Source organism: Neocloeon triangulifer, unplaced genomic scaffold, assembly GCF_031216515.1.
Source record: "Neocloeon triangulifer isolate White Clay Creek 2 clone unplaced genomic scaffold, ASM3121651v1 ptg000002l, whole genome shotgun sequence".
Lineage (NCBI taxonomy): Eukaryota > Metazoa > Arthropoda > Insecta > Ephemeroptera > Baetidae > Neocloeon > Neocloeon triangulifer.
Genome location: NW_026775545.1, coordinates 9,437,784 through 9,541,463, shown reverse-complemented (window position 1 = coordinate 9,541,463; position 103,680 = coordinate 9,437,784). Strand labels below are relative to the sequence as shown.

General features: G+C 35.6%; 14 protein-coding genes across 22 annotated transcripts; 8 read left to right on the top strand and 6 right to left on the bottom strand.

Annotated features, from left to right (window-relative positions):
- Nucleotides 1–919: 919 nt before the first annotated feature.
- On the top strand, nucleotides 920–3,534 carry LOC132205140 (uncharacterized). Its single transcript, XM_059634026.1, has 9 exons — nucleotides 920–1,109; nucleotides 1,246–1,334; nucleotides 1,425–1,542; nucleotides 1,622–1,758; nucleotides 1,813–1,945; nucleotides 1,995–2,237; nucleotides 2,306–2,481; nucleotides 2,538–2,712; nucleotides 2,764–3,534. Exons 1-9 carry the CDS (start codon nucleotides 960–962, stop codon nucleotides 3,241–3,243), a joined length of 1,701 nt encoding a protein of 566 aa, XP_059490009.1. The 5' UTR covers nucleotides 920–959; the 3' UTR covers nucleotides 3,244–3,534.
- Nucleotides 3,388–45,041, bottom strand: LOC132205138 (proton channel OtopLc-like). The gene is made up of 12 exons (XM_059634023.1): nucleotides 44,407–45,041; nucleotides 26,091–26,157; nucleotides 8,248–8,385; nucleotides 6,882–7,086; nucleotides 6,709–6,817; nucleotides 6,471–6,591; nucleotides 6,309–6,410; nucleotides 6,012–6,187; nucleotides 5,724–5,946; nucleotides 5,341–5,484; nucleotides 4,634–5,121; nucleotides 3,388–4,248 (listed from the first exon to the last, which is right to left on the bottom strand). Exons 3-12 carry the CDS (start codon nucleotides 8,318–8,320, stop codon nucleotides 3,925–3,927), a joined length of 1,965 nt encoding a protein of 654 aa, XP_059490006.1. The 5' UTR covers nucleotides 8,321–8,385; nucleotides 26,091–26,157; nucleotides 44,407–45,041; the 3' UTR covers nucleotides 3,388–3,924.
- Nucleotides 11,907–16,814, bottom strand: LOC132205264 (uncharacterized). Its single transcript, XM_059634215.1, has 27 exons — nucleotides 16,682–16,814; nucleotides 16,568–16,628; nucleotides 16,379–16,500; nucleotides 15,992–16,324; nucleotides 15,892–15,942; nucleotides 15,623–15,647; nucleotides 15,412–15,567; nucleotides 15,072–15,356; nucleotides 14,983–15,019; nucleotides 14,849–14,916; nucleotides 14,663–14,777; nucleotides 14,356–14,606; nucleotides 14,196–14,273; nucleotides 14,099–14,132; nucleotides 13,979–14,043; nucleotides 13,818–13,920; nucleotides 13,443–13,760; nucleotides 13,323–13,384; nucleotides 13,226–13,264; nucleotides 13,069–13,171; nucleotides 12,862–12,977; nucleotides 12,736–12,810; nucleotides 12,627–12,663; nucleotides 12,473–12,564; nucleotides 12,307–12,415; nucleotides 11,978–12,256; nucleotides 11,907–11,914 (listed from the first exon to the last, which is right to left on the bottom strand). Exons 9-27 carry the CDS (start codon nucleotides 15,011–15,013, stop codon nucleotides 11,907–11,909), a joined length of 1,983 nt encoding a protein of 660 aa, XP_059490198.1. The 5' UTR covers nucleotides 15,014–15,019; nucleotides 15,072–15,356; nucleotides 15,412–15,567; nucleotides 15,623–15,647; nucleotides 15,892–15,942; nucleotides 15,992–16,324; nucleotides 16,379–16,500; nucleotides 16,568–16,628; nucleotides 16,682–16,814.
- LOC132204852 (telomere zinc finger-associated protein-like) lies at nucleotides 17,756–19,978 on the top strand. Its single transcript, XM_059633689.1, has 5 exons — nucleotides 17,756–17,943; nucleotides 18,044–18,344; nucleotides 18,430–18,642; nucleotides 18,959–19,304; nucleotides 19,369–19,978. Exons 2-5 carry the CDS (start codon nucleotides 18,053–18,055, stop codon nucleotides 19,907–19,909), a joined length of 1,392 nt encoding a protein of 463 aa, XP_059489672.1. The 5' UTR covers nucleotides 17,756–17,943; nucleotides 18,044–18,052; the 3' UTR covers nucleotides 19,910–19,978.
- Nucleotides 20,511–24,789, top strand: LOC132205134 (uncharacterized). Of its 2 annotated transcripts, none has more exons than XM_059634016.1 (2): nucleotides 20,511–20,672; nucleotides 21,132–24,789. In XM_059634016.1, exon 2 carries the CDS (start codon nucleotides 21,146–21,148, stop codon nucleotides 23,744–23,746), a length of 2,601 nt encoding a protein of 866 aa, XP_059489999.1. In that variant the 5' UTR covers nucleotides 20,511–20,672; nucleotides 21,132–21,145; the 3' UTR covers nucleotides 23,747–24,789. The 2 variants fall into 2 exon arrangements, with proteins under 2 accessions (XP_059489999.1, XP_059490001.1); XM_059634018.1 differs by having other exon boundaries at nucleotides 20,551–20,676.
- LOC132205136 (uncharacterized) lies at nucleotides 24,935–31,084 on the top strand. The gene is made up of 9 exons (XM_059634020.1): nucleotides 24,935–26,723; nucleotides 27,788–27,940; nucleotides 28,722–29,308; nucleotides 29,480–29,593; nucleotides 29,644–29,774; nucleotides 29,831–30,032; nucleotides 30,087–30,466; nucleotides 30,526–30,673; nucleotides 30,728–31,084. Exons 2-9 carry the CDS (start codon nucleotides 27,796–27,798, stop codon nucleotides 31,082–31,084), a joined length of 2,064 nt encoding a protein of 687 aa, XP_059490003.1. The 5' UTR covers nucleotides 24,935–26,723; nucleotides 27,788–27,795.
- Nucleotides 31,012–37,928, top strand: LOC132205137 (uncharacterized). 2 transcript variants are annotated; one of them, XM_059634022.1, is made up of 11 exons: nucleotides 31,012–31,150; nucleotides 32,636–32,679; nucleotides 33,147–33,296; nucleotides 35,312–35,645; nucleotides 35,708–35,840; nucleotides 35,933–36,055; nucleotides 36,115–36,254; nucleotides 36,316–36,517; nucleotides 36,573–36,952; nucleotides 37,010–37,163; nucleotides 37,240–37,928. In XM_059634022.1, exons 2-11 carry the CDS (start codon nucleotides 32,640–32,642, stop codon nucleotides 37,594–37,596), a joined length of 2,013 nt encoding a protein of 670 aa, XP_059490005.1. In that variant the 5' UTR covers nucleotides 31,012–31,150; nucleotides 32,636–32,639; the 3' UTR covers nucleotides 37,597–37,928. The 2 variants fall into 2 exon arrangements, with proteins under 2 accessions (XP_059490005.1, XP_059490004.1); XM_059634021.1 differs by lacking the exon at nucleotides 31,012–31,150 and having other exon boundaries at nucleotides 32,503–32,679.
- On the top strand, nucleotides 42,167–43,791 carry LOC132205282 (uncharacterized). The gene is made up of 3 exons (XM_059634240.1): nucleotides 42,167–42,406; nucleotides 42,979–43,231; nucleotides 43,462–43,791. The coding sequence occupies exons 1-3, from the start codon at nucleotides 42,315–42,317 to the stop codon at nucleotides 43,591–43,593; spliced, it is 477 nt and encodes a 158-aa protein (XP_059490223.1). The 5' UTR covers nucleotides 42,167–42,314; the 3' UTR covers nucleotides 43,594–43,791.
- Nucleotides 45,042–45,044: 3 nt separating the features above from the next.
- Nucleotides 45,045–55,849, top strand: LOC132205133 (uncharacterized). 2 transcript variants are annotated; one of them, XM_059634014.1, is made up of 13 exons: nucleotides 45,045–45,343; nucleotides 51,466–51,633; nucleotides 51,778–51,894; nucleotides 51,946–52,064; nucleotides 52,122–52,326; nucleotides 52,378–52,734; nucleotides 52,792–52,905; nucleotides 53,150–53,386; nucleotides 53,447–53,557; nucleotides 53,615–53,781; nucleotides 53,838–54,045; nucleotides 54,103–54,527; nucleotides 54,594–55,849. In XM_059634014.1, exons 2-13 carry the CDS (start codon nucleotides 51,487–51,489, stop codon nucleotides 55,111–55,113), a joined length of 2,727 nt encoding a protein of 908 aa, XP_059489997.1. In that variant the 5' UTR covers nucleotides 45,045–45,343; nucleotides 51,466–51,486; the 3' UTR covers nucleotides 55,114–55,849. The 2 variants fall into 2 exon arrangements, with proteins under 2 accessions (XP_059489997.1, XP_059489998.1); XM_059634015.1 differs by lacking the exon at nucleotides 45,045–45,343 and adding an exon at nucleotides 50,982–51,004.
- Nucleotides 55,850–55,857: 8 nt separating this feature from the next.
- Nucleotides 55,858–60,446, bottom strand: LOC132205135 (uncharacterized). The gene is made up of 8 exons (XM_059634019.1): nucleotides 60,311–60,446; nucleotides 59,620–60,168; nucleotides 59,436–59,553; nucleotides 59,285–59,380; nucleotides 59,110–59,224; nucleotides 58,185–58,784; nucleotides 57,701–58,109; nucleotides 55,858–57,585 (listed from the first exon to the last, which is right to left on the bottom strand). Exons 2-8 carry the CDS (start codon nucleotides 60,163–60,165, stop codon nucleotides 56,992–56,994), a joined length of 2,478 nt encoding a protein of 825 aa, XP_059490002.1. The 5' UTR covers nucleotides 60,166–60,168; nucleotides 60,311–60,446; the 3' UTR covers nucleotides 55,858–56,991.
- Nucleotides 60,447–60,914: 468 nt separating this feature from the next.
- On the bottom strand, nucleotides 60,915–63,365 carry LOC132205242 (ras-related protein Rab-11A-like). Of its 2 annotated transcripts, XM_059634192.1 has the most exons (6): nucleotides 63,228–63,365; nucleotides 63,012–63,058; nucleotides 62,824–62,945; nucleotides 62,303–62,651; nucleotides 62,006–62,158; nucleotides 61,568–61,707 (listed from the first exon to the last, which is right to left on the bottom strand). In XM_059634192.1, exons 2-5 carry the CDS (start codon nucleotides 63,049–63,051, stop codon nucleotides 62,019–62,021), a joined length of 651 nt encoding a protein of 216 aa, XP_059490175.1. In that variant the 5' UTR covers nucleotides 63,052–63,058; nucleotides 63,228–63,365; the 3' UTR covers nucleotides 61,568–61,707; nucleotides 62,006–62,018. The 2 variants fall into 2 exon arrangements, with proteins under 2 accessions (XP_059490174.1, XP_059490175.1); XM_059634191.1 differs by lacking the exon at nucleotides 62,006–62,158 and having other exon boundaries at nucleotides 60,915–61,707; nucleotides 63,228–63,364.
- On the top strand, nucleotides 63,338–64,736 carry LOC132205241 (translation initiation factor eIF-2B subunit beta). The gene is made up of 3 exons (XM_059634190.1): nucleotides 63,338–63,489; nucleotides 63,563–64,149; nucleotides 64,204–64,736. Exons 2-3 carry the CDS (start codon nucleotides 63,583–63,585, stop codon nucleotides 64,687–64,689), a joined length of 1,053 nt encoding a protein of 350 aa, XP_059490173.1. The 5' UTR covers nucleotides 63,338–63,489; nucleotides 63,563–63,582; the 3' UTR covers nucleotides 64,690–64,736.
- A 79-nt stretch (nucleotides 64,737–64,815) lies between these two features.
- LOC132205067 (serine/threonine-protein kinase ATR) lies at nucleotides 64,816–75,411 on the bottom strand. Of its 2 annotated transcripts, XM_059633920.1 has the most exons (30): nucleotides 75,290–75,411; nucleotides 74,529–74,761; nucleotides 74,250–74,420; nucleotides 74,028–74,188; nucleotides 73,809–73,973; nucleotides 73,551–73,758; nucleotides 73,323–73,438; nucleotides 73,147–73,265; nucleotides 72,531–73,087; nucleotides 72,103–72,441; nucleotides 70,469–72,045; nucleotides 69,368–70,418; nucleotides 69,163–69,308; nucleotides 68,991–69,107; nucleotides 68,787–68,935; nucleotides 68,453–68,725; nucleotides 68,095–68,388; nucleotides 67,817–68,039; nucleotides 67,570–67,757; nucleotides 66,973–67,169; nucleotides 66,741–66,913; nucleotides 66,538–66,678; nucleotides 66,311–66,471; nucleotides 66,135–66,258; nucleotides 65,974–66,081; nucleotides 65,782–65,908; nucleotides 65,614–65,728; nucleotides 65,399–65,552; nucleotides 65,112–65,348; nucleotides 64,816–65,060 (listed from the first exon to the last, which is right to left on the bottom strand). In XM_059633920.1, the coding sequence occupies exons 2-30, from the start codon at nucleotides 74,758–74,760 to the stop codon at nucleotides 64,881–64,883; spliced, it is 7,803 nt and encodes a 2,600-aa protein (XP_059489903.1). In that variant the 5' UTR covers nucleotide 74,761; nucleotides 75,290–75,411; the 3' UTR covers nucleotides 64,816–64,880. The 2 variants fall into 2 exon arrangements, with proteins under 2 accessions (XP_059489903.1, XP_059489902.1); XM_059633919.1 differs by having other exon boundaries at nucleotides 70,469–72,441.
- A 6,264-nt stretch (nucleotides 75,412–81,675) lies between these two features.
- On the bottom strand, nucleotides 81,676–103,421 carry LOC132204807 (homeotic protein Sex combs reduced-like). Of its 4 annotated transcripts, none has more exons than XM_059633595.1 (3): nucleotides 102,695–103,421; nucleotides 83,986–84,198; nucleotides 81,676–82,382 (listed from the first exon to the last, which is right to left on the bottom strand). In XM_059633595.1, the coding sequence occupies exons 1-3, from the start codon at nucleotides 103,350–103,352 to the stop codon at nucleotides 82,285–82,287; spliced, it is 969 nt and encodes a 322-aa protein (XP_059489578.1). In that variant the 5' UTR covers nucleotides 103,353–103,421; the 3' UTR covers nucleotides 81,676–82,284. The 4 variants fall into 4 exon arrangements, with proteins under 4 accessions (XP_059489578.1, XP_059489596.1, XP_059489569.1 ...); XM_059633613.1 differs by having other exon boundaries at nucleotides 102,704–103,421; XM_059633586.1 differs by having other exon boundaries at nucleotides 81,676–84,198.
- Between the last annotated feature and the right edge of the window lie 259 nt (nucleotides 103,422–103,680).

The following is a 103,680-nucleotide window of genomic DNA, read 5'->3' as shown; positions in this document are numbered from 1 at the left end:
AATATATATAAAATAATAACGTGTCCTTAAAGATCAAGTCCTAGAACACTTAAGGAATTTTATTTTTATTTTTTCAGTTTAAGTGTCGTATGATTAAAAAACATGATATTTTACTGCAAAGTTGAAATAAGCTGATGTGATAAGTGTGGCATAAATTTTTTTTAATTATTCATTAAATTCATCCAATATTTAAGTAATCTTGTTGCACAAATAAAAAGGACAACTGACCCCAAAAAGCGGTATATTGGCGCTTTAAAACCCTGGTGACTTGGTAAAAAAAAAAAATTAAAAGCACATAATTATTTTCTCTAAAACCTCTCTCCCTTAAAGTACATGACACAGACACAAATTAAATACCAGGTTTTTCACACAGCAGGTCGCCTTTTGAGGTCGGTTGTTCTTTAAAATTTTTTCAGTCATTTTAAGCCCTTGCTTTCAATTTATTTTCTTGTATAATTTAAATTTAATTAATTTATTGGGAATTTTTTTTACCAATCTAAGAGTAGTTGCGCGCGTGCCTTTTTTAATATTAATAAACAATGTTTTTTCCAAAGACCTACTCTTTTACAAGCAGTCTAGAATGATTAAACCTAATTTCATAATGAATGCCATTGTTTGACCCAAATTGTAATATTGTGTTACCAGTAAAGTTCAAAGCAAAGTCATAAAAGATAAACGCTAATTAGCAGAGCAAACTATACATTTTTAGCAACAAGAACGTAATTGCTTAGGACAACAATGCGGCCGCATTTTACTCCTCCGATGTAATAATACGAAATTGCAGAAGTATAGTAGCGTTAGCATGAGACTCACAAGCGATGCCGTATTATTTAATGATTGCGAGGCACACACCTTATCTTATCTAGCACACCTTTTACTCTGTTTGCCTCCAGCCGAGAGTGATAGTTTGTCTCGCTCGTTTTCCTTCCTCGTTTGGCAGTCGGTGTTACGACAGTGAAATGGCATCTGCGGCACCGTTCGTTGCTCTTGTGACGGCCGTTGCGATCATTGCAAATGTCTCGGGTCATCCGCAGGTTAGCTCGTGGGATACGATTTTGGCGAGTCGGATTGTTTTCGCCGTCGACACCTCCACGTCAATGATGATGGATGTGAGTTTTTAACCATTTTTATTATAAATTCCATATACAAGAATGAGAATCAGACCAGTATATTTTTTATATTAGTCACTTTGTACACAATGAGTCACGCAGCACAAAAGTGAAATTTTTTTTTTAACGTATATAGGATCTCCATATAAAAATGAGACAAGCAATCGAGATTTGGACTAAATACCTCTCGCCGATTAACACTTCTATAAGCATTTCGCAACTTAAGTAAGCATTATTAATTTAAAAAAAAAAAATGATATGCATGATTTTATTAAAATTAAATTTCACCCCCAATGAAATTAATTTTGAAACTAGACATAAAGATGGTCTGCTGATGAAAAACGTCGCCGGGGCGAATCTCAAGTCGATCTTGCCTGAAGAGGACTTTTTTGGCAACGCCTGTCTCTTTTGCGGGCTCAAGGAGGCAGCAAAAGTAAGCAGAGTGCTTGAAATGGCTAATTGCTGTGATAAGTATATTAGCCATTGAGATAATACGGTTTGTGTGGCTCCAGGTGCTGGAGGACTCGAGTGCTCAGGATTTGGTGGTACTTTTGATGGAGGAACGTGCAGACGACACTCCACAAGACACGCCACAATTCGCTCTTCAAAGCGTGCAGCCGCGATTCAGAATCTTTTCCGTGGCTCTCACGTACTGTGAATTCAATGAAAATTAATTTTTTCTAAAAATTAAATAATTATCCAGGGAAAAGGCCGATCCTGATTTGGAGGAATTGTCAAATGCCACGCACGGAGCGAGTGATTACATAAAAATTCCTACTTTCGCTAGGCTTTTGATGACATTTGCATCTCTACCGGTGGCAAAAGGCTACTCTATTGTAAAAAATTAATTCATTTTCGTGCATAATTAATTAATTATTTATTTAGATCACCACTAAAGAGTGCAGCGGTGACTATGTTAACTGCCCCATTGAGTTTGAGCTCAATGATAATGCAGTTTCTCACAAAAGCGTGCTGGACGTATTCATTTGCCCAACGGGAAATGCATCATTCTCGCTAGATTACGATTTGATGAACGCAGATCTAGACGATGGTGACAGTGTGCAGTCTTTCAATCCTGAATTGGCCTCGGAAACTGGTTGTTGGGTCTACCAACATGACACCCCTCACGTAATGATAAAATTTATTTGTACGACATATTGAATAAATTTTTAAAAAATGTGCTAAAATTTTTACAGAGCGGAATTTATCAGTTAAAATTGAAATCTGAAAATGCATCACTCTCAGTCATTGTCGTTCTTCAAAATGAGCATTACCACAAATTGGAATGCTATACCTATAACGCCAGTGGAGAAATACACGTGAAAGCAAAAGTAGACCCTCCAATTGAAGACGTGGAGCGGTTTGATGTCTCGTAATTATAAGAGTCAAGTAATTTAAGACAAAAACCATTCATATTCAACCGTTTAGGTACGTTATTGAAGCTGGCGATCAAATCTTTGAGCCCATTTCCATGGAGGCTGAAGGGTTAGGAATGTACTCGGCATGCTTGAAGCCCACTGGCGAAATTGGACGACATGCTGTGTCTTGCAGGGCGTCCAAATCTGGACTAACTTTGCTCACATCTCAAGGACACTCATTCAAAGTATATTTTAAAGATTTAAAAATGAATTTTAATTAAAAAATAAAATTTCAGATTCAAAGTTGGGATGAAAACAGGGACTATTGTAAAAAGTCAACGCCACCTCCAACTACCGAGGCCTTCACTTCCAGTGCGGCGCCGCCAGTGATGGTCGTCAAGGATGAAAATTTGTGGTTACCGGAAGAACCGACCTCGACTGTTGAGGCTGCTACAGAAAAGAGCCAGGAAGAGTCGGAAGTGGATGTTTTAGAGGAAAAGGGAAATATTTCCAGAGTCATTTTGGATTCACCTGCAAACGCTACTGATGTGGAACAAGCAGGACCAAAAATCAGTGGAGACAGCATTCAATTGATTCTCTTTATTGTTGGAGGAATTATTCTGGCCGAGGTTGTTTTTGTTCTTGTTCGTTGCCGCAGAAAAGCAAATAGGAACGAGAGGGAAAGAACTCAAGTTGCATACCCGGTTGATCCGAAGAGTAATCCTGATCGTATGTACCATCGCGTCGGAAGTGTTGAAGCAGAGGAAACCGTGTGAGAGATAAATAATGTTTTCAAGCAAAACTCACTCTGCCAACAAATGCCATTTTATCGCTGCTAGTCTGTTACTTCTATAGTTTATAAAGCTCAACTGTGTTAAGTTAATTTAATTTAATAAAGCCAAACAAAGTGTGTCAATTTCTCTATTATTATTTATTGGTCCAACAAACGCAGATTCATTTTTTTAATATTCAGTCTGAGATCTGCTGCTAGTTAAATATTGAATGATTTTAAATGTTTCTCCTAAATTGATATTTAATTCATAAATAAAATTTTCTTTTCATTTTTATGGAATAATTTCATTTTTTAATTAAGATTTTCTAACTGTAATCGTAGGAAAATCTATCTACCAAATCACCTAGCTCTTAATTTTTTTAAAATTAATTTCTGTACATATTAAAATCAACAATCAGCTACTGTGAAACTGTGGAGCATTAACATTTTTTTCAACAAGACAAAGACTTGGACAATTCTTCTACTTTAGCTAAATAGCTGAAAAAAAAATATATAGCCTTCTAATTTAAGACACTGCAGCTGTTAAATATAGTGAGACCATTTTTCACAAAAAAAAAAAAAACATAAGCCTATGTAAATTACTGAATTAATTAGGATCTAATCTCCTAATAATAATAGCCTAACTAGAAAATAAATAAAGATCACCTTAAATTATTCCATCATTTTATCTGTGGATTTCTGCCGGCTCGTATGCTGATTTCCAGATGTCGACCAAACAGACAGAGGAGTGAAATCTGTAAAACATTGTTAGCGGCAACGTCATGTGGCTCAACATCGTCCACAGAATACTGCCGTAAAATTGGAAGCGGTCGTCGCGGACGTCCTGAGACTTGATCTCGAACGTCTCAATGATCCACATGGCCACGTTGCACACTATGAGAAAGGTGACCAACTCGCGGCCGGGCTTTTTGTATCGAAGAGCGCGTGAGTTGCTGCAGCGGCGCAGCCCGTCAATGATGAAGGGCGTTTGCAACAAAACCTGAACAACCTGAAAATATAATAGAATATCAATTCATGAATGAAATTCAATTTCGCTCAACTTGATTGGAAATTTCAAAGCCTTGAATATTTCTTACTAAAAATGAAAAAAAAAATTATGACAGGGAAAATGTATAATATGATATCATGCCATGTATGCAACTTGTAATGCTTACATGTGGTGCCGGCTGCATACTATTTATAATTAATAAAAGCTTGCTTGAGCTACATATTTATTTTTATTTTTAAATTGGAAATCTTAAATGTGTTCTGTGTCACATTTATTAATTTTAAATCCACTAAACATAAATTTTCCTCCAAAATAATGGGCATAAATTTTACTTTAAGCATGCATATTTTTTTTTAATTTAGAGATTTAATTTAATTTTGCTTACCTGGAGGACGATTGTTGCAATAGAGAGGTAACTTTTGCTTTGGACAGCGGGCATAATGCTGAAGATGGCGTAGAGGAAAAATGCAGGAATGCAGATGAAAAGCAGGAGATCATCGAGTAGAGAGACGGCATTTCGGTTCACATCCAGACGTGTCATTTGACGGTATGCGATGGCCACGGCCACAGTCATCATCACCAATAAGCTAAGCTCGGTGATGGCGTTGACCAAGAGGCCTGTGGACACAAAGGCGCGGTCGGCCATGGCCACGAAGAAGAGGATGATGGAGACGGCCGAGCCGACAAGGACGATCAGTCCGGCAAAGAGGCCTTTGTTGGCAGAGTGACAGTCTGCGTGGAGAACCACGTTGCTTGTGTAGTCAGCGTCGTAGCTTGAAGGAAGTTGACGACAGGCTGGCCAGCAAGGGCCACCGATCATTCCGTGGCCACGACACCGGCCAATGTTTTGCCACATTATGAAAAGCACGCCAACTAAAATAGTTAATAATAGAGAGGTTAAAAACAACCTAATAATTTATAATTAAGATATTCAAAGATATTTGAAATAAAAAATTTAAACAATGAGAAAAAAAATTCAACAAGTTACTAATTTTTTTGTCAAGTTAAAAAATGTTTTTTTTTTAAGATAAAGTTAATAAAATTTAAAATAAAATTGCAAAATCCTACTCCTTGTTTTGAATTTTTACTTACCAACTAAAATTGAGTATTCAATGGTGAACGGGTAGAGATAGGGAGAGAAGTTCTCAAAGTTGTCAGACAATTTTCTAGCACCTCTGCAGTGGTCATGAAGAAAAGAGGTGTCGTTCAAGAACTTGACGAGATCTTGCGCACCTTCTGTAACAGCAGGCAATAGTCACAAAGGTGCCAGTTGATTAGCTGAGCGTGTCTCACACTCTCTTTGTTGCTGCAACTAATTAGGCGCTGCAAGGAAAGCGAGACAAAATGCAGCGCTTTGAAAGGCAGAAAAAATATATAGACGTGGTTTAAAGCTAGTCGTTAGATAGATGAGAGCAAAAAAAAATTGAACTGATTGTGAGAGATTGACAGGAGGTAGAGAAAAGGAGAAGCCTCACTGGTGGTGATTGGAAGAGGCGTGATGGGGTAGTGAAGCGCCTCCGATCTCTCCTCGTGCAAAATTGGCGTGTGGTTGTATAGCAGAGAGACGCGGTGGTGATGCAGGTGGCTAAGGGAGTCCACAGTCTCCCTCAAAATTGTCCAGACCCAAAAGCAAAGACTGGAGGCAATGCAGTGCATCAGGGCAAATCTGGCCATTTCTGTGCAGTGATTTATGATGACCTGCATTTTTAATAAAATTATTTAAAAAAAAAATTAATTTTAAGCTATTTTTTTTATATACTCACGTTTGAGTACTTGAAGATGAAAAAGAGTTGTACAAATGAATATGTGGGATACAAAATATCCAGAATGAGTGTCGGGATGCTGGCGCAATTATTTACATGCGGCTCAGTGGAGGTGAGGAAAGACACCTGGTAGCCAAGCAACAGGCCACTGTGGATCAAATGGCCAAAACAAAATCCTGGAAAGAAAGGAAATATCAGATGAACATCATGTAAATATAAATTTTTAAATAAATTTATTTTTCAGAATGTTTTGAGAAATTTTTTAAAACGAAAATCTAGAACTCATTTTCAACTTACCTGCGGCGCCGATCTTCAGATAGAAACTTCCTGAGTGGCGGCCTTGGTTGAAGCAGTAGTGTGGAACTGAGGCGCCTTTTCTGCTCCAATGCACCCCTCTTTCTATTCAATTGGCGGTTGAAATGAGATGCATATTTTTTCCGGTAAACTTTTCAATCTCACCACTCCACCGTTGCTGCTGCGACTCGACAACCTTTCGCGAGCTCTTTAAGTGGCGCCGAATGTCATTATACAGGAAGATGAACCACGCCAGACCAAGCACAACCAGGTAAATCCCAAAGGTCTGATTAAATAATTTGTATTAAATCAAGCATCACAAAAAATAAAATTGAATGAAACAAGATTTTCAAAACTTTGAAAAGCTAGAATAGTTAAAATATTTTTTAAATAATCTCATTACCTCTGCCATGGACGTGTTTACCAACACAACATCACTAATGTAAATAACAACTCCCAAAGTAACAATAAATACTGCATAAACACAGCTCAAGATCACAGAAAGGTAGCCTCTGAAATGATATAGGAAATTAAAAATTATCATAAAATTATGATAAATTAATTATATATGCTCGCCTAAATATCCGGCCTTTTTCCTCATTGCTTGTCGGCGCCGGCTCGTCTCGGCTGCTGCAACTGCTGCAGCTTCCGCAGCTCAAATTGGAGGCCGAGGTGTGCAAGTGACCAGCGGTGATACTGGGTATGTATTGCCGTCCGAAAAGGTGTTCTCTGCTCCCGTAGCCACCGGTGGCATGCACGTGCACCAGCACTCCAGTCGCGCCTGAAGAACCACAAAAATCATTCATTTTTGTCCAATGTAATTTTAAAATGTTACCAGACAGTGTTTAATTATGGAAACGGAAGCAACAATTTTCAAGATAAATTTAGTTTATGACGCAAATAAAGTTTTTTTCTTGGAAAAGCAGCCACCGTGATGTGCAAATTGCACATTTCCAACTTAAGGGCAGTTGTTTAGCAACTCGTTATCTCCGCTTCGAGTGTTCGGAAAATATGCAGCAGACGTGAATGCCATAATAATTCATCTACACATCGTACTTTACGCATCTCGACTTGCATATCCGTCAGAGGCAGCTGCGTTAATTAAATATTTATGCTGCAACATTGTATAGAAAAAAGATGGGATCGTTTTCAGCCAGGCGTGTCGTAAATAAAAAAAATTATCTCAGCGCGAGAATTATCGCTCAATCCATAATGCATCTGGAGCCGAGGTTAATTTATAGGGAATTTTAATTATCAGAATGAGTGCCGTGATTTTCGCACCAAGACGCGCATCTTTGCGTTTTTCCTCTGCAACAATGCAGCATTATCGAGCGATCGCAACAACAATGCGAAGGTCAATGCCGCTCGCTGCATCTCTGCGCCGGTGCTTTCACTTCGCGTGCGTGTCTCGTGTGAGGCGCATTCACCCAAAACCTTTTTTGCACTCTTTGGTATTTCGTTATTTTTGCGAAAGCATCTCGGAACCTTGGTCATTTACGCGGTCCACTCGATTTAGATGTCAGACTTGCAAAACGCTGATTAGAAAAGGCTAAAAAAGCGAGCGATTAAACGCACTGTTGATTTAATGGGACGTTGAACCGTACAATTGACTTTATTTGGTTACCAAAGAAATCGCGAGTCAAAAACAATGGCATTTTAAACAATTATTTGTGTCAACATCCTCACCTTAGGGAACTTAAAAAAAAATTAATATATATATTGAGCAATGTGTCGATATAATTATGTTATATGATTTTTCTCAATGTAAAAATATTTGTATTTCTAAGCGAAAGACTAGCAAAAATAATTTAACTCTGAAACTTTGCACAAATGAATTAATTTTAGTTAATTTAAATTTGAAAATGTGAAGAAAAAAAAACAAATTTTTACTTCCATGATTATCTCCATGACAAAAAAAAATATTTCTTTAATAACTTCTTACTAAAATGGGGTCTGCCAGGAGGGACGTCATCTTGGAATTTTTCCACTTGCAATTTGGGATGAGAACCTCGCATATTATGGCGATCCGAGGCCTGTCGGATTTCAGAGACAAGCTTTTCGGCAATCCATAGAACCTCTTCTGCAACACAAAACAAAATAATTTAGATTATATACAGGAAATAACATTATTTTCTAAGTAATTTAGTACTTTGTAGCAATTTACAATTAAACATCAGCGGATTTCACTATCCTCTTCAATTAATAGTGCAATAGTTATTGAGCGTTCTCAGGTTGCAATTTTTCGCTCGCTTAGGTGCCGCCTTTGAAAGTTAGCGATGTGCGAAAAGTTTCCCAACCTAATTATCCGGTGCCGTGCTTGATCAGCCGGTCAACAAAGTAATTATGCAAGCATCTCTTTATTTATTGAGACTGGCATAATCGGTTTCTCGTGATTTATCAAGGCTGTCGTTTGCAATTGTTGTCACTCATTTTCTCAACCACGCTTGGCTCCTTAAATTTTGCAAACGTTCAAAATCTCCATTAAATATACCTCGGTGAAACCAGATTTTCTTAAATCTCCTTTTTCAATAAATAATTTTTCAGTATCAAAATGTACCAAAAAAATAACGATGAAAATCGCAAATTAAAAGTAATTGGGGACGTCAACACTCGAGTTTTAAATTGTTCCAAAGACCTTCCACGTCAAAAACTGTTGTTTCCTGAGGAGAAAATGTTTCTTTATTTGACTCGCATGACCACAAACTATTTAAATATATGTGAGTAAAAGTGCATTGCTGACTAAGTGAGTGAGTTTCTATACAGTCGGTCCTTGGTAAAAACGGCACGCGAAAATGATGCACGCAATTCAAACGCCAGCACGAGAAACAATAGCAATGTACAGTACAAAGCCAAAGCCTCTCCTCCTGACTGAGAACTATTCTGAATAAACACCTTTCTTTCAAGGCACTTTTTCTTTATTGAGGAAGCAATAAAAGCGTTTTGAAACTTAATGAGAATAATGTGAAATTTCAAATAAAAATGCGTGTCCTGCCAATTTTGATTATTTTTTTTTTTTTTATCTTTATTTTTGCAAAAAGGTTCTATATCAAATTTTCCTTCTTTAATAATAAAAGCCAAAAATAACACACCTTTTGCAATGGCAATAAAAATATTCCAAAAGAAGCTAATTAATTAGAAAATTCCATCAACCTGACTCCAAGAGCGAAGAAGTTGATTTAAAAATTTCCAGCTATTTACTCATGTAATTGGCCCTACAATTAGAAAGAAATTAAATTTTGCAATTAAGATTGTACAAGCAGAGCGTCTTTATTTTCTACGGGACGTGCAATGTGCAATCCGCAAAAGCAACAAAAAGATTATTTCACGAAAGTTAAAAATGCGCGTGGCAGCGTGAAAGTGCATACAATATTATGTGATGCCACCCGTTTATTGCAAATTACCAAAGTACTTAATAAAACCGAGAAGTGCAACCGGGAATTGTTCGAGTTTGTTTTGGAATAGGCGTTGTGACGTTTTTGCAAAACTTTGTGAGGCTGCAGATAAAGAGATAAGGAAAAATGCTTACATGCGTTTTATTGCCCAATCAAGCGTCTCTAGCTTTTGAGCAACTCCCGCAAATTGCTGGCGATCATTGCCAAAATATGCCTCTTAAGAGAATTTAGCAAATTTTGATGGAAATAGACTATGCAATAAAACGATGCGCCGCCAATGAGGCGTGCCTTTCCAATCATCAATCCAAGTGGGTTAGCATCTAACCCAATTTCAGACGCGAAAGAGGAAAGTTCAGTCTGGTACTGTGCAAAAAGAGCCGCAAACACGATTTACATTGTGATAGTGGTTGCGACAAACATAAGTAATTTTCTCTGCCATTTCAAAGCCTCCGCACGTTATTGTTATTCACCCAATTTTTTTGCGCGAGGAAAAAATCAATAGGAAATGATGTTTTTTTTTTAAAGTCGCTGACTATTTGGATGGCCTGCAATTTGTATTGTTTTCATAAATTTGAATCTTAACAATTATATTTATTAAAGATCTTATTGTAAAATTACCAAGATTAGCTTCATTGTTGAATTTTTACCTGAAATTTATTAGTGCGGATATTGGTGTTTATTTCAACTTTTATAACACTGCATCATTATTAAATAATTATAATTGTCCATTCAATTTCATATTGAAAGACGCGGAAATTAACGCCAATTAAATTGAACGGAGCGCTTTGTTAGGGGAATAAAGCTTTCACATCACGACGCCCCTTTTGTTGCAGTTTCTGAACTGCAAACAATGTGATAATTGTGTTCCAAGATGAGATCACTCTGTGCAGATTATACAACTTGAGAAAGATAGGTTGCGTGAGTACTGTGCATTATATTTTGGAAGATACCGACACAACTAGAACTCTCGGGAGTAACCACACCGTGTCCCGTAATAATTTAATTACACGCACGCTATATTTTAGATGAAATTGTACTAAAATAGTTTTGCTCCATTTAGATTTTCCACCTGAAGTCAATTGAATGGATCCGGCCATTGTTTATTAATTAAAACTTAAGTATACAAATGAAAAGTGCCACTGGAATGGGAGCGTTATTAATAGAAAGAAAAAAATTAAATTCGCCAATAGATCATGCGGCTTTAATCTTGTTTTTAGAAATGTTAAATTTAGCGTTTCAACCTTCAACTTCAAACTACAAAAAATGTAGTCTCATAAATTCTCAGTTTTGCTTACATTTAAAAAATAAAAATGTCTTGAATAAAAGTAATTAAAATCTAAAATTTCAATAAGAGGAAGCAACGTAAAATATACTTAAATGCAATTTATCAAATAAATCAAATATTGATTAAGTTGAAAAAATAAATCATTTAAAATTGAATACCAGACACCAACAACTATTAATATGAAATAAATTTTTACCTTAATCCATTTGAGCAATATGTGTATCTATCTATTTTTGCACCAGAGATTGCAAGGTGCAATTTTGCGGTTTCAGCAGAGTGGAAACGCTGCCGACACTGTGTCTTGAGGCGCACTGATCGCACCAACAAAGCTGCGAGCTCTTTGCAAAAATGCACGTCCCCACTCTCTCCTCTATGGCCTATGCTCGCTTACACGCCTAATGCCACATTAATTTGTAATCCAACATTTTTTTTAATTCACAAGCATAATATATTTGCTGTTAAATTTAGCATGCACTGTTGTTCATCCATTCGGCGCAAAAAAATAAAATGTCAAATTATTTTCTTTGATTCCTCAAAGAACAAATATCAAAAATTTTAGATTAGAGCATTAAACTAAAATATGATTTTGTCACTTTTTAAAAAAAATTAAAAGGTCATAATTTGATAAAGACATTGATAAAAAACATTTTTGCTCTTCTAAATCTACTGTAACCTTACTGACCACTTCCACGCTTGATGTTCCAGTGATTTTGTTTTTATACATAAAATCGATTTTTAAAAATTGTTCTAATATTATGAATAATGCATTATCATTATGATAGATACCTGAGATACCTCACTTTGTCACCTCTTTTAGTACAAGCTAGCAATTAAAAAAATAGATAAGTATTTTAGTGTAGTAATTATAAAAATATTATGACAACTCTAACAAAAAAATTCTATTTATTCTTGTTTTTTTATTAATCAGATAACTTAAAGACAGTAAAAAATTTAAATCATTTCATTTCAATACTCACACACAAAATTTATTGTACGATAAGGATTATTTAGATTATTTATTGGCGTCAATGGACTGGCTAATAGCGCTGGATCCAAGTATGATGTGTTGCGATTGAACGTCGTCTGATAAATAGATGAGGGATACGACAAAAAATTTCCTGCCGTTGTGTTGAAGGCAAAGGCATCCATAAACGGTTCGCAATTCAATGTAGGCGCAAAGCGCACTCCTTCAAATGTGACCGGTTTACCACTGGCGCACCACGCTCCGTGTGTGCTGTTGACGTTGTAGCTTTCCCCAACAAGCAATATAGTATCTTAATTTAAAAATTCCATTAATTAATAGATTTTTTTCTCAAATCCATACTTTCAATATTCAAAGCCTCCATTGCTACCGCGTTGAACTCTTCAATCGACTGTGGCTCAAACATTCGCATGCCCAGGGAGCAGCAGTACTGATAAATGTCAACTTCGTTCTAAAACAATTTCATCAATTTGATGTTCCAAAAATAATTATTTAAAGAAATTTCCACTGTTAAAGTGTTAAAATAGGAGTAGGAGATAAAGTAATCCTTTTTAACTGAGCCTTTTCCAATCAATAAAGTAATCATCCGTCCTTTTTCAGCTGCAGCAATAACATTTATAAAAAATAGTCAAAATATCATTTCTAAACTTAAATCTACTCACTAGTTTGAGTTGCATTTAGTTGCTGTTTCAGAGCCACCTGTTGATAAATACATGGGAAAGGTGCAAGTTTTATAATTTCTCAAAATAAATAAGGAAGATTATAAATTACGTTGACTGTGCACGGAAACATCTTAGTCAAGTGGCACTGTTTTATGTATGGCGCACAAGGTATAGGCGGCGTGTACTGGCAAATAAATGTTCAAATTTCAGAATTATTATATGTTTAAAAACGAACTATGGTTGAATTTCCCCAGCTAGCTTGTAGCATTTTAATCGTCAATTCAGGTTGCTTCAATTGACAGCACTTAAAAAATTCATACGCCAATGTGCAGCCATCGGCAAAAACGTCCGCTGAAATTATATAGGTCGCAAAATAAAATTCACACGCAAAAAGCAAAGTCCAATTTTCCTAATTTTCACAAAAGTACCATGCAACACTTACCTAAAGATGAGTAACACTCGTCAACTGTTTGCAAAGCAGCAAGTAGATTTGTGGTTGCTGTCATAAATACTTGCTGGATTTTGGCCGTTAAAGCAGACAAAGACTAAATTTAAAACAAAAGTTATTTATTTTAGAGGTTCAATACATGATTTCTTACCATGAGTCTATAATTTTCAGCCAAGCAATACATATAACACTAAAATATAAATATATTTTCACGGTTAAAAAAATTTGAACAAAATTAAAAATTTTACTTTTAAATTGTTGGAAACGTAATTACTGTTAGCACTTAAATTTTGCAGATACAGCAGCTCCTCTATTTCATTGAAAATTATTTTTTATTTTTTTATATTTCTTCCTAACTTCATTCATACCAATTTTTACTTCATTAATTTCCATGCATTCAGCCTTGGCTACCTCTAACTGGGTTCCAATTCTTGCAGTTTCGCATACGAAAAATCTTTCTGTGCTGCAATTTCCAGTGGCCAACACAGTTTCGTTTCCTGCGGTTTTCAAAAACACACAATCGCCGTCAGCGCTCACCGGAGTCCCAGTGGCCCAAGTAAATTTGCTTGGGTCCATAGTTTTATCAAAGCCACACCATGCGTATTTTCCTTTGCAATTGAAATCAGTGGCGGATGTCCAAAACTCTAGACGCGCAATTTCTTCAAAAAATGGAAACTTTATGTGGGCTAAAATATTTAAGGCACTTCAATAATATTTCAAACAACTCATTTTTATGTTCTAACCAGTAACGGATTTTGAAAGGCATTTTTGTTTTTCTTTTGTGAAAAACCCAACCAAATTCATGCCCAATCTGCAACAAGTGTCTCGAGACATTGTCCAATTCAGCTAAGTGAGCAGCAAAAAATTATCAAATGTGCCGTGTTAAAAATTATCTAAAATGTGCCTTATATCGCGAGAACATTAGAATTTTGCCACAAGATGACGTAAATCTTCCATAACTATCAAACCCTGAAAAATTAATTATGTAAACAATATTACAAAAATTTGTATGTTCCTAGTATACCTCTGGAAGTGGGATTTAATATTCCCAAATCAATCTAAAATGAAAATTTATCATGGAAAAGTGCATCTTAATGATTTTAAAATCTCTGGCTCATTACCGTTTTGTTACAAACAGAAGTGGGACAAGTCCCTCTGGTGCACTTTATCGCAGAGCTATTATATAACGCTAGAGGACCCTACATAAATTTGATTTTAAATTGTAATAAATCAATAATTAACTGATTATTGAATTGAATTCTAAAAATAATTCCATATCACCTGACAGGCAAAATTGCGGCGATTCTCACAAACATTCTCTTCATATGTCCATGAAAAAGAAACATTTCCGCTCATATTATTGTACATAATGGAGCAATCGTAATTCCAAAGAGAAGTTCTGTTTAAAAAGATGGCAGGTAATCCCTCGGCAGCGACTTGAGCACCAGAAGAAGTGCACCAGTTCCATTGGCCCGGCGAGCCTTGCTGAGAACCCGCCGTCCAGTATTTGAAGTTGTAGGTTATATGTAAAACTAGGGCATAATGTTTATACCTCGGCCACTACGTACAAATATGCAACATTAATTACTATAATAGGAAGCACGGTTTATTGCTTCAAAGTAAACCCTGGTGCCCATGTTGGAGAATGAAATAGGCTCCATTCCTAAATTGCAACACAACTGCCAATTTTTCAGCCACGTCACCTGCACAAAAAAGATTTTTGCAAAAATTCTCTTGTGAACTTTTTTTTAAATTTCATTATTATTCATAATACAGGTCTATTTCCAAGTAAATAAGTGAAGTTGCCAGCAGTAAACCACGTGCTTTGTCCGAACGGATCAGCTTTAATTTTCAAGAAAAAAATTTATTAATTTATTTTCTCTGATTTTTGTGACGCTTCTTCAATACCGTTTAAAAGTTTGTCCATGTTTGCGATCATTTTCGGCTGCACGGAAAGGCTATGTAATGAAATATTACATATCAAGGGTAACTTAAACTTGCGTCTGGGTTGCAATTGGTTGGACATGATGGTTGCGCCTTGCATGCGTATGCCAGTGCCATGTCGCAGCTCGCGTGAATTAAACCAGGGATTTCAGACGAAGTCAAGTTTCTCTTGAATGCAATGCACCTCTCCACTGTGCTGTTCAAAGCATTTCGCACTGACCAGAATTTGTCCTCGACCAGAGAAAATGGTTTTTCTGCAGAGCACCAAGCGTATTTCTGGTGAACGTCGCAATTATCACCCTCATTGCTTCCGCTTGTCCAGAACGTTTGTAAATTTGCTAAATTAGGAATATTTTTAATTATTTAGTTCTTCCCATTTCTTTTTTTTAATACATAATTGGAGTGCGTTTAGGGCTTTGAATTTTGATTCATCGTCAATTTCCAAAAGTGAGAGATTTTGAGCCTTGCAAGATTTCACTGCCTCTGATAAGTTTGCTATTCGTCCGATGAAAAGCTTGTACCCATTAGACATGACATTGTAGCCCTGGGCTTTAATTATATCTCAATAAAAATTATTGAATTTTGGCTTAATTTATTTTGAAACCTGCATATGATGCTGTATTGGACCCCTAGAGATATTAAAATATTTTGTTATTATTGCCGTTAATTGTAAAAATATTTAATATAATTAAAAAAAGCCACACTAGTCAAAATAATGTATATATATTTATAAACCATGTTAATAACTTTGTCTTCAATAACTTACACAAGGCATTAAAAAAATAGAGAAAAATCTTTTTTTGCCGTCTTTTTAACCATTTTTGATCGATATATATAAATATATGATATTAATTGTATTTCCTTCATTCTTACGGCTTGTGCAGCTAAGTAGGTTGAGCAGGTTGAGTTTAAACATGGCTTGGTCTAAAAAAAGTAAAAGATTTTGAGAATAAAATTAAATATGATCAATTACAGTGGTTGTTGTGGTGGTGGTAGAAGTAGTAGTAGTTGTGGTGACTGTAGTGGTTGATGTAGTGCTTGTACTTGTGGTGCTAGTTGGAGTTGTAGATGTTGTTCTTGTTGTGCTACTAGTTGAAGAAATAGTAGTTATTCCTTCTGTGGTTGTCAAAGGTGAAGTTATGGGTTTTGTTGGTCCCAGTGTTATGATTATCTCCAAGAACCGTTCCGTTCGTTTTGCTGCAGTTGTTGTTTTTGACGTAAATTTTTTTGTGGCCCTAGAGGTAGTTTGGACAGCCACATTTTTTATGCTGGTTTTCTTAACAATGGAAGCTGCTATAGTGTGCGTCTTCAAAATTCGTTTGTAAAATCAGCACATATGCGGTTGAAGATAAAATCTTACTTTTTTTGTGGTCTTTGAATTTTTATTCCTTGCAATTTTAGCTTTATTGTTTTCTCTCTGCGTTCTTTTTTTACATGCAGCGTTTTTGCACTTTTGTCTGGAGACTTTTCCCTTTCTAGGATCTTCATAAGCAAATTTAAAAATCAATATTTATTGTATTTCAATGCAGTATAACGGAGTTAATTATACCAATAGCCAGCTTGAGGTTATTTTCCGTTGCATCCTCCTCTGATTCACCTTCAAATGCCAACTTTTTCAAAACAATAAAATCAAGAGCACACTCAAATTATTTTTTAGCCTTACAATAAATATACAAAGAAAAATCAAAGAAAACACCAACACGCAGTGGAATGAATATTTCATGATAAAATATTCTGCTCTGAAACTTTTACCAGTTGCCGAGTTTTGCTCTTTCCATCAATCAAAATAATTATGAAGCATCAAATATTTCAAAAAGAGGAAACATCAGCGGTCACTTCCTAGCGTGGACGCTCACTATTCGCTTAATATGCTCTTCCCAATAAATAATTAGCCAACAATTCGAGGAAACGCACTCATGTCTCATGTCACTGTTTCTGAAAAACTCCTATTTGATTGGAATTTCAATTATTGAGTACAGTGCTGGTTTCAAAACTATAATTGAGAGAAAGCAGAGAAAGAATCAATTTTCTAAATAATAGTCCCCTATAAAATGAGCTCTGTAATTTTCAGTGCAGACAAGCAAGAATAATTAGTTTTACTATAAATTAAATCTCAGCTAAAAAAATTGACTTAAAATGTAATTTATAAAAAATTATAATAATGAATTTTTGAATCTAAATTATTTATTCCAATTAATTTTTCTGACTAGTTAAGACATTTTCATGATTAACTTCTCGTGACTTGCCGCTGCATCAAAAGTGTACAAATACTTTTATGAATACAATACTGAAAGCTATCTAATTTTCTGGCAATAATTAAATATTATGAACTGAGGTTTTGCAGAAAAAGGTTGGTTAAAATTTTAAATCAAGGCATTTTTGTCAATCTCCAAAATATATTAAATCAATGGCATGCGCAAAAATCAAATATAATTATATTATTTATCCCAAATTTAATCTTGTTTTATTTTATAGGCTATTGATGGCGGACACAACAAGCTTATGCAAAAAAAAATAGTCAGTGTCTTTCATTTTTTTTTTTTTTTTTTTTTTTTTTTTTTTTTTTTTTTAATTTAACGTAATAAATCAAATAAGATCCCGAATGATCCTCGATAAAACTTTGCGTGCCTTTGCAGTTGCCCGCGCTCTACCATAGTCCACGCGTTGTTCACAACCCTGACGTTAGATAGCAGCACATGTATGAACTGGAGTTGGAGTTGAATAAAAAATAAAATAATATAACCAGCCGGTCTCTTGTGGTTATAAAGTTAATTTTATTTTGTTTGACGATGACAGACTTTCCTTGTATTTACTGCGGTTGTCCTATCGCACCACGTAATTAATGTGATATTTCCCAAGAAAGTAGACATGTTTTACATCAGCCGAATAACTCTGTTATTCATGAATTGACACAAAGAAAAGAAGGTTTGATAAAAAAATTTATACATACATATATAGTCAACAAACAAAACATAATTATCCAATATTATTTGATATTATAATGAAACTTTGTAATTTATTCAAGGCGGAAACCATGGCTGTTCGGATAGGCGCGGAGGGAAATCCAATTCCTCCTAAAACCGAGTATGAAGAGCCTGAATTGGACGAGCAGCAAATGAGGCTCCTAAATGGCAATCTTTGGTGCTCTGAAGGAACCTACAGCACTCGAGATTTAAGTCAGCAAGAAATCAACCCGAGCTTTTATCTACAAATGGTTCCAGAATCTAAATTCCTGCCCGATAACAAGTCAGCCATAGTCCGACAAAAAACTATTTGGCTCCCTTTGCAGCCAGAAAATGGATCGTCTCCTTTGAAATGTGATAAAGGTGTGTTATAAAGAAAGATATTTTATATATTAATGAGCGCTATTAAATTACCATAATATGTTATACTAAAACTGTAAAATTTTAGTGCCTAAAAAATATCAAAAGTTAAAGCCGTCAAGCTATGAACAAAGAGGAGCCCCTTCGAATCATCACAAGGATGTAATTATCTGGTGCGATCAAGAAAATTGCTTTAAGTTCTTCCAATCTGAAGATGATAGGAATTTGCATAAAAAAGAAGTTCACAAAGGAGGCGATAAAGAAACTGACGTTTATGAGCAGTCGACTCAAGAGGATATAGGTAATTTTAAAATATTATTCTTCTGTATGTACAATGTATAACCACAAATTGAAACAGCAGAACCTGAAATGTTTTCTGAAAGAAGGATAAATTTTGCAAGGATTTCTTTTTTAAACCTCCTTTCCTTAGCAAAATAAGATATTTGTAACTCTGTATAAATTCTCGGATCTGTTTCAGAAGAATTTAAAATTAAATTTATTTATTAATAGAAAAAAATTATTTAGGGATGAATTTTTTTCTAATGTGTTTTTTTTTCAAAATATTAAATATATGCAACAATATTATGTTAAGCCTTACTCAGAAATAATTTTTTCAGGTCATACCAAAGCGCCTACTATTCTTCCATGCCAAACCCTACCGTTGTCCAAACCAAAGGGAATGGCAACTTGCAACTTCTGCAACTCCGTCTTTGCTTCTACCAACCTCATGAACCACATCTTGCGGCAACACAAGGGCGTCGCTTTCAAATGCAACAAATGCACTTTGTTCTTCAAAGCCAAGAAAGACTGTGATCTCCACAAAAAGTTGAAGCACGGGCAACCAAGATGTTTCCGAATCCAGGTGTGCATTTACTGCAAGAGAAGGTACTCCGACAAGAAATGCCTGTCCCACCATGTGATAAGGAAGCACAACAAGGAGGTCATCAAATGCGTCTTCTCAGGGTAAAAAATTTAATTTTAAAAATCCACAATAATTTTTTTACCTGAATCATCTTCATTATTTTAGCTGTGGCGAGATGTTCCTAACGCCAACAGAAAGGGACTCGCATTTTGAGGATGATCACGCTAATGAAGCCCGAAAGAAAAATTTGGCATGTGACACTTGCCCATACAAAACCCACACCAAGAAACTTCTCAAGATTCACTTCATAAGAAGACATTTTCCTCGAATTTTCAAGTGCAAATTTTGCACAAGACGATTTCCTTCACAAAAGCTTGTTCAGTTTCACAAGAGGCAAACACATTCATCTAGTCATCAAAGATATTGCCCACATTGCCAAAAATCTATGTCTGTCACCTACATCAACACCCATGCTGCTGAAGTTAACTGTGGTGTATGCAGCAATACTTTTGGATGCCTTCGTCTGCTGAAAAATCACGAGTCTGAGTGCCGGAAATTGAAAAGCATGGGCTGCCTTAAATGCAAAATCTCATTTGAGAACCGTTTTGAGCTTCGAAAGCACTGGTTTGAGTGTGATTTTAAAATTGAAAAACTTTCAACCAAAATTCATGTTAAACCACTCAATTCTCTAATATGTAAACCTTGAACAAATCTATGTATCATAAAATTTAATGCAATAATTGTTAATAAATCATTGATTTTATTTATCTTGAAATTTTGAGAATTTCATTATTTAATACATTTAATTTAATTCACTCTTGTCAACTATATTGATTTGATTAATGCTCAATATATAATTCATTGGTTAAAAATAATTTTATATATTAAGCAGTGTAAATTAAATTTTATCAATGGACCTTTAAAAAATTATTAATTTAATGATTGAGCATAACAATATTAATTCATTATGATGAGGAAAATTTGAATTTATTTCACTTTTTCCTTGTTTCTACGTCACGACTAACAAAGTAAGGGGTAATGACTGGCACGAATGGAACTTACCACAATAATGTGTATGTGCATGTATTTATTATATGGCATTGAAGAAGGATGGGGAAGAGCGTGAATTGACACACTTTACAACATTCATGCAGCCTCAATTTGGTACTTCCCGCACCACAAATGTATCCTCACATAATACAAGAAACAAAAGATTTATTAAGAAAGAAATACCACTCCCGCTCCCTGCTTTAACATTATATTACGTAGTTGTGTGACTGATAGTCTCGACTTCTAACCCGGTCTGACATTGGCGGGGGCAAGTTCATATAAAACGGACGCTAAAATACATGAACCATCAGTGTCGTCGAGATAAATGTTTTCTTCACAGGAGTAAACCATTCATCATACACGTGTGTTATAATTGATAGCTGCTTTTTTCAACGTAGGCCAATTTATCAGATTAACAAGTAGGTAATTTTATTATATCTTGAACCATCACAATTTAAATATAATTAAACTTGAAATTAAATAAATAGGTTTGAATAAAAATTTGCTCAGATAAAGTTTGAAGTTATTTTTCCATGTAAATTTTCAAATTTTATTTTATGAAATGTTTAATGAAATTTATCCATAAAAAATAAGTAGAATATATATATTTTATTATAAAATAATTTAATAGTTTCAATACAAGAAATTACCCTACAAAAAGGTACAAATTATATAGATTGCAAAATTTAATTTTTTTTCCAATACAAATTTGCAAATTATATTTGACGGTATTTAAAAAAATTAAAAATTTCAAGCAAATGGATATCTAACATAAGTAATACTTATTATTTTAGGTTTAATTTCATTTTATAATTTTATACTATTATAATTTTTTTATTATTAAACTTCTGTACTAATTTATTCCATTGAATTTACAGATAATCTGCAGCTCATGATGCGTAAAGTGGTGCTCATTGGACTTATCTGCGTTCTTGCAGTCGCATGTTGTGAGAAAACAAAAACCGAAGAGGTGGAGGAACTTTTAAACGCAGGGGACCAACTTGACTTGGGAACTTCAAAAGACCTAATTTTGCTCATCGGATCTACCGGAGTGGGCAAAAGTACACTATCCAAATTTTTGACGCACAACCCTAGCCTGCAGTCAACTAAAGTTGGCAGCAGCTATGTTTTTATAGACAACGGCACCATCAGCACAATTACCAGTAAATCTATGACCCTGTTGCCTAACGTCTATCAAGATAAGGACACAGGTCTCATCATCGTTGACTGCCCCGGTTTCAGTGACACCCGCGAGCCAAAATTCGAGATCGCCGCCTCCTATTTTGTAAAACAAGTTCTTGAGTACGCGAAAAAATTAAAAATCATATTAGCGGAGAATCACTTTAGCTTGACGGAAGGCGCTGATCGGTTTGGATTGAAGCGCCTTTTGAAACATGTCTCCGAATTGATTCCCAATATTGAGCGCTTCAGGGGCTCTCTCGCGTTGATCGCCACCAAAGTAATCAACCAAGGCATCCCTGACGAAGAGGAAAAGGCCGACATAATGACTTTCATGAATAATTTTGCGACCGATTTGCGAAACGACCTGGCCAATCAGAAGCAAAATGCCACCTTGTATAAAACTAACGAAGGAATTTTAAGGGCGCTCGAGGTGATTTACGGCGACGGGTCGGGCAGCAATTTAGCCCTTTTTCGAAAACCAAACAAAGCAGGCAGTCCGTGGGAGTCGTCCCTCCTGCAAAAGTGTTACGCTGACATCAGATCTTTGATCTTTGAAACGACGCCCTGGATTGACAACACAAATCAAGTTTATCATTATACGCTGACCACGGACAGCATCGTTTTCATTAAAGATCACCTCGTCCCAAATAACAACAGAAATGTCATGGCAGAAGTTAATAAAATTTTGTCTCTTTTCTTGGCCGGAATAGAGGCAAAAATCAGTTCCTCTGCTATTAGTGTGGATCAAAAAATTCAAACGGTAAACAGTTTAAAATCACAATATTCAAATGTACTCGGCCAACTTGTCACTGTTAAAGACCTGGTGGCGCTCAGTGAAAATCTGTCAAAAGTTTCTTCCATTCAAGGCACGGACCCAAAGGTTTTGGAGCGCCTAGTGTTCAAGGCGCAGTTTTTTAATGACGTTGGCGGAGTCGATATTCGCCAATTTGTGAGTGAAGTAAGAAAAGAGGCGACCAAAACCGATAAGAGGCTCGGCGATATATCTCAATTTTACCAGTTTTTGCAAACGCTGAAATTAAAACTAGAGGAATATTCACCGCAATTCGTCCGCCAGTCTTCATTCCGACACATCACAAAAGCAGATTTTAAAGATTTCATTTTCGACGCCTCCAAATTCAACATTGAGTTCGGAAATAAAAACCAAATTTTATCTATTCCACTGACAGACTACATGATCGCCGATTTAAATCAAGTTCTCTCAACCAGTCTAAACTACATAGTGAATTACGTGCATGACCCGCAATCAAAGCACCTGTTGATCGAGGCGAGAAATTTGCTCACCAGCGAAATCAATAACAAAATCGGCGCTTATCAAGGCGTGGAAACAGTCACAATTATCGCCGCCAAAAAGATATTCGTGGACCAAAATTTAGCCCTGATAAATGCTAATTTAAATTTCATCGCGCCTGTTATTGAAGTGATCAATGACAACAAAGAAATAAAACTTTTCGCCTCAGACGCGGGACCTTTCCCAGGGAAGGCTGCCGACTCGAACGCCCTGACCGTCCCTGGCGCCGGAGGACACGCAGGTTACCCTGGATCCAACGCTGGGAATTTCCTCCTCCTGGCAAATGATGTCATTAAACCTGACCTTTTGACCGTAACAAGTGTTGGAGGTCGAGGGGGCCGTGGGCAAAATGGGGGCAACGGCCGTAATGGTGTTGCCAGCGGCTACCCGACGGTCGGCGCCGTGATTTTAAGCAACGCTAATGATGTGGACAACCACATCCGCAACCAAGGTTTTGGCGTTGAGCGTTCAGGGGACTATTTAGTGGTCATTAACCAGAGGGAAAACGTCCTGCCATCCAGTGGTGGTGACGGCGGTGCTGGAGGAGCCGGTGGCCGACCTGGACACATTATGGTCAAGGTCAAAAATCACGCCAGTGGAAATTTGATTAAAACGGCTCAGGTCATCGGGACGCAGGGCGAAGGTGGCGACGGAGGAATCGGCGGCGTTGGAATGTCCCAGTGCGCCAGGAAACATTACGGGTGCACAAACCACGAGCTTAGGGGCCGTTGCGGCCCTTGGTATAGACGGCGCGGCTGCACCACTGGCTGGGAGTATAAGTGTTTCCCCCAAAATTTGGACAATTGCGGAAACTACCCCAATGGCAGCACTGGGAATAAGGGCACAAGTCACGTCGGCACACAGCCCAATCACCCTTTGAAACCGTATGCGTATGGGCAGCTTTGGCACCAACTGAACGAAAGAGTTGGACCGTATCAGTCTTTGGGAAATGAATACAGCGAACTATATCAGTACGCTCAAAATGCAATTGACAGAAGTTAGTCCCGTTAAAAATTTTCACGTTTGAACCTTTTTTATTGTTGTGCGAACTGTGAAAAAATTTGTGTGAGCTCTATTTTTTGACATATTTATACCTGATTTTAATTTTAATTGTTTTACTTTATGCCAGTTAAAATTTTTGACCTCTATGAAAATTAAATGAATCGGCTTTGTGAGAAACAAAAAAGTATGCAAATTATTTTTCCAATCGAGAGCCCCCTGTAGAATAACTTACTTTAATTTCATACCTTTAGCAGAAAGCAATATACAATTTTAATTGATTTTAATCTACATTAAATACATAATAATAAAAATTAAATCTTTTTTCAACTTTTATCATTATTTTAATAAAAAAAACTGTATCATTTAAAAAAATTACCAAGTTAAATTGATTGATTTATTGATAAAAGCTCAATAGAAGGTAGAAACAGCAAGAGAGTAAGGACAGTTTATTAGCGATAATTAAATCACTGAAAACAAGAAATCTTCATTATTTTATCTGTTCATGCAGCGACAGCTGCAGCCAGAACGCTGCACACGCCAGATGATTCTGAAGCTCTCTCGCTCCAATAATATATGTGAGCCTTTCCGCTGCCGTTTTTAATAATTATAATTATGGTATACAACAAATGAAAACACTCCCATCTGCAGATTTCCATTAAATATTTAACAGTTGCAGACTTTGGGGTAAACGAAAATCCACCCTCCGCTTGTTTCAACCTGGCTTATTAAAACGCATATTGAATGTTAAAACAAAAATATACCTTCGAGTTTGTTTGAATAGCTGTAATTTCCGATATTTCAATTCTTTAAATTTTGTATTAAGAGCAAATGATTATATGTTATTTAATTGCCATTTAATCTTTTATCATTCTTTTATTGCTTTTTTTTAATCATCGGTATCTAGTGAGGACTACTCTAGTCCTGCTGAAATTCCTGTAATATTTTAACTAACAGTTTTTGATCTGTTGTAAGAATCCCTCAACTGTTCTGAAATTAAAAAAAAAAATCTGAATAAAAATCTACCATCCGTAGAAATGTCGAAATCTTTCTCATTATTTAGCATAAATGAGCTAAATTACGTTTTCTAAATGAATTTTAATTTACAAGAAAAAAGAAGCTCATAAAATTAATTTAATTTTTTCTACACTTTCACTTGCATTATTCTATCCAGGGAATCATTGTATTTTTTTTACCTAATTGTAATTATATAAGAGCAAGTCCTTCTAGAGTGTCAATTTTGTATGCTTCTAAAAGTTTTGAACAAAATTTTTTCTTGTGGAGCCAAGACGAGTGTCAACTTCATATAGATCTGAGGCATAAGGATTAGGTCGATTAGGTTATAAAATTTGATGTGAGCAGCAGATCACTGTCAGAAAATTGTAAGCCGCGGGGGAAAAAATATCATGTGAATATCAAGAGCGTGTAGGTGAGATAAAGTTTAAATCGTTGGCAACGCAGGCCCCATATATTTATATATCAGCTCAGTCAGGAGAAGGAGTTTTTGAGAAAAAATTTTACTGCCAAAACCGTGTCACCCCTGCGCGCATCATTTTTGCGAAGGAGAAGGGAAATAAAATTTGCATGGGAATCACTTGGAGGGAGAAAATGCGTGCGTGCGTGGCCCATGACATGCAACAATGGCTTTGTGTTTTCTGATTCTGACAGAGAGTTGAAAGTTGAATTATTTCCTTTTTTCTTTTCAATTTTATATTTCCATCAATTTAAGTTTAATCCGTAGCAGAAAACAATGCGTAAAAAAAACTCGTTTTGAACTGATAAATGAGCAAAAAAGATCTGTTGAACGATGGAAAAATTAACTTTCAGAACGCTTAAATGTTTGGAAAATTAAATTTGTAGGATTTAATTTTCTTTCATAAATTATAAATTTTTTTATTTTTTATTAAATTACGCCGTTGATTTAGAATTTTACAAGTTGCAAGCGCAATAAACGACAATTAAAACCCACGGAATTCAGTGTTGAAAAATATGTTCATTGAAAAGAAATGAAAAATATAGTTTGAAGCAGGTTTGAAGCAATTAATGTTAATTTAATTAAAATTGTGTTTTGCTTACAACATGAAATTATTAATTCATTCATTCTTTGGTAAATAGTCTATGGATTTTAAATAATTTTTACGTTATTTTAATTAATGAAGTCTGCAGTCGATTCTGAATTTCAATTTAAAAACACCTTAAACTGTCTGTAAAAACATCTTAAAATAAATAAGTTTGTATTTGTCTAAGTCTTTGTCATTTAGCTGATTTTAACTTTTCTTGCCCGAATTAACCGAATTTATTTCAAATTATATTTTATAAAAAATTATTTCGCAATATTTGTACTCACAATACTGATGCAAGAGAAGCAGTCAAGAAAAAAATGAAGTCCAGAAAGTCCTCATTCCTCATTCGTCCTGAAATTACAAGTACAATTAAACGACGATAATTATAATCAAGCATGATTACATTTCAAGAGTGTAAAATTCAGATGAGTTCGCCTCACTCTCCATTTATTGAAATGGGAGAAGTCTTGGTGGAGAAAGAGAGAAGAATTCAACATGATTCAACAGGCGAGAAGGCAAAAGTAGGCACTTTTTCCAGCACCCTCCAGTTTAAACCACGTGGTCTCATCCACGGCAGACCTTCTTTGTCGCCGGCCTGCCTGCCTGCTGCATTCTCCTTCCTTCCATCACATCAGTCTGTTTCTGTTTTCAGTGTTATTGTGACGTGTGTTGTGTTGGAGAAAAGCGCAGCCGAGTGAGTGAAAACATTTCGGCTGCCTTGTGAAAAAAGGACTAAATAGAGAAACGGCAAAGGCACTCCAATTTGGGCTTTTGCAAATAAGGACGACAGAAATCTCACAGTTTATCAAGAGAGCTAATTTCAGTCTCCCATCGAAGTTTTGATTTTGAAAATAAGCTTCAGATTTCGTTTGAAATACACGTGGTTTTGAGGTGTTTCCATCGTGCATCGCCCTCTGGTAATTATATTTTTAATTTTGCCAATTGGTCAATAACACAAATCAAGCGCGATTTTTGACTCTTGACTCACGAAAGAAATAATTATATAAAAAAATTTAATAATTCACACTCTTATATTATGTATTATTTTCAAGTCTTTTAATCCCTCTTTGGATCGTCTTTTCAAACTTTTTGTTATGAAATTAAAACTTGAATACATACACACTATTTGCCGCGATCACTTCGTAAATATGATGTTATTTCCAACTCGTGTTATCGCGAGCAGTTTCATTCAACTCAATTAAAACAAGGACGACCCAAATCTAACGTCTTAAAATAATTCGCCTTCACCCCTCGAGCCATCAAGTCCAGTGAGTGACACAGTAGTCTTATTAAGCAGCGTAATTAAATTATGTAATTTTGTATTGATCATTGTTGTTATTCAGTTGGGTTATTTTTTTTTATTAATTTGAAAATTGCGATATCTCAGTTATTTTGGGTTTTTTTCTTTAGTGACATAAAAAAATTGATACTCTTTTCAAAAAAATTTTAAGAATTAAGGACACTCATTTAAAGGGAACATAAGCAGCAACATTAAGGAAGAAGCAAAGGCAAACGAGTTTGTGCAACACTGCTCTTTAACAAAGTAAAAAGTACAACAAACCGGTTACATTTTGTAATACATTTTAACTTGAGGAAGGCAATGGTAGGGCAATGGCAGCCAAAGATGCAATTATTTGTTTTTATTTCAAAGTTGAAGTATAGGCACAAGAGAAATTTTAATTTTTTTTAACCTTGTTTCCCTTTCTCCTTTTCTCTGGCTGTATAATGAACGGAAAGATTTGTGGTGTGAACTTGCTTGTGGTTGCGGATTAAAATTATTAATATTTTTTGTATGGTTATTGATGATAAATATTGCTTGCGTTTACATTGAAATAATTACTCTCTGTTATTATGTCACACAGCTTATTTTGTCATTTGTTTCAAAAATTAAATTTTTGTCATTTGTTATTTCCTTAAAAATATACAAAATGCAATTTTAATGCTGAAGGGTTTTTTTCTTATATCTTTTGTATGATTTCAGATATTGAGATGGGTGATGCTGCAATCAGTGTCAAGGACCAAGACAACGCCTACGAAAGGCCCTTGCTAAATCTGAAACTGCAGGTCAAGACCGAACCTGGAGATTTTCAGCCCTCGCCAGTGCTCATAAAAACTCCTCCTCCGTGGGCAAAGAGTAAGTCGAGTAATTATTATTCTCTCAGTCCGCCAGTTTCTTTGTAACATAATTGAGCTGCAGTAGGATTTCAAGGCTACACTTTTCTTGAAACCTTACTGGTTGGGTCATAATATTGTGAATGAAAAAGAGACAAAGATGCGCCCTCTTTCATTTTTATTAAATTGGCTTGAAGCGTCAAATGAAAATAAATATTGTGTTTGCTTTTACTGCATGTGTTTCAACTTATGGGGATGAATGGGTGTCAATTGTTAGACTACAAAGTGTTTGGTCATGCTTGGCGTAGCTTAATTCATTTGGATCAGAGGTCCAATTTTTTTATGAAAAATATGCATTTCAGAATTTTTTCCGAGAAGAAAGTAAACAGAACTTTTTTTATAAAGACCCAACCTAACGGGACTCTTTGGTTGCACAATTGTTTTTTTTTCTTGTACTGGGATGGCACAGGAACCAGGACAATTTTTTTGCTTACAAATTTAGCGCACTTTTGTATTAAAATATTTTTTTATATAAGATATTGTTGAGAAAATGGTTAAAAACAGTGGATTAGAATTATAAACATTGGAATTTTTTTTATTTAATAAAAAATTTATGTAAAGGAATATTTATATATTCTAAAAGAAAAATTGTAGCAAAAATTAGTTTCTAATGTTTAATTTGTCTTTAACTTGAAATAATAAAGAGGCTGCGTGTTTTAAAAGCACACAAAAAACTTGTTTTGCGCCGTCTTTTTTATGATGAAACGAAAAAATTTATTATTTAATAAAATTTCATGTTGCAGAGTTCACCAGTACCATTTTGGCTCCTATAAGCAATGAAAAGTGGAAGGCTGTGCAGCCGACCATGAAGGGGGTGGACGAGTTTATACCTCTGCAAATGAACGAGGAGGAAAAGGTCACTGCTGCTGTTGAGCTCACCGTCATGAAGATGCTGACCGAGATCAGAGACAGGGTGGAGAAAGAACAGTTAATTAACACCGTAAATTCAACGTCAGACGTAGATATGGGCACAGAGTGTGAGGACGAACACGAAGACCACTTGTCAAGCGGGAATGAGACGGAACAGGAAGCTTCTGGTGCAATTCAAGAGGTGCAGGAAAATAATAATCAAGAATACATCACCCTTGAGGATGAAGAGGCTGGCATTGAAGAGTTTAAATCAACGTCCCTCCAAGTCAAAATAAAGTTGGAGAAAAATTCCACCAGCACAAAGACTTCCGATGGTCCCAAGAAGAAAGAAAGTGTTTCTCAGTGTGATCTGCGAAAGAAATTAATTGACCTGCGAAATGAAAACTCAACTGACCAGAAGCGCAGACGAAGTTCATCACTAGAGAGTTCCGAGCATATTAGCCACTTGCCTACAAAACCAGTGAGCTCTCATTAAAATATTAGTGTCCGTTCTTAATTTGAGAATAAGCTAAAAATTCAATTAATAAAACTTAAGGAATATAATGTATATATTTTAAATTTTTTTATTGTGTATTCTAAATTGAGGTACATTTTATTTAATAATAAACTTTGTTTTCTCTTTGCTTAACAGAAAGTTCAAAAACTACGGAAAGATCAAGTTAATATTTTGCCTATTGCTGATGATCTCAATAAAATGCGTAAAGACAGAATAGGTACTGATTGTGAAATCAAAGTGCAGGATGAGGTAAGGAACTATTTTAAACAAAAATAAAAAATAAGTTAATTTATGTTTAGACATTTTACTGCCACTCAATTATCTTGAAAAGATGTGAGGGTAGCTTCTTCCGAGACATTCTGAATGAAGAAGTTGGATACATTTTGCAAATCGAAGATATTAGTAAGGAGACCTTTGAGATCATCTTGCAGTAATTACAACTAAATGCAACTATTTTTATATTTATTAATGCTAAGTATTATTCAGGTATTTGTACACAAGCAAAGTGGATTTGATGTCTCTTGACGAAGCAGAACAAGTGCTTGCAGCTTCTGTGATGTTGGATCTGAAAGAGCTCATTGAACACTGCACACGGTTTTGTACTCAACAGTTGGGAGAAACAGAATCTTCATTTTGGAAAAAGTTAGATGAACTGCTTAAAGATCAGCCACGTCCTTATCAGATTTGTGTAAGTGTTAATTAATTTTTAATAATAATCAAACAAATTTGCATTTTATTGCAGCTCTTTGGAGTTGGGTCTTTTAACAATCTGCTGACAAAAAAAGAATTCCTTTCGATCAGCTACAACACACTGCACTTTGTTGTGGAACAAAGTTACCTCTCACGTTGCACTGAGAAAACACTGATCTTGTATGTGGAAGAATGGGCCACTTATCACCTCAGAAACGCAAACATCGAAGTCAACTTTGAAAACTTGAGGTCCATTATCGGCCCTGTTTTCTACAAACTGCGTTTCCTTAGTCTCGGCAAGGAAGATCTTTTGGAGCTTTTCAAGCAATCACAAATCATTTCCGAGAAGGAGAAACTTGCCATTCTTGAGAGTTACGTCTCTCAAATCGACGAGCCCCCAAATGAAAACATTTGTCCCATTAAAGCAGTCAGGTATTTTTGCTGGAAATCTTTATAAATTAAAATATTTAAAATTTATTATTTCGTTTCAGAGACTGTACAAGGGCATCTATCCTCCACATTCCAAAATACTCGCACAGCACCAAATACATCTATGTTAACTCATCAAGCACAAAGTGCTCATTTGTGTTTGCTCCCAATGTTGACATGCTGCTGCTCGGTTTTCAATGTTACTCCAGGGTAAGAATTTTTAATTAATGTTAAAATCCAAAATTTTGAATGATGTTATTGCAGATTTCAAAGCAAAACGCCAGAAAGAAAAAGGTGTACAATGAGATGATGACAGCGCAAGTGCTTCGATTGGATGGCAGCAATATCGAAATTCTGAGAGAAGTGACAACTTCGGACACATTTGAGTACGATTCATACTTGTCTGTGAAATTACCTACTCCTGTAACATTGAAGAAAAGCAAAACCCACAACTATGCCATCAAAATAATCCTACAGGGTTCTGGCACTTATAAACTAGTGGAAAACAACTACCATGAGTTGAAACCTTTCATTGATCACTACATCGAGCCCCTAAGGAGTGAGTGGTGCTGGGGGAATGATGGAATTTTTACCTCATTGAGGTACAAAGTTCTGAAATAATTAAGTCAGCTTTTGACTCTAGTTATTAAACGCCTACGGATCTTCAATTATGGATGGCTAATATTGGTAAGTATTAATTTATTAGGCTAATTATAAAAATTGAGAAAAATAATTATGCACTATATATACAAAAGTTTGTCGAATATTCTAGTGCTATTTTTTTTATCTGCCTTGACCACGGCAAAGGTTCTCTAATGCGTAAGATAATATCATGCAGCATCATTCATCAAACATGTTACAATTTTTCTAGAAATGCTGTTGCAGTTACTATTCATATTAATATTAGCTTGAGAAAATTCAATCAAAAGCTGTAACTAGCGATGTTAGCTAGAGCTAAATTTAATATAAATATGCTTTAGTTTTAGGGTATGAGAATGATCTTGTTGTCAGTCAACATTAATATGTCATTTAGTCAATCTTGAATTTACATTTACTAAATTATAGTATCATTTTACTTCTACTCCTTTGCATATAATATCATTAAAATAATGAGAAAAGTTAAAATAAATTTATAAAGCCAAATTTATGCGTTATTACGATATTTTTTAATTATTATTATGGTTTTTCGCAAAGAGAAGAACTGTTGTGTCATTTTTTCCCAACCTGCAAGCAAGCTCTATACCTATATGCTTATAGAGAGAGCCCAATAATATTGATTGAATTGATGTTTAGATTGGCGTCCATCTATTCTTAATTATGCCTGCATGCTAGTTATTAATTCATTATAACAAATGTTTTCCTTAGCTTATTAAACTGTGTGAATGTAATCAAATTAAATCAATAAAAAATGTTTAATAATATAAAATAAAATTATTTTTTTATGGTAGTATAAGCTCTTATATAAATTATAAGGAGATGTGCAGATTGAGCACCTGTGGCCCCTGGAAAACAAGTGTTACATTAATTGCAAGATTGACCAAGTATTAGTTGATCAGGGGGCTGTAACTTGAAACCTCTCATTTTCGTGATTTTACCGCCTTGACTAGATTGAATAAACTTTTTTAAATGGGAAAACCCCTTAAATTCTAAATTATTATAAAAATCACAAAATACAGTAAATTTGACTGCGCGTCTCACAATCATCGGCATGTTACAATTTTTGCACTTAAAAGTCTGTTAAATGTTAAAAGATAGCCTATATAGTATCACTTGAGAAGAAGGACACCCTGTTTTGAGCATAAAAAATCTAACTTGGGTGTTACGGTTAAATCTAAAAAGTATGCTTTGATTTTTTCCCCCGAGTCCCTGCTCTTTAGAATTTACCCACGCAAGGCGGTTTGCCACTTGACAGAAACGAGCCATGACAAAATTATGTATTCGTCAATAGACACCCCGCCACAGCGCATGTTAGAGACGCAGGAGTGCACGCAAACGCACTTCTTGCTTCGGCAGAATTAAACCAAACAGTGCACTTTGAACTTTTCCACGCCAGTGTGTTGCAGAGACGAAAGAGCAGTTTATAGTTATAGTTTAATTTTGAGCATTATATTTTACTCGAAAGGATTATTGAAATAATTGTGCTCCAGGAATTCAATCTAATTTTCATTGTAGGGTGATGGAAAAAGAGGGACATGAATTTTATTTGAAGAAACCAAGTAAGTCATTTTTAATTTTTTTGCAAACATAAAATATTTATAAAAACTGTTTTGAAATCTAAATGTCTAAAAGGTGCAAAATAAATTGTTTAAGCTGTAAATTCTGTAGCTTACTTAATCTTTTGTGCAATTTTTTATTATCTTTATTGCGTACGGTTAATCCAATAATCTAAAAAATTAAATCATAATTTAATTAATTTACACATTAGGATTAGCGCGCTTTATTTTGCCCCTCTCAAAAATTTAAGTTATAATCGCGCGACTTTTATTGAATTATTATTATTTTACTGTGAAATCCAGTTAGCTTGTGAGATTCATATAGTGATTATAGATCCATATTTTTTAATCTTCTTAGCCTTTTAATTTAAATTGGTGTTAAGTTATTTAATCAAGGCTTGAAATTTGAAGTATTGTGTGCCTACGCTGATAAATTTATTTAGCATTAATATTTTTGTTTATCATTGCAGAAATAGAGTTTGATACAAATGCTGAGCAAGGTGCGAGCAGTGCAAACTGCGGGACTAAGCTTGCGCTTTGTGAAATCAAAACGGAGCCTTTAGACGAATATTGGCCAACGCCTGTTTTCACTATCGATGCTTGGAACCAGTTGGAAAAAGGTAAGGAAATATAAAAAATATTTGCAAAAATTATTTAAAAAAATTGCATGATAATCTTTCGTTGACTTGTTTGCGGAGAAAAATAAATGAAATTTAGCTGTATATTTGTTCACTTGAAACAGTGTTGATAGCTAGGGTTTAACTTAAACTAATTATATAATGTGGTTTTTATGGGGTTTTATTAACAACAATGCATATTGATCTTGCCTTATACCAGAAAAAGATTATGAGCTTTTAAAATTTTCAAATTTGGTAGAAAAGATCCCTAAATTTAGTGGAAAATGTAAATCGTTCAAAACTTAAAAAAAGCCATATGCACTGAATCGAAGCAAGGAAAGTGTTGGCATTATTATTTGCCCAATTGTTTATCAAGCTTCGCTCTGCATCTGCTATGCAAGCTGGCATCACGCGCATATCCTCCCTTTTTGAAGGTAAAGGCCGTAAAAGCAATAAATAAGCACACTATATAATGCAGTATGCAATACCTCCCAGTAAAATACCGTATATGTTTGTGTCCATTAAAAAAGGGGGCTATAATTAAATGAGAATAAATTAATTGAGATAATATCATTCCATTGTATTAAAAAGATAAAAGATTTTTGCAGGTTAATTCCTGCTGATTCCTGCGGTAAAAATTCACTGGCTAAATTCAAAAGATTGGTCACGCCACAAAGTAGATTATTTGTGACATATATGGCTCAATTTATGGGACGCTAGATTGAGACATTGCACTTTGTTATAATGCTGATAATCCAAATAAAGATCGCGTGTTTAAATAAAATTATAATATAATTTAATTTTTCTAATAATGATTGCATGAATTTTACAAACAGTTAAAATTTTATCACAAATGACAAATAAACTAATAATTAAAAAATAAATTAATAATTATTTGGAAGTAAAATTTAAAATTTTCCTTCAATTCAAACACGTTGTCAAAGTAAATTATAGAAAAAGAAGTCATATGTTCTAAATATAAATATTTCTAATCATGAGTATTTTATATTTCATCCCAATTAAATTGAAACAAAATAATTATTAAATTTATGTACGTATGCTGAGCATTACAGGCATACGTTACTTTTTATCAGACGAACACCCTTAAGAGACCTTGCTTAGAACGCCACCACAGCAAACTATTTTTGAGCTCAGGTGCGCTGGGTGCGCTACCTGTGCAGCGCACGCATACTTCACTGTACTTTCTTTTTCTAGTTTGCTGTGGCACACGTGTTCATTGTTTTGATTTTGAAAAAAGATTTTATTTTGTTACACACTCAACTATTCCAAAATTTATAAGCCTCACATTTCAACAGATGCTATGGGTAAATATAATTTATCGTTTATATTATGAGTTTAATTCATAATTCCAACAAAATACCTAATTATATTTGCTATGTTTGACCCCTTTTTGAAATAATAATTATTATTATTATTTCATTATTATTATCATTATTATTATTATTCGTATATTATACGAATGGAACAACCCTTATTTTTAAGAGTTATAAGCTCCTAACAAGAACCTTTAAAATGTGTAAACGTGTAAATTATATTGTCCGTCTATCCTAAATGGTACCGTAAAGCGTTAAGCTCGAGAGTCTTAGGAACTTGTTTTGGTCGATTAAATAGAATGAATTAGACAATGAGGAAATTAACCCAAAAAAAAAAAATAACTTTTACAATTTCAAATTGCTTATAACAATAAATTAATTTGTTAAGAATTTTATATTAACTATATATTTTACACATAATTTTTTTTAATGTGCTGTTATTATTTATAAAATATTATTAATAAATTGATAATATTTAATAAATAATTCATTTTTTAAGTAATTAAGAAAATTATAATCTTTTTTATTAATTACTTTTCATCTTTCTCAAGAAAAGAAAATAAAAGAGTATAGTATTTCAAATTTATAATTAATATTTTCCAGCAGCGCAATATTCGACAGTGCTTGATATAAGGGTAAAAAAGTTAATAAAAACTGATTTGTAATTTTCTCTCTTTGTTGCAGAACATGCTCGATCCATTCAGGCCCCTGTTGTTGGCAGTGAGCTCCAGATATCAACTGTACCAATTATAACCGCTGAAGACAAAGATTTGCCATACAGTAAAAAGGAAGAAAATGTCATTGAAACTGTTGGCGAATCCGTTGGAAATTTGTTAACAGCTGTTAAAAAAAAGGCCGAAAAGGAGCAAACTGATCAGGATAAACACATCAAAGGCGCTAAGACATTAGATGCCAATTTTAACACCAATTCATCAGGCAAAAAGGATGACAACTCTCAAGACACCAATGGTCAGAATAATGGAAGCAATGAAGAAAACGATAAAGACCAAATTAATACGTAAGAAAAGATTTTATATTAAATGTCTTTCTTCAAAATCATTTAAATTACTGTCACAAAAGCGCCAACAAGGAAATTTCCAAAGTGCACCCTGCTGGAACAAATCAGGAGAACCAGCCTGAAATACATGGCAATGTGAACGGACGAAGGCACCAAAGCTCTCCATTAAATCATCTCAGCCCTACTAAGAAACTGGTATATTTATTATTTTTTAGTTTTTGATAAGTTCCAAATAGTTTTAGATTGAGAAGAACTTTTTGCTTTAAATATAAAATAATTTTTTTTAGCGTTTGGAGAAACCTCGGAGACTTTACAGTGACCAATCCGAAATTTCTCCCATTGCGGATGCACTTGTGAAAATGCGCAAAGATAAGATAGGCACAGACTGCGAAATTAAAATCCAAGGCGAAGTAAATTTAATTTACCACCTTACAATCTTAAGTTGTAATATAATATTTTGTACGTCTAGATCTTTCATTGCCACTCCGTTATCTTAAGGAGACACGAAGGAAGTTTTTTTCGAGAAATTTTTGAGAATAGCAGCATGGAAAATGAATGCATTTTCCAAACAGAGGAGATCAGCAAGGCAACGTTCAAAAAAATTTTGCAGTACGAGTGAAATATAACGTAAAACTTAATTTCTATTAAATTTGGTGGTGTCTGAAATTAGATATCTGTACACAAGCAAAGTGGATCTTTCGAGCTATGACGAAGCCTTGCAGATGCTTGCTGCATCGAAAGAGTTAAAATTAGACGAGCTCGTCAAACACTGCACTCGATATTGCACTAGGCAATTACTTGGTGATGAAGCATCAATTTGGCAAGCATTGGAAGACCTCCTACACAATCAGCCTCAACCTTATCAGTTGTGTGTAAGATTTAGTTGGTTGTGTTTGAATTTTTTGTATTAAAAATTACTTATTTCAGCTATGTGGAGTAGCATCGTTCAACAAACTGATTTTCAAAAAAGAATTCCTCTCAATCAGTTACAACACACTTCGCTTCATTGTGGAGCAAAATTTCCTGCCAAACTGCAAGGAAAATATTTTGGTTCATTATGTGGAGGAGTGGGCCAAACACCAACTCGGAAAGGAGAACATCGATGTCAACCATGAAAATTTGCGTGGAGCTCTAGGTCCAATTATTGGCAAATTGCGTTTCCTTTGTTTCCGAGAGGAAGACTTCCTGCAACTTTTCAGGCGGACGCTTTTGATCACTGAGAAAGAAAAGCTCGCTATTCTCGAGAGCTTCCTCTCCGGTTCTAGCAACGCCCCGGCGGAAAACATCAGCAGTGAGAGAAAAACTAGGTATATCTTAATTTGAATAAACTTGTTTAGAAATTTATGAAGGATATTTTATTTCAGAGATGGAAGCCATCCAAATCTATTTCGCATTCCGAAATACCCTATGAGCTCAGACCAACTGTTTGTGGACCCATCTTCACCAAGTGTGAGGTGCTCGTTCGTATTTTCACCCAACGTCGACATACTCTTGCTTAGTTTCCAGTTTTTTGCAAAGGTGCCACATCTACTGTTTTGAACCATTAAAATAAAAGCTAAGGAAAATTTCAAATTTTCAATTTTTATAATTTCAGATTTCAACAGACATAATCTGCAATGGTGGTTTTTACACGGAGCGTATCACCGCACAAGTCCTTCGAATTGATGGATCCAATGCTGAAATTTTAAGAGAGCTGTCAATTTCGGAGCTTGTGGAGTACGACTCGTGTTTGACTGTTAAACTGCCCGCGCCCGTGATTTTGCACAAGAGCAACGTTTTCTGCTACGCCATAAAAATCATTCTTCACAGCGCTGGCACCTACAACACGGAGCAAAACAACTACAACATCTTGCAAACTTTTGACCAGCATAACATAACGCCACTCAAGAGTGACTGGTGTTGGGGAAATGATGGAATTTTCACCGGGTTCAAGTACAAAGTTATAGATTAAATGAGCCATAAATCTGTGGTCATCATAGATCAGCATTTTTCATGTCTAATTGGCACATCTTATTAAAAAACTTTTAAGCATTAAATTTGTCCCAAAACGTAATCGTTCAGTGTCTATATTCGTCTATTCATCATGTATAAAAATACAACAGGAAATTAAAAAATGAGAAATCCTTGTACCATGAGTGTCTACCCATATTAACATATTAAATAAAAAGCATTTATTAAAAACAGCCTATTATGTATGTTAAATTCATTAAGCGCATTTTTTTCAGCCTATTTTATATAATTTTTGTGTATGTAATATTATGAATGCATGTCTTTTAATAAATTGATTTTTAAAAAAACATTTTGACTGTTATCCTTGATTTTTTTACCATTAAGATTTAAAGAAAAAAAATTGTTCTATTGGAAGTGATTGGAAATTTTTTTTAGTAAATAACTTTTTTGTTGATTAAGCTTATTCTGTGAACTTAATTCGATTTAGACTTTTTTCTTACAATAGAAAAAGTGCCACGCGTCAACATGTATTTACATTAATATATTTAACTCCCCAATCATCATTAATTGAGGAAAAATAAGGGTTTGTAAACTCCATCAGCAGCGCAGCGGTTAAACCAACTACACAAACTTTTTTCAGGAACACGCGTTTGTTGAATTTTTATTATTAATTATTATTTTCCACATCCTTGCAATTCGGAATAAGATATATTGATAAAGGAGGACAAATAAAAAATCATTCCATCATCCGAGTTATTCCTCTTGCAGGTTTTCAAAGAAAAATTTATTGAAGACAGAGGCGTTAAAAATTAAGATTGAAGCATATTTGCCCACAATATTTTTAAGTATAAATAAATCCACACTTAAAAAAACTTTTTCTGCAAAAGTTATACAAATTCAGTTCATTTATTGCTGTTGCCAAAAATTAAATGTAAGTGCGTCACAAAATAAAATTTTACGAGTATAATAGAACAATTGGATAGAATATTGACAATGGCTTAGTGTTATCCATTATCTCGGAGCATCAGAATTGCACTCGGTCGTGCGAAAAGCAAGAGGCGGCTGCGTCAATTAAAGCTGCTCAGACGCAAGAAGAGCTATTTGTGATTGTATAATTTTACAACTCCCATGTTACCTTACAACGTTTGTAAATTAATAAAAAAAAGGCGCATCATTAAGCGAAAACCAACAGAGATGTTTTTAATAAATATTGAAGTTAAATTCTTATCTTTTCTAGCAGTAATTTTTTATTGCATTTTCAGGAATATAAAAGCATGCAGGGTGCACTTGCTTGTTCACTGTTAACTAAGTATCACATCTGCACATCAAACCTCCAGCAGCAATGCAGAAATTGTAAGTTTTGCAATATTCAATTAAGTGTTTTTGCTTGTTCTCTATTGCTATATAGTATCGATTTAATTATATGCTAGAATGAGTCAAGTGTATGTTACATTAATTTAGTTGAATTCACTTTAAGTCATCCATCAATCAAGGATTAGATGAAGTCTATTACAAAAGATTCTGATATAATTATTATGACTTTTGATAAAAAAAAAAAAAAAGCATTTTATAAAATATAAATGCCAAAAATATCATCAGAAAAAGTTTGTACGATTTACAAAACGATTTACGAAATATAAATACCAGTACATCGATCTGCTTATTTTTGCATACGAGTACTAATGTTCTCATTTTAACTAAACCTTTTCACGTTCTGCGCGCTGCGAGAAATCAGACACGCTCTCATGAGCACAAAACGCACAGATTGCACTTCCGTGAGAATTTTTAAGAAAAAATTCTTGATTGACGCTGATAAGATAATGGCTTATAATTAACGGCTACCGCGATGGCATTCACTGAAATTATATAAAGGCAATAATGATATTCCAAGATGTTCTCTTGTTTGATTGGGATATTCCGTTTATTTGCATTATTATTATTTTTTTTTTAATTTCATTGTAAAATTAAAGTAAAAATTGTCTGCTTGGTTTTATTAGGATTGTCCATTTGAGTCTGTATTTTGAGGGAGGGACGATACAAATCATAAAAAATTTCTGTATCACTTTATTTCGGCAGTGAATAATTTTTATTGTTAGCAGATTTTTACAGTTCGCGTTTTTTGAGTCGAAAAAAGAGAATCAAAAGTTTATTCAAACATTTTCTTCAATATCAGAATATATTATGCATTTTATTTTTGTAGAGTTTTGGCAACACTGCCTCTCACAGGTGGTCTACTTCTCTGAATTTTATAAACGACCCTTTGTCAGATGCTTGGGTAAATACTTTACCTGCGTCCATCGGGAGGAGGGCGATTTCATGTTTGGTTGCTCATTCCACAGAAAATAAATATTTTTCCATATTTCTTTTCAAAGACGCTGACCATTGCTTTATAATCCTAGAGGCGACAGCACTTGTAAATACACATCATAGTTCAAAAAGAATTAGTCACGCTCCCTCAGCTTTTTCTGCTGCTGCGTTCAACCCTATCTTTTGTCAGTCACGCTGGCAGCCTATTCTTCTCCTATCTCTACTCTCTGCGTGAGCTTAAATTTTTGGCAGAATGAACATGAATTTTCTAAAATATTTTAAAGCAATGCTGTGCAATACTCGGTATTTGTCAGAGTAGAAAATGGAAAAAGAATTAAATTGAAAGGTAAAACTTGAGGTGGATTTCATGGAGAATTTAAACCGGACAAACCGAACCTCGTTGCAAAGAAAAAATGAAAAAAAAATCTGCAATTTTTTGTTTGAAATAAAATTAAATTCTCAAAATTTAATTTTTAATTTTTTATGAATTCCTCGCACTTAGTTTTAGTTTGGACACGACAAAACCCAAGGTTTTTAAAGTACCAGCATGCGCAGGTCGCCTTTTGGGGTCAGTTGTCCTGTATTTTTTCATTTTTTCTTTGCCACGAGGTTTGCCCGGTTTCAATTTTTGTGAAAAAGAATTAAATTATTATTCAGCATATTATATTGAATTTACGGTTTTGCAATTAATTACTAAAAATTTGGCACTTTGTGAAAAGGTGAAATATTAAATGGTCACAATTATTTTTTGATTTCAGCACCATTGCGATGGCCGTGTGCCTTGTTATGGCCGTCTCAAGTGCCGAGGCCTTTCGCCTTCCATGGCGTCCACCAACCCAAAGTCAAATTGACGATTTGAGAAACAAGTTTGAGCAGGAACTCCAGAAAATTAGGGATCAATTGCAAAACGCGTTAAATGCTGCAGCCCCAGTTGCCAAAACTGACTTTTATCCGGATATTATCCTCTCCAGAGAGGGTAATATCCGGATAATTTTTCGATTTTGGCAGCTGGGGAGGAAGCACCACTGTCGCGCTGCCCGAAACCACCTTGCCAGCAGAAATTACCACACCAGAGTTACCCTTGGAGGGAAGCACTACCTCCGCGCCCGTAGATGTAACCACCCCCGCAGAAGAAAGTACTACCACTGTTGCGCCAGAAAGCGAGTCCACAGCGGCTTCAGAAGTGACGACCCCTGCTGAAACCACTGCTGAGAGCATCACCTCCACTGCAGCCACGACCCCCGCTCAAAATGAGGTAAATTTCCATGCATGTAATATACTCCTAAATTATTATGTGAATTTTTGGAAGTTTTTTTAAGTGAATAAAAATAAATCAAAAAGCTCATGTAACATAAAATATTATTTCTGTGCTTACAGGACAGCGACGAATCGGACAGCAGTGAATCCAGTGAATCTAATGAGAGTAAGCCAAAGAATTCTAAGGAGAAGAACTCCAAGGAAAATTCAAAGGATAAGAACAAGGATAAGAACAAGGGTGGAAAGAAATAGGTCCAAGCCCAGAAAACAATAGTAGAAAGTGAGACGCGTGTTGCAATATAAATAAATTTTTAAACTCTCACAACACATTTTTAATATATGCATTAACGTATTCAACGAGCTATGCTTAACTATAAATACAAATATGTATGGAACCTCTAAATAAACTTAAAACATAAATCGTTAAAATGTTAGTGTTTCAATATTTTTTTGTCATTAAACCCATAAGTTATATTTTCTAAACGCATGATCTGCAAACAAGACACAACTCTACACTAAAAAAATTAGAGAGAAAAAACACACACACTAAAAAATTAACAACAATCTACAAAAGTGTTCAACTCTGTGATATAATTCAATTATGCATTCAAATTGATAAATAAACTACGATTCAATGATTCAACACATGAAAAAATTTAATTCTTTTCTTTTGCATATATCAAAACTTAAAGTAGTAATTTTACTAATTTTATATATTTCACGTTCAAATTTTTCTGCAGCGCTCTTTTAAACAAAACTAAGTCATAATTAATATCATTGATGATGAAATAAATGGCCATAAAAGAAAAACTAAAGCCTTTATAGATTTTGATATCTGACGCTTGTTTTATTTGGGGGCTTATACAAGCTCACTTTTTACAAGCCACTGGAAATTTCTACACTTTTTACGTCATTAAAGTTGGCAATTTTACTGCTTCTTTTGTTTGTTTTTACTTAAAACTCTAAAATATATTTATTCGCACATAGAGTCAGGTTTAGATATAGTTTGGCACTGAAATGAGAATGGTTTTCCTTATTTATTTTGCCATTTATTGCCGCTGCATTGGATAAGTGAGATTAAGTGATCAAACGAGATAAAGAAAGATCTCCATCTAAGCATACAACAACACGCGCACGCTCCAGCTTCTTGTTGTTATGGTATATAAAGAGCCGGTGGTTGAACTTTCCCAATTTATATTGCTCCTCATCGCGTTCAAAAAGAATATTCTGACCAACATGAGAAACTTGTAAGTGTCTGCACTTCATTTATTTTTTTATTCAACTTTTTATTCTGCAATCTCCCTTTAATTTTTTTCAATTTATTGCAATAATTATGTTTATACTTTTCATCAATTCATGGTCATCCAAATTAATAATTTTAGTGGCATAAACAGTGTGGTTGCCTTCAAGTTAATTTTTTTCTCTTTCAATTTTATTAATTTTGCTGTTTAACTGCTAATAAAGAACTTCTGTGCTGGATAAATAAATTTGCAAAAAGGATGGCCCCATCTGCTCGGTCATTTTTCCAACTATATAATTACTGCATGATTTACTTGCTTGTCACATATTCACACTGAGAACTTTTATCCGTACCAGATCCGTACCAAAAGCATTTCAAATGAAAATATGGTGCTTTATAATAATTTCATGACTAATAAATTTTTGCACTATTAGTTTTGTTCTAAATTCATTTGAAAAATAACATGTAACACTAAAAATAATCAATATCATATTAATTTTTATGCTCCATAGCAATTATATTTACTATTATTTCGCTTTTTATAGCAAAGAAAAAATATATAACATTTAAAATTTGCAGCAGTGCTTCAGTGGCCCTGTGCCTTTTGGTGGTTGTCTGCATCTCGCAGGCCCACCGACTGCCCATTTTCAAACCTCCGCCATTTTTGCAAGACAAAGTCGACGAGCTGAAAGACGCCGCCGAAAACTTGCATGACAAACTCGAGGATCAACTGAACCACATCAGGGACCATCTTAACGACCTCATCAATGGTGGCCGTGACGAAACTCTTCCACCTATTGAGACAACCTCCCTGCCCATCATCACAACCAAGGTAAAGTGTTAAATTGTGTCATAGTTGTGAGGAGCGTAAATAAGTGACTTGTGTTTGTTGAATTTTAAACTTAACATTTTAGGCAGTGAACCAAACTATACAGTTCCATTTTTTGTTGATTGATTATAAAATTAAAAAGTAATTAAAAAAAATAATAAAAAATGTAAAAATTTTAACGTCAAAAATTTCAAAAATATTTCATCATGTAATAATATCTGTCTAAACTTTAGGCCCCAGCTGAAGAGGAGAGCGATGAGTCAAATGAGAGTGGCAGCAAATCAAAGGAATCGAATGAAAGCAAGAAGTCCAAGGAATCAAATGAAAGCAAAAAGTCCAAGGAATCCGGTGGAAAATCAAAGTAGATCAGAATTTCCAAAAGGATGACACAGGTGTATAACTTGGGATGGTAACGACACTTCTTTTATATATCAAATTAATGAACAGTATAGAATTATTTCAAAGGTGTTTAGCCACAACTGAAAAAATATACTGTAATGCATAATGATATAATTTTTTATCTTAATAAACACAATTTGCAACTAAAAATAAATATTACACAATTTAATTGCATCCAAACCCCATGTTTTTCATTCTACGAAAAGATTAAAAACATAATCCAAGAATAGTAATTAATGCGCACATTTTATCAGCTAAATGTTTTCTTTTAATACCAACAATCAAGAAATTTTATGAAGTTTGATTCTAGGGTAATTTCTAAATTTTGTATTAAAATTCTGCAGCATTCGTAAATTCCAAAGCCAAGTGCTGGCTAAGCGGATATCTTAAAAAACAATTTTATTACTTAATCAGCCTCTTAGATACGTTATTATGACAAGAAGTTCATTCAATTATGTACATAATTATGAACAATTCATAAAATTAAAAGATCAGAAGATCCCTCATTCGGTAACAAATGGTAAAGGCAAAACGCTTGTCTCTATTGCGTGATGCGTCTTTTCCCGGGAGATGTTTAAAGTGGTATGTAGTGCAGATATGATATTCAATAAGTAATGAATTCTTAAAAAAATATTAGATCTATTCCTTAAACGTTGAATAACATTTAACATGCCATTGCATTATTGCCTATATTTCTCTATAAGTTGCAAAAAGGAGTAAGAAGTAGTGTTGCTAAAACGAAATTTTAATTTGAAGAAAAAATATAAAATTGTACTTACCAGGAAAATTCCTCGCCTTTCCTCCTCTTCATTCCAACGTTTATAGCAATAAAGCGACGGTGCGGGTGCGTGGGATGCCGAGCTGATGAATCTTGTTACACTTCACTTAAAACACACTCTTATTGTTAGGTCTTTTCTCTTTTTGACGCTCCGCAGTAAGTCCAGTAAATTGTAATTTAGAAAAATACGCCAGGATTTAATAAACCGAAAAAACCAGTTCATTATCGCAAACGGGAAAATAATTATTCGGCCGAGCTGGCTTATTAGCAAATAAAGAAACCGAAAGAAACATTTTTAATATTTAAACTAAAATGAGAATAATGACATTCTTAAATTTACAATTTACGACTGTTCCAGAGAAGCTTCTTAATTACGCTTGAACTCTGATCGTCTGATGTTTCCAAAAATTTAACGAATTTCTGGATGGTGATGGGAATCGGAGAATGCATGATTTGATTGCTTTTTGGATTGTGTGAAATTTGGAGTGGGCTCGTGGGTTGGGTTCACTGCTTCAAGTGCTTGACCGGCGCACGCAGCTCGACGCACACTTTACACAGAAAAATACTCAGCAACACGCGCCTTTCACTTCCACGATGTTATGTTTTGCTTTTGCGCGTTTCAGTCGGTTGGCGCGGCGCAATGTTGTCGGTGTTCGTTCATGTTCAGTCGTGAGTGCACAGCCGAGGGGGGACGAGCGCGTCGGTCTCGCCAGCGCTTGCGAAACACCTGGACCAGGCGAGCTGCTCTGGGCGTTCCCCGCAGATCGAAAACTATCATTCATAATCATAGTTTCGTTGTGCTGGTAATTACACAAGTTGCGCGACAGTTGAGTGAAAGTAGTGGCAGTGAATTTTCGGGCAGCGGTTTTGAGCAACGTCTTCTGTCAAGGCTGGAAGGCAAATACGTACGGACCGATAGAAACAGAAATACTGCATAGGTAAGGATTATAATTTCACTCCCAAAATTAAAAAAAAAAAGTTGCAGAGGTGGTCGAAATTTCCTGATTTTTTTTCTACTAATAATTGCCAAAAGTTATACGTGTTCCAATCACACACGTCTTTTGATTTTCCAATAATGATCTCTTAATAATTGACCTTTTTTCAGTTTGTTTCAAAAAAATGCCGAGTTTTTCTACTGTAACTGCAACATTTACTTCCTAACACGCTTTTACTTGAAAAAAAAAACAGACTGAAATTTCTGTTTACAATTATCTGCCTGTGGATTATTCGAGTTGTTGATTACTTTTTAAATTTTTTTTAAATATTATGGAAAAAGACTGGTATCTTATTAATAATATATTGTTATAATAGAATATAATTGGCAATATTAAATTTATATCCCGTTTTCTGAGTTCCTGTTCTGGTTAACTGTATAAAATCAAATTAAATTGCAATGGAATCTAATAATGCAGCATTCAACTTTGCATTCGACTATTGTTTCTAATGAAAAACAGGAATCAAAATAGCCAATCGTTGCAAAAAAGGCAGAACATCAAAGCGCAATGCTATATAATAGCCAGTTTAAGCATTGAATTTATTCTTTAAAATTTATAATTGAATTTTTGACAATGTCTCATAAAAAGAATTTCATTTTCTTAATAGAAGATAATTTTAATTAATTCTATTGTAATCTAAGCAACCAAAACATGTTGAATGCTATTTATGTAATTTCTGTTCACATTTGCAAAATGCTTATTAACAATAGGTTTATATCGGATTTGACACATCGTTTTTTCTGCAGAATGGACCGGTGTTTGTGTTTTCCGGAGGCAAAAGAAAGATTATTTTCTGAGAGAAGATAATTCTTAACAGCATCCCCCTCCCTCCGTGTTTAGAAAGTTGCTCTCCCCAAGTTTAAGATTACTGCAGGGTGATGCTGTGCAGTGTGCAGTTTTATCTCATTGATGCAGATCACGTTGCCTTATTCAAAGAAATACATAGTGCCACTTGCCAGCAACTTTGTTACACGTGCCTGGACAAAACAGGTTTTCTCTCTATGGCGTCTCCTAGCTGCGCAAATAGTATCGCAGTAAAATGATGCATCATCCTTGAAATCACATGCTACAATGGCCAATAATGTCTTCATTGTTACACTGAAACGCGTTACAATACTTCGCCCTAGTCGGATCACGTGTGAAAAAATTAAATAATAAATATTATATGTTCTGTCTGCAGAAAATTTGTAAAGAAATTTTCATTTAAAAAGAGAAAGTGAAGATTTTCGCTAATCATTTATATTTCTATTCTTTAATAGAGGAAAAATCAACCATCTTGAGAAAAGGCAGGCCTAATAAAGCGAGTAACAGTCTCTTGAATAATGCGTGACATGCACAGTTATTTAATTTTTGTGCCATTCTGATATTGTTGAGTATTAATTGCGCACAAATATAATGTTCTCATGAGAAACGTCTCTTGTCTCGCGAAATTTAACACCTACAGCGCTTTACACGACAGGAAAGGACTCCGTACATAATATACTTTACATTATTATTTAATGGTTATAATGTTATCCTTTCCGAGAGCTTTATTTGTCATACAAACCAGATTGTGTTGAGCTCATTTGAAGCCAAAAAAATGAAGCAGAACGTTTGGTAGGGCGATGCAGCCACATAACACTTTCTTAATAGTGTATTCAAATTGATTGTAATAAACAAGTTAAAATTAATTATGCGTGTGTTTAGAGGTAAAATATTTTACTATGCCGTTGGTTTTTGGGCTCCGATCTGTAACAATTAGCCAATAGCGGCCTTTCATCTCAGGTTAATATTTCTAGAATTTTCAAACTTTTTATGTCTGCAAGTTTTTATATTTTTAAGCAATTCAAATAATTTTTTTTAAATGTTGAATCTATTAATTACTTTTCTAAATTGAAATAATCAGTGATCAAAAATAAAAATAAAGAGAGAAAACTCGAGCAGACCCGCCGATCACATTTGGCAAACCGCCCAACTAAAATTGCAGCTGAGCTGGTCGAGCTGCTGGTAAATTAGCAGCGAACTTAAGTTGTTACAACATCACAGTCACGACACTTTGTTGCGCCACGTTAATTTTAATTTAGTCAGTCTGCATTTCTGTTGTGATGCGACAACCTCCTTACCGCACCGCTGATTTTAGTATATTTTAACTTTATTCTCTAGCATTAAAAATATAATTTCAGCACTGCTTCCATCTCTAGATTTAGTTGCTTTTGTACTATTTACCCTTTGACCCATCAAAGGTCAATATATTTCTATTTATTCATTTTTTTAGAACAAAAGGAAGAGAATACTGAGTCAAGGCAGGTCGTGTTGTATAAGGGAAATAAGTTATCTCTTTTAATGTATCTAGAGGGGCCTCTGATGAAATTCAAACATACTTATTTTTTTTTTTACTAATTTTTTTTACTTGTTGATTGAGACCGCATAAATACTTTTTTGGGCGCTAAATTTTCTGTCGGTTGCAGGTGACTTTTGTTAATTCTTGAAGTTTTTTAAAGGCACAATCGTATTTTAAGTAGATAACAAGCGTACACCGACTGGCATTGTTTTGCTTAAAATTTTTGTACTTTGCGTATAAATGCAAAACGCTTAAAATCTTGTCCAATTCTTGCTTTTAAAAGATAATTTAGAAGGTAGTTTGCGTTGGAGCGAGATACCAATGGCAATTAGTTTTTATCGCGACTTCTGTTTCCGGTGGAGCTGACAAGAGGCAAAAGAAAATCACTGAAGCAGCTAAATAAACAATTATATAGCGCAATAAAGTATTGAAGCAAATAGTGTACCTGAACTCTTATATATAAAGTTACAAAGATTAAAAAGTTCAATTACTGGCAATCCAATCCTATCCTGCAATTTGAATGAGAATTTCGTATTTCTCCCATGAGGAAATATTTAAATTTAAAATATTTGAAAAGGTGTTTAATGCTCAGTGCTCGGCCTTATTAATTAAAAATATTTTTCTTCTTTCATTGCTGTTTGTGTTATGTATTCCATATTTATGCTTTTGTTAAGAAGTTGACGGTCCGTCGAGTCATGGCTTTCAAATTCCCATAACCTCAAAAACTTTGCATACAATCTGTAATATTCTTAAAATGCGGTTAGCCATGCAGCACTTTTTTAATGTGTTATATTATTTCCTATAATGCAGTGTTGCCAGAAAGCGTTTGCAGATTCCAGACTCATGAAACTACCGTTCTCTACCTCGATGGTCTGTTGGTTGGTCTATATGTATAATTTTGTATGGCTTATGAGGTGGCTGACCTTCACTGCTTTAAGATTTACGTATACACGTGCCTTTTTCGCTCTTTGCCTAGATACACAACGCGTAGGCGCAAATCAACTTCTTTTTATCCTCTGAACATTTAATTTTGAAGCTAAAATTATGTTGAACTTATTTGGTAGATTTATGTTTAAATAACGCGGTTTAGTTTTCTAAAATATACAAGCCTTAAGGAAATTTTAATCATGCTGATTTGTAACCGATGCGAACACAATAAAATAAATATATTCTGCTGGCTTTCTAATTTCTTACTTCCGATTTTTATTCATTTTTTAATTCAAGAAATCAGTTGGAAATCAGCCGATTTCTTATTTCTTTGGGCATCACATGCATCTGTCTTATTATTTGTGAAGAAACAATGATAAAATATCTTTTCGAAAGGAATAAAGATTTTTGTACTGCTTTTAGGAAAAATTGAAACTTCCTCTAATTCAATTATATTTCAACTTTCACTTAATCAATTTATTTATTGATAAAAATTTAATAAACTTCAAATTTTATTAAAGAACTACTATTATATTTAAGGGATTGCATTTATCACAGAAACACTTCAAAACCTCATTTGATAGACACTGCTGTGGCCAATGCTTTTTACTTTTTTAAATCCAACATTATTTTTTAACTTAATTTTTTTTAAGAAATCAGAAAGTTAGTGTGTATACGCAGCTTTCAACCTTGGTCTCATTTTTTGATGCCTCTATTATTGACCCAGAAGAGTTTGCTCATTCTCGCAGTCAAAAAATGCGCGCGCACATCTGTGAATCACTTTTGCTCCGACTCTGCCTGATACTTACTATTGTTATTTTGAATAGAAACATTTAATACACCCAGTCATGCTCTGCAAGCGAATTCCTGTTCGTCCTGTGTTGCTTTTTTTTATCAACACGCATTATTTGCCCCTAAAAAGATCAGGCCGCCATCCTAGCATGGCAAATAATTGTGTTAATTGAGCTAATTCAATTAATAACGCTCACACATATGCGCACAGACTGGAATTTAAATTATTTTAAATAATTATTTTGTTTGGAAATATTGACACTCGAGAAGATGATCATGGAAGTGAAAAACTCAGGTTTTTCCTCATTATAAAAAATTGTTTTTATTAAAAATCAAGAAGTTACCATAGTTTTGGTCACGGTCTGCGACCTTATTTCATGAGCAAGAAAAAAAAATCAGCAAATATTGGAAAACCACATTTTTTAACAAACAAAATTAAAAATCTTAAAAATAACAAATGCAAGTATCAACCTATTTCATGAGCAAACGCGCTGCTTGCTGCCTATACAAGAAATGAGTTAACTAAAAAGACAGATTGACTGGGGAGATGATCTTATTGTTAATTGGGAGATTAGCGCGCAGCCGACCACGGGGGCGCCTATAATGACGTCAGGCACATTAGGCGCTTTTGAGACGAAGCTGTCTTCTTCCTCCCTCAAAGACAAATAAATTTAAAAAAAGCAACCATCAAAGACCTTCTATAAAAGCTTTTCTATCACAAGCAAAAGCCAATCTGGTTAGCGCAGAAATTTCATGTGCCCCTGAAACCAACTGCCCCAATTAAAATGGAGCAGGGTTCTGTGTACTTGAGGATATTGCGCTAAATTCCATGTGCAATCTATAAATCTTTAAAGCAATCATTTCATCTCGATCCTTGAGTAGTCTCAAGGAAAATCCAGAGCAGTTTTTTAGCCGCTCAAAATGTTTTATCTTTTTGAGACACTAAAGATAATTTTATTCTAACCTGCAAGAAAAAAAAATTAGTTTCTTTTTGACAACTAGTAATCTTGACATGTATTATATGTAACGAGAAGTATGTCAATAGGTCATTTTATTTGCATTGCATAGATTACATCATAGCTTGAGAGCGAACACTTTCCTATCCGCGCAATAAAAAAAATTGACACACCGTTGTCACTTTTTCATGGCTATATAGCGCCTCTAAAATTTTTAATCTACATGATAATATAAATTTTACTTTCTCCTGATAATATTCAGATTCCAATAATTATTTTACAATTTTTGTATCGAATTGTGATTCGAAGAATGTTTCCGTGATTTTTTTCTTTTAGAAAGAGAATGTAAATGTGACATTTAGTTTTATAATTTACGTAACGAATTAAAGGGAGAGTTTGTCTAGAACGGGTTGCCCAGGTCAGGAATCAGACAAGTGTGGCTGATGTGAAACTTAAATGTCCCGATCTTTATTAGGATTGATATGCTTTGTCTCCTTTGGTGCTCTAGGGGCGTCGTTCCATCCCGATGAGATCATCTTTCCGCAGCTGCGTGTCGGCCGCTCAGATCTTGGTGACTTCATCTTTCTGCAGCTGCAGATCTTGGCCTAGGTCCATAATAATTTCTTCCTTCGCAAAGGCGATTCGATTCGTCTTGCTAAAATTATGGACAGTGTCTTTAAAATTTCTGTTTTGTGCTATATTTCTTCTTTTTCAATGAAATTACTTATTTCAAATGAAGTAAATATTTTTAAAGTGGGTAGAAAATAGGCAAAAAGTATGAAAACATATTTGTATTGAAATTTTTCCCGAGCTCCAAACTTTGAAAGGAAATTTAACATCTTTGAACAGATTTTATCTTTAGCAGCATGACGAGTGAAGAAAAATGTACTAAAAAAGACATGTTATAAGACTAAAAAATTATATTTCCTTATTAAAACTTAGAAATCATATTTTAATGATTTTTCTCGCCCTTGAGCAATCGCGTCACTAGATATTTTAATCTTTAATTTTTTTTCATTCTCAATATTATATTATGGCTATTTACAAAACCATGCGAATCTTGTTCACAGTTGGATTTTTGACAAGTAATCATGCAGCGGCCACCGCGCATAAAAGCTGACCCAGATGGACCACCTATGAATATAAAAAGAGAGGAGGTGGTTTCAAGAATAACCATTCCTGCCCAGCAAAGCCAACTAGATTTGCGCACAAACCATACTGCTCAATTTACCAGATCTGTAAGTTAAAGTTTTTCTTCTGTAACATTTAATACTTTTAAACTTAAGTTAAAATTGAGTATTTTTTGTTCTTTTGGTTTGAAGCGATTAAAAAGTTAATTAAAAAATATTTTGCCTAATTAAAAATTACTTTTATTATTTTAGTTTTCTGAAGGCTGGAGACAAATTTTAAAAGAATGCAATACCATCCCAGAGGAGCTGCAGGGAATGCAACGCAGTGGAATCTATGTGGACTGCACTATTATTTGTCATGACAAAAAGGTAAATTATAATTTTTTTATTATTCTCTTTTTATCCGACACTTATTTTTAGGAAATAAAATGCCACAAATTGGTTCTTGCCAGAATCAGCCCAGTATTGGAGCAAAAGCTTTATTCGTCTGATTGTATTGAGCTGCGTTTTACACACAAGATTTGCAACTTTTTTGTGGAGTAAGTTTTATTCCTTGATTGAATAATCTTTTTATTTACATTTTTTTATTGATGTAGTTTTGCGTATATTGGAGTTGCAGACAATACTACTTTTGACGAAGCAATTGTATTGTATAAACTCGGGAAACAGGTGGGCTGTGAGGCACTTAAGAAGAATTGTCTCAGTAAATATGAAAGTTTACTCACCATAGAGAACGCATTCAGCAGCTACTGTTATCTTGATGCTGACCAAGATGATGATTTTGTCCTTCTGTGCTTAGAGGTGAATTAATTTTTTTTAGAGAAATCTAATATTTTTTGTTGTTTATTTCAGTTCATCAAAACAAATGCTGACAGATTGCTTAAAAAATATCCATTTGTTTACATTTCAAATGACGAGAGCGTGAATCTGCTGTCTAAAAGCCAAGTTCGGCGGATCCTCAGTGAAGAAAATATGAACATTTCAAGTGAACTGTGCCTTCTGAAAGCTTTGGAGGTTTGGGCTGAGCACTCTGTAGCAGAAGCAGGAAATCCTAAAAGCCATGAAACCATCCGAGCGGAGGTTGAGTCGCTGCTACCAAAAATACGCATTCTTATGCTGAGCAATCAAGACTTATCAGAATTCCTCTCCAACACAAGGATGTTTGATCAGGCTGAAATTGCGGCAATTGTGTATGCTCATATTCATAAGGTAAAATCGTATTTTTTTTTTTATGTGTTACAAAAGTGGGAAAAATTAAATTAATAGGATACCACTCAACTTCCTCGCTGTGTGAGCAAAATTCGCTGTCCGCGTGATCCTATTCAAAGACCAATATTTAGACGAGCATCCTCTTTGGAATCAAACAAAGGAAATGTGCAGGTAAAAATGAAAATGAAATTTTAAAAATACCACACTTAATTTTGATAGTGTAATTTTGTTACTATTGATCTTTGACAATCTTTGATAAGCTTAGTATTGAAATTGATTTTTTTTTCTTATTTAAAGTATTTTTTAATTTCTCATCGTTTTATGTATTAATTGATCTTTTTGAATATATCTTAAAATTTAATGAGACAAAATTAGAAGATCGCAATAAAATTAGTAATAATTTATCATTTTTAAGGCTGCTCACGTAGTTCAGCAGACTTTACAATCACCCACCATAACAGCAGACACCACCTGGCTGTCACCACCAACTGACCTTCGGCAAAGTTCTTCAAGCAGCCGACCTTCTGATCATGAGCCTCCTCTCACAAAAAGGCCAAAGTTACACTCTGAGAGTTCAGAGCCCAAGAGTAGACCTTCAGAAAAAATGGTGATAATTCAGGAGGACCCCAAAGCCTTTGAACAGAGTAAAAAAGTATGGTTTTATGAATATGCCACAAAATATTGACGAACTCAATAATTTATTTTTCATAAGGCTTCTTTGCAATCCCAGCATTCAGATCCAGGTTCAATGTTGATGGTGCACCGAGAACTTGCTGATTGTGCTTTATACGTCATAGATGCAAACAACCCTCATTTTACCAAGGTTTAATTATTGTGAAACCCACTTTTGTTTGGCTAATTATTAGGAATCTTTTATTAGATAATACCCTGTCACCGTGCAATTATAGCCAGGTTTGGAGGCTTCCTGAAAAGCAAAGTGTCCGGGGCTAAATATGGAATGTACGAACGTGCATCACCAGATCTCCCAAGTTTGCCTCTCTATGAAATCATCAGCATTCCAATTTCAATATTTGAAGTTATTCTAAAGTAAGTTTGTGTGTCTGGGTAAAAAGAATTTCTTCAGTTAATTGTTTCTTCTGCAGCTTCTTGTATGACGGCAAGTTGAAGTGGACAAATGAAAAAGATATCCTCAATATCGTTAGCTTTGCAAGGTTCCTTTCTATCACTCCTTTGATGAAGAGATGCGCCGAATATTTAACTCAGATGAAGCCAAGTCCTTCAAAGATATGGGCAGCTCTTATGCTGAGCCAGGAGTTGAATGACAAATATTTGGAGAAACAATGCTTTGAGGTTAGACAATTTGTTTGAAATATAATAGATTTGTTAAAGACATCTCTTAAATTCTAGGTTATAAAAGAAAAGCCTCAGGAATGTTTCGATGGACCTCTGGAAGATATCAAAAAGTGCCCTGTTGAGCTAATTGAAAAGATCAGCGCTTTGAAAACTATCAATGTAGAATCTGAAGTGGATATCATAGTCTTTCTTGAGAAATGGGCCATGGCAAATATAGATCCAGCTTCAAATCAAGCGATTGTTCAACAATTAGTCCAAGAATTGCTTGCACGTTCCATCAGGAATGTACGATTTTTGTCCCTTGACTTGGAACGCTTCAAGGAAATCTCAAAAACACACCTTCTCAGTGAAAATGATCAGAAAGCAGTGTTTGCAGTGCTCAGTGGAAGTTTTGGTGGCAAGCACAAATGTACTCTTTCACAAAAAATTAACACTTGCAAAACACCGCGCTTCAAGACCTACCATTATGGCAATAAAAAGTATTGAAAATTTTTAACAAAACTACATGGTTGGAATGAAAACTAATTTTTGATTGTAATTTACAGATTTACTTCATTCATTATGAGAAAAGAAGACAAAATGGCAAGACTTGTGGTTGACAAAACTGGATCTAGATCTGCATCCATCTCTATTGAAGCAGAAAAAACATTTGTGCTACATGGTTTCACTTTGCACGCTCAGTATTCCTCCGCCTCCAGTTCATATTATAATGAGGATATTATTGTGACAGTTTGGAGTTTGGATTATGCTCAAAAAGAATACGCAATGAAGAGATATTACTTGCTTAAGTATGATCCTGAAGTGAAGTACGGTGGTGATATCAAAATTGTGCTGGCTAGACCAATGATAGTGCAACCCAGAGAAAACAGGTGCTGGGTTATAAAAGTGCAATTAAATGTTAAAGGTGCCTATGAATTTCCTTGTTTGAAATCGGTTGGCACAAAATCCGTACAAATGATACCCTTTATGGACAATCTTTACAAAGTGCGTGACGTTGATGACTGTTGGGGTAATTCAGGGATTTTTAAATCTATTGAGTTGTCAAAGGAGGCCAAGCCTCTTTAAAATCATAGTTCAGCAATTTAACAACTAGCTGACTACTTTCTGACCTCTTTTTTACTGGGTATCGTACAAATTTTGAAGCACAAAATTTTCATTTTAAGGGAAAATTGTATTAGTTTCAAAATTGCTAAAGATTTTTTTTTTTTTAAATTTTGGATTGCACGTTTTTATTGATTATGAGGAAACTACAAACCATTTTGACGTATTATCACTGCTATGACTGCTCTATATATATGGTGCATTTACATCTTTCACGTACAATGTACAATTAGATATTTGTTATTTTGTTGAACTATATTAAATTTAAAGCAATAAAATAGCTAATATCTGGATAAATATTACAAATTGGAAATAAGCAATAACTTTATAAGAGGAGCAAAATGTCATTGTTTTCTTTTTTTTATTAATAATACATTATATAGAGTGAGTGTTAACAAAACTATTAAGAAATGTATCAGTCAATAACTTGCTACAACGAACTTCCTCATTTTTTACTTTTTTTTTAAGTGATGTTATAAACATAACATGAAATCACGAATTGTAAAAATAATTTCATCAAAGCAAAATTGAGATTATTAATAAATATACAATTCTAATTTGAAAATATTTTTTATTTAATTATAAAGCATTGTAAATTTGTTTCTATTAGAACCTCTAGAAGCGCTCAAGACATTATTTTCTTCTGAAGGAGCTGCGGTTGTTTATAATGTGGTGATTTGCAACCAATAAAAAATACATTGGTTTCATATATACGACTTCAGCTATTTTATTAGTAGTAGCAATATTTAGAAGTACAGTAACAGAGCTGTATCTATACCAGTGGCAATTTAATCTGATTTAAATAAATACAATGCCACTCAAAAAACAACTGCATTATTATGTGAATGGGAAAGACTTCCTTTTTAAAATCAACATACATTCACTATGTTGCATCAAATTGAAAATTCTCAAAAGAAACCTCGAAGTTCTAAAATTCTATTTTAATAATTGAAAATAAAATTTAAAAACAGGAATACAACAAATTTAATAACATGTGGCTAATGATTCTTAATATGTGCGCCGCTACTATTTATTTTACAACAAACATATTACGGCAGTGCTATTTTGCTGATTCGTCCAAAGTCCTGCAGGTTACTTTAAATAGGCGATCCACTTTTTGGCACACATCAGCACTTGAAATACACATTACAATCACTCAGAACACCGTACAAAAATTGAGCATCTCCATATGAGATTGAATATATTTTTGTTTATTTTTGAAGACGTTAAATAACAAAAGATTTTTTTTTCAAAATATATAGCAGCACAACTATACTGACAAATGAGCAGCAACATCTTGGCAGCATCCAACAGATTGGCGTCGTTCTAGATTGAAACATTAGTTACAGCCAGTCCGAGGTTCATTGATTATTATACCCTAATTCAAATATGTTGGGTCAAGAGTTTTGAGAAGCTGGCTTTCGAGATCAAAAAATTACAATTTGAGCTGAACTAAATAGCTAAAGGCTACATCAGTGCATTATAATGGTTTGCTTTACTACAGGAAATTTAATGAGTTGTATAATTAACACTAAAGAAAAGAAAAATTTTCTTTAAAAGTTTTCAAATAAATTGGTAAAGCAAAATTTATTAGTTATTCTACAATAAATCCTGAATGGTCCCTACAAACATGAGCAAGTTAACATAAATGAACTGGGCATTGAAAAACCTTGGTGCTGCAAGATATCATGGGAAAACACGTAGGCAACTATTTTGACACAACTAAATCACACCTTGTTAATTTTTACATTGGATTGCTTAAAAAATTTGTTGTGAGTGCCGCTATGCACAACCTTGATGTACATCTAAAAGCACAACTGGCAAAATCTGACACTTTGGCCTTTAAATCTCCAGCCCAAGCGACTTGATGAAACCCCTGAAATCCTCCATGCATGGGTTCTCGAGGATGGCTGCCTTTTCCATCACTGCACATGAATCCGAGTCAAGCACAGGGGCAGTCACAGAGTCAAACATCACGTTTTCTGGAATCTTGTATTGCTTGAGGAATTCAGGGCTCAACTCAAGCTGCTCGCCAGCCTTACTGTCCAGCCTGTAGTCCAGGTAAACTTTGCCGTCTTGCCAGACAAGCCTGAAGGAATTTTCCTCCAAAGGCAACTCATCCAGCTGCTCAAAAAAATCATCTTCGGTGGTTGAAGTGCAGGCAGAATTTTTCCTCGAGGAATCGCCCAAGGGGGTTCCAATGATTTTCTTCTTTCTGGGCAAAAGTGGTCTCCCTTTCAGCTGTGGCACTTCCTTCACAACCGTTGCTTTCTGACGAGCCTTCTCCAGCTTTTCGGCAGCTCGTTTATTTTTCCTCTCTTGTTTGCGATTTTTCTTCACAGGCTTTTTGGGGGCTGGTTTAGTTTGAGCAGGCGGTGGGGTGCTTGGACCTCTAGGCTGTGGTGGAGGAGGAGGTGTTTCGATGCGCCGCATAACCTGGGAAAATTTTTTTTATAAAGACTTCAATTTTATGCTTTGTAATTTTTTTCTAATTTAAATGTTATCTAAAATTGAAATAAAGAAAAGGGAAAAATGAATAAATGACACTAACCGAGTCAAATTCATCCTCCGACTCACTGCAACTCTCATCCTCCGAGTCGGATGGCAGAGAAATTTCCTTGGCCACTTTGCTGTGACTGCAGATGCTGCCATCCGGGTGAACATTCCGGCAAGTGTGTCCCTTCACAGCAACAGCAGCAGTCTTCAGTTTGCGATCGGCTGCAATGCTGGCTCGTACCTGATCAGCTAACTTGTATGTTTCCACCAAATGCTTGAAATGGCCCAGAGTTACAGCGTTGCTTCGCATGTTCTGGTGATTTCTGGCAGCTGAAATTTTTGCCTGCTCCCGCAGAAGTTTCTTCCTCTGACGGCAGTATGTGCTTAGAATTGGCAGCTGCAGCTTCTTGCGCCTGTCCATCAGGGTATTGTGGTACCAATATATTATTTTGCTCACAAATTCCCTGAAAAATATAATCGTAAATGTTACTGAATCCTTTTTTAATCCAATATTCTTAAGAAATTAAACCTTATTTTACCTGAAAAACGAGTGCTTATTGAAAGCACACTCAGGGTCCGTGACCTTGCGATTGTTTTGCCTGTCAATTTGGTAGACAGTGGTGATGAGGTAAATACTCAAGTGCACGAGCGTCACTACTTGGTACTGGCACATGAAGATATTCAATCGGCGTGCTGTCTCAGGAGTGGTGATTTTCTCCACAAAGTCAAACAACGAGTCACCCATTGGCTCAAAATCACCAGCCAGTTCACCAAGGAGCCGACACATGATGAGGTTGTGGATGGTGGAGCCGTACTTGCCTAGCTGAGATGCTACTTCATCGTCGTTTTCAGTGCAAAGCAAGAGCAGCCGCATTAGTTCCTCAAAGTTTTCATCCGTGGCCGACGGAACATGCTGAGTAAATGTGAAGTACTTGTAGTACTCTTCCAGAAAGCTGCAGTCGGAGGCTTTGAGATGACGAAAGCGACGACGACTTCTTTGCCTAATTAGCTTTCGGCCTTTGCTTTTCACTCGGCACCTGACTTTGTATGAGGGCTGTTTCTTGACTTCTCGATGGCCATTCGCGATTGTAATTTGTGGTGAAACCGATTTTTGGTGAAGTGTGTGGCTCACAAATGACCTTTAACAGGCAAAATTTGTTTAAAAATTATTGTCCTTTGTCTAATTTGCATGCAAATTAACACAGTACGAGATTTGTAAAAAAAAATTGAAGCCAATTTTACTCAGTTGTTAAAAATCAAAATTTTGTTTCTTACTTAACTTAAATAAAATTTAGAGCAGAAAAACCTCATTTTATTTCATTAAAGATCTTATTGTACTGGTGAATTTTACAGTTTTACACATTTGCTGTGTCACTTATTAAAAGTGACTCAAAAGAATAAAATTGGATTTATTCAAAGATGATAATTTAATTAAATTGTTTCAAATTAACAGTCTACTCTTACTCTTTGAGCTGTTCAACGACTCCTAAGAGATTTTGAAACCAGACCACACTTCGAATTTGGTCTTCTTTCAGCATCTGAATAATTTCATCAAAGTGAGTTTCTTTTACTGGATTGGCTGAAATGATAGAGTTTATGACATAATATTCTTGCTAAAAATAAAAATTTTTATTCCTACTTTGGTGGTCCCTTTTTCTGCGATGCTTAGTTTCAGGATACGATCGTTTTGTGCAATTGCAGCTGGGATTTATCACATCAGACTCTTGGGTTTCGTCTGAAACAATTGAAAAGATTAATTTTATGTCACAAATGATTTGATTTATTTTTACTTGAATTCAGGCTTGATTGATTGCAGTTTGAATCACTTTTGTTTGGCGTCTTTTTCTTGCTGCCTTTTGGTGAAGCCCCGCAATCAGTATCTAATTTTGATTTTGTATCACGTTCATCCTGAAATAATTATCAGATTATTTTCTGTTAGAGAATATTTGCGTATAACATCATGAGTATCCAGACCTTGTCTTTGGAGAGGTCTATTTGGGTGTCTGCAGCATACTTTGATGAAGAATCAGCAGCATTCGTTGCGACTAGGGGACCAGACAAATCACTATCACCTTCGTAATCAATTTCAATCAGCCTCTTTGCAATCATGTTGACGAGCTGTTTGCTTTTTCTTTTGTGCTGTTCCGGCGGATGCTGCGACAAAGACGAGACAAAAGCCTCAAACGCAATCTCTTGATCCTCCCTAAGACTATTTTCTTCCAGCATCATGGTCAGCAGCTCCATGAAGTGAGGATCATCAGCCGAAATCTCGTCGAGGAAGAGGTCTGAAGAACTTTCTGGTGTCGAGACGGCCGTAAACTGGTAAAACTCGGGTTTATTTGGGCAGCTGAACTGGAAATCTGGACCCTTGGCCGTAGAGTTGCTGGTGCCGTTGTGGCCGTTGACCGCTCCGTTCTTCTTTTTCTTCGACTTCTTACCGCAGTTTTGCACCTTTGGAAAGGGTGCAGACAGCAGAGGGCCGTGGATGGAGCTCATTTCGTTTGGTATGGATGTGCTCATCGCCTAGAATTTTAATTTAAATTGCAAAAATTCTTCCTAAGGTGGTGTCGTATGCACAAGTGCAAGGTGTGCTCGCATTCAACCGCCTCAAGAGCAAAGAATTTCGCTCTTTTTGGTGCACCTTTAAATTTAAATAAAAACTTACATTGTTGGGGATTTAACTGTTGCCTCAAATTACAAAGAAGATGCTTATTTCATATTCAATATCGCCGAAAATTCAGTCAATAAAGACACATTGTTTACACACACTTACACACCTCTTCTGCTCGCATCCATCGGCCTTCGACAGACGTCAGGAGTACCAACATTAGAAAGTAGCCCGCGAGGAATAACATTTAATTCTCGTTTAGTTTTTTTAGACTATTTATCCTATTTTCCTGCCTTTTTATTATATTTAATGCATAGAAACAAAACATTAAAAAAATACTTATCATGTATCAAATTTATAAAATTCAGGCTAAAAATGTATGCAGATTCAGAACATTTGCTGGATGGATTAAATGGATTTAATTATTTAATAGGTAGATATTATTTATTAAATTGTATTGAATTTTTAAATCTAGTTTAGATAATTTGCTGCGCAATTATTTAAACCCGGTTAAAATTTATATTTTAAAAAATGTTTCTAAAAAAGAAGTATGTAAGAGATCTGAAATATAATGTAACTAATATAACTATAATCTGATAATAATTTAGAACAAATAATATTTTACATTGGAGGAAAATCTCGTAATAGATCAATGACGATATGAAGAGCTATTTGAAATAACATCCTGATTTATTTATTTCAGAAATGTGATATAAACAAGAAATTGAAATCAGTAAAATGCTTTTTCACATAATATGCAATTAAAAAATTATAAAGCAATACTATCACCATTTAAATGTGTATATTTACATGCAGGCAGGCTCCTTCTTTTTCAAATACAAGTATTGAGTCTCTATAGTGTTTCAATTTAAATTTATTGTGCGAAATTCGAATTTGATGTGCTCAGAAGCTAATCATCTGATATGGACGTCCAAAAATTAACATAACACTATTTTACATAAGCATTGTGATATCTCTGAAATAACAATGTTATTTTAAGTTAGAAAATATTGAAAACATCTTCAGCGCAAAGAAGAAGAAAATTTATGGGACGCATATAATTATATAATTACATTACAGCTATTCTCAACTGAATATATTAAAAATAAAATTACTCCTGTGTAGATGATACCGACGCCTATTTATGAAAATATTACAATTTCAGAAATTGAGGTTCATATAATATGGACAGAATTTGCTATTTTTTTTATATAATTTGGGATGCAGAAATAAAAATATGAGTACAAATTAGCGTAATCGAAGAAAAATGCGCTGACTTGACAACTGCTGCGCGTGTGGTGCATGTTATTGCGATGAACAGCAGGATGACATTTTGAAGCCAGACTCTTCTTGGGTCGTGGCCTCAACGTGGATTGGTTTCATGTCGTGCGGATTGCGTCCTCTCCTGTCCATCCCAGAGTCAACCTGCCTCATGGACACAATCCGGAAGATCTCTGTGAAGGGGAAAAGGATATAATGAAATTAAGTACTTTTAAGTGAAACAAAAATTCAAACAAACAAAAATGGTACAATGCGCAAAAGAAATCAGAGAATAATAATCGACTGATGTCACAATCAAATTTTCACATTCCACAAACCATAATAAACATAACACTTCCAAACGCTACAAAATAAATCGCCCAGATAGAAATGCCCCAGCTGGTTACTTTAAATAAAAAGTCGATTATAATCCACGAATGCCATGCAAACTGAGACTGACTAGCAAATCAAACATCTACTTGAGAGCTGCACCTGAGCTTTGTCACTAAGTTTGGCAGCATTGCCTGCGGCTGCCCTCATTATTGACTGTAGGCTTCACGTCAATTGTTTCGACATTGTGCGGACGGATCGTATCTCCATCTGGCTGCTCCCTAATCTGCTTCTGGGACACAATCCTGAAGATCTCTACACCCCCAAGAAAAATGCAGATTTATTACTACGAATTAACCCCTTTTGCAAAAGACTCTAAATTCCTAGCAAACTCCCGTCCTCAACTTTTATTAAAACTATTATGGAATGTACCCTAGAAAATAAAAATATAATACGGACCTGTAAGAATGTTTTGGAACGCGGTTTCGACATTGGTGGAATCCAAGGCTGAAGTTTCGATGAAGGAGAGGCCGTTCTTTTCTGCAAACGCCCTAGCCTCGTCAGTAGGCACGGCTCGTAGGTGTCGCAAGTCTGATTTGTTTCCAACCAGCATGATGACAATGTTCTGGTCAGCATGGTCCCTCAGTTCTCTCAGCCATCTCTCCACGTTTTCGTAAGTAAGGTGCTTAGCAATGTCGTAAACTAGCAGGGCACCGACGGCTCCTCTGTAATATGCAGAAGTGATGGCCCGATACCTCTCCTGGCCAGCTGTGTCCCAAATCTGGGCTTTTATTGTCTTTCCATCAACCTGCAGTTTATAAAAAATTATAAAAATTAGACACATAAAGAGAAATCAGCCATCAAAAGACACATTTAGACGTTTAAAAATAGTTTAAAAAAATTTACTAGGCAAGAAAAATGCAACATTTGCGCCATATAAGGGCCTCATAAATCCGTTGCGCAAAATCCTTCACCCCTACCTGGATACTTTTCGTGGCGAATTCCACACCAATCGTTGATTTTGACGAAACATTGAATTCGTTTCTCGTAAATCTTGATAGTAGGTTACTTTTTCCCACGCCCGAGTCTCCGATTAGCACCACTGGAAGTAGTTTCCATATTAGGAAAATTCTTAAAGAAACGCCTTATGCAGGCTAAGATTTTTTACCTTTAAACAAGTAGTCGTATTCGTCGTCTCTGCTACTCATATTTCCACTGCAAATCGACGACAAAGTGATTAATAATCAATCGAAACAGACGAAAACATGAGTCATCGAACTGCGTTCAAAATTTGACAGCTCGATTTTAATAAGAAATTTTCATAAAAATCTTCTGATTATTCCAGAATTACGTTAAAAACAGTATAGAGAAGCTAAGAAAATACCAAAGAAAAGTCACAGCATCAACTGAAAGGGCTGGATCGACTGCAAAAAATTGCAAATATCTTGCGAAATAAGAAGTCAAACGTCACCGGTGATCAACACCCCCAGCTGCACTGAAAAAAACAAATGACGAGAGAAAGGCGCATGTCGGCCATCATTGAAATGAAAACGTAAACAAAAAGGAAAAAAATACAAAAGCTCCCATAGGCCTAGCTATTTTCTACTCTTTTTTAACTCGAAATACATCAATTTATTATCATATATGTATGTGAGAAGAATTTGAAACAATTTAAAATTTAAATTGTGTTAATTAAATGTAAAATTTTCTAAATTTTAGAAAATCAGTAAATTGTCAACATGAGAGAACTGACGGAAGCTCGCAACATGCTGGTCTTCAATGTGAAGCACGGAAACATTCAAGGCTCTCTTGATGTGGCAAAGGCGACAGCCGATTTCGTCAGCTTGATAGCGTCCAGCAACGGCTGGACAGTTGCCTCCGAACTTCTGCGTCTTGTGAATGAAGAGGGCAATAAATTAATTGCTGCGTTACCTCTGCATGTGACCGTGGCAAATGTGCTGCTCCAGCTGTTGCACATTATCAGGGTAGAGTACCTGTCGGCGGTGAACAAATCGACACAGGCCGTGCAGAGATTTGTAGAGAGCTGCATGAATTATGAGGAAAAATTCTCAGCTAAGTGTGAGGGCTTGAAAGAGGCAATTTTGGACCACATTGGTGAATACCAGACCGATCTTGAGTTAGCTGTCGACAACATAACGGAACAGGCCATCCATCAAATTCAACCTGGTGATGTCATTATGACCATCGGGAGGTCTTCCATTGTGGAGGCGTTTTTGCTAGCAAAGGCAAGAGAAAAGAACTCGGATTTTGAGGTTGTCGTAGCTGAAGGAGCTCCCCAATGTGAAGTAAAAAACATTTAATAAAATTATTGGCAAATTGTTTAATTTTTAATATTTCAGGGCCAAAAAATGGCAGAATCTTTGGCTAAGAAAGGAGTGCCCACGACGCTAATCCCAGATACAAATATTTTTGCCTTCATGCCCAGAGTTACGAAAGTCATACTGGGCACCAATCTTGTACTACGAAGTGGAGGTCTCCGAGCATTGCCAGGCGCCCAAATTGTTTGTCTTGTTGCACACGATCACAAAGTTCCGGTCATTGTGGTAGCCCCTACATATAAGTTCAGCCGTATGCTGAGCGAAAATCATTTGGCGGATAATGAAACTTTCAACCTTCTTGCCAGCCCCGAAGGGGTTGTCAGTTTCAAAGATGGCTTTGTTGCCTCAAAAGTTAAAGTGCTAAACCCTATGTATGATTTTGTGCCTCCGAATTATGTTAGCCAAGTTGTGTCTAATCTAGGCACATACGGCGTTTCACAGATGTTCACAGCCATTAGCGAACTTTACGGAACAGGAGAAGAAAGTGCTGAAGACTTAAGGCTGTGATGTAACTTTTGTATCTGGCAAAATAAATTATTACTCAAAATAATATAAACTACTCTGGACATTATTTGCTTTTTAACAGGCAAGAAAGTATTTTTTTATGGATTAAAATGACCTTACAAGTAGTGATGCTCTTAAAATATTTTAATCTTAGCAAAAATAAATTATAAAATTCACTTTTTGAGGAAACAAATTCAAAGGAATGCACCCCAACCTGGATACATTTGGCACAAATTTTTGATATCAGTTGCTTGGTTGATAATGGCTTTTGCGTGACCTTCAGGAGACAAAATCATTCCATCTGCTACATCTTTTAATTTATCATTTAAAATCCCAGCAAGTCTCATCTGCACCCTCCTCAAGGATTTGTCAACCTAGTAATAAGCAGTGTGTGAAATGCGTAGTTTTTTTTTGTCCCGACTTACAGATGTGTTGATGAACTCTTGTTTGTTGCTATTTTCACCAAGCCTGTCTTTAATGGTGGCATCAAACTTGATTGGGCTCAGAACACCAAAAAGAGTTTCTGCATTGTTTCTCATGACTGCAACAGTCAATTCGACAGCTTTCCTGTACGGCCCTTCCATTCCAGCAACGCCCATAGCCTTGATCATGTTATGCGTCAGTCGAAATGGCACTTTTTCTGGCCAAGGCAGTGTTTCTCCCTTGATGCAAGATATGTTATTTTTGCAAACAGTTTTAACAATCGATTTACCTTGTTGAATAAACAGTTGTAATCAACGTGAATGGATTCACCAGTCAAATTATTCAACATGATGTTGCCTCCGTGTCTGTCTCCCAGTCCGAGAATGTAGCCAACCACGGACATAACTGCTGTGGAGTAGATGAACTTCTTTCTAGCTTCATTCCTTAATTATAAAATAAATTTGATGTAGTTTTCCTTTTACATTTTAAATTGTTAAATAATACCATGCAGAGTGGTCAGGGAACTTCCAATTGAACCAGTCACTCAAGACGGATGGATGGGCAGGAATCAAACATTTCTCAAAAATCCTACACTTTGTTTCAATATTGTCCCCCTTCTCTGTCAGAAAAATTTGATAAACTGCAATGCAAGAGTGAAATTTCTGTATTTACTAATTTCTTCCTTAGTCTCATTCTTCTCTCCTTTCCCTTTGTACAAGTCCATGATCACTTGTCGCATTGTTATTAAATTAGGAATAAACTCAATCAGCCCGCAGTCTTCACCAAGTGGTACCACGCTCTGAAATTTTTAAATAGAATATAATCCATAATCTACCATAATCTTGAAAAATTATTAAAAATTACATATGTTTTGCAGCTAAGTCTTCTCTCTTTGCATTCAGTGTTCTGGTCTAGCAGGGCATTCAAAGCCTGCATAAAGTGCATCACAGTGGAGTCAATTCTTAGGTCATCCTAAAAAATGCTTCATTTGTAACACTAACTAAAATTTTTAGAAGATTCGCTACTTTGTTCTTCACAAGCCAGGAATATTCCTTATCGTCTGATCCCAACAGAGAGAATTTCTTTGGTTTCTGTAGTGATGCAAAGACTTGCACTGGTTCCATTACCCTTGTAATATACACCGGTTCTCTGCAGGGGAAAATAAAATCAAAATTTGAATGACGTTGTTATAAGTTTTAACCTGGGAAAGGCGTTGTGCGTCTTGAAGTTGACCGAGTCATCTGGCAGCACTACGCTAATGAGATCTTCAGTAGGCATCAAGATTCTTGATCCCTGCGACCTTTTAAAAAATTCTACAAGCTTGGGAGCAATATTTGTCATCAAAACTTTTGAGCTCTGCGTCTATAAGAATTTTTATATTTATATTTGAAGATACACTCTGTGATTATTTTTTCTAAAAAATTATACCTTGATTTGAAAGTGACCTAAGTCATAAAGGAAGCTGTTGAAGACCACATAGGCTTCCATTAGCCTGTTCATATCACCATTCTTTGCCCCGAATTTAATTAGCACTTCTTGGACTCTGTTCACTCGAATGACGTGGGACACCTATATTAATACAGAAGCAACTCTTTTCAAATGAGAGAAATTATAAAAAAATTATGTGTCACTTTGATCATGGGGACCAACTTCCACAGAGTCTGATATGGATGTGCTTGCAAGAGATCCACAAAGATTTCTTGGATGAAAGTATATACGCGACGGTATGAGCTGCAGAGCCTTGCACTCAAGTTGTTGAAACAGGCATAGAAAGCATACGGTGGGAGATTTTTTCTCAAGTCCTCTATAAAAAAGGAAACAAGTTTTTATTAAATGAATTTCATCATCAATTGTTCTCCTTACTCATATGTTCGTCAAAAAAGTTGAAAGCAGATGTGACCATTTTTCTCTCATTATCATTCTTTTCTGTGGATAAATCTTGCAGATCATTGAGAGAATCAGCCCAGATGGTAATGACTCTTGGGAGCGACTCATAGAGATATTTAACCCCATTCATCAATGCAAAAGTGTAGCATTTCACAATCTCTTTCAGACAAACACTGTTTCACAAATAATAGTCATAACCAATTAAGATTTTGTGGTAGAATGTCAAGATCCAAGATCAAGGATTGATTCATGGTGATTTGAATTTAAAGTCGACTTTTCCTCGATGGATTTTGTGAGTTGTTTATTGTTCAAGAAAAACAATATCCTGCTCTACTTGTTTCTGATGCGGGCCGCAGTCATAATTCATGAGCTTTCTCGCCGGTGGTTGAGAGAAGACTAAAAGCATGAATTATCAATTATGGCTGCAGCCCACAGCCGAAACATGTAGAGCAGGATATTGTTTTTTCTTAAACAATAAAAAACTCACAAAACCCATCAAGGAAAAGCTAACTTTAAATTCTAATCATCATCAATTAAGACAGTTAGTTGTAAGCTTTATCAAAAATAAATTACTAATAGTTTTTTCCTCTTCCCGAGGTTTTTTCTGTGCTCTTTTTTACGGTTTCATAAGCTCTGGCAAGGTGAACCCATGACTCCTCGGATTGGGGATAGCATTTTACAGCTTGTTTGTACAAAAAGATGGCTTGAACATCATCCACAATTTTCATTTTAGAGCTGTATTTGGCAATGAGCAGTTTTGCCTAAAAATAGCAAAGACAAAGTAATTTAAAATGCTAGTAATTTAAAGTACAGAATTTACCTCGGCACATATCCTCCTATCTTCAACTCTAGTTCCAGTAGGAATCTGTTCAAATTTTTCCCAATCAGGAAAGTATTTGTTAATCCCTCGATGCAGGTAAATTAAGGCAAGCTCTTTGCTTCCTTTTTCCCACTCCAACTGAGCTTGAAGTACAAAGGTTTCCTTGAGACCACATTGTTCACTGCTGATCAGATAGCCCAAGGCTTGCGGGAACTGCCGATGGCTAATAATTTTTGTTTGATTAAAAATGAAAAAGATCATATCTATGAAGAACAAACTTAATCGAGATTTTTGCGCTTTCCATCCATAGACGTCCCAGTTCTTTTCTGATGAAAGAGCCTGTTTCACTAAATCCAGCCAGGACATGTTGAAGTAAAGACAGCAGCGTTCGTCTCACTGATAAAGCCATTTGGAGTCCTTTCCAAGCAAAACTGATCCTCTTTTGTCGAAACTCCATTGCATAAAACGCCTCCTTGATTTTTGCAACCTGTTCCTTCTCACTTAAACTTCCGATCTTTTCCGACGGTAGAAGGATTTTAATCATGATTTCCACATCAGTCAGCAAGTGCATTCTAAATTTGATATTAAAATCATAAAATTAGAATTTTTGAATTGATATTCAGCTTTAAAGCATACAGGAGAAAAGCTGGATAGTTTGTTGCGTATGGGCTGCTGATGGGTCCACACTTGTTCAACCAATTGCCAAGATCCTCTCTCATCATGTAGATACTTCTTCTGGAATCCTCATAATCACCTCTAAAGATGCTGTCAAGGATTTTAGCAAAGTGATACGCCCAAGTAAAATCAGAGTTTTTAGTATCGCTCAAAGTTTTGTTCAGATCCTCCCAAGCAGCCATACGCCAGTGAGATTCTAGTTTGCTTGCCAACAGTGCCCCATTAAACTTCGGACTTCAAAGTGAAAAATTTGTAATTAATTATTATTTAAATATATTTATAAACTAAAAATTACCTATTTGTCTCATCAAAGTGCTTCTCAAAAATCCCAATTACTGGCTGGTGCTGATCTAGTTGAAGGTACGTTTTTGTGACATAGCCCAAAATTTCTTGGACATCTCCCTCTTTGTTGCACATCATCTTTTCACACCAAATGATAGATTCCTGCAAAAGATAGAAGTGTGCTAGAGGATTGGTAATTTTTATGTCAGTACAATACCTGGAGCTCTCCATTCATTTCATACAAAAGCAATTGCTCAGACTTTCCAGTAGCTCTTTTCCTGATTGATGAAACTCCATGAACAAAGTCAATATTCTGCAGCTGGGAATGGATTCGCTGAAAATTTAAAAGGTATATAACATACTAAATATATTATACAAATAAAAACTACCAAAAATAGATTTAAGCAGCCCTCAACATTTTTCTCTCTATTTTTTTCCACACAAAAAATGTCCAGATACCGCAGAGCTCTGAAGTTTTCATTGCAAGAATGGTTCTGCTCAGCTGCTAATTTCAAATTAAAGCGGTCCATGAAATCTATTGAAAATAAAATTGATCATATAGGTATATAAATATAACATTCAATTGAAAATTACCTCTATTTTTTCTATACTTGTAGGCAAGAGGAGAGTTTCGCACATCTCTAGAAGATTCGCTGCATGTGGAAGCCATTGACCTTTTAGAGGGTGCTCCATTTAGAAGTGCTTGCTCGAATTCCAAATTCCAGCGTATAATGTAGTCTATCAAAGAAAATATTACTTTCGAGCATTTGAGATTCGTTTCCTTCTGTGCCGAATTTGATGCTTCCAAATGCAGCTCTACAGAGCTCTGCATCCCAACATTTTGTCTCAAGGCTTTGAAGACAATTTCAAATGACTCCTCTTCGGAAACTTGGCAGGAACTTTCATGCAAGTGGGCTGCTGTGACCATTTCCTCTACGATCAAATCAATTTCCTCGGGAGTTGCTGCCCAAACCGCATTGATGAAAATGTGGGGCAGGAAAAATGAGGCGTTTTTCAGATTGATGCGGAAGACCAATTTGAGCGCATCAAATGTGTCTTTAATGCTCTTGTTCTTGATGTAACCAATCAAGCGCGCCACCCAGTGGAGTATCCAGTCTTCAAATGCTTCCCCATATTGGGAACTAATAAGAGGGTGAGGGAGCTCATCAGCTTCAATGGTTATCTTGCTGATGTAATTTGACGTAAAAAATGGCATCAGCATAGTTTTTGATTGTTCACTGAAGAGATTCCAAATTTGTACAGGAGCCTTGGCTGGTTCGTTTTGAAAGTGGTTGGCTTTCATGAATTCTTGACAAACATATCCAATTATGTCCATGTCTTCTTTCTTTGTACTTGACTGAAATCCATCAAGCAGGGTTTCCAATGCTCGGCAAACAAATTCAGCACAAGACGAGTCCAGGAAAAATTTTGACCTATCCTTAAAACCATAGGCAACAATCCAGTGGCTAGGGTCGATGGCTCCTAATTCGCTTAGGCACTCAATGCTTGGGACTCGTAGAGACGGATTTGGGGAAGATGCCCCACTGACTAACTTGCCAATTATTGCATTTAGGGATGAGTGAGAGTCCAAGTTGTGAGCAAAGAATAGCCTCTGAATTTCTGGCTGGATTGTGATGAAGTATTTCTAAAAAAGTAAAGTTGAAATTAGTGTGAGAACTTATAATATAACCTTACCTTGAGACATTTTAGGGCCAAAATTTGATTCTCAACATAATTATTAGAAATAGCATTAAGCTTGATCTCTAACATTTCGTCAGTTGACAATGATTTGGCACATTGCAGGCAGTCTTCTAAAAACTTGTTCAACCCAAATTCTTTTAGAAGATCTGTTAAGTTAAAAAGGTCTTCGCTGTTCGGTTTTACGTTCTTCCTGTTCTTCACCAGAAAGAAATCAACGATCAACTTTGCTTCAGTTTTGAACTTCTCGAGGTCAAGAAATGTCAAATTGGTCATTATAGTAAACATTACAGCACCAAGCTTGCTTTTCTCCAGGTGCTCAAGGAAGGTGAGAACTAAAGAGCAGTATGCCTTTACTAATTCTGGTTCTTTGAGGGTCTTGAATGTACAAATTACGTCGAGAATTTTGTTAAACACAGGTGAAATGGCCTCAGTGCTCACCAGTTTCAGCAAGTTCTTAAACCCAACAAGAGATCGTACCTTCAAATCAGTGCTGGCATATTTGCTCACGACATTGCTCTGGATGGTGACCAATATGCCCATCATATGGCTTTGCAGGTCTTGAGAAATCTCTTCGGGTGACAGGTCAGTTTTGTCATCACCACCTTTCAAAATACTTGTGAGCTTCTTGTAAATATCTTCAGAACTGGAGTGGAAGTTCAGTATCACTTGGATAATGATAAGGGTCAAGTAACGGCTAACTTCATCATCACATCCCGCCAACTTCAAGTAAAAGTCTAAGTAGTTATCAGGGTAGTTCACGACAAACATCGGATAGAGCATGGCATGAAATCTTGTGAGCATACTTTTGATACTTTTCTGAGGAACATTGAGGTACAAAGCAGTATCTTCCAGTGTGTCGAGAAAGGTTGTATCCTCATAGCACTTGGGAATCAAGACTCGCAAAAAGTGGAAGAGGTGCTTCCTCAGGGTCACGGACTTGAATCCAAAGATGTTGCAAATTCGCTCAAAGCAATAAATTATGTTCCTCTTGTTAGGGTCTTGAAAGGAGAGCGTTTCGATAACAGCAGACCAAATTTCATCCTGTGACTGAAAGAATGCAACCATTGGATCCATATGGTTGCTATTGAAGAATTCTACGACAACTTCTTGATTGAGGCCACATATATCATCCTTCTTCAGGGCAATCAACTTTAGTATCATCTTCATGACTGGCTTTACCGCAAAGTCACTCTGCATTTTAAGAATGGGGTCCATTGCTGCCAAGACAATATCCCACGACTTGCGCCCCCTCCAAGTATTTTCAATCAAATAATTTAACTCGTTTATGATGATCTTGAATGCCTCTTGTCTGTATTCTGTGTCATTTCTTAGGTTCAGAATTGATGGCAGATTACAAACAAAGTCATCCGAAATGCTTGCATCTTCATCTGAAAGAAGTTTGACCCAAAGTTGAACATCTGCAGTACTGAATGACGATCCCAAATGTTTAATTATTTGAGGAAATCCTTTAGCTATGGCTCTTCTTATAGCAGGGTTACTGTGGAGGATGACATTTTTCCAATCGGCACTGAAATTGTCGAGCAGATTCAAGAAATTCCAACCTTTGGGGCCTGCAAAGTTCCTGTTTAAAGAGCACTCCGAACAAGATATTTGAATGTCAATTGTACTGGATGCCTCATTCTCTTTGATGAATTCCTGGACTTCACAGCAGCCTGAGAGAGCGCAAACAATGCTTGGCAAGACTTCAGCAGCTAATGCAATGATTTTTTCGCTTTGATGGTTCAAAATCTTGCTGAAAACTTGATACAAGGGCTTGATGTCTGATCGGTGACAGGAAGAAATAATGACTGGTAGATTTGGCATGACAATTTCCAACTCTTCAGGATAAGTCATCAGGCAGTCTCGGACTACATTGACTCTCCACGCCGTTGGCTTTTTACTTGTTTTGTTCAATTCCTTGCCAAACACCTTTAAAGTGTCCACTGATAAGCTTTCAGGCATCTCTCCTGAAACAAAATCATTACTAAGGTTACAACATAGCAGAACAAAATTGCAATTTCATAATTTCTGAGCAAATACATTTAGGTTAATTAACCTTTGAGTTTTTTCTGCAGACTCTCAGCTAGGATTTGGTACCACTCAAGTTTGTTTGCAGGTATGTCAGCCTTGTCTTGTTTATTCAACCATGGTAAACCACACAGGATCTCAATGGAATTTAGCTCCGAGGCTTCCAACTTGGACGACTCAGGCAAAAGTCGAAGTGCATTCAACATCTCCAACACCTCTCTCCATAACTTGATAGACACGTTAACATTTTCCAGTGAGGGAGCTTTGCCCTTAGATGGGATCAACTCAATGCAGTGATTGGGCAAAATTCCCATTTGTGCCACAACTTTTTCATAACTGCCTGGGAAGAAAACGAAGCTCGGGGGAGTTTTAAATTCAGATGCCTTTTTCTGTTCAATTTCGATTCTGCATACAATCACTTGCAGTCCATTCATAATTAAATGGAGTTTTCCCACGTCAGCAACAATGCAGTCGTGCTTCTGGTCCTCTACTTGAGCAAGTCTTTCTAGCTTTTTTGTAAAAATTTGTGAAGCTATCTGCCAAACTTGGCTAACATCTCCTGCATTGATCCATACATTAATTGAGCTGAAATTAAAAAAAAAAGTTTAAAAAGCCATTTAATTAGGAAACTATGTATTAATTACTGTTTCACATGGGATTTGCTGTGGGGCACTGTTCCATGCTCTGTTTTATTTGGATGCACGCCAGCTAAGCAGCACCTCAATTCGTACTCCAGGAATGCCATCATCAGGGAGCCAGACACCTACAATGAATTAATTTAAAAATTGTACATTTATTAACCCTAAAATCCAAATTATACATTATTAGCGGTTCCACAGAAATTATGTGCCAGCCATTTGATCTCCAGGTCAGTCAACTTCACAACCCCTTTGCACATAAATTTGCAAAGAAGTTTCACCAATTTGCTTTGAGTACCTTTAAAGAAAATGGTTAAAAGTTTAACTTATTTGCTGAAAAATCTGAAAATTCATGACGAATAAAAGCTAATGATCAAACCATATGCTGCAAAATGTTATTATTTTCTTACCTTTACCATCATCATCACATTGATATTTCATCACAGCCGCTTTCAACTTTGTTGGGAATGGGAATTTAGCCATATCTTCTACAGAGAATTCCTGGGACAAGAACATTTGAGCAACCTGGTCTTGAAGCAACAGCAACTTTGAATTGCTAGCCTCCAATGGTTCCTTGGATACAATATCAGTACAGATTTCCACAAAACATGGAAGCATCTAGAAAAAGTAATGTGAGATATAAATTAATCAGAATTATTCTTTACTACGTCTAAATCCTTGCGAAATGGAAACGAAGCAAGAGCAAGAAATTTGTTTGAAATAAGATCATTGTAGTTGAACAGGTCCCAAGCTCCCAGCCTTTGTAAGTACAAGTCCAGTAGCTTAAGTCTGAGGGGAGACTGGAGAACCAATTCATATGAACTAAAAATCACCTGGAAAATGCCCTCAATTAAATTATTAAATTAATGGTATCCTCAATCTTGTACATCAGACAGGAAAGAAACGACAGGTTTTGCGCTTTCAATGCTTGCCAGTCTAACAAGCGATCTACATTCACCAGGGAAACGACTTGAGTTTGCAACACTATAGGTTCCAATTGAAATCGGTGGATAAAAACCAACGGGGTTCACATAGACATCTAGGATATCTAAAAGTATTGAAGATATTTTAGAAAGCTATATTAATTTTAAAATATTTTTTCCTAATACTTTTCAAGCTGGACATGTGTTTGTCCATCAGGTACAAGTACAAGTTGCTGCAATTCAAGTAGAGAGTTTTGAAGAGCTTCTCGTAGAAAGCTGAAATCCCAGGCACTTTTGTGTGGTCCAAGTCTTTTGTGAGCAAAATCATCAGGCAGTTGGAGAAAGCACTCAGAAAATCTAGAAGAAAATAACAATAAATAAACCTCAATAATTTTATGGTAGCTCCAGCATAGACCCAAAGTTGTACAAAATGAATTGAAAAAATAATAATTTTAATATACACACCTTGATAGGCATCCAATACTGCATTGGTAGGGTCTGGTACCATTTCAATCTCAGGACAGAAAATACTCCAAGCTTCTTCAAAGCGAGCAATGATGTGATTAAAGGACAACCGAAATTTTGATTTGATGAGCTTCGGACGATTGATGTAAGAGAGCAATATTTCAATGATGCTCATCCAGTCCTGGCAAATTTTCTCAAGTTGAGAAGACGATTGATGCGGTCCTCTAGCCATTCTGTAAAAATTCAAGCAAAATTAATAAGTATTATTCAAAATAATTACATAAATGTGATTACATAGATAAATCGAATGAGACGTTGTTTGATCCTTGGCAAATATTATGCAGTCTTGCAAGTTTAAGATGCAATTGACATAATGAAAATTAATTATATTATGTTCATAAATATTTAAAATTTAAGAATTAAATAATTTTATAATCCGTTATATTCGCTAAAACTGTCTAACACCCCATAAAAGTTTATCTCAAGCAATGACGAAATTTAACAAACCAAAATTCAGCTGGTTTTCCTCATAATCATAATGTAATACAGGTTTGTATGTTTTAGTGATCACAACCAATTTATTGAGGAATATTGCTGGATTTACCTCGATTTACAAACGAGCATTCAAACAAGAGATCGAGCTTGGATTATGAAACTTGCATTGAAGAAAAATATCAACCGGGCAGACGAATTTAAACTTTCAACGTCGATTTTTCTGCAGATTAAACAGAACGCGCTTGATTTTAGCAAATTTCACTAACCTGAGGCTTTGAAATTTCAATCGGTCACATTAAAAAGTCTGGTGCAGCGTCCTATGACTTGAAAAAGAGATGTTTTCCGACTAACTCAGTGCGGGCAAATCACTTCAAACGTCCATGTTTATCCGAACTGAACCAAACATGTGTTATTGGGGAGAGGTTGGCGCGCGAGCCTGTGATTGGTGCTTCCGTGAAGCCTCGGATTTCTATTGGTTGATCGGTCCCAGTGCTCAAAAGAGTGGCGCAGATTGCACGCTGTCATAAATTCATTGGAAATAATACTTTTTTTTATTTGTTCACATTGTTACAATGCATTGTTTACAAGCAATTGCCGAAAAATATATTTTTTGTTTGATAAAAGGAATTATTGGACAAAACAGTACCACCACTATAGCAAGAATTTAGCAAAACCTTCACACTTCCGAGATCAAAAAGACCCCATCAGCCGCAGTGAGCCTCGGTTGACCAATTGTAAGTTTTTTCCTTAAATAAATGGGATGGTACATTTTGTAATAAGAAAAAAAATAACTTACAAAATTTAATTATTATTTCAAATATTCAAGAAATTTTTTTAATCCAAAAGCAGTTATTTCGTTATTTGTTCTAAAAAAAATTATGTATTTAATTTGATTTGCTTTGCCCAAATATTTTTTATTTTATTATAATAACAAAATAAATAATATATAAACAACATTCTCTGTGATTCGGTAGAATCTTTCATGTTTCTTAGATTTGCATCAAGTCCTTAAACCATTCAGAAAGAGACTGCACTCTGCACTTTTCCGGTGCTGACAAAAAGTGATGCATTTTCCTCCAACCGGGTGTAATGCAAATCTGCAGCTTCCTCAGTCGCACTGAATAAAAATCTCTGTTAGTAGGAATACAAACAAAAACAGCGCTTAGGGCAAAAGGAGCTGGGAAAAAAGTTGTTGATGCAAAAGAAGGGAGAGCGCAGAACGCAGGCAGAGATATAATTTATTGAAATGTAAGTGAAAATAGAAACGCAATCCATCATGCTCATAAGAGAACGGCGGGCGAGCACGCATTTTTATATTATTTCATCTTCTTTTCTGTCTATGATGTTGTTATTGCGGAGAGAGATGATAAGGGGTAGCGCGCTACGCTGGGGATAATCCATCATTGGCTCGACCGACTCCACTAACACTTGACGAGCTCCTGACAGCCTCCCAACACAAGACATTAGAATATGAATGCGTGTGCCCGCTCAAGGAAGCGAAACCCACCCCTGAATGGCTTCCATGCTGACTTATATTTGTCCAAGCTGAAAAATCTGTAAAATTTAGAGATTGAATTCATGTATTTCTTAATACAAAAGTGGTTATATCACATTATTTTATGTATTGCAAAAAGGTGAAAATAAATTTTAAGACCCAATTTTACATGGATTACTGAAACTTACAGAACTACACTTTTGCATCAACGTATATACAATTGCCGTAACCATTTTAAAATGACTGCCAGTTTTTTTTAGCTCGAATATCGATACTTAAATATATATGTTGTATTAAAACTGGATTTTCAAAAGTTCTGTATTAAAATATTTACACGAAGTTTTTTTTTATCTCAATAGTTATTTATTCAATTCAGTAAAATTGCAAGATGTTGTACCAATTTGCTTCGAGTACATAGCTTAAAAAATATTTAAATATTTTTCTAACGTAAATACAGATTAAATAAGCAAACCAATAAAAACAAATTTCTTTCTAATATTTCCTTATACAAATAACTTTGCCTCATCATCATCAAATTTAATATTTCATATCAAAGCACCTTAAAATTGCCGTAACAATGGTTTAATTGATTGGGAAATTTAAATAATTAAATACGTTTCTGATTATAAAAAAAATCATATATGGAGTGTTTCTTAAGCTAGCTCAAATAATTATTTGGTAGTTTTCAATATTATTCATTAACTACAGGCTGCCTATGTAAGGCATTTTTTTAATAACAATTTATAGTTTTATTTTAATTTGTTTTTAATTTAATTCATTGCAACATTTATATCACTTTTTCTTATTTGCAATGACTTTCAAATTATTTTAATGAATTAAAAACATCACTGTACACGCAAATGATGGCTTAGGAAATGAAGAACTGAGGGCGCGAATAGGGGAGTATCATAGCGCATAGTGGCACACCGGAAATTAACATCCAAATAAAAAAACACACGCGCCCGCTCGCACAACTTGCATCTCACCTGATTGCGCGCATTATTAATTGTTGGCCAGCACGCAAGCCTTTCATTTATTTGAGGCTGCTTTGCAATTAATTTGAATTGCTTTTTAAGCGGCGATGCGCAGAATAAGTCGCGAGGCTGCTGCTGATTTATGGCGCGGCCTTTTGTGTGTATATGCCGCGCGAATAAGTAGTTATTTTATTTATGGGGACCTCTTCGGTGCAAAAGAGCAAAAAGCCGAGCCGCGCGCTCAAATGGCGCTGATAATGCCACCAACTCAACAGGTGGGAATTTGGACCACAAATCATAATTTGCTGCTGCTGCTGGTGCACAAGTCATACATTCTCGGCGGCGTGATAAATACACGCACGCAGCAGCCACCGTTGCGCTCCGGGCGCAACTTCACTTCAGGTGTTTTTACTCCGCTCGCGGCACCACGATTATTCATTTTCTGTTTTTATTCGTCGACGAGAGAGTCTCTTGGTCAACTGTCGCGAAAAAACCACGTACAGCTTACATAAATCCTACTTACGGGAAGTTCATTATCCGCAAGTGCATTAATGAAATGCGCATCTGCATGAGAGTGCAGCAATAAATTATATAGAATTCAAACTAACTACCTTAATGAAAATATGTCACATCTTTGTTGAAATTTTACGTATTTTATTATCAATAAGGCAGCTGTGAAAAAGCTATAATACCTGAAACAATTTCAAACTTCTCCCTCGGCATGGGTGATTCTTAAAAATGAAGTGAAAAATAGTCTTGGTCCTGATTGAAAAAAATTATAATTTATTCAAATAACAAACAACTCTAAGTAGTGTCTGAAAGATTCCCAAAATTTGTCTATTATTATTATTATTATTATTATTATTATTATTATTTTTTTTAAATAAATTTTCATCTCTGTTATTATTTTTATTATGAATATATAATTTAGATTAATTCTTGTTAAAAATTAATAAATTACAACATTAAATTACGCATTAGTTTAACTGATATCACAAAATCTATATTATAATTTTATACATGTCATATATTATTTTTTATTTATTGGTTCCATTGTTTCATGACGTTGAACGTTTACTTTTGCAATTATTATGCATCGCATAATTTGACATACAGTACAGAGAGGTGTCAATTGTCGCAATTAGAGTGGACATGGACACAGACATGAATTGTGACATGAATTGTCCTATACAGAGGAGAATGTACCGGACATGCTAATGAGCGTTTACATCAGAGAGGTGGTTTTTGGTCATTAATAAATATTATTGATGGGATCCGTTCGCGGGCGGCCAGACAAATTAATGACCAAAATGGGAAATTAAATCTGCTGAGTGACGAGCATTGGGGAATATTTTGCACTTTTGAAATATTGCGCCGGGACAGCTGCACTTATGAAAAGTCAACGAGCCGCGCGTTACCGAAGCCCAAAATTTGCTGACCCGCAGCGCCCTTCAAGACTGCTTATTTTGACTGGCAATTTATATCTGTAGAAGAACGCAATTTATCAAAAGTGCAGAGTACGCAGCAGAAATGCATGATATTAACACCGTGTATAATAATACAATTCGCCAATAACGTCAGAAAGGAAATGATTGCTAATATCACGCGCAAAAGAAAGTTTTATATAGTGTTGATGGAACGTTATAAATGTGCATGATTTATGTCTGCAATTATGCAAACACTCCATGCAATATTTCGCATAAATGCATCTAAGACTGAGACTGTCTATATATCTGCGCAAGAGCGCTTTCGAGAGATAATTGACTCCACATCTTAATTTATATGTGTGCTGTGTTGATTTATCACTTTATTTACTTCTGGCCTCTGATTCATGCTCGAGGCGTTCGGTCACTGAAAAGAACGAGAATATTTTTTCAATATTCTAAAGTCGTTTCATAAAGTAACCCAAGAAAAGGTAATATGGAAAGCACTTATTTATTTATAAATGAGTTATTTCATATACATAATCTTAAATTTTTGCTAGTTAAAAAATAAAGAAAAAATCAAATTTTGATCTGACGAACTCAAATTTATGATTTGATTTAATTTCGTAAGGTTCTTATAAGTCATCAGACTATTCTGTGTTTGAAAATATACTCATGTTAACGGATTTAATTTAGAATTTAGTGTAGTTTTTATAATACATATAATATTAATTCTATAATATACTAAATTATTTATAAATACAAATTTCCTATAAGTATGGAAGAAATATGTTGAATTTGGTGAAAACAGGCTGATGTTTTTAATCCTATAACAAAATATTGTTGCTTTTCCAATCAACGCGCGGAGTTCATTGCCTTCTTTGTTGAGTTGCGGATTCTGCACGAATGGAGCACATGTCTTATATTCTTGACCCTCTGACTAAACAGCCCGTCTTACGGAGCCAGTTCATTGCATAGGTCTAATCGCCGCAGGCTTGATTTGAAATATAAATCTCAAATGGCTGCTTAATTTAATTTATTTCTCTCTTAATTGCGTTGATTTTTTAATTTAATTTTATACCAGTAAAAGTTCAACTGAAAGGTATAATACTTGTCCTTATTAGTATAACTCACGGCAAATAAAAAAGCAAATTTAGAATGAAGTCATCAAAGTCAATTAGATTAAAACCAGTTGCAGGAACAATAAATTAATTCCAGTGGCCGAGCGATCGAGCACCACCAATGAGAGAGTGTGACCACTTTTTAATGCTCCTGTTCCAGATTTCGAACTTTTTACCCGCCGCTGCATGCATGCATGTCCATACAATGAGCCCTATACTGGCGGGAGCAATAAATAAAACCTTTTGTCCGAGCAATGTGCTCGAAACACATTACTACACAAGTGCCCTTTCGTCCGTTTGAGTTTTTCTGCATGCTAAATAGACACATTTCACAATACCATAAGGAGTCATGCATGGTGTGTGCTGCTGCTGCTGCCTCTGTGTTACATATACTTACTGGTTCGCCAGGCGTGCCTTGAATCCTCAATTAGCAGCAGCACCATCTAAAATGTCCTCAGCATACAAAATATTTATGCGGTGGGGCCACTTGAGCTCAATAATGAAAATTATCCGTCAACGTTTTCAGCTCTAATTAACTTATTTATTATTTCATCAGTGTTTTTGTAATTGTATCCAATTAAGATATAAATTTAAAAAAGCAAAATCAATAAGAAATAGTGTGTGTGACGTTGTTTTGAAAAAAGTGATCTCTCCAGACCGCTATTAGCGAATTTTCTCTCCCCAAATGCAGCAAGTGCATTGTTTTGAACATGCAAGACATCATTAATCTTGGCCTCTCTTTTGTGAGTATCAATGTCTGCGTGCGTTGAAAAAGAGAGCCGCAGAGAGAAAAACGACAGCGGCGGCGGTGAACACAGAGGCAGAGAGCATTTTACCGGCGGCGCTGATCTCCCTTTTTCTTCCCATATTCCTCTCCGACGCAAGTCTGCCCCCAAATCGAACAGAAGAGTTCCAAACCTCCATAAGCTTTTTCCAATCTCACTATTTTCATTATTAAAAGAATTTCAATTTTTGATAATATACCAGAAAAATTTTGTGTTAAATTAAAAAAGGAAACAAATTTCATTTATTATCTTTTCATATATTTTCCATTTTATCTTATTATCAACACAGAATTACATTTATAGAGACCTTACACAATGTAAATATTATTTGAGAAGATCGCTGCTGCTTCACCATAATTTAATACATTTTCTCATTTTTTCCTCTTTAATTTTAAATATACGATTCGCGGATTCGCATACTGTTTTACATAATAATGCAGTGAGTTTTTGTTTTTACGTTTTATACGCAACGCATTCCACTAGACAACAACGTAAAACACGCACATCAACGTCTCAGTTTGAATTTTTTTATACTTAATTACTTGCAGTGAAAACCATGGCACTCGCTTTGTCACTTTTTGAATTAGATGAATAACCTCAAATTGATTTTGTGAATTTCTCAATACAGGCTGCAGTTGGAATAGTCAGAAATTTTGTCCCTTTTATACTTCTTCAATAACTTTCTCAGAACTATGGTAAAAAATTTAAATAGTTCAAAGGGCTACTCGAGATTATATTTTTTTAATTAAGTTTAATGAATTTTATTTACCATTTTAAATCTGTGAATATAAATTATACGCAACTTCTTGCGTTATTCTGTAAGAATTTTGAATAAATATTCCATTTCTCAATACTCTTATATTAATCTGAACCTTTACTAGAAGAAATAAGTATTTTTCCATAAGAAAGTGTGTATACAATGATCAAAGGGACTTGCAATGCGCGTCTTTTTCTGTCATTAATCATTATTACCAACTACATATCACGATAATAATATTGTAGTGAATATATTATTAACAATTCAAAAGTTGCCACATGCACACAACACCGCACTTAAGAATGTAACAAAAATTACAAAACAATTATAGAGAGTCAATGCTTGAGACAAATCCCTGTTTAGTTCCGCATTTGAAATTGCTGCGAAGATAAATCCTCTACTTATAAATTACTTTTATACAAATAATGATAAAAAAAAAAATCATACACAGTATTTACACAAATAAACTCGAATAATATATGCTTGCGTGTACGAAATATCACTTGAAAAATAATAATCAATCATAACAACAATTAATTACATACTAAAAGTCATCATCACAACCGCACAAGTATATTTTTTGCGAGTCCCGAGAAAGTAGTGGAATTGAGAGAGGTGCCAGGCTGCTCAGGCCCAGCTGTTAAAGTCCCTGGTCTGATGGTGCAGGTACCCCGAGTACGTCATCGGGGCCCCGGAAGCCCCGTGCTAGCCGTAGGGGCCGCCGCAAGCGTACAGGCCCCGGTGCATTGAGGGGCCCATTTGGTAGCACATGGCCTCGTCCTGCAGCGAGGCGAGATGCATGTCTGCAACACACACCAAAGCTCTGCTCACACCTCCACCATTGATTTTTGCAAGGGTAGCAAACACACGCACACAAAATCAAGCAGAGTGTTCATAGTTAATATAGTATACAACTACTCGTATACACGTTAATTTGCGTTCAATAATAAAAATTAAAAGAGTCAACTCGTTGAGATCACAAAGCATTGTTCTGTATTCTAAATTTCAATAATTGTTATCAAGTTGAGGGATATTCAAAAGTAATTAGCATTATCTGAAGACGAATTGCATTATATTAAATAAGGTTAAGTCTTCAAGTTTTTAGAACTGAGAAATTAAATTGGAAATAAAATTCAAAGGCATAGAAATAATTTAAAAATTATGATTTTTTTTTAAAATTATTAATTGATTTGAAATTTGTAAATAATTTATTTAAATGTCCCTCAGTAAATCTACTTTGAGATGCCTGTTTTTTTGTATATTTAATGCAACATGCGTCAGGCATGCACATATTTACACTTGCTTAAAAATAATTCATCATGCTTCTTAATTACTCATTATTGTAATTTAAGTATTTTTTAGGTAAAAATGCTAAACTGCAGCAGCTCAGAGTTGATTGAGTCACAACGTTGAAAGGTTTAATCAATTTTGAGAGTTATTATAGACGTTCTATCATTCCTCAATAGCAGCCATTAATTGAAATACTCACAGGCATTTTCAAAACAAATTATTAACGGCGTACTATGAAAGTGAAGGATAATTTATTCTCATGCGATTTTTCGTTTCGACAGAAACAACTACAAGTTACAAACAAGTCATGCGCAAATTCTTTTTTCCACTGGCAGCAGCACTACAAGTATATTATGCATTTATCTGCATTCTACTTGACGACAATGCTCTCAGTAACATGGTTTGGTGGTTAATTAGCATTAATGTTATTTAGCTATTCTTTTCCCTGTGTGAATCCGAATTTGCTTTGCTCACTTTGCACACATTTTTCTAAAGTGATAGGTTTTCAAATTATTTTATGTATCAAGAGCGCATGAGATAAAACTAGTCTGTCTTTTTTCTATATAAAAGTTGTCATCAGGGCGCAATGTATAATTTTAATTTGAGAGATTAAATACAAATTTTGCGATTCTTAATCTAACGTCCTCATTAGCTGACCAAAAATATTCAAGGAGTTAATCCGAATGGCACAACAGTAAATGGAGGAATTTTTACATACATCTCCCAAAACAGAAAAGCTCACAATCGGCACTGTCTCAAAATCACTCAGTCTATTATGTAATTTAACCGATCAACAATTTAAGGGACCTCGCCGGTTGCGTTGCTTGCAGGGTGGACACAAATCTAAACTTTATTACACATTGGCGGCGAAATTCAGCCCAATAAAAAAATGAAAGAGTGCTTTAATAATATTAAATGTACTTCTTGAATGAGAATTAGTCAACTAACTGTACAGGCTGTCTATTTACAGGCGCCTCGCACGCACCAGGGCCTAGTACTGGCTATAGTCCTGCTGTCAGCACCGCGTGTCGCCCTGGAAGTGTGCAAAGTGCGCCAGGTGATGGTGGGAAGGGGGCAGGAAATGGGCCGGCATTTGGTACGGAACGATATTCATACTGGCCATCTTGTGCTCCTTTTTCCACTTCATCCGCCTGTTCTGGAACCAAATCTTGATCTGGCGTTCCGTCAAGCAGAGTGCGTGAGCGATCTCGATGCGTCGCCGCCGCGTCAGGTAGCGGTTGAAGTGGAACTCTTTTTCCAGCTCCAGCGTCTGGTAGCGCGTGTATGACGTCCGTTGTCGCTTTGTCTCGCCGTTAGCATTCACAGTGCCTGAAACATTTAAAGCCAAATTTTAGTTTGAGGTATTCAATTCAAAAGAGGCTGAATAAAAAAAGCATGCAGACTATTTCTAATTTAAAATACAAAATTGCAAGTTCCTAATTGAGAGATGTTACAAAAATTATAATCTTTGCTAAATTTGTCACTGAAGTAACAAATAAGATGGAACAATTTATTGCAAGTTTTCCCCATAATCATTATTTTTAATATTCTTGAGAATAATAGTGAAATTTTATGTATTATATTATCTTATATTATAGAAAAAAATTAAAACAATTGTTTCAGCATTTTTGTTTATAATATAATTTTAAAATCGTTTCTGGAAAAGGCCATTGAACCCAACTTCTTGAAAATACGATGTCCTTGTCTACAATTCTTCTAAATTTAGAAAAAACAATTTGTCAAAGTGGGCAAACAAAGCTAGAGTTGCATTGACACCCAGAAAGAGCGCGCAAAATAGGACAATCCCTTTTATTTTATTCTTTTGCACGTCCCTAGGGCGCTGTTCAAAAGATACAAACCCCAACAAACAACTGCATTCAAAGGATTGACATTTCTTTATTTTTCCTGATACGCACATTTCAGAATGCTCATTGTTATCACAGTGTGGACGGTATACTGCATTCAAGCTTTGGGAAAAGGCTGCGCGCCTTTTGATTTCAAAAGCGCAGAGTTTGTGAGTGAAAGTCTTGGAAACAATAAAAAAAGTTGCCCAGCACTCGCACACGGAAAGCATTGCGAGAAGAAAAAACAGCCTTGAGAGTGCATTTTTAACCCTTTCCGAGTGTGACAGTGAAAAATTTAGTCGCGCAGCTAGACGGCCACGCCGATGTGTGTTGTTGCTTTTGATATTGACTGTTGGTGCAGTAATTAATACCATGGCGATTAGTTACACCCTCTGTGACACACGCGCGTTTGCCACTTGTGCCATTGCACAGCCCACACACTGACTGAGCCCTTCGTTTGCTTTCTATTTTATTTTATTGGGTTTGTTTGCAAGTTTCCGTCTAACAGCATTTATCTGCAACCTATATATTGGATAGACAAAATATGTATGTAAAAGAGATATTCTTTAATAATTTCCTCACATCGATCATAGCCGGAGTTAAAATTAATACCAAATTACTATTTTCCATCAAATTTCCCAACTATTTTATTTTGTTTTACAATTGATTGTTCTGACTTGTTTGGAGAACAATAAATACATTGAATTAAATTTTAAAAGCAAATATAAAATAATTGTGTATGAACACAAAATGTACGTGTTAATTATAATGCTTTGAACATGCTCATGCAGAAATGAAATAAACTGGTTAAAATAATTTTTTATGTAAAAATTTATAATATTTATTCCCTAATATTCTATAGTTTTTTCGTTATCTCGTGCAGGTAGGAAAGCATGAAAAAAGGCAACACAATCATAACAGTTGATAATCAAACTTTGTGTTCTTTAAAAAATATTGATTTGATTTGAGTCATCAGCAGCAAAAAGAATTGAAATTATAAATTCATTAAATTTATTCTCTCGCAAAAATAAAAATAGAATTAAAAACGGCGCATGAATAATTTAAACTATATAAAAACAAGGTATAATTGTTATTTATTTTAGAAAATAAGAAATTTTCTATATAAATAATGGTCTAATACATTTATTTCCCTGCAAATTTGCTGCGGGTGTAAAAATATTATAAAAATAATCATTTTAAGTCCTAAACAAAATTATACATCAGATGATATTACGGCATAAATTTATCATCAATTCCAAATTCATGTAATCAAATATATCTTGGCGCCCAGAAGAAACATTTTGCCGATTTTTTAACAACTTACATTATATAAGGCGCTGGTATAAAAAAGGCCTAACCATGGCCAATGTTTTAATGACGTCACTGATTGTGAATAATTTGATTGATGGTTTAATAGAGAACACCTGCACATTTTTATCTCGGTGAAATGAAAAAAAAAACCAAATGCAATTTGCGTAAAATTGGAAACAAATAATATGTATGAGTTTTTGGAGTCCTTGTTGAACTAAATTAATTAATTACCTAACTCCAATTAAATTAATCATCTTTCTTAAAACTACCGCAAAAGTTCCCTAATGAACCGCCAATCATTCAACAATCGTCTTGTTCTTTAGACAACACAACACTGCATGAATCGTTATTTTTTTAATTAAAAAGTAAATTATATGGCAGTATATTAAAAAAAAATAAATAAATAATTATAAACCAGCATGTGAAACGGGAGACATAACAGATGATTTTTACAAAGAAAGATCTTGGTCATTAATCAAAATTATTATTTAGGTGGGCATCAAATGTACATATTTATTTATTTTTCTGCAAAAAACAATCGTTTTGGATTCAGAATTTTTTGCAAGGAAACTGAAGGATCATCGTTGTGCAAAAATGGAATTATTCATGGCTCTCGCACACTCAAGCAGAGATGAGCTAAGTTTGGGGCGAAATGCGCGGGTGTTTGTCTTTCGGAGGGTTTGCTATGATGTGGTCCAGTGGCTGCTGCTAGCGTGTCTCGCTTGATGGACAGGTGGGCGTGCGGACGGCCTGCAGAGCACCTCCTCAAGCATGGCGCAGACATCGGGCAACAGCTGCTGCGGCCTTTTTTACACCAACGACGCCACCAGCACACTCGGCAGCGCCAGCTCGAGAGCAAATTCCACCCACGAGGTCATGGGGTCACAAGAATGACTAGGAATGAATATTGCTTGCTCTGCATAATGTGCGAATTATTTTTCAAATAGAGCTTATGAGTGGCCAATGTTTTAAATGAAGCATATTAATATGCAATTTTTTTATGATTTGCTTAATAAGTCTGAAGTATTATAATCAAAAAATTTTTTATCCTCCAGAGAGCTTAGAGTGAAATAAATCTCTAAAATCTCTTAACTTTGTTACACGTTTTTGCTTTCATTGTGACCTTTTAAGCTTTTAAACTGGACATCATTCGTGTTATTTTTGAAATTCAATATTGTATGTCACTGGTGCTCGTGAAGTTTCAAATTTCATGGAAAACTTCGTATTTGCCAACTGACTGTGAAAAGCTCGCGACTGACACTCTCTGCTTGTGGAGTCTGGCGAGGGCGGCCAATTTCACAGGAAATGCCACTTTTGTGCGAGCATGCCCGGAGGACAATTCAGAGTGGCGCTGTCAAGCTTGCTGGCCCGACATTTTTGAAGACAGCATGCACATTGCCACTTTGTAATTGATATCACTTTCAGTTTTCGCCGCTGCCTTCCAGCAGATCAAAAATGCTTAAAGTTGCAAGTTAGTCAAACTTTTCAATGGAAAAACTTAGAAAATAAAATAAATTTAGCAGATTCTAATCGCATAAATAATTATTCACTATGATTATTTATTGTTAATAATATTAGAAAAAAATTTCAATTTTGATTTTTTATTCAGAGTGCCAATAAAAATCTGAAACCGTGTGATGGATGCCGCGGATTGTGATCCCAGAGGTGGGGCTCCTCATTCAGTTCAGGCGAGTGTCACTCACTATACAATAATATCCAATTTCATTTCACCCCACCCATTTGACGTGCGGCATCACCTTTATGCAGCACAAGCCAGGAATACCACTTTTTGAATAGCAGCCAATGAGTATTGTAAGCAGAGTTTGTATTGTTTATTTAAAATGAAAGAAAGATTATTAATGGGCGTCTAAAATAAATGGAGATCAGTTGGTCCCGCGAGACTCGGCGACTGTAGCGAGTCGCCTAGCTCGATTTTAAGCCGGCTCCGAGTCTTTGCTTTGCTGTGGCCGGTGGCGCACTTCATAAATTCACTTGTTTCAACCTCACTTTGTCCACTAGACTAATTAATTACCCGCTAATTTGTTCGGCTTTGCCCGCCAACGCTTCATTTGCATACAATAATATTTTCTTTGTTCCCTCTGGTGCGCTGACCTTTGCCTTTCCTTGTTTTGCTTGAGACTTGATGTAAATTTTCTGGTGGGCGGCCTGAATAAAATTTTTGATAGGTAACATCTCTATCATGTAAGATGCACTGAATGTTATTTTTTTATAGATAAATATCAGAATTAACGACGAATAATCTTTTTTTATTAGAACTCATTCCCAATAAGATAATAAAAACATTATTTTAAAAAGAAGTAAAATTTCTATGAACAAAATTTTGAATGGCGGGCTTGGAGTGGAAATATAAAAAAGTTTTGGTTTTTCCGCCATAATCAAGAGTTCAAAGCCCCTCCTACTCGTCGCGGCGGCAAAAGTACAATTAGAAAGAATAATTGGTGGAATTGCATTTTTACGAAGAGCTATTTCGACCTTAATCTTGATCACAGAAATGTAAATGAAATGAGGGAATAAAAATTCTGAGCCGCTTTTAACGAGCAAAATATTGTGTTTTAATTGCAGCCTAATTTCGTTCCCACATGCACGCGAGTTGACATTTTCGCGTGTTAATTACCAAAAAACAAAGCCACCGCCAGGGCCATGCGGCTTTTTTTTCATGCGTGATCTGCAGAGTCGAAAATGAACCTGGCAGTCGAGGGCACGCAGTATACAAAAGCATATGTGCGGCCCGGTATAAAAAAATTACATATTAACCAGCAGCGTGTACGTGTATAGAAAAGTAAGGCGGCGTTGCATACATTTGGTGACGCCAGCATCGGAAAGTCATTAGGCCGACTGTTGGGCTGTTTTGTCGGTTGACACCCCGTCACTCAGACCAGTCAGTCGGTCTTATCGCGCCGCTCTGATATATAATAAATGGACCGCCCATCTCCACGCAAGCGGATTCGGATTATAAGCTATGCGCATGCTGGCCGCCCATTTTTTATAATGCTGCCGGTAATTTCGGACACAATCGCGCCCTATCGCTTTTTTAAACTGCTCACCCATGCATTATTATTCGACCCGGTGGCTGCTGCCGCATGGCCGCTCGAGCCCCATTATGTACTATTTAATATACATGATTCTAATTTAAGTGCTTTTTTATGGCCGCTGATAAAGTTGTTTCAAAATATTATACTCGGTGCAATTTATTATCTCCTTTTGAATAATGTGGTGAATGTCAATTGCTTTGTAAAATAAAAAATTCTGATGACTTTCAAAAATATACATAAGATCCTGTAATATTCAAATTTCTTTTTTATATAAATACAGCTTTTATTACACATACATTGAAAACTATTCAATATCAAAGATATTTAATTTTTTTTAGACTAACGTTTGCTTGGAAAAAGTAAAAAACTTGATTGGCCTTTGCCATGATCTATTCTATTAATAAAGAAATTCCTCGAAGGCCTCCACTTTAAATATTGACAGAGGTTGCAATCGATTTATTGAAAACAATTTTTTGTGTGCTGCAAAATAATTGATCGCCTATTGCAATGCATAGGGATTGCTGGAACGCTGTAAGTTATGTTTATGCATTCACACGAATTGACTTCCTATCTGTTTCTCTTTGAAGATAAAATTATTCAACCTGCACAGCTTGGGGCAACACATTAAAATTCGAATTGATTTTCAATGGGTCAATAAATGCTAATGCTATTCCAAGCCGCGGCTAGAAAAACAAAACAATCTCTTGGTGCCTCGTGCATGTGTCACCGGACTGTGGTATAAAAAATACATGCGATCCGCGTGTACAGTATGATAGAAAAGGGCATAGCTTGTATAATACAAAAGCCCGCGCGTTTTTCGTGATGACACACATATATAAGAACAGCGCTCTAATGGTATTTTGAATTTTTATTTTTAAAGCAGCGAGCCGAGTAGCTGTGCCTTTGATATGGCAGGGTGACAGACAGGAAAGCTAGAGAGGCTGCCGCTGACTTTGTGACACGCATCTAGAAGTCGCCGACTTCTCTTACAACGCGACGAAACACTCTTGGAATATCTTTTTAATAAATTTTGCCCGGCGCAGCAGCAGCTCCGCGTGCAGTTTTTCGCGCCTCGAGTGTGCACATTTTATTTAATATAAAACGAGCGGGCGAAAAAACAGCAGCGCAGGGCGAGAAACATGCAAATGTCACCGTCCTTCAAAACACACCCAGCCGACCGACTAAGCTGAATTAGCGTTGCAATGTTTTAATTTTACACTTTGGCCGCGGCCCTCATTTTTCGCCACCGGCGGGACTTGAGCTGAAAGCTCTAGAGTTTCAGCTATCTCGTTAAAACTCTTCATCAAAGAGCGAAAGAGTGTGTGCTGAGTAGGGACTGGCCAAAGTCTCTTAACTGTTGAAAGCCCCTTTTGAGGACAGAAATTAAAACACACCAAACTTTTATAATTACTTTTAAAATATATTTTTAATTTGAAGAAAGAAATAGCTAAATTTAAATTTTCTATAGTATACTAAAAAATTTTATCTTGAAATTATTTTATTGGTAAAATATTTAATGGAAATATTATTATTTACAAGTTTTCTTCAACGAGGTCTCACATTTATACTAAAATTTGTAAATATTCACTAAAGCATCAGTTGAATTAATGGATTGGTGGCATTTGTGCTGGTAATTATAGTTTACATAGTTTTAAAATATGAAAACTCTTTAAAATTTTAATTCATTTGAAAGCAATGATGTTTTAACATTCATAGCTCTCCGTCAGGCCACTTCGGAATTCATCGCAGAAACCTGTGTGCCTGCGATGCGCAGTCTGCGAATGAATAAATTCAGCCAAAGGCCACACGCAGCACATTAATGTGTAAAACTCTCATACAACTGCTTGTGAGGGAAAGATATGCGATCTAAAATTTAAAAATTGGCCGCGATGACGAGACGAGTACATTTATAGTGTGTGGTGAATATTTAAAGGAAGGCGAGTGTGTGACGCCATAAAACAATCGCAGCTTGGCATTTCACAGCCGTCTCATCTCGGGCAGATATTACTCGAAAAGTTTTAGGAGAGAGCGAGATTGTGTCGCGCATGTCTTTCAAATTGTTGACAGCTTCCTCTACAGCTATGATCTCTTCTCGCTGTATCTTATTATCAGCTCGCAGCCACTCAAGAGACAACGCGCAGACATTTCTGAAAGCAGCCCACGGTTCCAACAATTGAATCAAACTAACGACAAGCCAGGACGTCCAAATTCAATTAATCAGCCTAAAGGGCACATATGCACACGTAACTTCTTTTCTCTACTCTCGCGCGCCTCGGAGTTTTCGAGAGCGCGCGCCGCGAGAAGGTAAAAAATGTGCGTGGAATTATCGACTGGCATGTGATTGACAGACCGCAGCACCTTTCGACTAAAGTTCTCGCTGCTTAAGAGAAGATAAAAGCGAGGAGGATTGCCATAAAATTTATCGAAAAGCTAAATAGCTTGGCAAATGATTATGATGAATTTACGCGTCAGATTGCCACTCATCACTTCAATGTCATATTATTGTGGGAAGAGTACTGCCGGTTTACAGGAAAAAAATTAATATCTGGTTTTGGTTTGAATGGCAGTGAGTGATTCAAACTTAGTTATAATAAAACATTACAAGGAATTTAATTTAAATTTATATGATTGCTGTTCATTACAACGAATTTGATTGGATTGTTTTGAAATTAAAATTTTTTCAATTTAAAATATATTCAAAGAAATTAGTATAAAAGCGGAACTCTAAACATATATGAGATTTATGATTTTACCTTCCCAATAAGTTACATCTGTTGCCTGGAAATTTACTAGCTGACCAATATATTTACCAATAACCTACTATTTACCTGTTAAGAAAAATTGAGAACACAAATATGGAAAATTGAATGAAATCATATGTTATTATGTAAAATAAAAGCAACCGAAAAAATTAAGCTGATATAGGCAGAAAATTAAATTATTTTTATAATAAATAATTGAATTTGAAAACTAATAAATAAGTAAATTCATTTTAAACTGCATCAGGGGCAATGCAACGCCTACGTCACTTCTGTAGCGCCAGTTGCATAACCAGAAACGCGTCTGTTTTTTTTTTATTAATATTCCCTTTTAAATTATCCTCTTATAATTACTTTATTGAGTATGTACCAAGTTCAAACTGTTGAGTATGATTTTGCCAAGAGGAAAAGGGGCGAGCAATTAGAGTGTGTATCGCGGGCCCTAATTTCTAGCAATGGGAGCAGTGCGGGGCATTCCTGGCGCGCGAGTGCTTTCAATTAGCCACGCCATCGCATTCACATCCTTCACTCATGGACGTGGAACTCTGACGCGGCGGTAAAAATATATACATATACATGGCAGCTTGTGTGCGCGGTGAATATTGAGCGTTAGTTAGGATCAGCATTCATGCACTCGCTGGCATTCTACAGTCATTCAAGAAAGAGACTGTCAGACAGCGCAGGCAGCTCTCTCGGGCAACACCAAAGCTGTCAAATATAACCTTACCCTCCTTACAAACAACACTCGTTATCCTCTCAAAGCATCAATTTATTAAGGATTATCTCGGCCGGAGGAGCCGTTTGCGGAGGAGGAGGAGTTGTGCACTCCCTTTTTGCACTGAGCCACTGCAGTCATGCTTGTTTTACGTTTGGGAACAATTTGGTTGGTTGGATTATTTTTTTTCTCAGAATTTTAATTTTTTTTTTCAAATAACAATAAAAAAATACCAGAAATTGAAAAATTTGTAAAACTTTTGTGTGGCTGTTAGACCGAAGGTGGTTGATATTTAAATGTTGATCATCATTAATCATTCTAAATTCTATTTTTTTTGCGCTTGCAGACGTAAAGTTTCAGCTATTTATTTAGGACCCATGCTGCCGTATCACAAAAATTCAACGCCAAAGTGCAAAAAGTGAGACGATTTCGGCTTCAAGTCGAGTGATGAATGAACCGCCGAGCACACATTGGCAAAGATCAAATATTTGCCACGCTCAGAATGAAAATAAAACTTGAGGCTTCATATTTATTAAACGGGCAGGATAGGCATCTGAAGCACTCTCTCACATTTAATGTAACTGACGCTCATGTTGTGAGAGAGCGGCGGGTTCACGGATAAATATATTCACATCTTTGATTAATGATCTGCAGGAACCTACACCAACCTAACTGTGAGATGCACACACAAAAGAGTATCACGGTCAAACACACGCTCGCCGCCGCGGCTGTATTAATTCCGGCATATTTTCATTCCACGCACGCGGCACCAATATACCATATATTAATTGAATTCAACAAAGCATTCCAATCAAGGATCATTTTCACAACGAGAGGACAAAACTTGTTTACTTTTTGTGCATTGGCATTTTGGAGTGGTCACTTTGTTGCCATTATTGCCGTCCAATCAGTTGCGCTAAGCTGAATTGGGTGATATTTCTCTGTTTACTATTTTTATTTCTTTCTTTTTTAATTCTTCCTTTACGATTTGTTTTTTACTTAATTTTTTCTACCCCTATCCAAGTTTCTCAGTCGTATAAAATTATTCAAAGGATTTTTGGTGTTTAAAAAATATAATTTTGATTTAAGTTCAAAAAATTTTCATTTCAAATTACAACAGTTGAAACTTCAATTGAAAGCTTTCAAAAAATTACATTTATATTTCAAAGCTTATGACCACATTTCAAATTAATTCAAAATTTGTTATCCAAAGCTATTTTACAATGCAGGAATTCATGTCCCTTATTATTCCAGACGTTTTTGCGATTTACATGAAAATAAGTCGTTTGCCGGAAAAATTTCGCAGCAAAAGAGCGAGGAGGGACTGCACGGCGCGTATTGCCGATTCAAGTCATGTTGCGTCAGGTGATGTTGAGGAGTAATTTCTCATGGGTGGCACCCAAATCGCATCAAAACCATGCGGATAATTGGCTCGTATATATTCACGAGTCGCGCTCGAAATGACACATTCTGCGTCTGGAAATTTATTGTGTGAGAAACAGGCACTTTGTGACCAGAATTGAAAGCGGACCCAATAAATTAGCGCGCTCGCACTTGCCAGGTGATGCGGAGAAATATAATAAAAAAATAAACGTTTTCAGATCCTCAGAACGAGTGAAAATTGTGTTTTGTGTTTGGTGACAAATTGATGGTGCCGGGATGAGTCTCTCGTTTTTATTGCACTTTTATCTGGAGGCCGCATCTCTGCCGGTGTCAAAAGTCTGTTTTGATCAGTCATAATCTTTTCTTAGGTTTGACCTGACAAATGACTTGGCAAATATTTCAGGTATACAACAATGAGCAATATGGCTGCGCATCACTCCAAGATGTACACTAGTGGCCCCATTTTTAAGAAATGGACAAAAATGTAATGTATTTCCATTTTAACTAAATTTTTCATTTTTTATGTTCATCTTTTTTGTGGGCTTTTGAAGAAAATGTGAGCCTCTTAATCAACTTGTTTTTTTTCCTGCATAAAAATCATATTTTCCAGTACACAACAATGCATGAAATAAAGCAGACTATGCACACAAGACCACCGGCCTCTCTGAAGTGACGATGAGCGTTAAATCTCGTTCACAATGTGACGCTTTTGAAGTCGTTTTCCATTTTGGCCCCTCGCATGACTTTGCGTTTTCGGCCTGATTGAGCCAATCCTAAGCAGACTGGCTGCCACCATATTATGCTCGGTGATTAGCACCATTGTCACTGTGTTGGTCTGGTTCGCTTTGAAGTTACAGGCATCCTAAATGCACTACACCAGGTAATTTATTAGGTGTTATGTTAAGTGTGTGCTTATTCTTAATTATACCTAAGCGGGAGCGGGGTGAGAATCCTCTTAGTATCAATGAGAAACAATAAATTTACAAAAAAATATTTTTCTGCAATGACCAATAATATAGAGGCAAAAATGTTTCCATTTAGTTCTTTAAAGTTTAAAGTTCATAATATATTTAATTTTTACATAACTGTTTCTAAACTAGAAGTTATGTATAGATCTTTTCTGTTATAGTTTTTTTTTTCAAATTTATTCAATGCTAAAATAATGATATAATATTTTTTCCATAAATTTAATATTAATATAATATATTTATTTAAAAATATTCAACAGTTCAAAATTTCTTTGCTTTCCCAATTTCATAATTTTTTATTCATCTATAGTGATTATAGGCTTGTAATATTCAGGATCACTTTAAAATAGGTACTATTTTAAATTTGGGAAATTTTCGCCCTCAATTAAAATTGTTTAATATCACAACAGGAATTTTCTAACTTTTTTTATACCGGCTTTGTCTTAAATATCTTGCTGCCTCTGAACGAAATTCCACATCAAGGCGATTAGTCATAGTACTAATTAAACTATATGTTTAATAAAAAGTTGCCGTCTTCAATAAAATACTGATGCAATAGTATAAAATATTTATAATAAGTAATTTTTATAATTATAATTAAAATAATTATTAAAAGTTAAGACAACTATAAAAAAAATTATTTTTACAAAACAATAAATTTAATAAAATGTTATAGAAGAAAAAGGCAGTGCAGTAACGTGATGTACATAGTAAAACATTTTTAAAGAGTTTTTTGGAGGAAGTAGCTTATGAGACGCCTGTGCATGTGATGCCTGCTGGTAGAGTTTGGGAATGTGAGGTTTTTTGCGAGGAGACGTCAGCAAGTGGCTGACATAATTTTTATTGCTGCTGCATTCCTCTGACTTGTCATAATGGATGGCAGGAATTCGATTCCCATTGTGGTCATGCTAATTTCCCTTTGTTCTTCCCTGCTTGCCGGGCATTTGTGCGAGCGGGTAGAGAGTCGACGGCACAAAAACGATTATATTCTAATCAAAACGCAAACTTGACAGGCCGCGTCTCTGCGATGTTGTATGCAAAGCCACAAGCTTTTGGAAAAGAGGAGCAGCAGTTTATCCACTGAAAATTAATTTTCCAAGAGCGTGAAATCAGTGGTGGTCATCGTTTATATCTTTATCAAATTGGCCACACAAGAAGAATTATTTCCGGTGCTGATTTGTAAGTAATTTTTCTAACAAGCCGCTAAAAATTTATCGACCTGAACAAAAAATTATTCGTTTTTTTGCTCCTGCGGATTGGCATTTGTGTGTTTTTGTGCAAGCGCCGGTGGTGCAAAGGGTGCGTTGAGAACTTGATGGCGTATGTGTGCTGCTTTTCATTTAAAATGCGATGGGGTGGCAGCCGTCGCGCTGATTTTACATTAATCAAATACGCCTGAACGGGCCACACAATTCACACACATTTTAAATGAAACGCGTCAGCAGAGCATTGCACGCTTCCATTCACATTTACCGCCGCCCGTCAGCGAACACGGCCTGGGGTATGTGCTGAACAATTCCTATTCGCTTTTCTCAATGATTTTATTCACTAATACAAATAGAATTAGACGTGTATTTATGATTTAAATTTAAGAAGTACTAGATTTTGATGACGCACTGAGATTATTCAGAAGATTAATTTGCTAAAAAAGTTTAGTTTAAAATTTGAGGAATCATTGGTTAAATGTTTATAAGATTTTCAAAATATTTATATTAGTTATGTAAAAAATCTGTTATAAAAACAGAAAAAAAACCAACTGAAGTTTTTTATTGCAATTTATATAATTTGAATACGCAGTTAAAAAAAATTATGTACACAACCTACGATTCTAATGTGATTCTACGATAATTTAAATTTATGACCAAAATTAAAAAAAATCAAGTGTGTATTTTTTTATTTTAAATTTTTTGTGTAGAGTTGTGTCATGTTTGTTTTGTATTTTGGGAGTAAAAAAATAATATTGTTGATTAAATAAATTATAAAAAAAGCATTTTTATACGTTAAACCTATTTAAATATTTTTATTGTTATGTAACAAAATAAAGTAATTTTTTCTGTTATTTTATGGCATGAACTAAAATTTGAAAAGGTTTGCATTATCAAAACAAAATTATGATAAAAACCTTTTTAAATAAATTCATAATCTGTGCAATATTTAGATTAATAAAATCCAAGTTCTCATGGAAAAATAAATACTTGAAACACTTGAACCTAAAGTTTGAGCTTCATTTCGGAGTCTCTCACAAAAGCAGAGAAACAAACCTGCTCCCGATTTCCATTGTGTGCTGATTCGCATCTTGCCATTTTCGAATACGAGAGACAAGCATAAAAAGCAGCGGAGAGTGCGTTTTTTGGGCACTGCTGATTGAGTCGTCATTGTCTGCGAGCGAGTGTAAAAACAATGGCCATGTGTAATTCAGGCAGGGGTGGCTCACTCACGATTCAAGACGCACTCCATCTTGCCGCGCGCGTGGTTATTTATGGCATCAAAGGTTACAAGATGAGCCTCATCATCTCTAGCAGTGAGAGTCTATTTTGAAAATAAACGCACAAAAAATATATACACACACCCCACAGATATATATGCGCGCGTAGATTTTTATATAAGACGCGCAGCAAGAGAGCGCGCGGCGAGAAAAAGATATTATAGAAAAGTGCGTATCAAGAGCGACCGACGACCCCCTCCCCGCGGCATTTAATTTATTTACGACTGCTCGCCTTACCAACGGGAAATTGAAAAAAAATTATTGCATGCAGTGGAGGATTTATGGGGCAATGATTTTGAAGAGTTTTTGACCCCACATGTACGAGGTCTGCACGTGGAATTTGAAACAGATTAACATGTGTTCCGAATATTGATGTCTAAATAAAATTTATTGCTTTGAAGTAAAAGGATCTTTTTAGAGAAAACTTGAATATTGTGAAAAAAAATTACTAAATAACTGTTACAGAAAAATAATTGTTTTAGCAATGGTCAAATTTCACCGACAAAATTGGCAAAAAAATTAATTTTGCAAAACCGGAATTTTTCTTTGAAAATATTGTCTAATTGCCTAATTTTACCACTTGTATTGCAGCTGCGGTCTGGTCAGGTTAAGCAAGGTGCGAACATTCATACGAGCGTGAATCACTTTCAATAATAAGCGGCTTTGTCGCTGAATATTAAAATTTACGAGCGTATCTCGCCCGCGTGAAATGCACTCGTTTATACAAGCTCAATGCAAAAATGATTGCGCTTTTGACTTGCAGGGGGGCATTTGTGTGTTGGCGCGTCCGGAGGGCACCTGATTGTGGCCCATTCGTTTAAGTCACTGGCTGGAACTCCTGAATTACCTGCGAGCGAAGAACGAGCCGCGAATGGCGTTGCCATCACTATGATATAATTTATGAGATGGTACACATCGAGAAGTATTTATTGCTTGTGCAGGAAGCCGCGCGAGTCGCAGGAGACCGCCGCTGTCATATTATAATTAAATGATTCTTTATGATAATGATAATGATTTAAGGCTGTGCAGCACGCGGAATTCGAAAAAGCATACAAAACTCCACAAGAGTCTGAGTTTGCTAAGCCGATTATCTCTTTTTTTTTGCTTCTGACCGAGTGGTACTAATATTAAAGGCTGAGGAGAGAATGAGAGGGCATTAATGAAATGGGAAGAGAGATAATCATCGTAATTATGTAACCGCCAGTTGTGTGAATAACGATACTCCGCGTGGGCACTTGAAACTTGTATCGATGAAATACAATTTGTTCCAGCATCTTAATTAAGACTGTGAGTTATTGGCAAAAAATTAAATGCTCATCGGAGAAAATATAAAATTAATTTGCAATAAAATAGAGGATAAATGGAAAAAAATGTTGTTTTTATCAATATTTATTTACTTACTTGACCTCCATTACTTTATTTGTCAAAATTGAAAGTGAGATAATTAATGAACATGCACAACTGCTACATACTATTTTATAGTTGCAAATTTTTATAGTGTAAAAAAACTTTTAGACAATATTTGAAGGAAAAAAATATTCCCATTGTTCTGGAGATTTTTGTAAATCAAACAGAGCCAAAAATATTGGAGCTGTTAATGATATTTCCGCACAGCTCATATAAGGCGGTGACATTAAATTTGCGACGAAAAGTTTCTGCATAATAATTGCATTTTTATCATACAATAACATTTGTGATAATTTTTAAAATAAATTATAAGCTATTTTAGGCGAAACAGTGAAATAGGTGGAAGTGGAAATTTGCAATTATTTCCTCAATTTATACTTTTGTTATTTAATTCAACTGCTTTTGGTATCAGGAAGGTTTGTGAAAAAATTCTTTATTTTTTGCAGTTTGAAAATAAAAGGTTGTAGCCACTCTATTAGTTGCAAAAGTTGATTCTTCATCAAATTAGGTGATTCTAGAACCAAAATTTCATTGAAAAAGATATTATGTTGGGCTTTAAAGTGAGTAAAATTATATTTTATTTTCAGGATATAAAAGGTTTTTCTCTTGATTGAAATAGAATTTATTTTTGATATTAATGAAATTAAAAATAAAATTTTAAGATTTTGCAAGTTAACAAAGTAACACACAACAATGATTCTTGGATTTGTGTTGTGTGAATAGTCATGAAATAAATCAAAAGATTTGGGAGCAATTGGCCGTGAACGTGAGTCTTCACGCGCGCTCCTCCCTACAACTTCATTCTTTTGGGTTTGTGTACAAGCCGGCGGGTTAATTTAGAGTCTTTTGTTTTAAATTGAGTAGATCACACCTGCCAATAAATCTCGCGGCAATCAGCAAGAAGCGGCCGCCGGTCTTGTGGAATGCTCGTGCATAAAATTGAAGTCCGCACGCGGCGGTGGCACGTCTCTCGGGAAATTGAGGCACGGCCGCAAATAAACATGAAATAAATTCTCATCGCACACGAAACAATGCCCGGAATTTCACTTTTGTTTTTCGCCGAGAAAAAACAAAGAAGAAGAGAAAAGAAGGGTGTTGCTGCGAAAAAAAAATAACATAAAAGACGGAGAGGCTCACGCGCGTCCTCGCGTCTTTTTATATATTTTTCCCGCACGGTGTTTTCTTTTGCATGTCTTCCCAATTTCTTAAAGCCCCGCTGGGCGACCGTTCGTTTATTTTTAAAGTTTACCTACATCAGGCCGGCGCTTATAATAAATTAAAAATGAAAGCAGCTGAGAGCAGAAGAGTACAGAAGGGATTTCCGAGGGACAATCTTTGCCTTTCTTTTCTCTCTCGGCGCCCTTTTGCCAGTCAGCACGTTTCGGCCGCTGCGGCAAACCAAATATTATTATTCTCGGCCCGCCAAGTGGAAAAATTGAGTGCTTCCTATTTGCTCACCGCGGGTTTAATTACGCCCGCGGTGAGCAATTCCGCGCGAGTTGATGTCTTTTTAATTGGTCGCTTAATTAAACGGGCCATTTTGAACGGCAGGCGGATTTCATATGTACCTTTTTCAAGCTCGCAACAGGATATAAAATAGACGCTTTTGAAATTTGTTTATGGTCACTTGTTTTTTGTTGATGAGTTTTTTCTTGAATCCAAAATTATATGAATTAGAAATTAAATTTTTTATGTAATGATAACGCTGATTAGTTGTTTAATATTTTCTCCCATGATGCAGAGTAATGAGAATTGGGTTTAAAATTTTCAAGTCCACTCCATTAAAACCTCCAACCATTAAAATTGGTATGGAAGAATTTAATGTTAAAATTTGCATGACTTGCTCATTTAATCTGGAAATTTTTGCAAGTTGACGTTGACAAATGATGGAAACCTGGGACGTTTTAAAGGCCTTTTCCTCTCTGGTTTTCCCTTTAGTGCAAAGCTCTGATTTTAATTTATATCAGTTGCAAAATTTTTATAATTTAGAAGCAGTCATATATGTATAAGTGAAAATAATTGTTATTTTAAATTGATTTAAAAATTAATTCAGCTCTTTTCAGCCAGCTACCCACAAAAATAATTTGAACCATTTTGATAAATTTTATATAATTTTCTTGGTATTGCCATCTTAAATTTTCAATTTGAATTGTTACCAAATTTATAATGCTTTGGCTCCGAACTTTGGTGTGATGCAAATTAGCAAAAATTCCTGAACGACGGCAGTTGATCGCGGGGCCTGGTGAGGCTTGAGCGACTGGGCGACGGTGAATGCATTGAGCGCCAAAGCAGCTCTGTCTGGCCCCGCAGTAAAAAAGGCTGCCGAGTTTGATTTATGGTCGCGGGGCGAATCTCGCAACCACTTTTCTTTTCATCCCCCCAACAGAACAGACAAAATCCGTGGCCCTCTTTATTGAGTGCAAAGCATCTCGCCGCTGCTGTGTGTTTTATTTTCGGCACTCACTCGCCGGCGCACACCTGTTTTTATTTTATTGGCGCGATAATTGCTGTAATTGATACAAACTAGTGCGCGCGCGGCGTCTAAGTGCTCTTTAATGGCCCTCGTGTTTTATGGCTCACTAAACCGGCCTCCCGATTAATTTGCGACTATACGCACTTGACACGTGATACACAATTTTAATTGCGCGACTGGTATTTTTTTATTTGAATATTTAATTTTAATATATATATTATTTTATTTGGAACTCATTTGAGTACAACTTCAATGTAACTTAAAAAATTTTACAAAGCAATTTTCAATGTGGTGCGCGACAAAATAAATTTAATTTTAATAGTCTGTATATTTTTAATAATTTAGCAAAATTTATACTTACGTAAACATAAAATTCTGGACCGCTGTTCTTAATTTTTTGTTCTCAATGAACGTATATATGCCGTGTAAAATATTATTAGTAAATATATTTTTTAATTAAAATATTGATTGCATTTTAACTGATTAAATCAAGAATTTGCTTTATGAATAAATGCTATAAAATTTATTTGAATTTCTTCTTCTTAACGTATTGTTAAGATATATATATATATAGATATTAAGCTCAATTTGGATAATTTTTTCTTCTATGTAAAAATGTTTGGCATAATATATCAATCGAAAATTTCTTATTGGATATAATTGCAGAAGAATATTATAATACACTTAAAATTTGTTTTTGTTATGAAATTAAGGACTTGACTATTTTTATATTTCATTTTCTCACTTTCAAATTTAACTTTTTTATATGGCATTATATTACATATTGAGATAATTTCTTTATATATGCGAAATAAAACTGTCCATGCTTTTATTCATAATTAATCAACGTTCAACTTCTTCTCTCATCTGACAAAGAATTACTTATAAATTATTAATCATGACTGAATTTAAATTGGCAAAGCAGAATATATTTAATAATTTCAAACCCAGTATTATTAAATTGTTAAATATATATGACTAACTACCTTCTCGGCAAGACATTATATAATTAAATTTACTAGAAATATTCATATCAGAAAAAATAAAAGCGTTTAATGAAATAAATACAAAATAATTTTTCTATAAGAAAATTATATTATTTTTAAATATAATAGAACCAAACTATTAAAAATAAATTATTTGTTAGTTTTCTATATATTAAAATGCTTAAGATATTACTAATAACGCAATATCTGTATTGTACCTCTAGAAAAAATCTGAGCCTCCTTTTTTACTGAAATTTTCCACCATCGTTCATTCAACTTTCCCTGGCAATTTAATATTACACCGTTTTACAAAAAACCTTACAAAATCTAAACAACCAAATAAGCAAAATTTCATCGACCATAAAATACTCACTACCAACTACAAATCTACAACAAACTAATTAAAACTAAAAATTGAGAATAAGCTGTTTGATAACATACGGAACTCACTTTGGCCAAGGTGCACCCTCTTCATCCAGGGGTAGATGTGCGGCGGGTTGCCACTGCTTTTGCCTCCAGAGCCTGAGTTGTTGTTGGAGGCGGTGGAGGAAGCCGAGCTTTGCTGGCCGGGGGCGGCCGAGGCTGCCGTCGAAGGATCCGTCGGACTCCTGCTGGTCTGAGGGTTGGGGGTGGTGCCAGAACTGGTGCTCAGGTCCTGCGGCGAGGAGGCCGTCGAGTCGGCGTACTTGCACGAGCTGACAGGGGTGGCCGACGGGGGCGTCGGAGCCCCCGGGGATGTGTTGCTCTGGAGACTGGTGGCGGCCGTCAGCCGCTGATGGGCCGCCGCGGCGGCCAACTGTGGGTTGTATTCGGCCGCGGTGCCACCCTGCGTCAGCGAAGGGTGCGTCTGGGGGGTGGAGGCGGCTGCGGGGGCGTAGGGGCCGTAATGCGGCGACACCTGGGGCGAGTAGCAGTTGGCCGCCCCCGGGTAGCCGCCGCCGTAGTAGTCCTGATTGGCGGCCGCGTGAACGGCGGCCACGGCAGCCAGGGCCGTCTGATCCTGCGGGCCGGCGGCGCTTGACGTGGCCGCCGCCGCTCTCTGCTGCTGGCCGCCTCCATAGCAGTTGGCCAGCGAGTTGACGAACTGGTAGGAACTCATGGTGCTGCGGATCCACGTGGACCCCGCGCTGCTGCTGCACACACCACGGAGAGCATGCACCGAGTGATTGAGCAGTGGGTTTTTGACTGAGAGAGTGAGGGCTGGGGGCCGGCCCGGCCGTCGGGCGGTCGCAGCCGCAGGGTGGAGGGGACCGGGAGGGGCACGCAGGGGAGGCGCCGCCGCCGTCGTCGTTCAAGGGTTAATCCCACGGAAGACTCCTCGTACTCATCTCCTTGTTTACCGAATTATTGCTTGTTTTATTTTGCAACTAGAAAATTAGAATAAATAAATTGAGGAAATATCGTAAAAAATAGTCATACTCGAGTTA

What these genes read in the sequence shown, in the direction of transcription:
- LOC132205135 (XM_059634019.1), bottom strand. Translation starts at nt 60,165, where the DNA reads ATGAGCACATCCATACCAAACGAAATGAGCTCCATCCACGGCCCTCTG. An exon ending in CAGAAAAAGGGACCACCAAA is followed by an intron (nt 59,225 to 59,284) that starts GTAGGAATAAAA and finishes CTATCATTTCAG; the next exon opens with CCAATCCAGTAAAAGAAACT. An exon ending in GTCGTTGAACAGCTCAAAGA is followed by an intron (nt 58,785 to 59,109) that starts GTAAGAGTAGAC and finishes TGCCTGTTAAAG; the next exon opens with GTCATTTGTGAGCCACACAC.
- LOC132204852 (XM_059633689.1), top strand. Translation starts at nt 18,053, where the DNA reads ATGGCTGTTCGGATAGGCGCGGAGGGAAATCCAATTCCTCCTAAAACC. An exon ending in TCCTTTGAAATGTGATAAAG is followed by an intron (nt 18,345 to 18,429) that starts GTGTGTTATAAA and finishes GTAAAATTTTAG; the next exon opens with TGCCTAAAAAATATCAAAAG. An exon ending in GTCGACTCAAGAGGATATAG is followed by an intron (nt 18,643 to 18,958) that starts GTAATTTTAAAA and finishes TAATTTTTTCAG; the next exon opens with GTCATACCAAAGCGCCTACT.
- LOC132205242 (XM_059634191.1), bottom strand. Translation starts at nt 63,051, where the DNA reads ATGAGTAGCAGAGACGACGAATACGACTACTTGTTTAAAG. An exon ending in ATACGACTACTTGTTTAAAG is followed by an intron (nt 62,946 to 63,011) that starts GTAAAAAATCTT and finishes AACTACTTCCAG; the next exon opens with TGGTGCTAATCGGAGACTCG. An exon ending in TCGCCACGAAAAGTATCCAG is followed by an intron (nt 62,652 to 62,823) that starts GTAGGGGTGAAG and finishes TATAAACTGCAG; the next exon opens with GTTGATGGAAAGACAATAAA.
- LOC132205264 (XM_059634215.1), bottom strand. Translation starts at nt 15,013, where the DNA reads ATGATCGCAAACATGGACAAACTTTTAAACG. An exon ending in CGAGTGTTACTCATCTTTAG is followed by an intron (nt 12,978 to 13,068) that starts GTAAGTGTTGCA and finishes ATATAATTTCAG; the next exon opens with CGGACGTTTTTGCCGATGGC. An exon ending in GCTGGGGAAATTCAACCATA is followed by an intron (nt 12,811 to 12,861) that starts GTTCGTTTTTAA and finishes TTTATTTGCCAG; the next exon opens with TACACGCCGCCTATACCTTG.
- LOC132205282 (XM_059634240.1), top strand. Translation starts at nt 42,315, where the DNA reads ATGGTATATAAAGAGCCGGTGGTTGAACTTTCCCAATTTATATTGCTC. An exon ending in CTGACCAACATGAGAAACTT is followed by an intron (nt 42,407 to 42,978) that starts GTAAGTGTCTGC and finishes TAAAATTTGCAG; the next exon opens with CAGTGCTTCAGTGGCCCTGT. An exon ending in TGCCCATCATCACAACCAAG is followed by an intron (nt 43,232 to 43,461) that starts GTAAAGTGTTAA and finishes TCTAAACTTTAG; the next exon opens with GCCCCAGCTGAAGAGGAGAG.
- LOC132205137 (XM_059634022.1), top strand. Translation starts at nt 32,640, where the DNA reads ATGGAAAAAGAGGGACATGAATTTTATTTGAAGAAACCAA. An exon ending in ATTTTATTTGAAGAAACCAA is followed by an intron (nt 32,680 to 33,146) that starts GTAAGTCATTTT and finishes TTATCATTGCAG; the next exon opens with AAATAGAGTTTGATACAAAT. An exon ending in GATAAAGACCAAATTAATAC is followed by an intron (nt 35,646 to 35,707) that starts GTAAGAAAAGAT and finishes CTGTCACAAAAG; the next exon opens with CGCCAACAAGGAAATTTCCA.
- LOC132205133 (XM_059634014.1), top strand. Translation starts at nt 51,487, where the DNA reads ATGCAGCGGCCACCGCGCATAAAAGCTGACCCAGATGGACCACCTATG. An exon ending in ATTTGCAACTTTTTTGTGGA is followed by an intron (nt 52,065 to 52,121) that starts GTAAGTTTTATT and finishes TTATTGATGTAG; the next exon opens with TTTTGCGTATATTGGAGTTG. An exon ending in TGTATGCTCATATTCATAAG is followed by an intron (nt 52,735 to 52,791) that starts GTAAAATCGTAT and finishes TTAAATTAATAG; the next exon opens with GATACCACTCAACTTCCTCG.
- LOC132205241 (XM_059634190.1), top strand. Translation starts at nt 63,583, where the DNA reads ATGAGAGAACTGACGGAAGCTCGCAACATGCTGGTCTTCAATGTGAAG. An exon ending in AAGGAGCTCCCCAATGTGAA is followed by an intron (nt 64,150 to 64,203) that starts GTAAAAAACATT and finishes TTAATATTTCAG; the next exon opens with GGCCAAAAAATGGCAGAATC.
- LOC132205067 (XM_059633919.1), bottom strand. Translation starts at nt 74,760, where the DNA reads ATGGCTAGAGGACCGCATCAATCGTCTTCTCAACTTGAGAAAATTTGC. An exon ending in TCTGTGGAACCGCTAATAAT is followed by an intron (nt 73,266 to 73,322) that starts GTATAATTTGGA and finishes AATTCATTGTAG; the next exon opens with GTGTCTGGCTCCCTGATGAT. An exon ending in ACGCACAACGCCTTTCCCAG is followed by an intron (nt 66,259 to 66,310) that starts GTTAAAACTTAT and finishes TTTCCCCTGCAG; the next exon opens with AGAACCGGTGTATATTACAA.
- LOC132205138 (XM_059634023.1), bottom strand. Translation starts at nt 8,320, where the DNA reads ATGCGAGGTTCTCATCCCAAATTGCAAGTGGAAAAATTCCAAGATGAC. An exon ending in GCAGCAGCAACGGTGGAGTG is followed by an intron (nt 6,411 to 6,470) that starts GTGAGATTGAAA and finishes CCAATTGAATAG; the next exon opens with AAAGAGGGGTGCATTGGAGC. An exon ending in TGAATACTCAATTTTAGTTG is followed by an intron (nt 5,122 to 5,340) that starts GTAAGTAAAAAT and finishes TAACTATTTTAG; the next exon opens with TTGGCGTGCTTTTCATAATG.
- LOC132205134 (XM_059634016.1), top strand. Translation starts at nt 21,146, where the DNA reads ATGATGCGTAAAGTGGTGCTCATTGGACTTATCTGCGTTCTTGCAGTC.
- LOC132205140 (XM_059634026.1), top strand. Translation starts at nt 960, where the DNA reads ATGGCATCTGCGGCACCGTTCGTTGCTCTTGTGACGGCCGTTGCGATC. An exon ending in GGCTCAAGGAGGCAGCAAAA is followed by an intron (nt 1,543 to 1,621) that starts GTAAGCAGAGTG and finishes GTGTGGCTCCAG; the next exon opens with GTGCTGGAGGACTCGAGTGC. An exon ending in TGGCAAAAGGCTACTCTATT is followed by an intron (nt 1,946 to 1,994) that starts GTAAAAAATTAA and finishes TTATTTATTTAG; the next exon opens with ATCACCACTAAAGAGTGCAG.
- LOC132205136 (XM_059634020.1), top strand. Translation starts at nt 27,796, where the DNA reads ATGGGTGATGCTGCAATCAGTGTCAAGGACCAAGACAACGCCTACGAA. An exon ending in GCCACTTGCCTACAAAACCA is followed by an intron (nt 29,309 to 29,479) that starts GTGAGCTCTCAT and finishes TTTGCTTAACAG; the next exon opens with AAAGTTCAAAAACTACGGAA. An exon ending in ACCTTTGAGATCATCTTGCA is followed by an intron (nt 29,775 to 29,830) that starts GTAATTACAACT and finishes AGTATTATTCAG; the next exon opens with GTATTTGTACACAAGCAAAG.
- LOC132204807 (XM_059633586.1), bottom strand. Translation starts at nt 103,352, where the DNA reads ATGAGTTCCTACCAGTTCGTCAACTCGCTGGCCAACTGCTATGGAGGC. An exon ending in CCTTGGCCAAAGTGAGTTCC is followed by an intron (nt 84,199 to 102,694) that starts GTATGTTATCAA and finishes TAAATGTTTCAG; the next exon opens with GCACTGTGAATGCTAACGGC.